Here is a 134,986-nt window from a genome sequence, read left to right as displayed (position 1 = left end):
AGATCATTGCAAAGTTAGCAAACAGCACGATACCCGCAAGGACAACGCATGTGATTTTCATCTAAATTAATTACAGGTGGCAACGGTTAATTTGAATAGTAGAATTTTTCTTGTAGCTAAAAAAAGTTACCGCTTTGGAGTTCTTGTGCACGTTCATAATCTTTTCGCTCGAAGTAAACTTTAGTAAAGGAATCAGAGCAAACGGTAACTGGAACGACAACACTACCTGTTACAGTTTCTTCATTGATTTTTGCTGCGAATTTTATTATAACGAAAAAAAAAAAGTACGGAAGAGGCAATGATTAGTCTGTTTGCGCCGTCTTTTCCATTAAGAAGACAGATGGTCTGTTTACGCAAGAAGTGGGATTCAGCACGGCGACTACGATTTAGCTACGCACCAAAAAACCAAGCTCGGGATGACAGTCAGGCACCGAGTAAGAATGTTGCGAAGCCACGCAGTAATTTTAATATCGATGAATCCCTTTGACATAAAGAATTTTAAATGTCAAAATACAAAAATTAACTAAATTAAAAACCTCCATAACGAATTGTCCGGCGTACGTCCCCGTAACAGTTGAGCTTTGGCCTTATAAATAATTATTTTTAGAGGAAAGAAGGACAAAGATCCTCATAAAGGAGACCTGACGCTAGGAGGGCAACCCCAAACAAGACGGGAGCAATTTTTCTAAGCATCTTAAGAAAAAAATCGAAAGACATGAAATGAAAAGTGGACCTTCCCAGCGCCGACTGTAGCAAAGAGCCCGCCTCCAAAAAACCGATTTCCCCCAGATTCGGCGGCACGCGATAGCCGTTGCTCTTGCTCGGATAGTATACGGAGGCGGCCACTATTATCCAACGCAAGTACTGGGAAAAGCTGCGTGAGAGGGACAAACACCGCGGGATTACCCATAGTGACCGCAAGATTAATAAAACATGAAATCCCAATAGCTAAAGAGCATTCCAGCATGCTGTAGAAATCGGCCCAACCAACCTCCTCAGGGTTTCTTCTGTTCTTGTGAAAAATCAATAAAGAAATTAATTTAGTTTTTCTTAGAAAAGAAATGCCTATCGATTTTTCGACTGAGAACCAGCGCTGAGTGGAGAAACAAATTGTGCGGCATCACTACAGCTCCTTTTAAAAAGTGGTAACGAAGCCTTATAAAAGTCACGTATAACACACACCAATCAAAGAGGTTGCTATGAAAAGCATTTGCTGATCAATAAAAAAACGGGGGATAAAGCCACCCCAAAGCGATCCGCTTTTAAAAAATAGCCATCACGTTTATAAATTTATCTAGAATCTTGTAAAAAGTACCAGTAATTCGGGGGGCAAAGCGTGGAGTTAGTACAGTTTAAAAGGGATTTCCATTCGCTTTCTGAAGGACACTCTGCTATTCCTAGTGACACGGGATGTTCTCATAAAGGCCTACGCAGGAGTGTTTGTAACTTTACCGTATTCGATGGGCGATATCAAAGCTTCAAAGCAAAAGCAGCCTGCAATGATACTGATCTAAAAACAAAAAGTCCGCGTGTAAGACAAACGCAGAAGCTTAAAAGATTTATACCAAAAAGGAAATAAGATATTCGAGCTTTCGTATGCCAAAATATTGGATCCCGAGAAAAACAAAAGTGTTTAAGCTTACCACCAGCACCCCTAAAAAATAAGAAAAACTTTAGTAAGCATATCATGAGCTTAGCAAACACGCAACACCAAGCCAAAGGGGCGTCCCGAGCAAGAGCATCAACCCAAATGCACTTCCCACAACCTTCATATTATACCAAACTTAAATATAAAGTTTAGATAAAAGTAAGTTTACCTCCGGGATGTCAGAGGCAATCACTGCAATCTAATAAAACAATAGCAAGATGAATTAAATAATAAATTAAGGTGTTTGAAAATAGCAGGGAACCTCTGACACAAGCCACAAACAGATCGTCAGGAAAGTGCGATCGCCATACTCTTCTCTGCACACCAAAGCTAAATGCTTTCCTTGAGAAAGTAGATTTTATATTAGTAATGCATTTTACTTTTTGAAAAAAGTGGTAAACCAGTAACAATTCCCAGCCGTGCTGATAATATTTGCAATAAGAAACCTAGAAATGTTGAACAGAAGAGAACCTAATAAGCCCATAAAGTGTTAAAAAGAATTTTTAAAAAACTTTAACTATAAAAATTTATATATTATCTAGAGTATTTTTTATCGAATTTATTTTACTATAAAGATTTATAAAAGCAATAGGTTTTGACTAATAAGTAAAATTTTCACGATACTACCCAGATTAAGCTATAATTGAAAGAAGCTCCGGCTTGAATATCCGCTAATACTACGTGCATATTGTACAATCACAGGAGAACAAATAATCTTTTTATATTACAATTTCCTGGATCCAAGTAAGCTATAGATATTAGCAATCCCGGGCCTATGAAATTAAACAAAGCTCTGAAGCTAAAGTGGCTTGGAATATATACAGAAACCTGAAAGAAAGGATTAGAAGATTAAAAAAATTTTTAATAATTAACGAACTATACTTTAACTTTAAAAAGCTGCGAGGGGTTTAAATAATTTATACATACGAAAGAACAGTAAATAATTGTAGCAATGAAATATAAATGAGCTCAATTCTCTGCTAAAGTTTTAGTTTTAGATGCAATTAAGTTAATACAAATATTCTAATTTTGCAGATTTTCATAAAAATTAACACACCCCTTTAGTTGACCGATCATTTTTTCTCCATTCTTTAAACCAATATTTAAGGCTTTCCATATTATATTTTACCATTTTAACAATATTGATCGTATCTAATTATAGAATAAATATTCTTTATTATGAAAACACCAAATGTTAACTATTATAAGCTTTAGCGGAAACCTAAAAAGTATACACTTCTTTATAAATTAGCTACCAGAACCTCGGCAACCTCAAGCTGAAGTTTTTTTTATCTATACAGAGTTAAACTTTTCACCACGCCATAAAGTAATTGCCCACTTTAGGGGGCAGAAAGGTATTGAGTTTTAGCGGACAGCTAACGATAAAAAGTCATATATCGCAACCGATTAGCCCAGGCAAAGGTTAGCGTGCAGTAACTGTTAGTCGACTGAGTTACTAGCTATTGTTTAAATGTAAGATGTTTTAAAAATATATGTCATCTAATTGAAAACTTTGTCGTATAAAGTTTTTTAGGCTTTATTTATAATAAAAACAATATCTTTGACTTTCCTGACGCCTTCAACATATAGTATAATTTGTTGTAATCTTTTTAAAATTTTTTTAAAATATTTATAGTAACAATGAGTGGACGGGCGAGGGGAAAACTAAGTTTATAAATAGTAACTTAGCCTCTGATATTTAAACTAAAAGCGATTACCACCCTTTAGGGGCTTACTTAGTTAATATAAAGTTAACCAGAGTGACAATATAGTTTATTGGTAACATTCTTTTAACTAGAAAGCAGAACAGGTAGAAGTGCAAGCAAGACAACACAAACCTTAGTAAGCAACATCCCCTTCAGCGACCATAATGGCGAATTCCCTTTTTTGGAATTACTTTGCAGTTCAATGTAAACCAAGACTTTTTTCTCAATTATAGAGTATAAAGCCAGGTATTGAGCCTCTTGAAAATAACCTTCACTACTTTTTACAATTATGTCTCCGTCTCTTTCAACATTTTTTATACCATCAGTTATCTTAAAATCATTTTTACTCCAGTCAAGCACGTTTTTTTCTAATACTTTAGAGGAGTTAGTAAGGATCCAGTGAACAGAGGGGTCTAAGGTGCCCTCAACGTGAAAGTCTTCTATTACAATTCTGTTCTTGTTGATTAGTGTCACAAATCCAATTTTAAAAACGGTGCTGTTACTTACAGCAAATCCTTCCAGCTTTCGAGGTTGGAGTTCGCTAGGTTCGAAATTCACGGATTTACCTTTTAGGGAAAGGTAAGCAAAATCACTTTTCTTCTCAGATTCACAGATGAAAATTAGGTATTGATAAGTGGTAAATAGCGAATTTCGGCTTCTTATGGTAACGTCGTTATCATGTCGACCGCTTACTGGGTTTCTAAGCTCTTTCACCCGTGGAGCTGATATACTAGAAACTTTAAAGGTGTCGCTTAAAGCCCATCTGGCAACACTGTCCCCTCTATTATATCTAAGATCTTGGATTAAAACGGTCTTCCCGCTGACTAAGGTAACCAGGCCTGTTGTAAGACCACAACCAGCATCTCCCGTGAAGGTCCCTAGATTCCGGGGGATAGCTCTTTCCTCTGTTGCGAGCGCTATTTGAAAAATGGCAAGGAGGCACGGAAGAACTAAAAGTAATCTGTATAAACAAAGAGTAAAACATTTCATTACCGAAATAAATTTATTTACCTCATTACAAAAAAATGCTTAAACAAAAGGCGCCTTAATGACACTCGAAAACCACAAAAACCCAAGCCAAAGGAAAAGTTAAACGAAGCAACAAACAGAACACTAAAGAGGGCAAAATGACCCAAGGCGTAAGCGAGCACACAGGGAGCCAACGGATTCAATTACGATTCACGGCAGACTTCAGACGTAACATATATATACGAATTTCCCGTGTATTTCTGTGGTTTTCCTAAAAAAGTATCTGCTAATTAAGATACAATACAAAGCAAAACGTAAACCACTAGTAAGGTTTAAACCTTTATACACTGCATGTCCCAATGACAGAGCTGGTTGTAAAAGTTTAATAAAGGCGCAGTTCTATTTTCTTTATAGTACTTATATTAAACAAAGGATATAAGTTAAGCATTATTACAAAGAAAAATAAATGTCCTGAAATCTGTCTAACAAAAAACTAATTTTATTGGAGGAATAGGTTGATGGAGTTACGGCCACTGACTCAGGCCCACGGTCATTCGCGACGTTTGGGAGGTTTGGATGTCGCTACTATCGACCACAAACTAACAATAACAGTACGCTTTGGAAACTTTTTATAGAGTTTTCCAAAGTACTATTTTGACCAATTATCTTAGTTAGTTTAAAAACCTTTTTTATTATTATTTTTTGTTTTTTCTTGAAGTTTCTCTTTGGGAAAGCTTGGGGTTTTATGCTTTTAGTTAAGGGGGGAAGAGGTGACAGCTCTAAAGGTTGTAAAGCTTATTAATAAAATATTTGCAAATGGTATTTTGTAAGCGGGCGTTTATATTTAAAGATATATATTTAAGCGTGTACTATATTTAGTTATACGAACAATAACCCGTTTAACAATATTCTTCCTAAATATCACTATAGTTTTGCCAAAAAAAGTGGTAAAATAATTTTTTATAAAGCGATATAATAAAGTGATTTACGCAATTAAAAGATTTAATACTCAAAAGTGAAATTGATTGAGCTTGTCAAGGATTTACGATAGCACTTCGGTTATTTTATAGACAGAGCCTAGAAATTAGAAACTTGGTAAGTGATTTACCCGAGCATATATAAGACCAGCACAGTCTTTCCTTAGATTTTAAAACTAAATTTAATAAAGACTTTAGAACGTTAATTTTTACTATTGCGGCCATTATATTCAGACTAGAAGGAACTGATAAAAATCGGAAACACGAGCTATTTGTGTCACTTTAAAGTTAAAGCGAAGAACCGTTACGCTTATTGCAACCCCCATTTCCCTCACTGATTAGTACTACTACAAAGTTGTAACAAAAACTATATTTTTCTTTGCAGTTTTAAGTTAAGGGGTGCGGGCGATATTACCTTTTTATTTGAGGATAATTTATAAAGAGGGCTAATTTTTTTTTTAATAGAACATATATTCTTTCTGGTTCTGTTATAATTTCTCACCTCCTTTAACCGCATGTTTAGTCTCAAAAAAATCTTTTTTTAAATAATAGGGGTTGTAAAGCAAAAACTAGATGGGAGATTTTTCTAAACTTTTAAGGTGCATTACTGATTGTTTGCTAATGAACAAGATCGCATTTTGTTGACGTCTTAGGACCGTTATTAACAATACCACCATCGGTCTACTTTACATACTTTATAAAAGCTGAGGCATACTTTCTTATAATTCCTACTCTCACTATATGTGTACGTTCATAGCTGCAGCCCTGTATGTCTATCCCATTTTACTGTTTAAAGTGGTTCCTCCTAGTTTTAGTGACCTTCTTTCTATTTATTATTATCACTTAATTAAGTTGTTTAAAAAAACAACTTCAATTTTTTTAGGTTTAATGGCGTATACATATAAATAAACCTTTTGAAAAATTAAACAATATTTTTTAATTAACTCTTTGTCTTATAAGTTGTTAAGTATATATTAAACTGTAGCATGTATTACACCATCTTTTATACGTGTTTCTTTTTCAAAGTTCTGTAATATTAATTCATAGCAAAGGAAAATATGTTTACTTACCAATTAAGTACAATCCTGGTTTACTTTATAAAATTTTGCCTTATGAAAAACTAAAGAGCGCTAAAGCTTTGCTTGAATCTTCTCTTTTTATGATTTTAAATAATTGTGAACGCAGTTTTTTTTAACTGCTTCTTAGGGCAGACTTTATGATTTACAGGAAGAGCAGATTAATAGCCTAGGGGTAGCACCAGGCTGGGAATTTTTGCATGGGCCTTTGTCAAGGTCCATAGGAGTGACCATTATTAACCAATTTTTGGCGGCCAGGGGTGACTTTTTAATGAAATAATAGGTAGATTTAAAATTAATTAAGAATTTAAAGTTATTCAGGTTCTTTGACCACGACAAATTCACTATTATTACAAAAAAATTAAGAGTGAATTAAGATTGCACTTAAACTAACTACGTTCTCTATGAGTCCTTGACAGGGAGGGTTAACGATAACTTTATAAGCTAAAACTCAATTTCAAGTTAATAATTTTTGTGATAACAAAGTTGTCTTCCACAATTATTTGGGGCTTAGCAGAGAATGGTCTTAAATTAAACTATTTCTGTCCAACAGGAAAAAGCGTGTAAGGTCAAAAAATATATACAACTGTGCTGACCTGCACTTGATTAATCGTTTGTGTACTTAGAAAATAACTTTATGCCGGAAAATAGTATTTTTAATTTTAGTACATATTCGAATTAAATAAGTTTCGCGTTATACTTTACAACGTTGTGTCCGAAATACTACTGCAATATGAAAACGGTGGTGAAAGAATTGTAACATTCCTTGAAGATGGATGATAAAGGATCGTTAAAAACACTCATGGCTATGCTTGGCGTCAAAATTGTAAGAAAGATTTATTCTTTTTGTGGTAAAAGGTTACTCGCATTACCAACTAAGTTTATCATATCATCTGCCCTTGCCATAGCGGGGAGTAAACACGTGAATCTCTAAAGATTCTTGCCAGAAAGATAAGTTTCTTGTACTGTTGCAAAACTATTTTAAAAAAAATTATACGCTGTTTGGTAAAGACCAACGGTATTGACACTTTCTACTAAAGTAAAAACTTTTGACCAGCCGGTTTAATATTTAATAGAAAAGACAATGATTTCGACATAGTAAAATAAATAGACAAGGGACCACTGTGACTAAAATAACTCGAAAAACACTGTTTATGATCTTGAAGGGTTCATAAGTATAATACTTAAGCAGTTACTGTTAACCATGGTTCCTCTTGAAATGTTTTGTGAAATTTACAAGTCATATGTTTATCAAAGCTGGTTAACTTCCATAGAACAGAAATACAGAGCGTTAACACTAAATAGAGAGTTTCATTATTACACTTTTAAAGTTTAATTTTTGTTTTATAAATAAAGTTGACTACCTGCACAAGTATGTAACTTTAACTTTTAAATAAAATTAAATAAAAAGAACTTTGTTAAAAACGAATACAGTTAAGGTAAGACAGAATTTCGTATTTGCTATCAAACTGCTGTCTTAAAAAGTTGCACTAAATTACGTGATAACGTAAAAAAGTTGTGTATTAATGGATAAAACAACTCCCCTAAGTTACTGCAACCTGTAGTTATTTTTGTAAATCTAAGTTAAATATTATCATATGAAGAAGAATATCGCCTTTTTATACCCACTCTTGTTAAATCAACTACGGAGGCCAACACTGGGCAAAAATTTTCTTACAACAGCTCGTCACAAACAGTTATTAAAAGTAGCGGTGAACCTAAGTTTTAAAGAAATTTCAAAGGTGCACCCCCGTCTTTTTATTAAGTCACTAAAATTCTTAGTAGATTTTAAAGTTCCATCATTACTACTTTTTAATTGCTCAATGCACATTCTCTAATTCAACTTTTAAAATGTAAAAACAGCGAATAGCTTTATTTGTAAAACTTAAGTCAAGTACAATTTTTGTAAGATTTACCTACAAAACTTTGAATGCATAGAAGTAAAGATTTATATAGTTTCAAGTCTTCGGCTCTGTAAGTCACTCGAAAAAGCGGTACTTGAGCGTCTCTTAAAGCTATCAGTTGGTTTAAGCAAATATGGTCCAATTCACAGATAATAGTTTTATCTAGTTCACAAAGCTCTCTATCCAGAGAAGATTTTAATTTATCAAGCTGTGAATCGATACAAAAAAAAAAAATTATAGTTTAATCTTCAAAAGCTTATAGAATGTAGCGTAAAACTGAAAAAAAATTAATTTAACACCCAAGTTTAGTTATAAATATTTTTACTTAAACCGCTTAATATGTTAAATTTCCACTGTTAAAAAAAAAGGTTTTATTAATTTATATAAACAAAAATTTAAAATTTAGAAACAGATAACTGTAAAAATAATTTAAAATTTTTTTGATAAGTGCTCGAGTCAAAGAAAAGTAGTAAGTATAACTTCCTCCTCAGTTATACTTGGATTAGATTCCTTCAGATCTTCGACTTGTTGGCGATTCTCATCAACTCGTATTTGTCTTATATTAAACAAGTCCCTTTCTTTTTCGTGCTGTTCTTCCTCTAACTTTATAAGTAATTTTTGAATCTATAAGTTTGTTTTTAATTAATATTTACATCTTCAAATTTCGTTTAAAAGATTTAAATTTATTAAAGTAACCTGGTTAAAACGAGTTGCAACGAACAGCGAAAGAATATATAAGTCTTGTTCATTTAAGCTTTGGTGAAGTGTCGGCTCTAAACTATTATACCATCTTTTAAAATGATTAAAAGTTATTGTAAGTTCTTGCTTTTTTGAGAAAGGGAGGTTGCTTTCAAGAAAACTTTTATTTTGAAACCCATTAGAGTCAAATATTGCTTCTTCTGAAAGATAACGCTTACTTTCTGAATATTTTGATTTATTACTGTCAAGATAGTAATTTTTAAGGCTTCTATTCAAAAAAGTATTATGGTGCATAAATCTTAGATACCAGGAACCATTAAGCTAAAGTCCCCTCACGTTATTGAACAGAATTGATTGCTTTCTCGAGTGCTGTGAGTCCAGGCGCATAGTATCTCTTTTTTTTTCCTTACCAAGAGGGTCAAGGAAATAATTAATTTGCATTTTTTTATTACTTTGCGTTTATTATTTCTCTCCTTATACTATTGTAAAGAAAAGTTTATCCCCAATTCAGTCGTATATAAAAATAAGACTACGCAATATGGTAAAGAGACACTAATTAAAGAAAATATATCTGAATTCTTTAGCGGTTCTTGTGTAAACAATGAGACAGTCTCTCTTTATAGGAAAAGGAATGAAAGAGCAAGGATTTTACATTGCTAAGTTAAATTGGGGGTCAAAACGCTCTTATCTTATCTATTGTATTGTAACTTAAAAATGACCTAACCAAAATATTACAAATAATTTTACGTTAAGAAAATTGTTATTCTTTTTTACTTTGCCATAATCAAAGTAGCAGTGATTTGAGTAGTATATTTTCCTAATAACGTAGGAATGAACAATACAATAAGTTTTGAGCTTTGTTTTATCTAAAGACAGTCAATGTTTTACAATTTAAATAAATCTAAAAATAATAAGGTATTAAACTATGATGTTTACCTTCTTTATGCGCATTCTAACAGAAAGGCAGCATTATAATAAAGTGGATAACAGCAAACTTTTCTGAAATTTAACTTTAGATTAAACCTGCAAACCTTTTTCGGAGGACAAAGACGGTTATATAATATTGTAAAGACAAGCGCTAAATAAAGCCTTAATTAACAGAAAGTTTCCGTCATATAACTCGGGAGCTTTAGTTAAAAAATAATATAATTAATTATTTATGTAAACTTTGTATAAACCATAGAAAATTACCTTAGGTGTAAGCTTAAGCTAAAAAAAATATTACATACAACTTTGTATAATTAATCTGAAAATGTATGGTTAAAAGTTTACGTTCTAGAGAAAACTATTTTGATCCCAAACTAATACTTATGTAAAGTTTGTGAATTTAGTTTAGCGGCAGATATATAAGAAAGGGTCCAAAAAAGTTATTTAAAAACTCTTGGTGAGTATTAACTTAGGTTTTCTTGTTAGCAACGAGAACGTTTAACAAACTACAAAAATTTATAATTGCTTTTATTTATTACTATTTACGATATCCCCTGGTGCTCGATCGGGTAGTAAAAGAGACACCGAATTTACGAGCTCCCGACGGGGTGATAGCGCACACACTAGCTTTAAGCTTGTGCTAAAGCAATCTCATATATATCTAATGTAAAGATAATCCTCCCGCTAAACCATATCATATATTAAAAGTCCATTGCGCTGTCAGCGATGTTTGTGCCGTCCAAGATTTTTCCTCATCTGTCAGTAATCGATTGGTGTGCTGATTGAGCCGATCGTAGATGGCGATAGCATAGCGTCGAAAGACGTTACCAGGAGGTTCAATCTGAAGGTCTTTGTTGTAAGGCATCGTTGCGAACAAACCACGGCGGCCCTTCATAAGGCGTAGTATATTCTTTTGTATCACTTAAAGTCAAGAGACTATTGACTGTGAGCCGTAGGCCCAGGTAGTAGGCGCGTCTGTCATGATCAGTCGGGGGCACAACAAATACAATCCTCGTTTGTTGTGCTACGAGAGTTTTCTTCGGCACAAAGGGTAAAGAATTCGAACCACCGCCTTGACCTTCGCCGAGATATAGTTAAGAGTCCCCGCCACGAGAACTTATTGTCGTTAATAACCAACAGATATTTCGCCTCAGGACACCAAGGAGTTACCTAATTTTCAAAGGTTAGTGGCGGTAGTGGTATAGTGTGCTTCTTTGTGATAAGAAGGGCTATACTCTTTTCCGCATTAATAGTAATTTTCCATCCATACCAACTGGCAAGCGTCGCTAGGTAGCACTGCAGATGCTGGCTCAGTAGGACAGGTGATTTTTGACGAGGAGTCACCCACATATAAGGCAATCCGCGTGTGGGGCTCGACATGCAGTGGCACATCGCGTACATAAAGTACAATAAGTAGGGCTACTGAACAGAGAAAAGGGGAGGAGAGATCAATTTATTCTCTCGTGGATGAAGAGATTGTGCCCTAGAGGAAGAAATACAAGATGTACAAAATGTGGGAGAGAAGGTAGCCGCGTGGTACGAGCATGTTAGAATAAACACATGGTATATGTACCAAGTGGTAGAAGCACGTGATTAATGAGTTAACTCCAACAGTGAGAAGATTCCTTTTGGGACTTCGGCTGTTAGTAATCTTAGGGTTGAGCGCGCATCGCCCACGCGTACATTAAAGACGCGGTTCCTTAAGGTAAGATTTGCTCACTTTAGAAAGGAGAGCAGGAAATGCTATGGAGCGCAACTTGAGAGGCTCTTTTGCCTAACTCGGTCAAACACCTTTTCGACATTAAAAAACACGGCTCCTGTTGCTTCTTTAAAATGAAGGCACGGGTCGTCACTCTGTCAAGCGAAAAAGTCGTTGAGCTGAGTTGTGTCCTTATCGAATCCAAATTAGAATTCTGGCAGGGCGTGACTTGCGTTAACAACTGTTTCTATGCGGCGTGGTAAGCCGCCTCAGCTACTTTGCCAACGGCTGACAAGTGGCTCATAGGCCTTTAATTGCTTGGCGTATATACTGGTCATCGTACTTTGGAAGCATCACTATAGTTGACGTCTTTCAGCGCAATGGTAAGGTGCCGAGAGCCATCGTAGAGTTGATGAGACACATAGGGCGTTCTAACGCCATTATTGGTAATTGTTTTAACATAATGTTGGTGATATCGTTTGGGCCAGGTGCCTTTCGTCTCTGTAAAGCGTTAATAATTACGATTTTGAATATGGTGTATAGCTCAAGCTATTCCCCGGCATAGTCAAGGAAGTTTGATTCATAAAGTATTACCAGAACTAAATAAGCAGGGGGCATACAATGAGTAGCGAGGTGATCAGCAAAAAGCGTCTCTTTGTCAGCATCCTTTTTTAAAATTGCTGTCTCGCTTAGTAGGTAATGGTAAACGCTCTCCGTTTTTGTATATCCTAATAAACTTCCAAAAAGAAAAGCGACCGCTACCGTTCTCAATCCGATATATTACTTAACTTTGTCTCCCACAATCGGTTATGGAGCGCCAACAGCTATTTCTTAATGGCCGGCGTAGCCTATTAAGTGCTAATTTATCTTCGGGGCGTTGTGATACCGTGGTCACTCAAATAAGGCGTCGCCGCTTGCAGATAAGGGCCTTCAATTCATTAGGCAAGCGGTTAGGGCGGAACTAACTTCGCCTGTTGGCATGGTGGTGTGGTACGCCGCGGTCAAAACACCCTCGACTCCCGCGGCAGTAACGTCAAGTAAGGCGGGAGATATTAAAAAGGTTATATCAAGAACCTCCAATAATTGATCCTGTCCGTAAAAGTTTTGGTATATCTTTTCAATTCAAAAGAAGAACTGGAAGAGGACCGATGAGAGTTCTTAAGGATCTTCCCTGGTCAATGAAATAATTTGTTAAAACGGCGTAGTTTGATATCTCCATCTTCGCCATGTGGGTACTGTTGAGGGTTCGGTCCTTTGAATTATCGACACGGCTGTCCCAAGCGAGTTAAGGCTCCCACATATTGCAACTGAACTATTTATAAAAAGGGCCTCAAGATCTCAAGAAAATAGTGGCTTGCTGGGGGCTTGTAGGCTACAATTACCGACATAGGCCCCTAACTGTTTAAGAGGAGGGAAATTCCAACCGCATCAAAGCTTTACAAGCTGCGAAAGATATCATACTTTGTTGACTGTTTCGTCTGACCAAAATAGCTGCGTCTCCGCCGCCTCTATCAAGGCGGTCCAGACGGTACGTTGAAAAGTTGCAGAGATTGAATGGAGTGCTGCCAAGAAGATGAGTCCCATTACTAAAAGAGTTCAATTCTTCCGTGTTGCATCAATCCCTGCAATTTTTATTCCTATGTAGAACGCCCGTTCCAGAACGGAAGAAAGATATAACGAAGTGCTTGTGGTCTACTAACCATTGTTAACAAATTTCAGATCCTTCACCGTCTTTAGCATTGTGACAGGTTTGTTGTCAATATTGAAACGCGGCACCCATTTTGCGTAAGCTAATTCGTTCGGGTAAACATGTGTAAATATACGTACTGGTTCCTTTAAATGCTTACAATTTCTGCTATCTCTCTCATTTTCACTCTGCGGTCTATACCATTACTAGCGTGGACACTTCAATGAGCTCCTACGTGGGTCGTCATTGGTGCTTATCGGACCCTTTTTAATTAAGCAACCCATGTGCAACAGCTGTATTCGATGTATTAGAGTCTTCTAATGTTGAATTTAGCTCCTTTTTAATTTCGGTTGCAGTTTAGACTTTTAAAAAAATATATTTTCTGAGCACACGAATGTCAATCCTTTCATTGTACGGAAATTGCTTGAGGCGTTTATTTTGACGGTGTGCTATTAAGTCAATAAACGACATTTTGGCTTGGAATTTTTAAGGTAACCATAAAGGATAAAATCAAGAATGCCTTCCTGATATGGATATAATAGTCCGTATCTACTTGATACCCAAAATATATCACTTCACCCTCGTATACGGCGTAAAAGAGAGAATCTTGTCCTTCATTACAAGCTTTCAGGAAATTATGCCTGGTAGCTCAAATTACTAATAAAGTAGTACATATCAAACCTTTGAGTAATATTTATCATGTCGTTAGCAATCACAATATTTAATTAGTCTCACATGAAGTTAAACTCTCGAAAGTAACAATTATTCAAGATAGCTACTATATGCCGTTAAGTTATAATTCCGTGGTCAGGGACACCAGCATTTTTTCTAAATAGTTCATAACTGTATGCACTCTGCTAGCACTGAGGATTATATAAAGTTTCTCACCTAGAAACAAAAGTCTAAATTGTGAACTTTCATGTATAAAGCTCTGTCGCTTGGTTACTTTATGTGTTTAATCTGTTTAAAATATCAAGTAAAACAATAACTTCGTGTTTACTAAGTTGTCCTGAAAACTACTATTTATTTATCAACTTTGGCTACGATGCCCTCTATACTAAAATATTACCTTTACAATAGCAGGTCCTTTGGACCCTCGCAAAACTAAAATAACAAAGACACGGTGCACACCAAAGAAGAAAAAAGAGATAGCCACACCTATTTATTTATTTATCGTTCTGACATTCTACAGTCTTATATTAGCTATAACTTATACTGCTTAATCTAACTTCTCTCATTACGGAGAGGATCACTGAGAAGGGTGGTCTCCTTTACAGTTTAAAGCCTCTCGGGAAATTTCTTATAACATAAAGACAGCGATCTCTTTGCAATCTTAATTTCTCATCCAAGGTGTAGTTAGGGAGTTCGCACAAACCAAGGTGCCCCTGTAAACATTCTAAGGAGATTGTTGTGAAGACTCTGAAGCCTGGTTATATGCAAATTAAAACCATGAGACAGATGAGGAACTAATAATAGATATGTTAATAGATTTATACATAAAGTTTATTTCAAAGATTCTAGTAACTTCATTTTTGCATATGAGAGGGTATAAAGCAGAAGGTCGAATCTAATTTTTTTTAACAAAATAATTACTGTGAGGCTTTCCAGTTAAGTCTAGGGTCGATAATAACGCTAAGGTATTTTACTTGACTGCAGTAAGGTAGAGGTATTATCTATAACATTAAAGCATTATTTTTTTTCTTTTTTTTTCTTTTGATGATATCGCGTGGCATTTGGTAGGGTTTCTCTTAATTTACCATTTCGCAAACCTTTTTTTAAGTCTATAAAGATGGCCTCCACATATTTAATAGCTAGTGCAGTTGATTTTGGACAACACTATATGGCGATGTCGTCAGCGTATAGAACTGGGGAGAGTTAGTTGGTAGGAAAGGGAATGTCACATGTATATAGGGGAGAATGATAAAGGTGACAGCAGAGAGCCTCCGGGGCTCCAGCTTTAAGGATCCCGTAGGAAGGGGGATGGGGGAGAGGGAGAGAGAAACAATTAAAGAAGTTCACTGAAAAATTTTTTATGCTGAGATTAAAAGGAAAGTCGGCACGAAAGAAGATATTTTGAAGACGTGGATAATAGCTACATCCTGCGCCGGACCACCTATCTCCATAGATAAAAAATTGTTGTCTGATACCCGATACGATAAACACGTACCAATACAATAAATGACAGCACTGAGGCACACTAAGCCAATTTTATAAAACTTTTAGAAAAGGCTACTTATGACAATAATTTTAAGATGCTGCAATTGAGGAAGTAAGAACGGACAAGGGCAGTGAATTCATGAATAGTAAACTTACCTAAGAACTACCCAATGCAGGTTTTAGTCTCTTAACAGTACCTTAAGATAAACCGCAATACATGCTGAGTGAGAGAAGCATTTACACAATGTGTAATATGACTCATTATAAAAAGTTTTCTGAGCGAAGCTTTACGTGAACGCGGATTATATATTAAAAAATGTTCCAAAAAGGCATAAACGAAAAGCGCCTAATGAATTTTTCGGTTTTAAGTTTGGTGGACTAAATTATATCTACCTCTAGATTGTAGAATCCTGTTTTATGACCTGGATTTAAAAGAATTCTCAGTATTAGGCTCTTGAAGGCATTCTTCTTACCAAATTGACAAATTCTACTAAGGATGGATATGCTATACTTAAGTTAACAAAAGGGCAAATTGTCAGATCTCGAGATATAGTATGTTTTGGAGACATCTTTCCCTTCCGTAGTGCTAAATACCCCCTTGGATCTCTCTTAAAGTGTAACAAAGGTTTATTTTTAAGATCACAACTTTTCGGTGCTACTATTGATACTACAATGCAACATTAAGCGAACATCACAGCTAGGGAAGATGTAACACTTCATGTACAACCAACTTTTGAAAACAATATTTAAGATTAATTATAAGGCAATCTATACTTTTGATTCAAGCAGCATCAACATAAACAAATTAATTAATAACAGCGATTTTAATAAAAATTATAAAAGTAATAATAATACTGATAGTAATAAATAATAGGAATAGAAATAATAATAGTTGTAATAATAGTAAATATAGTAATAGTAATAATAATAGTAATAATAGTGAGAATGTAAATAATGTAAACGATTAAATATGCTTTACTCAACCTAATGAAACACAAACTACTAAGGATATGTCGAAATTAACCGCAAATCTAAAAGGAGCCGCTCGTCCTTTTGATAGAAGATACAGGGTCCTATTAAGAATTGCGTGAGTCCACATCCAAGTTCTTAGTTCTGAGTTCATATCACAACCTTCCCGCTTGTTTTTAATCATAGAGAGCCTTATTTAACTTTAAGCATTTATTTTTTTCTTATTTTTAAACTAAATGATATTCCGTGGGTATTTTAACTGCAAGGGGTTGCATTATATAAGAATTTTTAAATTAAATTGCAATTGTCGCCAACCATTTAATGCGCTACATTAGCAGCCTAATAGTTTTCTTGGTTGTAGTATGATTTATTTAATAAGTGGTCATAATTAATTACATTAATTTAGTAATAATCTGTAGTCTAATTGATAGTCATTAGTAGAGGATTATTAAAAAAAACCATAGAATAGATGAGTATAAAAGTAAAGGAAAGGTTGTAAGTCTTAAACGCTTTGCTGAGTGGAAATTTCAAAATGAAGATTTTTTACATAGGAAAAGTGCACTGGAAGCTCCGTACGGCCAGAGTTTAACTTTGAAAAGAAAAAGACAGTTGGGACGCATTTATAAGTGTAATGGATCCAAGCTTGCACTCAATCGTTAGGGAGGTTATTAGAGAGAAAGAAGTTGGATGAAGTTAAATGAAGTTATATTGTTATGGGACTAACTTAGGGCCAGTTTGCGAACAAACCGCTATCTTTCCTATCCTTGCGGAGCAGCATGTTGACTGATCTATATGCAACTGAAAGGTATAGTTGGTAAAAATCATCTCTTTTTAAATTGAATGGAAGAAAAGGGTAGTTCTGAAAAGAGGAAACTTTTCATTGGAGGTTCAAGAAGTTATAAAGGGCTGCCTCAAGCCACAAACTGAACTTTATGGACGACTAGGAAACTTCAGATACAAAAACGGATGATACCTCTGAATATGTAAATGGTGGCCTTGTGCGAGTAATACGACTCGCAATTGCGACAAGCTGATATGCATAATAGTTCAGTGAGTAAAGAGTCAAATGTAAGTAAAGACTTTGCTTTAAAGTACAGTAAAGTATAACTGAACAGTATTTTTACCAATTATTTTAATACTCAACTTTATAATCTCACAAATCATAAGGCGCTATGCAAGGTTAAAACAAGTGGTGAGAATCAGCTAGAAAACCTGAGATAAAGTGGGGGGACAGAACAATTAAATAAGTTCTTTGAAAAAAATTTATGCTGGGAATAAAAGGGACGTTAGTTAGAACGAAGATATTTTGATGATACATGATAATAGCTACATCATGCGTCCTTTTAAATTGATTGTACAAAGTATGAGAGACGAGTGAATATATTTTCTGGGATGGAGAAATTTTTAAGAAAGAAAAGTTTTGGTTATGAAAAATCCGCCTTAATCAGTAAGGATAATTATAAAATTGAATTTAGATTATTGAAACACTTAAAAGAACCCGAAAAAAATCCCCTGGTTATTTATAGGGTTAGCAAAGTACAGCGCTTTTTTTTCTTGTCCTTTATGTGTCATGTATCAAATGGATGGAGGGATTAATGCATGCATTTAGGAGCCTCAAATGATTGTAAACAGGAATGAAATATACAGTTAATGTATATAGCAATTGTAAAAAAAAAATTAAAATTGTTATCAAATTTATTATACCGCAATTGATAAGGTTAAAGTGAAATTTTTTAGGGAAAGTCTCTGTGTTTTATAAGAAAGAAAGATGTTTTAACCCCCTTACCAATAAAAAGGTGAGTTAACCCTATTAAAAAATTTAACGTTTTATTGGTAGTGAAAAGAAAGGAAACAGGGATTTAAAAGGTACCCCAACATAAACACAACTAATAATTAAATAGTTTCTATAAACTTTTTAATTAAAATTTTATTTATAGCACTGGGCTTACTAAAATAGTAATTTATAACCAATTGTGCGTAATCTCCTTCCCTTCCTTAACAAATAGTAACGCCACCAACTGTAACGAATGCGTTTTATCATCGCAATTACATAGTTTATATCTTTTAAGATGACATCGCACATAAAAATAGACAAAAAATATTACAGTTAATACCTTTATATTTTATGGAAAAATACGTATTAATGTTAATAAACCAGTCTCAAATTTTTGTAGCTAGCTATATATGACAAATAAGGTACGGCACAACACGTGGTTTTTAATTAGTGCCTGTTGAGTGAGTCGTTCGACTTGGGGAGTCACGATCTACTTGCTAATGACTAACAAGAAGCGATCTTGTTTAGGTCCTAAATACATATTTTTTATTATAACTTTCAATAAAATAGTTAATAAATAGGAAAATCCCTAATAAGAGACAGGTTTAGAAAATCAGAAGTACCTCGGGTAGTTCTTTACTTTCAGCTTTCTTTTACCTTTTTAATCAATTCTTTTTTAGTTACCTTTTAATGTATATGATAATGAATTAACTTTTGAGCCAAACCTTGAATCTGTCACAACTACTTCAGATATTGCTACTTTACTAGAATCAGCACAGTTACTTGCTGAAAAGTATACTGTTGGTATAAAAGTTCTTGTTTTGGCTTTTTGTATTGTTTTTTTTTAATTTATATTCAGTTTATGGTCTCCAATTTTTTTTTTCGCTTTTAATTCTAAACTTTATAAAACCTTTTATAGACGTAACATTGATATTTCCTTAGAAAATGACGGTGTTATGCTAGTTGATTCTAGCTTTGCTACTAGTTTAGAGCAAGGTGAACAGTTGCAGTGCTCTAAAAATTCTCAGTTACTTCTAACCATTCCCAGAAGGTGGTTAAAAAAAACCTTTATATATCTAAAGTAAATTACTTTTTACTTTTTTTTAAGACCAAAGTGGACAAAACAGACTAATTCTCAACTTCTATTAGAGTTAGAAAGAAAAGAATTTTTAAATTGGAGACGCCAGTTGGCTTTGTATAATTGTTACCGAATTATTTAAAAAAAAAAATTAATTTATTTTTAATGAACAAGCATTCAAAAAGATGTTCTACTTTTAACACCTTATGAGAGAAATTTAGAGGTATGGAGGCAACTGTGGCGAGTCATCGAGAAGAGCCACGTTGTGGTAAATTTTATTTTTATTATAAAAGTTGGTGGATATTTATTACCGTTATTAAATTAAATTTACTTGAGGTACAACTTGTGGATGCACGAAATCCTTTATTGTTTTATTGTGCTGATCTTTTTCGGTACGTGAAAGAAATTGATCCTTTAAAGAAAAATATATTGTTAATTAATAAAGCCGATCTACTAACTAAAGCTCAAAGGTAATCTTTTTTAACTTTTATTATTTAAGTAAATTAAATATTTTTTTTGCTGTGCTGTTTGTGTTGATTATGAAAATAGATTTTACTGGACAACCTATTTTGAAAATAACCAAGTTGAGCATGCTTTTTGGTCAGCCTTGCAGTGTACACAAGACGAAGACTTTAAAGATTCCCAGGGCATTAATATTATTATTGTTATAGCCCTTGTTGTTTCCTGAATAATTATGTTTTCAGATAGTCAGATTGATTCTTCTGGAATATTAACTCGCAGCGAATTACTTCATAAATTAAAAAATTCTTTTACTGGAAACACAGGTTTTAGCAGTTTACTTACTACTAAAAAAGATGTGCGAGTGTCTACTGATAGGTGTTGATAAGACTGGGCAGGTAAGACCCCTCACCTTCGGAATGGTTTTCTTTTGTTTTTTTTTAATTAGGATTGAAATTAATTACTTCTTGTTTAAAGGTTGGCTACCCGAACGTTGGAAAAAGTTCAACCATCAATGCTTTGTTAAAATGTAATAAAGTTTCTGTATCGGCTACGCCCGGAAAAACAAAGCATTTTCAGGTAAATTTTTATTTAGTATGTTTTTTAAAATTTTTAGTTTATTTATTTAATTTATTATTTTTATTTACTTTAAATTTTAACAGTAAATTAGTTATGAAGTTTTGTTTTTATTTAAATTAAAGACGCACTACTTGGATAGTGGGCTTCTTTTAATGGATTGTCCTGGGCTTGTTTTTCCTAATTTTGTTTCTACTAAGGTTTTATTATTATTATTACTTTTATTATTACTATCATTATTATTAGGCCGAGATGCTATGCAGTGGTATCTTACCTGTCGACCAACTGCGCGATCCTGTTCCGCCTGCTACCCTGATCGGTATTGTTTTCTACTACTTTCCTCTTCATCTACACTATTAGTACCGCGGACGCAGCCCAACGTATCCCTAGAAGTGCACTTGAGTCTACTTATGGGTTGCACATCGTGAGGCAAGTCTTTTTTTTCCGCTTTGTGTAATTATTTATGGGATGCTCTTTTTTATTATAGGCCGTGTGAAGAAGAGGATCCGGAGAGACCGGCGACGGGCTACGAACTTTTGCACGCTTTTGGAAGTGTGTATTTTTTTTAAGTTATTATTATTATTACGAATAAGCACTTCTGCTGCTGTAGATGCGCGGGGATTTATGACTTCCCATGGTCTTCCTGAAGTGCAGAAATCAGCGCGGATTCTTATTAAAGACTACATTAAGGTCGCTTGCTGTTTATTATTAAGATTATATTTTCATTTCCCTCCGTCTTGCTTAGGGAAAACTTCTCTACTGCCACCCGCCGCCGGGCGTTCCCAACGAAGTGTTTAACCCTCATCTTTTCTCCGCAGGTGCCACGTGCCTTGCGCGAGTTTAAGCAACTCGTCACGAAATTTTATTATTATAGTTTCTAGCGGGGAAAAAACTGTTCTTCCGGCAAATGAAAATACAGCTCTTCTTTTTTCAACGTCCGGCAGTATCACGAAAGACAAGTACAGCAGAGATTTTCCGGATTTTTTATAAAAGCTAATTTCCTTGTCTTTGCTTTGTAGATACAATTATCAGTCGCTAGCTAAAGCAGCAGGCTTGATGGGAGACACTCGCTTTTGGGGGGTTAATATTTTTTGGTTTACTTATTATTTTTCAAGTTTTTTTTTTGATTAACATTACTTTTAGAAAATCAAAGGAAAAACTGAGATGTTCCCAGTGGAATCTGAAGTTTTGGAGAGAGATGAGTTTGGTCGACCTGTTGGCAAACCATGGCGTTATCATAATAACAAGAATAAAAGAGGGAAATTAAGAAGGCTCTACTATAAAAACACTGCTCTGTAAGAAATAAATAATTATTCATGCGTTGCACTGATATTGCATCTTCCGTGGACGTTTCAATAAAGTCTCCTTTTATTAAAAAAAAATTGTTTTCTAAGATGTAAAGCGGGTAGGGGTGTTGTTGCTTTTATTATTAAAGAATTTTTATTTTAATTTCCCAGAGGATTACTGTTCATTCTCGCTTTCTTCAATTTCATACGAGTCTTCCTCGCTTATATCTTCTCCGCCTCCACTTTCCTCGCTTTCCTCGCTTTCCTCGCTTTCCTCCTCGTCTTCGCTTTCTTCACTTTCCGAATCAGTGCTTGAAGAGCTCGATGTAGGGACTATGAAAAATTAAAAAAAAAATTACAAGAAAGCAGAAAGGCCGATAACCTTCGACGTAAAACTCTCGGCCTTTCGCAATGATCTCCTTTTCAAACTTAAGATAACTTTCGTATAGAATATTTCCTGCAGTATTTTTAAATAAAAAGAAATCAACTATAAAAGGGTAAAGGGAACCCTTTTTCAAGGCGGCCACAACGACTTCCTGGCAGCTGGCAGTCGTGTAGGAGGCAAACAGATTTCCCTACGCCCTCAATTTGCGTACAAGTGGTGGTTACAGTAGGAGCCAAGAAGAAAACCTTAAGAATGTCGATTGCGGAGCTGCGCTGGTTGCAATCAGGCACAATCATCTTCTGCAAAACTTGCGTTGTGTGAAGAGCCCTTCGTTCGTCGCACACTTGCCTTAGTAAATTAATGGTTCTGGCTGGCGCAGTTTAAAGATAAGTTGTGTTTAATTAAATAATAATAAAAAAAGTAGAGCGCTACGCCAAAAAGAGTCTTTGGATTTTCTTCGTGGGAGATGCCCTAGGCTCAGCTCGTAAAAAGAGATCCCCAGAGACCACATATCTGCCTGCGCGGGCGTGCTTAACAAATATAATAGAGGTGGACTTTTTTTTATTAGTAAAAACCTTCTCGTCATGTTCTTCATTTTTCATTACTTCTGGGGCCATGTAGGCATTACTCCCTTGAAAGTTTTGTATATATAAAAAATCAATTAATTTTGTAAAACTGAAGAGTGCAATAAACCTCGTCGAATGCCATCGTTAACTTTTTCGTTGCCTCTTAAAATCATGGCCATTCCGAAATCCGCTATTTTTATAAGCCCTAAAAAAATTTAAAGATTCAAAATAATGACAAGCTTTGAGTCCTTAATTATTTTTTGGCTCATTACCATCATATGTGACCATCAAATTTTCACTCTTGATGTCCAGATGCGCAATTTTGAGATCATTCTCTTCGCCCGGCGTCCTTAACCCAAACTCCTAATTCCCATCCCCGAAATAAAATGATTATTAGTTATTCTTCACCAAAAATTTATAAAACAAAGGCCAGTACACTTAAGTAAGCCAGCCCGTTTAAAGCTTGAAACATGGAACACCACACAATTTCTATGTCTAAACGATCCCTTACGGTGCCCTAAATAGGCGGAAGGGGATGATCAAAGCTAGGGCAATCCCGATAGAGGCACCTTCTGAGTTCTCAAAAGCCTTAAACTTTCCAAAGACCAGGGGCAGTACTCCATGTAGATGTGCAACTTTTATATATTTAATTAAAAATAAATTAAGTAGTCAACAGCATACCCATTAGGCAGAGACTTTTTAAAAATAAAAGAAAAAACCTCCATGTTGACATTCACATGCAAATCAAAGAGAGACATGCAATTAACATTTTTAATTCGATTAAGATAAGAGCATTCTGCTCGGGCATCCTCAATATCGCAATTCTATATGCCTTTAACTAATAAAGTTATAAAATAGCCACAAACTACTAACCTTTTTGCATAGGTCTATTATTTTTAGACATAATCGCTTAGTCGTCTTTTTATGTTTCACCAAAAAACATTCCCCAAAAGAGCCTGCAGAAATTATTTTTAATAAAAATGTGAAGAGCCCGTGGAAGAGAAGCTATCATAAATTACTCGCCAGATAAAATATATTTTAACTGTAGGTAACCTTTTCCGACGCAAGCAATTTTTTCATAATATAAGTCATTATAATCAACAAAGGAGTCTACGTTAATTCATATAGTAAAAAAGTATGTGTTTCTGCTCTTAAACTTAAAAAAGCTAATTTACAACTACAACCTGTAAGCCGATGTGGGTCTTCCCTGTCTAAAGCTAGTAATTTCATCTGATTTTCCAATTCTTCTAATCCCGGCCTCTCTGGGGAAAAGATTTGCGATTTCGTCAAAATATTATTGTAACTTTTAACAACTTCTGATTCTCTTTTCAAGATGCCCCGAGATATTTCTAGACATGACGAAAGTCTAGATTCCAACTGAGTAAGATAAAAGAGATCAAGTTTCTTATATGAATTCATGACAAGAATTGGGTCTAAGTCGCAAGTAAGACTCCTATTTATTAAAGTTTAATTTATATAAAGATTTTTTGTAAACTAGAACATATGAATACCCCTGCTCTGGGTTTGTCATGGTAACTACTTAATTTATATTTTTAATCCACGGACAAACCTAGAAATCTAAACGGCATCAGAAAAAACTTATAAAGAAAAAAGTTAAACTTATTAATGAGCTTAGCTTTTAAATTTTTTTAAAAAGTTAAAGATAACCACTTTAACAGTGCCCTACGCCAAGAATACTACGGTTGAGGAGCTCATGCCGTTCTTTGTAGGGTTATTGTTGGCACAAGATATTATTAGCTGAGAATCAAAATAAGCAAGTTAGATGAAAGTTTGTTTAGTAAAAAGAAGGGAGAACCTCATTTTCTCGAAATGTAAACGCACTATTAAGAGTTGTTTTTAAAAGTACGATTATAGAGAGTAGCAATTAAAAACCCTTCCCTTTTTATTATAACTTTTTCCTATTATTTTCTTTTAATATTGCTGTAAGAATCGCTTTTATAATATTGTTAGAGCCTAATCCAGGACACGGTAATAACAGGTCATCTTTTTGAAGGTGAATTATAAGGTGTCAATTAATATATATGTCGAACGTTCAATAGATTTGTTTTTTTAAAGTTGTAAAGAGGTTAAAGGGTCGCATTCATGTAAATATAAGGGAGGGTAAATCTCTGTTAAATGCTGTACTTTTGTCAAGGGGGTAAAATCTGTATATTTCGTAAGCTTATTACGGCGTGTTTTTTCATCAGTTACTGTTAGTAACTTTAACTAATTGTCCATTAATGCAGTTGAACGTTGGAAAAACTAACTCTTTTTATTCACCCGGAAAATGATAATTTAAATAATGAACAACCCTTCTCTTGTAAGCTTACAGCAAATTATAGAAACCCTTAAAACCTTTTCGCCTATTAATTATATTAAAATACAGAGTAGTCTGTAAGAAAACAAGGCCTTCTCGCAAGTAAGGTGATTTTACTATAAGAAAAGTTACTATAAGAAAATATTTTTTTTCGTAGCCTGAACAAGCAGTCCTACTTGCAGGCTACTTGTAGCTTATACTTAATATCTAATACAGATGGCGGGTTTAATAAATATATTATTGAAAGTTTCATACGCTCACAAAAAGCTTATCTAATATGTTACTTCTAAAGATAGAGATGCTAACAGATTTCTGACGTACGCTTTAAAGATTTTTATTACACTTAATTTTTTTGTCTGGCTCAATGTAAACAGTTATAGAAATTTCAAATTATTTATAAAATAAAATTACAAATAATTTTAAGCCTTAAATAGTCAAACTTTTGCGAAACTTTATGCTAATCTTTTTTCAATAACTTTCCCAAAAACTATTTGTTTTGCTGATAATGTTACTTTGTCAAATTTCCCCCTTTACATCCTAAAAATTTTTATTCGGGGTCTGCACAGACCCCGGTCCATCTTTACAACGGTTTAAAAACTGTCAATTATATTTTGACAAAGGGAAAAATTTTCATTAGTATCTGTACTTTCCCATTGTATTTTCCTTAAAATCGTATTTAAACATTTAACATGAGTTTGGGGTTACTCAGACACATAAATTCGAAAAATCTTTTTCTTGCGCTCCGTGTTGCAGATGTGTGCGGGATAACTCGTTTTGCAACATCAGGTGTCAGTGTCGGAAGAATAGGAAAAAATAATAGGTAAAACAGCTTAAATAATTGAAGGTTTTTCTCAAATTGTAAAAAGTCTTTAAACCTAAGTGCACCTATGTGTGGATAAACAACTTATGTTCTTTTGAGAACGAGGACCTTTTAAAGTATATACATCGATGTATCATCAAGATATGGGCCCTTTCTAACTATTAAATTAATTTCCATACACAAAACATGCTGATTGACTTGGGTAAGCTTTGTTTCTAATTAAGCTAATACCTACTTTTGTTTCAGATAAACAAGGAATGCACCGGAAGAAATTTGAACTAAGGTTAGTGTTTGATATGTTGCAGCATTTGTAGCAAGATTATGGTATATTAATCGATAATTATATGCTGATGAACTGTCGAAAAGGAGCATACACTGTGTTGTACACTACCCAAAAATAAAGCGTTTACTTTGCAAGTGGTGCTAGAGGAACTTGCTACATATTCCAGTAATAAAAAAAGATCGATAAAATAAAAAAGTGCGTGAAGTGTATTAAATTTGTACTGAAACTATTTGTGGTCATACACAACTTAACAGTTTGTATAAATTTCATTTAATAAACATTAATAGTTAATATCTTTTTTAAATAAAAGCTTAGATATAAAAAATTTTAGAGGTTATAGAAATTTTAGAATTGACAACGAGAAAAAAAGAGGAAAAGGTAAACGTTAAGTATTGAGCTATCTCAAGCATTACTAATTAAATTTTTTTTTTTAAATTCCTTATAAAATTCTTTTGGGATTAACTTATGTTTAACCCTTATGAAAAGTTGAAGTGTTCCTCAACATCTTTATATATAAAATAGGAAACCTCTTAAAAGAGGGTCTGCAGACTAGCTAAGTTTTGATAGCGTCATTTGTTGAACTCTAATAAATTACAGTCATGTGTTTATGCTTGACTACTTTTTTATATTTTTTTCCTGAAAGTAATAGCCTTTTCTTCTACGGGACAATTAATTGATCACTCCTCCTTTTTTTCTCCATCATTATTTAAATTTTCTATTAGGTAATTTAATTTTTTAAAGGTTGTTGTCATTAAAGGAACACTGCATCCTTTGACTAAGAGAGAAAAACTTTATTAAAAAGAACTGACTTTAAGAGAAAAAATGAATACATAATGCTCACATATTGCTTTTACCAATGCATATATATAGATTATATTGACGAGAAACAAAAACGATACACCTTCAAATATGTTATATATAACCGAATGCTATAGCACTTTTTTTTTTTTGGAGTCAAGTTTAATTGACAATAACCTAAAAATAGTATAACAATAACAACACTAAGAGTAATGGAAATAATATTATAACAACTTTACTAGTGTAACAAGTTAACATTAAAAACATTAATAATAGTATTATTAGTAACTGGTGAGATTTGGTAATATTATTTAAGAAAGAGCATTTATTTGGAACCCAAATTTCCCTAACTTTTTTATCTTGGGGTTTCTATTTCGTTATTTTTGATGTCTGTTCTTTAAAGGTTAAATAATAGGTTTAAGGGAGTTACGCCACTAACTACCTGCATTTAGCCTCAAACCTTGCTATGCCCTCAAATTTGTATGCTATTTCCTATTACCCTAAGTTTTACAAAGGACAATAAGCACTTCATTTACATGAAAGGAATTGGCGTATGCTGCTTATTAGCATTTATAAACCGAATAAATATCATGACTCTCCCAAAGTACTTGGTATGTAATCAAGCAAGTAAACAAAGTATTTTAACATTAGGTCAAAATGTGCGATACATAATACAAACAAAATTATATTTCAAATCATACTAAGCTAGTTTTAATATAGTGCCGAAAAGAAAACTGATAAACCAGCTTGTAGTAGCCTACTTATTGGTCAAAAAATTCATAACCTTTAACAGGATTAAATACATGTCTAATATGTTTTTTTTAAAGTTAGTAGCTTATAAATCAAGAAATCTAGAGTGTCTATGTCAACATTTTAATTTTTGTTAGACAAGTTGCAAACAGATATTTGTCTTAAAATCAATTAAAAATTATACACACCCCAATTTTTAGAACCATTTTAAAGAAAACAGGCTGAATCGTCTCATTTTAAGGATAACAGGAACTTATAAGGTAGTGGTAATAATTTATTGTCGGGTACCAATAACTTGCTTTGTACATGTATAAATGCCCTAAATGGTTATTTCATTTTGTGCCTGTAAACTGCTTAATTCAGCGGTTATAGAACAAGGAACAATATTAATTATATTTTAGTGCTTATTAACAGTTTCGTTCAATGGATTATGCATCGTTTAACTCTGAACTAGAAGAGTACGGCAGAAAAGTTTTTGAGCCTTTTTATAACATGGTTTTAGAGTGCAATGATTTTTCAAGTAAGAAATTAGTAAAACTTCTCAAATTGCACAAAGAATTATATTATTCTTCCCTGCCTCAAAAAGAAAGTAAATTTACCTATAAAATTTATCATTAAGATACATTACAAGGTTACTTAATCAAAAAAAACAGGCCTTAATGAAATAATTCGGATATGCAAATACTGGTTACATAAAATTCAATCAAAAATTGTTTACAACAGGACTCGGGAAATCAGGAAGCTTTTAGCTGAAAGTACACTCGGAAAATTGGAGAATGAGATCAATCAGATTTGTTTGGGTTTTAATGGAGAGGACTTCACGGCATCTGATTTAAACTATAATAACATAAACTTAGATATAATTAGTAATAAAAAAGACCGCGATGTACAGTTAAATAGTGACAACCTGCTTCAAAATCATAGAAGTTATAATTTATTAGCATTTGAAAGAGCTGGTATGATCACACCTTTAAATTAAGTGTATTACTACTTATAATATTATTATAAACAAGATGAAACCTGTTGGAGCCCCATCATTTTATCGATGAATGATAACCAAGGAACTTCCAAAGTTGAGGTAAGGACTAAGTTACTTCAATAACTTTTCATATTTTAGTAAATAATGAAACGAAGGCGTCTTATAACAGTCTTGCCTTTGTGCCCTACACAGAGGAAAAATGGGGTATAAGTTTATTATTTTCTCGGATTGAGGAAACTCTTCAAGATTATAGGCAAGAGGTTACAGCTAAAAAACTAGCCTTTCCAGAGGATGAAGTGAGTTCACTTATTAGCAAACTGAATTTTTTTTAAAAAATAATTTACTATAGGATGAATTTTTTGCCATGTATCATCGCAAGCTGGTCATTGCTGCAAATAAAGCGGTGAGAAGGATAGTGCATATGGAACAACTTGAAAGAAAACTAAACCTCCATGATGGGGACCATATTTGCGTTCGAACTCCGCAGTCCTTTCTCTCTTCATGGCATCATGGAATTTATAACTGTGGCAAAGTTATAGAAGTTAAGAGGAACTCGACAGGATATTGTATACAAGAAGTACCCTTCACCATTTTTTGTAGAGGTTTATTACCGAGTAAAACAACTGTGTTACGGAAATTCTACAAAGAATGTTTTTCCCCTGTTGATGTAGTAAAACTTGCTCGTTCTAGAATAGGTGCTTTTTCTAATTTGTATCCAAAATATACCTCCAAAAACTTTGCTACCCAATGCAAGGTGAATTAGTTATAATAAATAACAACACTGTAATGAGATTTTATTTTCAATATTAGATGGGATTTAAAATAGAAAATACCACCCCGAAGAAAGTTGGGATAGTTTTTACTGGTATTACGACTAGTACAGCATTAGGGGTCACCACCTCGGTTTTGCTCGAAACATCAAGCGCAATTGCAGCCTCTGCAATTGTAGGAGGGGCTGCTGCTGGTGGAATGGTTCTAGGTAAAGAGAGTGACCTTCCTTTTTCTCCTAATAAACTTAAAATATTAATTAGGGGCCGCATTAGCGTTTGGAGTCGCTGCAGGAGCTTCATTCATACTCAGAAATTATTTTAACGCCCATCTAGGGAGCGGTGAATACCGCTTATGCTTGAAGTATGAAAAATATGTAAACTCTAATGCAAGAATTGCGGATAAAGATGAGATTATTTACTTTGAAATGAAAGAACTTTTGGACGTAAACAGTATAGCTATATTATGGAATCTTCTTTCAACGGAAAATTTACTGATCCTCTCCTTTAATTTAAACGGAAGTGCAAAATATTTAACAGTGCAGTCGCTGAGGAGCACCCTTCAAATTAATGATGATTTAGTGTTATACCTTTACGACCATTCCTCTAAACTTTTTCAGGAAATTAATAAAAATGATGATATGAATTTGCCACAGGCGTGTAGCTTAAGGATAAAGCATTCTTGCCTACAGTTTGCCGAGTAATAATTATATAAGAAGCGGTAATACGTTGTAGATAAATAGAGAAATAAAGTTTTAAATAATAAAATTTTGCCATTGCATTTAGATAACCGAGATATACATTAACCTACATTTTACCTGTCAAAGTAAAAGTTATTTAAATGAGGTGTACTAAGATTTAAAAAGTCAGAAGAGAAAAAGTTTTACCGACACAGCTTGTAGAATACAATAAAATACATAAATTCCTCTTAAGATTCATGAGTTATATACATTTTTTTATTAAGTAATTACCTAATAAACATACCAAGTTTTCTCTCCTCCTCTACTTCTTTTTTTTTTCTGTATATTTCTTCGACAGTTTAAATTTAAAATAATGGATTAATATTCCTGAATAGTCAGTCAATAAATTGTCCCTTCTAACATTATCAGTACCTCGAAAAGCTAATATTTATATTATACTTGGTAATATGTTTTGACTCTTTTAAAACGGGAGGCTAGCTTTCCCAATGGGCCAAGAAGTGTCTTAAGACAGCAATTAGATTTTTCATTTGTTAGGCTTTTTAAGAACTTGCAAGGGATGGACTTATTTATACCGTACTCGACATCTTTTTTTTACTTGTCTTCACTACTTTTTCTAAACTTTTCATACTACAAGCCTCATTGCTGCTACTGAAATTCTTCCTAGTTCTACCCCTACTGTAAACTTTACTACCACTATCACCGCAATAATTTTATATTCTACTAGAATTATTATATTTCCTTTTACTACTTTAGATAATATTATAATTTTAAAGGTGACATAACCATAATCTATCTGGCCGTAGTTTTAAATATTCCCTACAAACTGAAACATTTTTTTAGCATTTTGCTAAATTTCTTCACTTTTAAAAACTTCCGCGTACTTTACAGCTTTAAAACTTTTTTATAGAGGAATTAGTGAATTCAAGGTTTTCGCCTTTTCATTTACGGGAGCCCTTAGTTTACCTTTTACTTAGACATCCACATTTTTGTAAAGTTCTTCAACTGCGCCACATACTTTTTCCTTCGCGATCAAAGGCTTTAATTTTTAATTAAGCCACCACCTAGTATCTTAACATCTCGTTTGCATCACAACTCTTTCTTCAAAGCTTTAACTTCTCTTTTCTTACATTCACGCTGCTGCTCACGAAAGCTAACTAATGATTTTTCGCGTTAGCTAACTTTAAAGTATCTCCCGAAATATTAACGTTCTTGTTACAAAGCCTTACTTTTTTAAGTAGGGTGTTGTGGCAAAAGTTCAATTGCTACTTAGTGCCCCACTCTCATAGTCTCCCAAATAGACTGTAGCGCTCGTAACAATGAAGACGATAAAAAAAAATACAAGTTGAATACCATATTAAAAAGAGAAATTTTATTATTCTTCTTAATTAAACCACTTTACGAGGGCCTGCAAGTTTACGTTAGATAGGTTTTTTTAAAACTATGAGTCAGGCAGATAGACAGAGTATTTGCTCTGAAAAAACTTGGTTTCACCAGTGGAATTGTTTTATTTAGTGAATCTACACATTTTAGCGGATTAATCGCGCACACTTCAAGGACATATCCAAAGCTACAGTTAATGTCTTCAGAATACTTCCTTATTTCCATTAACTTCTATATAAGGCAAGGCCATTTTAATCGGGGTTTTAGCAATATACGCCCAGATGGCTGCATGAGCTATCAGGCCCCTAGCAGAATGGCACATTACTGTTCCGTGGTGTGCATACGATGTCAGCAAAAAAGGAAGAAAACGAAGCAGAAGAAGAGACGGAAGAAGGTTGATTATAGTTTTAACAACTCACAGTGTTTATCGCCTTTAAACTAATTTAATTACTTAGAAACATTATATAACGATATTACCCAAGATGATGATGACGAACAACCTATTTTCGACGTTAAAAAAACTCGCCGATTTCGGGCCAAACAAAACGCCCAAAAGTTAGCTTTGTTGTTAGATTCTTTTACAGAAGAACAGAATTTAAGATATGAAGCTTTTCGTTGCTCAACTTTTCGAAAGTCTGCCATGAGAAAAGTTTTATTAGAGTTTACTAATTCTGTTTCTAACGAAACCGTGATTATCTTTTCCGGCATTTCTAAGTTATACTGCGGTGAAATCATTGAACGTGGTAAGCTTTTTTATATATACACTTGTTTTCAAAACTTTTTAAACCTTATATTTCTAATGCGTAAGCTCGCGTCGTTCAGGAACAATGGATGGAAGAAGGACCTCTACAACCAAAGCATATAAGGGAAGCTGTGAGAAGGTTTAGCCAATGTTACTGCTGCGCACATAGATATTACTCAATCTGACTTTCTTTAATCAACAAGGCTTAAACACACAGGACTTTCAATATTGGCTGGTAGTTCGTCTAAGAAAATATTTTAATTTTTAGTTTTTATATAATTTAGTTTAAAAAGCAATTTCGTGTAAAGACCTTGTACGTATATTTTTTGTATGCTTTTTCATGTTAATAATATACTTGCTAAGGTCAAAGTAACTTTCCTCTTTCTTTAACTTTTTGTGAATTCATAGTTTTTAAAGTTAATGTTAGGATAATAGTACAAAAATAGGTACTTTAAGGGGGGGGAGGGTGTCTGAACTTAAGGAAGTTTCTCGGAAAAGAAAAACTATTATTATCTTAAGGACACTATAAAGAGGTGTTAAGCTGAAGTTTTTGCTTGCCAGAAGAGCTCCTGTTTGCAAAAACTATGTATTCAGTTGTATAATAGATTTATAGAGGCAAGATGAAGCGATCATTTTTTAAATAAAACTATTTAAGGAGTGACTAGTACAGGCCGCTGCCCATTTAGTTTAAAAACTTTAACCTCATAATCTTCTCGCCTGAGGATAAAGTCAGAAAACAGTGCGTTAAATACGTGCATAAACTGAAGAACACTATTATAGCGCAGAAGGGCTCCAGTAAAACTAAGAGCCAAGAAAAGCAGGGGACACGACCTCTGGAGTGTCTTGGCGTGGTGCAGTTTTATATACAAACCTTCTCGTGTGACGCCTCTATTGGGTCTGAGAAAAATTTAGTAACTGACAATTTTAATATAACTTACGCTGTTTGGGGGCGACCAAAGTTAAAACTCAGTTCCACGAGCTAAAACTATCATGACACACGTTCAACAAAGCCAATGCCCGTAAAGTAGGGGCTTAAAAAATGTGAACCAGAACGTTTAAAATACAAACAAAACGCTTATAGTGTCTGATACCATGCGAGGATCTCTGGGCAAAGCAGTTAATCAAAATATCGATATTGTCCTTTCCTATTCTACTCATCAGTTAAGCGGGCACTATAGTATAAACGAGAAAACTGTGCAAAAGGGCATTAGAAATAGCATTTAGTAAAATGCTTTTTACGTTTACACAAAATTCTTTTTTTTTTAAAAAATAAAGAAATTTTCTACCAGGCTATAATTTTGACCTTTTTAATTAACTTTTATTCAAGGAATAAATTTGGTGAAATTTAGATCTCTTAATTGAACAACCAATACCATTTATTAAGTTAAGTACAACATTTGTAACCTGCACGTATATAATTTCCGCTTGGAAAGTTATACTTAATTGCAACCATTTTTATTTCCTAAGTAATTATTTGCTATCGAAATATAGCTTGCTCACTTTTCTCTCGTTAAATTTGTCAAACCAGTTACTAACCTCCTCTATTTGAAGTTTATAAAAGTAGAACTTCCTGAAATACGCGCTTTTTCATAGATTACCTAGGCAAGTAAAAAACCAAATTAGTAACGTACCCCCCTTTTACCAATAAGTATTAAATTTTGACTATTTCCCGTCACTTGTACACTTTCAAATCGTCTATAGAGGCACAATTTCTAAGTCCGTTTCTTGACCTTAATTATTATCTACTTGTAAAGCAATTTTATTTAAATCTTGACAGCTTTGACGATACAACAACAAATAAAATTGCTGTGGAGTCTCTTTTACTAATAAATAATTCTTCGGACCTAGGCCAATCAGTTTCTCATTTGTTTATCTGTTAAAATTTAGTTCAACATATTCTAATTAATTAATTAGCTCGTCACCGGGTTTTCAAGTTTCTTGTTTTTCTTTGTGCCACTTAAACTTTTTTCTGTTTTTATTCAACCAAGTTATCGTTGTGACAAAAACTTTATTAAGTAACTTTCGTATGTTGCTAAATGTATTTTTTTCTATCACTTCCTTATTAGATACTTCTAATTTTTTTTTTTAAGCACTATACAACACATGCACTAACGACACAGAATATCAAGGTCCATCGAATGCATGTGTTATTGCCACTGCTACTATCTTGCATCAATGATTCCGGAATAGAACTGAAGTGTTATCAGAACATTACTCATTACCTAAATTAGTTCTTATGTACGCTTTTAGTCGAACTTAATTGCACGGTACACAAGCTTAATTTAGTAACCTAACTAGATTCCCCAAAGTTTCATAACTTTCCTGGCCGTTGGGTTGAAATATAAGCCCAACTCAGAGGCATAACCTGTAACTGAGGCCCGAGCGTGTAAAGGTTTTAATCTTACTTACTTAGCCTTTCTTAGTTCTACTTTGGTAGAACAAGCTAATTAGCATTTCTAGAGTGTTAGTTACTTTTGTTCTACCAAAGTAGAACCTTCTGCTTTAGTGCTTCATTTATGCTTTAGCCAACTATGGGCTAACGCTCCCATCCATAAAAGAATCTACTTACCAGATCCTGCTACTAGTTTAACTGAAGAGTCGACCCTCTTCATGATAAGACTTTAATAAAAATGAAAGAATAATGATTAAATGTAATGGCAAATTATCTTTAATGCTACTATTTCCTCCGTAAAAGATAATAATAGTCAATAGCATTCCTAGCATTTATCACGATACTGACGTACTGGTATTACATTAGTGCCACGTTGACACCCAACTAATGACTATCATCCGAAATTGAATCGGTATCATTTTTTTCTTTATTAATATAAGCAGTGAAAGATTTTACTATGGCTTTACGTACTTTTTTTTAAGATTGACTTTAGATATAATCTAGTTAAGAGTTGAGAGCACTTATTAATAGTATTTTTATTATAGAAAAGGTAGCATTTAGTTTGGTAGTTTATTAGAGAGCTGTTGATATTTTAACCTTTGCTCGCCTAAAAAAGCACTGATTAACGATATTACAAGATCTTTAGGGTTAGCAGATCCAAGTAAACATGGACCAGGTGCCTAAGAAGTTAACCGTATATTTATCACTCAGTGGGATTTCTATAGTTCTAATTGACAGACACGAGTTTCCATTTGCTTAAAGCACTTCGAATAAAAATAAATGAAAGGTACATTAATTCTATCTAAGCTATTAAATTGTGAACCCTAGTGGTAATCCTTCATCTAACTTTCGCAGCTAAGAGAATAGCTTAAGCGGGTAATATTTTAGGTTCACCATATAATTAATGAAGTTGCATGAAATTAACACTTGGTAGCATAAATTACTAAACCAAAACTAATCAACAATACTTATTAATAACACTATTTAGGCAAGTAATGAGATAACCTTGCTAATTGAGCAGCTTGGTAATTGGTTTATCAGGTGACACCTTAAACTAATAAGCTATTTTTTAACTTTTGATTCATAATAGTGCATGATGGGTTCTTCTAAACAAGGATTATTAATTAGTCAAACTTAGGTCGAACTTTCTTAAGTTATCAACCTGACGGTTGAAGAACCTATGGCTTTAAATTAGTTTGTAAACTTCCTATTGTTGTACTAAAATTACCAAGCAGGAAGTGCATTGTTAAGTTGTTACAAAGGCTATACTTAATAATAATCAACAGTGTTAAAAATGCTTAAACTAAAGCTTTGTTCTAACTGAATGACTATTTTCATTCTAAGATACCATAATCACGATTTATTTAACTTTTTTCGGTGCCTTAATCTTGAGGCTTAACTATACAAATAACAAACAACTTTTAATCGTTTATCTTATATAATTTTATTTTAAAATTAAAGAGACCCTAATTAAAAATAATATAACACAAACAAATATCTTTTAAATACGATAAGGATTTTATAATAAATAATACAAAATATAAGTAAAAAATTAAATGTGATTAGAAATGACATGATTTAATGTTGTTTAACAGCGTTTTATACATAATGACACAGATTGCCGTTAGCGACTATCGATTTCGTGTAGTTTTACTATAATAATTAAGTAATTTGAATTGGCCCTATAAGAGAGAGTAGCTAGTTAACTCTGTCTCGGTGCGCGTTTTCTCTTCCACGCGAAGCATCTTTTATTCGTGCAGGAACTTGTGTCAAAGCCTTTATTTGCCTTCAATCACAGTGAGGTTGGCGTCAGTTATCCTTTAAAGATCCATTTTTGGCAGCTGCTTAGGTTGGCTCCTTAATAGGGGGACTAGGCGTTGTTTTGTACCTTCCACTGTTAGCAATATCTTGGTGCTTTCGTCATTTGATGTACAATCTTCTTGCGAGTTGAACGTTTGATTTTTGCCACCAGGTGCATCGTCGTACAAATGCTTGTAACAGACAAATCCAGATATAAAATTAGCGTCCGCCATTTGGTTACTCCCCCAGGGTGCCGGTTGGCTAGGGTCTATGGTACTCAAAGGTTGCCATCCGTAGGGCGGAATGTAACGAGAATGCAGAAACATCTGTATCGGGGCATGTCACCCTCCACGGAATAAGGCCTTACTTAACTCTTGGCTAATATTGCTAAACATGGGTTATTGTAATGATTGAAAACACCTTTACGTTGTGATTACGGAGGTGCTGCGGAAGTTCAGGTTGTGTGACGCAACGTATCGAAAGGTATACTCTTAAAACTGACAAAAATGCGTCTGTAGCGGAAGGCCTGCGAACAAAATTAATTAACTACAGCTCTAAAAACGATAGCTAATTAGCTTGTTTTACCATAGTAGAACGAAAAAAGCAAGGTAAGTGAAATTACTTCCATCTTACTCTCCTGGTTCGTTGGATCGGTTGAGATATAAACCCATCTCAGGAGTAATTGGAAGGTGGAATGGGGTTTTATATATAAGCACGATTTTTTTCGTGCGCTTTTACCACGACGAACCTGGGGGATGGAACAGGCATCCTTACTTAGTTTGCTTTGTTGCTTGGTAACGAGTTAAACATAAATAAATACTGGTAAATAATACTATTAGTAACAGCGCATAATACTGCACCTTTCCAAATAAGTGTTCATTTACTTATTTATATAAAGTTTTTAATAACAAAAAAAGTACTTAGAGATCAGTTACCTAGAAAACATTAAATAATATAAGTTGTTGAGGTTAATCACGATATATAAAGGGACCCCTAAATTGAGGTACTAACATTCATAAGTACAAGAACCTAATTAATTAAATATGAGAAAAAGTAGAAAAGCTTATTGAAATTTTTTTTTTGTGTTAAATAAATAGTTAATATCATTTCAACAATATTTTCTCTTTTTGTTGCTAATTTAAAGATTAAAATTAATTTAAATATTGGCAGTTAAATTTCGTCAGAGGTATTACATACCATATATAGCACTAAGTTAATAGCCTAAAAATTCTACTTCACAGCTATTTACTTTTGAGTAATTAGTAAAACGTACAGAAAGAACTTTTTAACAAAAACATCCATAATCTTTTAGGTTGTAATTTTAAGTATGATAAATAGTGCACGTATTATATTAATTTGTTATAATCTATGCCTAATAACCGAAAAACATAATTGAAAATTTAAACTTTAAAACGCTATTTCTGTATCTAGCCTAAATTTTAGTCACTAAAGGAGTAAAAACCAATACGAAAGGTAAATTAGCAAAAAAGGGGTTTCTTAGCTTATATAAATACTAAAATAAACCAGTTTAAGAAAATAAGCTTGACATTACGGTTATCGCTCGTCATATATAGTGTAAAATTTTCTCTCTTACCGAAATAGTGTGTATTTTAATATAATAGAACCTCATGTGACAGCAGCTCTTTATTACAACATTTTTATAGTAAACAAGCTATCAGTAAATTTGTTAGATACAAAAAAAAATTAAACACTTTGCGGATCATACTGCTAAGTATAGCTTTAATTGTTAAAAACTAGCCGGTTATAAAGTCCTATAAAGATAAAAGGAGCAAAAATGTGTAATGGAGTTAACATATTATAGTGACTATTTCTATATAAAAGGGACTATCGTTAAGTTATATGGCAATAAAAGTAGGTCTAGCCGTGGGAAAAAGAAAACTAAACGAGACCACAAAGGATGCTAGGATCGTAGAAATAGAATTTAGAAGATCGCAAGAACATAAACACATAAAAATAGCGCTTTATTATAAAGAATATTGCGCAAAATCCGTTTTAAAATCCGTCCCATCTGAAAGGTAAGTCTAATTTATTTACCTTCAAGAGAAGAGGAGAAGACAATCATTTGCGTGCTCACTACAACTAATTAAGGTCAATAATTTATTGTAAACACGTGATGGGCATCAACAATACTAAATGCCCTAAAAAGAAAATTTTAAGTTAAACAGATTAGCCTAACAAGACAGTAGAGACGCAGATATGATGTCATGACATTAACTGCTTAGCTGACCTCTTCATTTCAAAAAAAACGCGTTTTTTTTATTATCTAAGAAGCTTATGCTTTTAGTAACTTGAAGAGAACGAGTATGGACAAAAATATGTTTTTTGTTTTGAGATAGCAACTTGCAAGTAAACTCCAATAGAATGTCAATGTGTACCTCATTTATTGTTATTTGTTAAAGGTTGAATTGTAATTATTTCAGAATATACTAAAATACCTTAATTTAAAAGCGTTTTTTGTTATCTTAAATAAGGATTAGAAATAGAAATTATATACATACAGTAGATGCACCCCAGCACTATCGGTGTTAAACTGAGCCCTGCTCGCCATGCTGGTGTGTTCATTTGTACTGTTAGCTTAACGTACTGGTCTTATTTAAAACAAAGTGTGACACCAGCTGTTCGTTAAGTTGTACATTAGTTACACGCTGGTGTATCGTGTGTGGTATATTCAGTTTTGTTTCAAGTAAGTTAAAGCCTAGACGTTTAAAGTAATGCTTTGAAAAGATGAAGACTTCATAATATTAATTTTTAACTATTTAATTAAAAGGCTAAGCTTTTAATGGAGGAAGTTATTACCTTTAATCCTCTTAGAATCTTAACTGTTAATGATATTTACTGTGAAGATCCTTCTCCCATTCGTGGAGGTTTATTTTGTTAAAAATAAAATTTAAACATATTTTTTTCTTTCCAAGTTACGTAGAGGCAACTTACTTTTACTTTATGCCATAACAGGTTATGCTACTCTTGCAACTATGCTGAGAATGTCTCGAGAAGAGGTTTCAAAATCCGTCACTGTTGTAGCTGGTGACGTACTCGGAGGCTCTTCCTTAACAACCTTCTTTGAAGGGTCGTGGGTAGTGGACGTTTTCCAAGAACTCAAGGTGGATTTCGCCTGCGTGGGTTTGTAGTTTTGATGTTTTTGGTAAAGATTTTAAAATTGCTGTTTTGATTTGAAATAAGGGAATCATGAATTTGATTATGGCGCAGAGGTTTTGGAGAAATTGATAGCTAAATCAAACTTTATATGGTTTGCCGCCAACGTTCGTAACAAAGATGGTATCATTTATTTTTTTAAAACTATAATTTAATTTGAAGTGCAGAATAAGGTTCGTTGCTGAAAGGCGCCCACTCCATTTGCGTACGTCACTATGAGGTAACCAACTCAACTGATCGTAGAGAAGTAGTCAGTATTGGATTTTTCGGTGTTTGTTCCGAGGACACGCCTAATCTTTCGTTTCCTGGTTATTCTTATTATAAACTATTTACTTCAAAATCTTTTCAATTTTAGTTAAAAGTTTATATTTAATGTCTTTTAGCCTTTTCTTTGGATTTGTTTATTATAATACTTTTAAGTTGTAAGGTTGATGGCATCACTTTTTTTTACTTTCTTACATTATTTAAGGAAACGAGGTTGTTTTTACCCCAGTACTCGAGTGCGTAAGGGATCAAGTTTCCGAGCTCAAGAATTGTCACAACGTTGACTACATCGTTGCGCTTACGCACTTGGATCTCTCGCAGGATATTGAGATCGCTCGCAACGTTAAAGGCATTAATCTAATAATAGGTGGTTTCCGTAAAGTTTTTATGTACACTAGCTGAATATTATATTTCGGAAAGCTCATTTGGTCATTCTGCTTAAGATTTATTATTTTACTTTAAAAATAAAAAATTCGCTAAGTATTTTTTCTTATATACTTTTGTAACCAATTTTAATGTTTACATTCTTTACAGTTTTAATAATCTTTTTGTACTTTATTTATTAGATTTATATTGCAGTTTAAACGTTATTATCCCGAAAATCCTTAATTCTTCGTTAAAATCTTTTTTTTCTTAGCTTATAATAATTAGCAAATCTTTTCAAAAAATATATATTTTTTTAAAATTTAACAAAAAAAGTTTATGAAATACAATTAATTCATAAAACAAGGCGGGCACAACCACGAGCCTTACACATTATTTGAAGGTGACACGATGATTTTTAAAGCTGGCGTCAATGCCTACTGGTTGGGCGTGGTTAGTTTCTATAAAAATATTTTACACTTTTCTGAATTTATAAATTTTTGTGCCTCATTTTTTATAAAAAACAAATTTATTATACTTATTTGGTGCAACTCTACTGTATCTACTCTTTACATTGTATACTTTATAATATTTTTATAATCTAAATTTAGAGGTCGTCTGGATGTTTAAACAATAAAATTAAAAAATTACTGCATTTTATATTACTATTGTATTAAAAGTTATTATAGTTAATATATATATATGTATAAAAAATTATTTTGCATTTGCGGTATGCATTTCCTCAATACTTCGTTTTTATTCAAGTTATTTTACCATCCAATAAGCACTAAGTTACCGCAATTAAGCAAAAATTTTTAAAAATAAGGCGCTTTTGGGTTATGCTTCTACTTAGAACTTTTTTTTGTATCCTGTAATTGAGGCAACAATTAACTGGAAAGGGGGAACATTTAAATTTTCTGTTGTGTACATCTTGATTACTTTTATTTTTTTAATTTATAATAATAATATTATTTAATTAGATTGACTTAACATTTACTGCTTCTTACAAGAAATTTTCCAACCAAAGGAAGCTGGAAGTTTTTCATAGCTGGTTTTTAATTTTTTTTTTTAATTTTCATAAATTTTTTTAATTTTTAACAGGTCTATGAAGGTAAATATTGGCTATGAACCCGACGTGTCTGTTTATAATATTCTTAAAGAAAAGTACAATGTAAAGGCTGATTACGAAAGAGGTTTACTTTAATTATTTCTGAATATAATTATTATTATAATTAATGTTTTATTATAAGCGAATGGGATGAACAAAGTTTTAGTATCGCGACTTCCATTCAGGCTAGATACCAAATTTTCTACTGTCCGTTCGAAAAGTTGTGCAATGGTATTTACTATTACCATAGCTTCGAAATGTGTATTTTTTTAACTTTAAATGAAGTAATATAGTAACAAAGCTTCATATAGAAATAGAAAAGTGATTTCAATAACTATTTTTCTTTGCGATGTTATACGTTGCCTTTAAAAATTATATATAAGCGTACACATAAAAGCAAAGCATTGGATTATATCTTTATAAACAAATAATGAACAAACATCTTGAAGTTTACACGTGCTCGGTTATTTAAACCATAAATAGTAGCAATTTCCATACAACCCAATCAAAACTTTTATAAGTTACCAATTGGTTTCACTATTACTATTATTATTATTATTATTATTATTATTATTATTATTATTATTATTATTATTATTATTATTATTACTATTACTATTACTATTATTATTATTACCTGCTAGGGAGGTCTGATAGCTGATGCCATCCGCGCTCAATGCCGGTCCGACTTGGCTTTGATAAACGGCGGATTTATACGCGGAGACAGGATATACGAAAAAGGATCGTTCATCTCCGCAAGTTTATTTTTATTATTTTTATTATTTTTTATTTTTTTATTATTTCCTTTAACTTCGCAGGAGATATAATAGCCGAACTCCCATTTAAATCAAAAGTAGTTTCGATTCTAGTAAGCGGTGAACAACTCAAAAATATTCTAGAAGAGGTCTTTTTATTTTCAATAATGTGGTGTATTAAATGATCAATGAACTTTTAAATGATAAAGATCTACATTACATTTCGATAATGTATTACAAGTCACGCAAAAAGACCTTTAAAATTATATAGTGGCATAATTGTAATTAAAATTAATATTATTATTAAAGCATCTAGCGATTCTTCCCGTGTCTCCCCGCTTTCCTCACTTTTCCTCTAATGTTGACTTTTCTTTTACTGACAAGCGCCCGCCTGGCGAACGATTGCAAGTTTTTACGGTTAACAATGAAGACGTTGTTGATAGGCGAAAGTAATTTTTATAATAATATTATTAATGATAAGAATAATAATAATGCAGCTATTCTCTGGGAGTCACTGTTTTTTCTCGCGGAAGGGGGTGACAAAATAACCGCTTATCACGGGGCTCGACGTTTAACAGAATACAATACGGTTTGCGAGTGCGTCATAGAGTTTTTTAAATCTAATCCCTTCACTTATCATAATTTACCTTGAATACCGCCAGCCAATCATACAATAAAAGTTCCTTATATTTTATTACTATATTCACCACGGATCCACATAACTGAGTTGCTTTCTTCTTCGACGGCTTTGACCAATGGAGTCTTTCTGGGTCTTTACCGAGTTATTTCTCGTTGATACAATTGGAGGGCCAGCCTCTTCTGTCTCCTCATCGTCGCCACCGGGGAAGACCCTGCAAGTTGTCGTTGATAGATTTTAATAGCAAACCGTACAAAATGAATCAACCATCTTCCAAGATTCTTATCATAATAACTTTCAAGGTTCTTACCTTGGTAAATCTAAAATAAAAAAATAACAATGATTGGTCGTAAACTAGCAATAACAACAGCCAATGTTAATATATTGACTTCAATTTGAGTTTTATATATATAAAGACCCTGCACTTATTATACGTACACTTATTAACTATATGTAGTAGTAGTATATTCTCACCTCTTTATAACCAAGCTTTCTTTTGATAAACTTAAATAGGCCATCGCTAAACATCGATTCGGACTCTTTATGGTCGCAATAGTTTTATAAATAACAGCTAAACCTTAAATATATGATAAAAACTTCGTTCATGCCGGTCCTCAGGCTTTTTAACTTCAGCAGAAATCGTGCGAGTTGGTTGTTCGGGAAGTGGAAAGTTGTCAGCCACTGGTTGTTTTTCCTCAAATGACACTTTTTCTAGACGTTCGTTGGCTAAAGTAACTTCTTCCTCTAAGTAAACGGTCCAATAAAAAGAAGAAATATTTGGAAAATAATGAACTTCATTACTCGTTTGAGTTTGTTCAGTAACAAAAGCTTGTAATTCTTCTTCATAGTAAGTAAAAAAGTCTATAAGGGATAAAGTTTTAGCAAGCGCGGAGGTTCTTTATAAAAAATAAGTGAGTACCATCATCATTTTCGTAATTCTCATTTATAAGCTCCTCAAGGCCAGCATCGAGTCGACTTATAAATAATATTGTATATAACAAACTAATATTAATGTATTTATAGAACTTTGAATCATGCGCAGGAGTAGCGCTTGTTGGTAAAGAGGCTTTAGTATTTGGATTGATGAGGGGAGTGGGTGACGTGGTTGAATAGGTGGGGTACGGCTCTGGTGTTGAAGAATATGCGTGGCTGAGCTCACTCAACTTGGCCAAATTACACATATCTGAGAAGCTCTTAAAAAGTAACAATTAAAAGTCACCTTTTTTATAGTAAAAAACAAGATTGTAAAATAAACCACAATAATATTAGAGAAACGAAACTACATGTTCTTGTAAAATAACGTTTTGATCAAAGCTTTCTTCAAGGTCAGCCACGGAAGAGGGGCTATACGATAATAATAATATGTAAACCTACCAGAAAACTTTTAATGCAGTGTCTTTTATACTTCATCTACTTATTTTATATATTTTTACTAGTTAGAAAACTTAAACATACTTTTTATAAAGCTTTGTTATCCAAACTCTTTTAAAAAAGATTAAGAATTTGTCTGCCCAAAGCGATGTGCAAATTTCTGGATAAGATAAAAATACTTTTTGAAGGTACTCGCAATACCTGAAAAACGTAATAAAAAAAAATAAAAGTATAGCATGGAAGGATAATAAATGCTTCAAGAACTTAATATTGTTCCAATAATTGTAAATAAACAGTGCCAATAGTTTTAATATAGAAACCAAGAAAAAAAAAACTGTACTATTCAGCTGCTCTCAATACTCTGTCAATTTAATAATTTAAAATAAGAAAGTAAAAATTCTCCGAATCTTTGTTACTCCCAAATTTGTTTACCCAAAAGTAGAAGTTGAAAAGTGCTTTATTTTTCTCATATAGCGCATCCCCTCCTATCGGATGACAGTCAGAGGGAGGTCGTTCTATTACCTCGACAAATCATACGGTTGCAGCGTACACTGCAAAACAATTCTGCCAATGAATTTGTGCAATCTGCCATTTGCCAGCAAATCAGCTTACTGTTTAGTAAACACAGTCTTTAAGAAAGTTTGCCTGTATTAACCGTTTGCTACTTAAAAAAGGAGGGACAGCCACCTTTTGGGGGGGGGGGAGAAGTAAGCCTTACTAAACAAGAAAACTGTATTTTCTCCATAGACTTTTCATTGGTGAAGGTCGATAGAAGCTCAACCCTCCCCCCTTCGCGTGTCCGCCTGCCAGCATCTTTAATCGGACCCCCTTTGGAGCACACTGCTGGTGCTGTCACCGAGCAAAGAAGGTAACGCATGATTACTGTAGTAGCAACCCCTTAGCAATGTGCACGTGTCTGGCAGAAGTGCGGATAACTTGGGCCTTTTTTTTGTAGTTTATATAAAAAATTTATTAACAAAGTCACCTTATAGCCAATGATAAGTTTCCTAGTTCAGCCAAGTGAATTGCATGCATGAACTTAAAGGGAAGCAAGTGAGGCATTAAAAAACTTGAATCCAACAAAGTATGCGCAAACTCCAAAATTTCGCTTTTCTATTAATAACCGGACAAAGTTTAATAATAGTAAAAAGCTTTTTTTTTAATTCGGCACAATAGAGCATATTAGAGTCTTATTATTATATTATTATTACTATAATTATTATTATTTTAAAACCTCAATAGCGGAAATATGGGGGTAAAAGAAGTTTTTATGATGAGTGCCTAAAAAAAATTAAAAGTAAAAAGGAAATAGATATTATTTGTTTGATATACAGCGAAGATTTCCTAATAACAAATACACTTGATTGCAACAATATAATAAGTAAAAATTAACAGAATCTTCACTTTTTTCAAAATTGCGAGATTATTATAAAAGTCACCCAACAAAGTCATGCGAGTTTTTTGGTGCAGCGGCTTCAGTGTATCCCCGCTAAGAAGATAACTTCATAACGCAAAAAGGTAATAGGATATGAAAAAGTTATAAACTTGTACTACCAAAAATGAGAAGCGTTAATAGATTCATTATAAAGCCGATCACCCAAAGTCATCAGAAAATATTTCAAACGGTCACTTCGATTGACCAAAAGAATAGCCACGTGCTGTTTCCAGTGGCGCAAACGGACCTCCGTTCGATCTATAGGTAAACAGGAGTTTTGAAGCAATAAAATTAGCAAATAAAATAAGCACGATAAGAGCGAGTGAACTACAATAACAATTTTATAATAAAATGCTAAAAAGGGTAGACTAACAGATGCTTGCATATTTAATTTGTCAGATTAGGCTACTCATAGCGGGCTTTAAAAAAAAATTAAATAATTTTTACCACACTTTCTCTGTCGTGATAATAAAATATTTTCAAAAAATAATAATAAATGGAAAATACTATTCTCATCAAACAGAGCGCCGGTCAACTGCATGTAAAACGTTGCAAGGGGGTGGCCCTCGTCCAAGAAGCCCCGCTAAAAATAAATAATTATTACCGATAAAAAACTTAGTAACAATAAAAACAAATATTAACTTTAACAAAGTAGTAAAGCACTTCGAGAAAAGAAGATGGGCCGTCTGAAAACGCTATGGCCAACGCGTGGTCCCAGCAGTTTCCTAGCAAATTGGCGCGTTTACATACAAAAAGGGCTTCCTTATGAACTTTATTTTCCTAGTACGGAAGGAAAACGGCACAAAGTCACCTTTCATTGCTTCGTGTACAGCCTCCTTTGTATTTCCGTACAGTAGATGCCGCGTTGTCTTATGAATCATAATAGGCTAATCAATAAAAATTAAAACCGCCAAATACTACCTCTTCAATAATTTCAAGAGAAGCTTGAGAAAAGCCTGGATTTCTTACTTTAGCAACAGTTGCCTCCTTTAACAATTCCAACACTTTTTCAAGTAAAGAATGATTCTGTACCCAATTTCTATAAAGTTATAAGTAACCACCTTACAATCTCATAACAAAAAGAGTACTCTCTAAGTAAAGCGCTATCGGTTTTAATCAATAAAAGCAGCAACTTCCACAATATCAAGGAATCCGCGTCCTCAAGCGTCTGTATCTAATTTACAATTAATTGTAATAAAAATCTCTTAATTACTAAAAATTATTACGAGCCTAATAAATTGCCTAAAAATTTAAAGTAAAAAATAATTCAAAAAAACTTTTAAATTTGTAAAATCTATTAGTTTTTCTTTGTGGCTTGGGAGCAGCGGACCAGGAAAATTAAACGAGCTTTCATCTTTAAGAACGGATGACATGTTTCTTATTATAATACTCGAGCTAGTAACACATATTTCTATATCAAAGCAAATGCAATGATTAAAAAAAGATGTAGTACTTTGTACAATCCCTTCCGAAATGAGTAATCAACTTTCCGCCAAAACCAAAATAGAGTATGGGAAGGGCTGGACGGCCGATTCTGAGACTGTAGACATCAATATTCAAAGTGAGCAGCAAAGAATACCAACCACAATGCAATATACTTAAAAGTTTCTTCTGATTTTAGTGATAATATAGAATCGCCGGACACGCGCGGCGGAGCAAACAGTAAAGAATGGCTTGGCTGAACAGGGGGGGTACCCGGCAGGCGGTGCAGGGCATAACCAAACGGCTGGCAGAGCGTTTGTACACCAGTTGTAGGGAATGCGTTATTAGTGGGATGAGGAAGGGAGCTGGTATAGCTCGGATGGTTTAGGCCGTTGTTAAAGTTTGAAGATTCTTTTACATCGTTGTGCACTACTGGAGTGGGAAGTATTAAGTTATCTTGAGGTTTATCTATATTAGCTTCGTTTTCTCTCGGTGAAAATATATCAATAAAGTTATCTGCTATAGTAAAGTTATCAAAAAATTCTACGTCAGACGCAGTGTTCTGTAGTGGGGAGGAGATTTGTTCAACATATGAAGTGGAGTTGGTAGCGTTATTCTGAGAGTTAAAGTTTGTTGTATTTAAATAAGAAACACAACTGTTAGCTTCTAAAAAGTTGCCATCGTTATTCCTATTCGCCTCACCTTTATTTGTACCAATAAAAAGTTCGTCGCTTGAAAAGTTATTAGATGGTGACGTAAAAAATTGCGAAGAAAGGGAAGAATAACTGGTTTGCGTGTTTATCGGTTTCGTTAATTCTAGGTCAATAGTTTCATTTTGACTATGAACTTTTAAAGGGGCTCGCTCAGTACCGAAATATGACTGATTTTTTCCCTTAGTTGACGCCTTAAAGTATATATATTTAAAAATTTACTTCTATTATTATTATTGTTAAAAATAAAATTAAAAGAAGAAGAAGAAGCAAATAGTTTAAATCAGTTTTCTAAGATATTAGTTGCAGAAGTAAAGTTTTGATTTATAATATTTATAATTACTTCAAGTGGATGAAAAATGGAAGAAAGTGAAGAAGGTTGCGGAGGACCAACAACGTTGCTCAAAGTGTTTGTAATATAATGGTCTTAAAACACATTGTTTAAAAAGGAAACGCATACCGTGAATCTTAAATTTGCTATATAACAAATAGAATAAAAACCTTTTTCAGAGTATTGCCTTCTCCGCATTAGCCTAAAGTTGCAAAAAATAAAATTTAAGGCCAGCTACAACAAAAAAGGAAATGCCTTCCCACCAAAGTTTTAAAAATATTGCAGCGTTCAAGAGTAGGTTTGAAGAACAAAATATTTACCTGAATACTTGAGATAGTCAAAACTTTTGCTAATAACCCTCAATTAAGCAGGTTTTGCTCACCTTCATGTTTAAAAACGGGACTCACGCTGTCACGAGGACCTTCGTTTTTTATGTACTATTCTACTTTCATTAAATACAGGCGAACTTCTCTGATCCAAGGACAGTTGGAGCTAACTCAAAATGGATAGATAATATTATAAAATAAAAAATAATATTTTTTATTTATTATACTGATAGATTTATAACTTTAAATCTATACTTTGTTGAACCTTTTTTACATCCTGCGCTTTACACTCCCAGCATCTAGATTATCACATGTCCGTAGCACCCGCAAACATCCCTTTTTATGTACATCATATTTTTTATATACCCAAGGTTTCTCATTTAAAATTAACGGAATCTACCGCTTCCAAAGGTAAATTCCTCATTAGATATATATAAATTATTATTAGTTCTTTTTGACTGTCGTGAGAGGAAAATTATTAATGAAGCAGAAGGCTAACTTCCCCTGTTCCTAGGACTTCCACGTTGCATACCAAACTTATTAACTCTCACTTGTTCTCTTGTAGTTTCCGCTGCGATTTGCTTTCTTGCATGATACTAGACGTCGTTATTTCGTTGTAAAGTTTTAATAAATTTCTTATCCCTTCCGACGGCAGTGCATAGAACAAATCCTTACTTAATCCTTTAAAAGTTGTGAGTTAAACGTCTGAAAAGACAATTAAGAAAAGAAAAAAATATAGCCATACTTTAAGTGTAACAAACGTCTGGGCCTTTTTTTATTACATACGAGGCTGTACAAGAAAAAGCTAAACCTGTTTAATATTTTCTTTTATCGAATTCAGAAGTTTATAATTGATTAAAAGTATAGCCTACTGTTACTCATAAGCTATACTATATAATATATACAGTCAGATAATCTTTAGATAGTTCCTTTTTATAAACTTTTTGTATAACTAGTACCACTTTGGGCTACATTATTATTTTTTATCTTTTGTGTAACCTTTCACAGCTCTCTAAACTTAAAAAACACTAAAACAATAGAAGTAAAAATTTTTATTTATTTTTGCTTTGTCAACAGAGACTTAATTCATTGCCAGGGGGTTAAGTTGTGTAGACTAGTGGTTTAAGTATTGACGCGTGAAGGCATCAGCTTGGGTTATGTTTGCTATTTTAGCTCAAACTTTCTAACTTATGATACGTTTTAGTACCAGTTTAGTTTTTGAAAGTGAATGTTAAATATAAAATTTTTATGAGCACTGCTGTTGCCCTTCAAAATTTTTACAGTGCTAATAAATTGTTAGTATGTTTTAAATATTCCTTAAATTGTTTTGGATTTTTTAAAAACGCAAGCTTGCAGTCACAAAGTAACCTGTAAAAAAGCATGCAATTTCGTTTATACCAGGGTGCATTTTTGTATAAAACTGTTTTTTTTTGGTAAACGGTAAAAATAAGTTTAAGTATGACTCAAAATGAAGTAAGATATCATTGGCCTCATAACAGCCCACTCTTTCCTTATTTTATGATTTAAGACTAAAGGTTAAATTGTTTACATTTTTTTCTTTTTATGGATGATAATAAGTCGGTATAATATTAGCTTATGAAGTAAATGCATTAGAATATATCCCCTGAACAAATACATACTCCTTGTGATAACAGTGCCAATACTGTCTTCTGCCCTACCTCAAGAAGCGCTATGTTGCAGGGAGTCTAGAACTATAATGGTAGCTAAAATTGAGCTAAGTTAGATCAAATATTAAACGATAGTTAGCTATCACTTACCATAATTTACATTCCGAAAAACATAGCATTTGAAGACTAAAAAAGTAAAGCTTTGCTACTTTAACTTAACGCTTATTAAAATTTTTTAAACAGCACACTGAAGACGCTTTATTAGTTGCTTTTTGACACTACTTTATTTTCAAAATTTTACCTTCGCTTTGGAATCGTTTAGCTTGTACAGACTGACTTTAGAATCCCTTTACTATATAATACATCTGTATTATAAAACAAATGGATAACAAATCTGGCTAAACTAAACTTTTGTTATTTCCTAGTCAGATGTTTGGGGTAACCCCTTATGTGGACTCAACCTTTTCAAACGGTCTTCAGTGGTGTCATGGTAGATTGTCTGAATTTTGTCTTGTAAATTTTGTTTTCTCGTTTTTTCACATCTTTTAAATAGTTCACGTTGCCAACTTTCGTACCACTGTTGTCCCAATAACATAAACTTGAACTTGTTAATGGTGCTTTAAATTATTGCTTGCCGCTCATAACGAATTTCGTGCATTTGCAATAATTTTTTAATGAATTAAAAACTGTAAAAACTATTTCTCAAAAACGATCGTAGTCTCTCTTTATAAATATTAAAGTAAGGTAAGTAAAGTATTATGCGCAACCATTATAATACACTTTTAAACAAGTGAAGGGGGTTCCTGTAATATTACCACTTATCAAATTCTGCTTTTGTCACAGTTCAGTTCCAAAGACGAAATATTTGAAATTTGCTGGTATAAGAAGTAGCGAACTTAGACCAACAATAGGAAAATAGGTGAAATTTATAAAGAGAGAAAGATCTGGTGTTGACGAGATTTATTACTTGTTCTAATAGCTATTCATACCCTTACAGAAGACGTTTAACCAATTTTGTATTTTAAATACACAATTCATGTATAAATACTTGTTATTAATTTGCTTTAAAAAGTTTATGTGCGTGCCATCGTTCCTTTTAAATTTATAAGATTAGTTTTATTATTAGCTAACTTTATTTGGATTTTTTTGCTGAACAAATATTTCATATAAACTCAGCACAATTAAAGAAACGAAGTACAAAAATACCGTTACATGCTCGCTAAGCACCACTAACTCAAGACTAGGTTAGGGTTAAGGTTTGGATTTCGGGTTAGACTGGTGCTTTTACTAAAAGTTAATTAATTAAATTTTAACGTTGGGTAGTTTTAATTTTTTATATGACTTTTTTTTACTTGAATTGCATGTAGATACAAACTTTAAATAATTCAATAGTGCTCAAGATTACTTTATTACTTTATTCTTTTAACCATCTTTTTCGCCGCCTCGGAGCTTTTCTTAGGTGTAAAGTTACTTTTAGCTTTTCTTTTTTTCTTTTCCATCTCGGCAAGATCGGATTCTTCCTTTTCAATAAGATTAAGTAGCTGCGAACAACGCTTCTTCAGCTCCTGTACGAGAATGCACGTGTTAAAGAGGCGTCCCTGACGGAAAGCTAAACTAAAATAACTTCAGCCGTTCGACTTTTGATGAACCAGTCGAAGCGAAACTGTGGGGCCTGCCGAACTTCCCGGAGAAGGCGCTCGTGCACGTCTTCGGTGTCGACGCCGAGCGTGTACAGCATGCACACCTGAACAGACAAGAGACAGCCACTGAAGGGGGGTACCCAGTTGTACTCAGTTCACCCGACGTACCAGAAATCGGTCCTCCTCTTCGGTGAAGTGCCGGCCTTTGTTGGTGCTGTAAGCTATCTTGAGTTGCTGAAACGGTTGTCGGTAGCGAGCCATCTTTCTTTTCAGCGCATTCACAGTCTCACCTTTTTTCTGCAACTGCAAGCCAAGTGTGCTCTCAATAGCACAGAAAACGGAATCGCCATCCAAACCTTAGCTTCCCCGCGTTCGATTGATGCTATATACTTCTCCCAGCCGCTGAGTTCTTTGTAGCGCCTCCAGAAGGTGTCGCTGTAGTCACGCACTTCCTTCAAAGTTTTGCCCTTTACAGCAAAAGTAAAGTTGGCGCGGCACAAGGATGGGGCGAACCTCAACCTCCAACTCAGCAGCGATGCTCTCGAGGTCTCGGCGGCCGTACTTCTCGCAGGCTTTACAGAAAGATGTGAAATCCCTGCGGCTCCAGTTGTTGTAGCCTAACTCCGAAGAATCTTACTGAAGGCGGCATACGGTCGGAAGTGGCAAGGTTACCCTGCTTGAGAAGTCGCTCCTTCTCATCCAACTCCTCCTCGGTGAGTTCCGTGCTGCTTTGGACTTTTTCCTGAAGCTTGAAAAAGTAAAGTTGAGTGGGAGACAAAAGCGTGTCTTACGCCACTTACTGCAGCGCGCTCGGCAGGGTCCTCCACATCGGCGTCCGAAACGACGTACTGGATGAGTTTCCAGTAGACATATTTTTCTTTATCCAGCAACTCATACAGACGAGGCGGATAGAACTAACAGGCTCCGTGCAAAGGTTGCGATTGAAAGCAGAAAAAGAAGAGACCTGATGGTCGTGTACGAATGGCTGCTTAGGCGGGCGCGGCTGTCTCGTCTTCCTCTCAGATGACAGCTTCAGTGTTTCCCTGCGGTGTTGTGGAGTGGTATACGGAGAGTCTCTGAATTGGCTTTGTTGCAGGTGCACCTGTAGTACTGGTCTACATCATAGCTGCCGGCTTTTACTGCCTCGCGCTTACCAATGTCAATGTAAAACCCTTTACAAGGCAAGTACTAGAGCAGAGACAGCAGTGCCAAAAAGTGCGCACCTGTTGAGGCGTCACGGCTCTTAGCCCTCCAATCCTCGCCCTCAAATTCGTACACGCTGCTGGGTTGAGTGTCCAATGAAAGCTGTGCGGAATAGTGGCAACAGGGAATGGCAACTGCGGGCTGCACGTACCCCTTTCAAGCGGTCGTAGCCGGCCTCTTTTAACTTTGCATTCAAGGCCAGAGTCTTTTCCTCGCCTGTATGGGTGAAAGGGCGACTCAAAGACTCTACACAGCCACGGGAACATGCCTCTTCTCAGAATTGCGTCGATGTCCTCTTCGGTGATTTCAGTATCCTTCGCGCTACAAATGAGGTGGCGGTAAGCGCAGAAGTGCAGTCGAGAATATAATCGGAGTACTTGAAAATACGTTCAGCGCCGTATCGAATCATATGCAAAACCTCGTCCTTTTCCAGGTTCTGCTTCTGTTGAGCCAGTCGGCCTTGCTGCAAAACAGGAGGCTCTGCTAGCGGTGTGTACCAGCTATGCGGGCCAAAAAAGTGTACCTGAATGACGAGGGCGTCCAGATGAAGTTTCATTTCGGCCCGTTCTACGATCCTTTCCTCTACGGTATTTTCCGTAATGAACCGAAAGACTTGAACCTGCTTCTTCTGGCCAATGCGGTGCGCCCTGTCCATCGCCTGAAGGTCCATCTGTAGCAAAGCATAACCACGTGACGGGAGGCCTCGCTGCGGAGGTAAGGAAGGAAGGTCCAACCTGTGGATTCCAGTCGCTGTCGTACAGAATGACGGTATCGGCGGTAGCAAGATTGATCCCTGACCAATAAGAAGTTGCATATAGAGGAGCCCATCCGCAAAGGTCAGCTGACCTAAGCCGCCAGCCCGTGTGCTAAGCAAGAAAATAAACTTCTCACTGCCCTCCTTATTGTAAGCGTCGATCATTTTTTGCCGGTCCTGCAAGGGCAGATAAGTCGCGTGGAGCAACATTAGACGGAAGAAATATGGCACCGCGTGGGTCGTTTGCCCGTCTAATCGACAGTACTTATAGCCCTTCCAATTGCAAAAATCCTCCAAGATGTCCAACATACGGGTCATCTGTGGGGGCGAGAAAAACTAAAGCAGGCCCACCACCACGACCACGAGGAAAGACCTGACTAAAGACTAAAACTCTAGAGCCACCCAGCTGCAACTTAGGGAGTAACTTTTCAAGGACGGTCATTTTTCCGCAGTTGGTCGTCAAGCCCTCGTTAGAATATGGGGGCCCTGACAAGAAGGAAGTTGAAGTGAGCAGGCAAGAAAGCGGAAAAACGGGCACCTGGCTCAGCGCCGTCAAAGAGATACGGATGGTTGCAGCATTTGCGAAGTTGCATAAGTATATTTAGAAGCCTTCAATTGTAAAGGAGAAGTGACTAATCAAGCTCTGAGAGCTTAAAAAAGAGTTAGACCGAAGCCGATCCGCTTTTCCTCCTTGAAGTACGTCCACATCCTTTTTCAGAATCTTCGTGTACCTGAAAAAGAAATCAGAAACAGCAGAGTTATAAGTGAAGAGGGAAAAGACAGACCATTCCCTTTGCATGGCTGACATGCGGACGTAAATGATGGTCTCTTTCTTGGGGGGCAAAGTTTTCTCGACGTCTGACTTCAAGCGTCTCAATAGAAACGGCTTGAGAATCTAAAATCGCAGCACTCTTAAGTATAATATGCACCATCAAGAAGAAAAGAGGAGACCGAATGCAATTTTGAAACAACTTCTTTCTGCTTGTCCTCGCCGGCATACATTGTGTCAAACCTGTGAGCAAAGATTAGGCCAAAAAAGAGAATCCTAGAAAAAAGATACCAAGAATCAAAGTCTTCTGAAGACGCAAAAAAGTCTGGAAGTAAAAAATTCAGCAAAGCCCAAAGTTCGTGTAGATTGTTCTACCATTGAAGATCGGCTGAGTGAGTTGAAGAAGTATAAGAAGCTCTCGCAGTAGACACCTGAAGAGGGGTCCCCGTAATGAGGAGCCTGTGTTTACTGGAAAATTCGCGAACCACAAGAGATAGTTTGGACTTTTCATTTTTCACTCTAAAAGTAAAAGTAAAAGCAATGAGCTCGAAAGCAGAGGCGATAAAGTCTCGACTGCCTGCCTGTGCGCCTCATCAATGACTAAATACTGCCAGTGAAATTTCTTCAGAAGAGACTTCTCTAGAAGAACCTTAAAGTAAAGTTTGGCACAACGGTGGGACGGGCAAAGCGTGCATGCCGACCAGTTCATACGAAGTAATAAGCACATCCCACGTGGTGGTCAGGAGAACTTCCTTAATATAAGCGATTCGTTCTTCTTTAGAGCCCGTAATAAAGACAGTTTGCAAGCTGGGACACCACCTTTGGAACTCGTTAAGCCAGTTGTGCAAAGTGGATTTAGGAACAATGACAAGATGAGGGCCTGTCATATATCCCGGATTACTAAACAATCCACTATGCACTAAGGCTAAGGCAGATACTTACCGCTATTGTTTTTGAAATGTTTTAGATAACCTAACAGGGAGATTGTTTGTAGAGTTTTACCCAAGCCCTTTTTACAAACGGGCAGTAAAAAATAGTCAGCAACTTATAAAAAAGATAACCATTTCGTCTGCTAGAATCCCATTAACGGCGTTCTCGTATAAGTTCACCTGTTACCATAAATACTATATATTCATCTACAAAATGGGGACAAAAAGTAAACTCACAAGCCAATTTAAGCCGCGTATTTGGTAATCTCTTAGAGCTCCCCCAGTGATAACTTTATGTATAATAACACTTGGCACATAATAGTAAACCGTTCATAACAATTTACAATGAGGAGATTCTGTTATCACTACAGAAGAAGTTAAAGATTTATCTTGAGCTGTATTTAATAGTTCCTCGTCTTCGTCCTTCTCAGAACGGCGATGTCGACTGCCTCCTATTAGTGTGCCCTTCACAGCTGTAAGTATTCCAATGAGTTATAAAAATAAAGTATTACCTTCTCTTTAGGTTCCGGTTTCCTCTCTGATAAATCAAAATTCTTTAAGTTATTAACAGTTTTTCCTATGTGCATAAGCATTAAAATGGATATAGCTACTCACACTATTAAAAAGCACAACAATTATTACCATCTTCAACGAAATGAGAAAAAATTTCTGAATGTCGAAGTAAATAATGAAAACGTTTTTTCTTTATATCAGCATCTTCCAATTTATTTTTACTTTGAGAAGAAACCTCAATTACTTTATTTGAAGTCGGATTGTGAAATTTCATTTATAGTTCATATAAGAAAGTACTTAACTCAGGACTGTACACAATAAACGAAAAAAATAGGATCTTTTATTATGATCGAAACAAGAATAGCCATTAAGTTAGTTTATCTACCAAAAAAAACTAACACAATTTAGAGCTCTCTTAACATAGGAATTAAGCCTCAAAATTTAGAAGTAGGTAGTTAGCAAGCACCAATGCACCCTCGATTGTGAATTTTACCCTTTCACACATTATAGTATCAAAAGTTGAACTCCTTCCCGCTTTATAACTTATTTCTTGCTGCCATTTTATGGCATAAAGTATTAGCGCCAAAATAGCTGCAGGATATAATATTTTTTTAAATAATAAAGCGCATAGGTCACTACAAATACACAAAGAATTTACTTCATTAAAAACCAACGAATTTATCTACTTGCACTGAGTTTTCATTTATTGTAATATAATACTATAAAAAGAATTCGGATAGCCAAAGTAAACAACTTTCGTTACATAAATAAATACTGTTAATTGAACGCGAACCCCTTTTCGGTAATTTTTTGCGGTTTTTCACCACGCTAGCCAGAATGACAAAAGTAACATCCCATATAATTCTACTAACTCTCAAGCTTTTAGTTAAACCCTCTTTTAAAAAGATAAACGTTTTTGAGCAAGCATGTTTGAAACCTCCTGAGTTAAGATATGGAATTTGAGCACTAAAAAGATTTTCAGGGTTGGGGGTAGTAGGTAGTGGGAATAAAAGGCTTTGAAGATAGCTTTAAGTATACGACTATCACTACTGGTTAACTTATAGTTTAAGAATTTTAACCTGGAGACAATAAAGGAAAAAAGGTTCCAGTGTGTTACAATGCTCTTGGTTCTTGCCAAGGCTTCTTAAATTGGGAGAAAAAGTTTTATCATTACCTTAGTGTGGGGATTAAAGAAACAGAAATGTCATTATATAATGCTATCGTTGCCAACTTTATGGCTACACGCGTGAAAGGAAAGACGAAGAGCAAGCGTCTCTCGAATGCTTCAACATTGAAAAGTCGCCCGGTATATATGTAAACGTGGTGAAGGTCACCAGAAAAACTACTAAGGTCCCCACCTGAAAAGATGCAAACATAGAAAAGATACTTTTTTTCGTTTCAGTAATCTATTGACACAAAACTGCTAGGGCTTAAAAAATTAATTAATATATATAATGAAGTACTGCAAATGAAAGTTAAAATACCTTAAATTTATATCATTTCTTTGTTCAACTATATAACCAGAGTTTAATGAAACCGTTAAAAAGCTAATATATTTATATTATTATAATATGAAACCTAAATAACCTAAAAGACTATTACTTCGGAAAGATGTATTTCGAAAGATGGTTGGTAAAAGGAAATGTTTTAATGGCCTATGTGAGATCTGAGGGTGAGCGCACTATTTTACGTATTGTACTGCGTTTTGTCCTAACAATAAAAAACTATAAATCATGATGGCAGGCGTGCTACATAAGATATAATATTGTAAAGAGGATGAGACTACTTAAAAACCCAAATTAGTAAATAAAGAAATTTAAACACAATAGTCATATAACTCCTGGATATAATCTTGCTAGTAACTCAGCCAAAAAAAATAATTTATAAATAATAAACTTAGCCGTTATTTCAAAAGAACATTATTCCGCCAATAATACTTTATTAAAAGGTAGCGAACGAATTTTAAACTCTAGTTAACTTAGTACAAAGTGAATTTTGAATAGTGTAATAAAGTCCAGAATTTACCTCGGAGATGACCTCTTGTAAGTTTACCTAGACAATGGATCGGGATACGATTAAGCCATGTCGCTTTAAAAGGTATCCAATATAAGATTCTCCTTTCCCAACAGCAAGTCAGGTGTGTAAGCTCATTGCTTCTAGTAGTTAACTAAATAAATAAGGACCCGCAATGGAAGCATATAGACAAGCAGGAAAGAGCTCATGTTCTAATTACTTAAACAAGTTGTTCTATAAATCACGCAGAGTCACTCATCAGGTGCAAGGCAAAGCTCTACTTCCTAAGCGAGGTCAGTTGAAAAACTAAAAGACATTTAATCTATTTGCTAACACAACTTTTAAGAACACAATCTCGCTGGAATGCAAAGAATAAGTTCCTTGTCACATGTCAGTCCCTTTTTAAATGTAGCCCCGGATAAACTACAAAAACGGTTTTTTTTACTTTTAATAAATGAAATGTATAAAAAATTTATATAATCCTGTCATTTATATTTGTAACCCTCTAAAAAAAAAATTTAACGTTCTGTCTAATTTTAATTACTAAGAAACATATACTTTTCATCATCATTAGCTTTCTAAAAATATCTAGCAGTTATGCCCCTGTGTTGACTAAGCTACTAATACTGGTGGTTATCACGGGTTCAATGATTACGTAACCACAGCTTTTGCAAACTTGCAAAAACACTTCAACTATTACGTGGTTTCATGGAAACGTTGCCCAGACCGAAAACGGCTCTTCCCGTTTCGAATCCTAATAACCCCATTGTGTTTTTAGATAGTATAGTTTTATTCAGCTATAAAGAAATTAATTTATTTAATTTTATTTTATATAGTAACCATCGGAGGGGTGGATGCTGGAAGAATTAAAATAGAACTTTTTTTTGATATCGTACCGAAAACTGCTGAAAATTTTAGGCAATTTTGCACTGGTGAATTTAAGTATCTCTTTATCTTAATTTATATATGTTCTATTATTTGTTGATTATTCAAGAATTTCTTAGTTTTTTGCCCTTCATGTTAAAATATTAGACTATTTTGTTGTACACAGGAAAAATGGAGTCCCACAGGGCTATTTAAATTCTCACTTTCATCGTGTTATTAAGTCTTTCATGATACAAGGAGGTGATTTTATAAAGGTATGATAAGTGCTTAACGTAATATTATATCTATTATATCATTCAATTTTTTATATTAAAAGGGAGATGGAAGTGGCATGACCAGCATTTACGGGAGTAGTTTCCCCGATGAAAATTTCGAAGTAAAGCATTCGGGACCCGGTTTCTTTAATTCCTGCATTTTTCCTTTATTTTTTTATATACTTTGCTTACTTATGGAGGCCTTGTTTCTATGGCAAATAGCGGTGAAAATACGAACGGATGCCAAGTAATTTTTTGCTTTGAAACTTTTGAACTTTTTTTAGCTGTTAGATACAGTTTTTTATAACCTGTGCTAAATGCGACTTTCTGGATGGAAAACACGTTGTTTTTGGGAAGGTGGTTGATGGTTTGTTAACTATGAGAAAAATAGAAAACGTTCCTGTAGGTGCGAAAAGTAAACCGAAACTTCCTATTATTATTACTCAATGCGGAGAGATGTAGTTTCTTTTTTTATTATTAAAATCTTTATTATATTTTTATTTGTGGTTTGCTTATTATTATTTTTTTAAAAAAGGGAAGATCTTTGTATTAACTATTGAGAATCTTGCTATATTACATTGAATAAAAGCTTACATTGGCCAAGCAACTCATTTTGTAAAATCTCACAGCTTGTTTACTACAAGCTTCGCGTACAATATATTAATGTCTGAGCCTCAAGAGAATATAAAACATCCTATCGGGTAGTTTTTGTAGGCTCTAGTAACCGTTTTGTCTCAAGTAAACATCCGTTGCGAGCTAGTTTCTTCGGTCATTTTATTCGATAGTACCTATTCTGTTGGTTTATTACGTCTGTTACTAGATTGAATACTATAAAAACAACCGTTCGTTTCGATGTTTTTTTTAAGATGGCCCTTCTGTACTAGCTCTTAAGGTGTAAAACATTTAAAGTGGGTTACTGACATCAGCTTTGTTTGCCCTTAAAACCCCAGAATTTCAAGTAATAAAAAGGGGACACTATGGGTGCCGATAAAATAGGAACTGTGATTAATGTCAGGCAAGCCATATATATATTAAAAAAAATACTTAATAAAAACTAAACAGAAAATGTTGTAAAAGAATCCCTGAGAAACTCAAGCTGGCTTTTTTTTTTAAGGACAAAGGCTAATTTATTAGCTACTGTTAAGGAACTTCTCTGAAGGCTGTGGAATTAAAGTTTCAGGACTTTAAAAAAAAAATGTCGCTTAATAAAGGAAAATAAAAGACGAAATGGGCCGATGGAATTTTTTTTTTATAACAATTAATGGATAAACCTTTCTACGCTCTCCAAATATTAAAAGAGCCTAGAAGAGAAAAAGTCATAGGGGAGAGCGAAAAATTGCTTTTGAGAATAAAAGCACTAAAAAAAATAACAACACTATTAATAATAGTTTGAATAATAATAATATTGTTAATACAGAAAACCAAGAAAGTAGGAGTAGTATTAGTTTAGTAATAATACTTTTGCAATAATTTTAATGGCTGTTAACACTGGAAGCTCTCTATTTAGTGATAGTTTCATAGATATAAATTAGCAAAGACACAGAATTGCGTTTGGGGAGCACGAGGGATAACCTTGACGTGGAGATGGAACAACCTCCCGGTGCCTAATTACCTCCGGTCGCCTTCCACGGCTGCATCTCCTCATAGGCGAAATAACTTTGTATCAGAGGTTTCTCTGCGAAAAGCAGAAGTGAAACCCATTTTATAAACTTCTAATAGCCCATGGCGTCAAAAACATTCCTAATTCCAGGGACCCACGTCAAAAGGTTGATGCAACACGGAAGCATTGATTTCTGTGTTAGCAAAACTCATCTTTCCCGCATTTTAATTAATCTCTGCAACTTTTTGAAGTACCCCTGGAACACCTTAATAGAGGCGGTGGAGGCGCACTTATAATGGTTAGACGAAACATTCAACAAAGTACGATATTTTTCCCAGCCCTGCAAAGCATTGAGGCGGTTGGTATTAATCTCTACTTGATCAGCCAGGGGCCTATCTCGGTAAATGGAGCTTACACTCCCCCTGCAGCCCACTTATTACCACAGATTTTAATGACCTTTTTTATAAATTGTTCTTCAGTTGTTGTATGTGGGGCCTTAACTGCCAGTAAATCGCTTGCAACAGCCGTGCCGGTAATCCAAAAGACCGAATCCTCCCACAGTACCCAACACCCAAGGTAAAAACGAATATATCAAATTACCCCGTTTTCATAAATATTCATATTTCAATGACAAGGGAAAATTAAGAACTCTCGAGGGACCATCTGCCAGTTCTGCTTTTGAATCGAAAAAATAAACCAGGACTTTTACAGACCGAGTTAATTATCCAATGCTTTTGGTATTTAACATCTTCCGCCTTACACGGGATGTTCGCCCTACTTGTTGTTACTGAACTGGAGGAGGCATAGTTAAGTAATATATCGGAAGATAGGGCTAACGGTGACCTTCCTTTCCGGAGGTTAACTAGGAATCACAAAATCGTGCACATTTATCATTTATTATGCGAGGCGGCTATTATATGAAGGAAAGTTACAAAGCCACACTTCCTGCTGATCTCCTTTCTACTCAGTATGTGCCACCTGCTTATTTAATGGCAGAAAAATTGCTTTTCGTAATGAAATTCACCGCTGATGCCGAGGGACAGCTTGAGCCAATCCATAATCGAAATCGAGACGAAAGGCATTTGAACCCGAAGGTATCACCATTATGAAATAAAGCAATTATAAATGGGGGTAGTGAGGTGTATGCGGCCTGAAAAACTCTACGGTGGCTCTCGGCACCCCCCATTGCCCTGGAAGATTCTAACGGTTGTGGTGCTCCCGGAGAGACCCCGTCCAGTATCCACGCCAATCAAGTACAGGTCTATCAGCCTTCTGTCAGCCGTTGACAAAGTAGGTGAGGTGGCAGAGTTCCAATTTAGATTTCGACAAGGACACTTCACGAGGCAACAGCTCCTGCGCTTGACAGAGTGGACGACCCTTGCGCCGTCTTTCTTGCTGTCGATAAGCGTACTACTACTTATGAAAACCTATTAAACTTGGCAAAAGTATTATATTCTACGTTAAAGTCTAAAGACGAGAACTTACTTTTTTTTAATTTAAAAAAATTTGGATTTTTAAAATAAATATTTATTATTATCTGAGTAACCATGGCAGCAACGTTCAAACAATATTTCTACGCCATTAATTTGATAAGTGATTAAAAAAAAGTAGAGAAAAACGTACCTTTATCTTTATTGCCATGAAAGTAAAGTTTTTATTCAACCTATAATAAAAATTAAGAACATAAACGAAATTTATACTGATAAAAATATTATAATCTGTTAGCAAACCCTCTTTACCTGCTACTCCTTGTTACCTTTGGACTAAACCTTAATTTATTGTCAGTGCTTTAGATGTTAGTAAAGTTTACAAAGACAATCACCTAACCCGTTTTAGTCGGTAGCACAAAGAAATTAGACTTTAAAAAAGTTACAAGAGATCAAACTTGCCATACTTGCTTTTAAGTTAAAAGCTTAATAGAAATCCGCTAATACCGTTAATGAACAAAAAATCAGTTTTTAAAAGTTGTGTTAAAAAACTATGAATGGAAGTGACGTTCTCAAGTTTCCAAAGTATCGATTACTATATAGGGGATTATATGTAAAAATAATAAGAATAATGAAAATAAGGGTGCGATATTAAGATTTAAAAAAAGAGTTTTTAAGTTGCAATAAACGGTTAAAAACCTACTTGTTACATTTAAGTTAATTTTTATCTTTTACCACAAACCTATTACAAGTGTTCACACTAGGCAAATATCACAAAAAAAAAGGGTTATACAGGATAATGCTACTTGTAAGCACATTTAATATTGAAGTTTTATACCAAATATGGCGTGATCTCGGCCACTCGCCCGAGCCCTCTTGGACCACGATTCATTGCTTTGCCTTATTTTGGCCCTGATGGCTTTGTTTGGGGGTGTACTACTTAAAATTACAAAAACTTTTTTTCAACGTTTCATTAGGTATTACATCATCTTTTTATATATTTTTTTATACTTTTTTTTTATCTTTATTACGTAAAAATTAACAAATGATTTCTTCTACTTCAGTGAAATTTTTATTATTATAGTTCCCTTATAATATTATTGTACTGGGTTATATAGCCCTTCTTATATAATCGAGGTAATGGAACATGCTACAGACAAACTGGACTCGAAATTTACTTTTGTAAGGGACAATGAGAATTTGGAACAATATTGTAAGAGTTTATTTTTCTCTTTAGTTCATGGCATTCAGAAGTCGAATGGAATTCCTACCGAACGAAATGGAGCCTTTTGTATAGAGCTTCACACTTTGTTATAATTCGTTTTAACAGTAACTTTTAATTATTTGAAAAATAAGATCGCAGCTTTAGTTTTTTTGATTTAAAACTCCACCGATTACAAGAAAAACTAGCGAATTTAATAGATGAACTTTTTCTTTTGGTTCCAAGCACCGAGAACGTACTTATAACCATACTTCTTATTTATAGTCTAACAATATATTTTTTTAATTTCATAATAAAAAAAGCTTTCCTTAAGCTGCCAAACTTTCTTCGACGAACAGTTTAATGTTGTGGTTGACTTTCTAGACCACTTACTTGAGCAAGTGGTGCCTGTTTTTTTTTTAATTTATTTAAATCTTACACGGGAAGGGTTTCTTACAAGTTATCTTTAACAGGATACAACTATCGACTTAAATATTAAAGGGATTAAAAACAATCCCTTAACTTGTTCAGGGAACCAACAAAGTTTTACTATGAAGGTTGACTTCTTGTATGCGCCCTAAATCTTCGTTTCGCAGTTTCATCCTCCACTTTTTCATAGACACATTTGAAGAAGCCAATTTCGCTTAATACAAAAAATATACCAAAGCCACAAATTTTCTTTCCGGGTAATTTACTAAATTACTTATAAAAATGTTTTTTTTTACTTTCGATTAATAAAGTTTAATTTATTTGCATCTAGAAAAAATAGACAATAGCAACAGCCCTTTCGTACCCAAACTCAAGAGGAAACTTAATGCGGCTTCTGAAGACTTTAGTTCATTCTCTCTCAATATTAAATAATATTTTTTTAATTTTTCTGCTTGATACGTAGCTCCTATCTTTGATGAGGAAACCAACTCGTACGCCTTTTTTTACTAAACTAGCTCATGTAATTTATCTATTTTCCTAAAAGTTATGCGCATCCGTACGAATTCGAGTTAACTACTTTTACGGTGTCTCAAAAGCAAATGCAGGAGGTTGTTCCACAGAAATTTCAAGATTTAAAAGGTTTAAAGCCATATTTATTAAATATTTATTTGTACTTGCACTGATGGTATTCTTTTACAAGGCAGTCCAATTTTTTACGTTGACACTCTCACAACGTTGCAAGAGTTGTGCACTTATTTACAGTCTGTTTCTGAAATTGCTGTGGACTTGGAGGAAAAAAGCTTTTACCCTTTTAAAGAACTCATCTTATAAAACACCGCTTTCTCTATAGGCCCATAAACAACGCTCGTTTTCGGGGTTTGTTTGCTTGATGCAGATCTCGACGAGGTGCCAGCTCCCTTTATCTTTTTTTTTTGTTGCTTTCACTTTCAGTGCTGCGGATTATATTTTTTTAAGGGAGCGCGATTTTCTAGTTGACACGCTCACGTTGAGGGCTCACATCCCTCTGCTTCTGGAAGTCTTTACTGATTCCAACATCGTAAAGGTTTAAGAGCATTACTCCCCTCTATTCCTCGAGGCCCAACTACTTAGCAGGTCTTCCACGGAGCCGATATGGACATTGTATGGCTCCAGCGAGACTTCGGTCTTTACGTGGTGAACATGTTCGACACCGGGCAGGCCGCCCGCGTTTTAGGTGGCGATGTATTGTAGCTTTGCCTTCCATTCCTTGCTTCCCCTCGTGTTGAAACGAGTAGGATATCCCCGCTATTCTCTGGCGTATCTTCTCAAGCATTTCTGCCAGGTCGATGCAGATAAGCAATACCAGTTAGCTGATTGGCGGGTCAGGTTGAACCTTTGCTGGTCGCGGGCTGGCTTCCTCCAACTAACCCGTTTGCAGGCCACTTCCAGAAGACATGAGGCGGTACGCCCGGGAGGTTCTCTCGTTATTCCGATCCACGCCTGCCTTGGTTTGTTCAGTTTCTGTAGGACACCCACTATCTGCTTTACATCTACGACTGTTTCAAAAATGAACTGCTTTTGAGGTCGAATGAGTCCGGCAACCTCCTCCGGGCTGTGTGGGAAAGAAGCACATCCATATGCTTGAAGAAGTACGAGAAGAGTGTGTGGCACGAGAAGAAGTATCAGGACTTGTATTTGAAGTACAATCGGCGCTATACAAAGCAGCAAGTCGCTTTATGGCAGTTGCACTGCAAAGGAATGGTTACTGTGTCAATGTTTTTAGATGAGCGTTTTTAAGGCCCTTTACGATTGGAGAGATCAAGTTTCACGGGAAGAGGATGAAAGCCCGAGGTTAGAGTACCGTCACTGCTGCCTGTAAACGCCATAACTATGCTCTTTAGCTATATCCTCCAAAACCACCTGCTCTTCCAAATAGCCGAGCATCTCCCTGACGATAAGGTGCACCTGCTAATATCCGATATTAAGTTTTTCTTACAAGCTTCACAGGCGAGTCTCCTACGGCTCTGTAGCCCCGTTCCTCTTCATGTTAAGACCCACGTCAACCAGCTGATTACTATTATATCCCGAGCCAGAAAGCATGTCGGGATGCCCACTTTCAGACTTTACGCAAATTATAAGCCATTCGTCTGAAACAGATTAATGAAGAACAATTGCGTCTGGTGTCGGAAGAGCCGTTACCCGCCGTTGGGCATTCTGCTAACAAGAGAGATCAATTTCTGCCCGGGATGGATCTCACAGACTCATTAAGCCCCTTTGGTTTTGGCGTTTTTTGCGATATACTAACTAAACAAACCCTGCCCCCTCCCCCTCCTTACGGCGGGCTAAAGGTGGGCGACTGGGGAGATGCCAACCAGTCTTTGAAAGTGGAGGAGAGGGCTCCAGGGTACTAGCTCTTTTCCATCCTCTCCCCGAGAAGGTCGGCTATTCCTACTATATAAAACCGCCTGCCCCACTGAGAGACAGTGTTATGCAGGCGCCATTCAAAGGTTCTGTCCTTGTTGATATACTGAAGGGTTTCCAAGACCCATACGTTGCTTATTCTGCTGTAATTCTACTTGCCTCTGGCTACAACAGAGCGTCGATTATTTATATTCAGGCCCTGGTGGACCGCTTGAGATACGAAGGAAAAGATGCAAACATTAAAAAAAATAACGACAGTGAAGTCGCTACTTTGATGGCAAACAATGGAGTTAAGGAAAGGCAGATGCAAGCAAAACTTGAGGGGGATAATTTAGAAACGAATATCATGGTAATGGTATGATTAATCAAAAACCTCCGTCTCTTAGTCTTCGCTGTGTAGTTAGCGGAGCAGGGAAACTATTTTACAAAAAAGAAGCAGAAGAGGCGAGCTCCTAGCGTAGAGCCATTTGATTATGCAAGGGCTGTGAGAATTAAAGGTTTAGTAATAATCTGCGTTTTCTGCGTGTGACTCAATCGCTTTAGTAGGAAATGCTCTATGTAAAGTCGATTCGGGCGCGTGTAATAAGAGAAAACCATTAATTAAGGCGAACTCAGTGAAGATGCTTAAGCATTTTCGTAAGACATCAAGCAAAGTTATCGATGTTAACGTCAGAGGGGACAAGAGGCAAAAAACTGGTGGCCATGAGACATGGCCCTCCCAATCGAAGCCTCAATAAAGCGTACTTTATTGCAGGAGGGAATGATAATTCCCAAACTTTCTAGCACAACTACTTTCTGAAAACAATAGTTTGGTCCTTCGAGCCGCTAGCAATGATGCCGTCATCCGAACAAACTACGCATAGCACATCATCGGAGTGTTCTACCAACCATACTATACTAACAACTTTACTATTCAATAAGATAAGAGAATCGTTAAAACCGTTCATTTGGTGAAGCGGCAAAGAAGAGCGCAAATCCCACACGTTAATTTTCCTGTCATAAGAGCCGCTAACAAATTGGTTGCACTTTGCAGGATCCCAGGAGACGCACGTCACCAGACTCGTATGTCCCGCAGGAAGCGTGAGTGCGATCACCGACCCTTTTATATGTGCATGAATGGCAGACTTTCCGATAAAAGCTGCGCTTGTACCCTGGGCGCGGGGGTCCCATACTCTCACCGTAGAATCAGAACTTGCAGTGGCAAACAGGCGGGAATCCGGAGAGGCTGCCAAGTCGTTCAGTGCAGTGGGTCCCACCTAATCACGGCGTTCAAAGGACAGCATATCCACTTAAAAAAACTGCAACAACCAGTATTTGAGTACTGGTGGCGGCTTCAACATCCCAAAGTCGTATGGAGTGGTCCCAGCTGCAGCTCGCAAAAGAAGACTCCTGCTTGCTTAGAAATGAGAGAATACTCTAAATATGACTTCTATAAAACTCGACATCCGTCCATAGGCAGCCGGTCACCGCCCCTGAGTGGCCTTCGTACAACGCTATGCTTTCCTGCGAGAGTCACGTTAAATCAATAGAACAATTTGGCAGTGCAAGAAGGACTCGCTCTGGACATGAAGAGGGGATCTTTGCGTGAGAGCGTTTGGCTGCATAGCTTTCGTACTTTTCTTCTTCAAAGGAAGAGTCCCACAACCGCAGAGACAAATCCCAACTGCTGGTGACTACCTGCGTGGCAGTGCTAAGTAAGTACTTCATAGTAAGTTAACACTTTGGGTAAACACGTGAGTTTTCCTAGGATTCACAGCGACGTCCTCCACGGATGCCACATGGCCACTCAAAATATACAACGGGCTAACGACTTGAGTCAGAGCGTCGTACTTTCGAAAATGAGTAGCTAGGAGGGAAGTTAGTCAGGCTTTAATAACAATACTTCAAAAATAGTTGCAAGCTGGTCCAACGAAGAAGTAATGCATATGTATTTATTTGCATCTAAAAGGAAACACTGTGAACACAGATTAAGCTCTAAAGTAAAAAGTATTACCTGAAGAAATTAACGCTACGGACTTAATGCAATTTGTATGGAATGAACTTTTATGCACTAAAACATTGGTATTTGTATCCCAAATCTCTACTGTGCTATCATACAAACCAGCAATGCATAGACTGTGGTAGTAAAAAAGAAAAATTTACAAGAAATAAATTAAAAAAAAAGAGAGTCAACTTTGAACTCAGAAATGCTATCGAAGAAACCCAATCACTAACGGATGCTTGAAATTTTGCTGACGGCGCTCGAAAAGCTTCGCAAAACTTAAGTGTAATAACCGTCTCCTATAAAAGAAACCCCAAGAGCCAAAATTTTAAATATTTTTGTACATAAAGGTATGAATTAAAAGTGGAAATAAGCGTACAGTAGAAAGACCATGCTCTTCTATTGCTGAGGCTAAAGTTGAATTAAGATATTTACCGTTCACAAAGATGTCAAAAGGGACAATAGGATCTTAAATAACAAATGAAATATATGTAAGTAAAAAAATATATAAAGAATAAATATAAAGCACCCAGTTCCAAAAGGTGATTAATGATCTCACTCAAGCCATATCTTTTTAACCCCAGGGGCACACTCACAGGTAGTTCGGTAACGGTATACTGCTTCTGTAAAGCATGAAAACTAACTCGTACTGTAGTAATATTATTTTTTAATTCAACCATGTATCATATTATTTACTAATCATGTATAAATAGGCTAAGATATACAAATATGCAGACTCACAAACTAAATGGCTATGTGGTTAATAACTCACGCCATGTTTTGTTTGGGCAAATCAGATACACGTGGAATTTATTAACAAAGCGGAAAACAGCCAACCCCTACTTTCACGCAGTTGTAGTTTCATATCAATTTATCATTAATCAATAGTGTAATATTATAAAAGATTGTCAATTTTCATACCATTTAACACAGAAACTATATAAGTTTTACTTGCTTATGATAAGGATTTCTGTTCCGACCTAGCATGCTTTATATAGATTTTACTTTTTGATTGAGTTCTCTACACTCTTCTACAAATGGTTTTAGTTCTACACTAAATTTGTTTAAACTTAATTAGCTTTACCTACGCTACAGTAGCCTTCTTAAAAAGTAGCTTTACAGTGAACCTTATATTTAAATTTTATAATTGGAAAAATTACTTTTTAACTTCAAAGATATAAAAAACTAAATTCTTTATGCTTATTTATAGTTGAATCTTTATAATTAACCCTTTTATTAAGTCATTACCTTCTAAAGAGGTAGCATGTGTAGTGCCTTCATGTTTTAACTTAGTAAGGAAATAAAGTTCAGGCGCCGCTTATTGTTTTTTATAATTTTTGTAAATTCAATAACCCGTTGTTAATGTTTAAAAGTTTTTTCTTTTTCTGTTTAGTATAAATTAATTTTTAATACTTTAAATGGGTCCTTCTCAGGGTTTATCATTTCATTTTATATTATTTCTAATGTTACTTTGTTCATATCAATTTGTTTTCTGCTATTTACACGAGGACTGTTAAAACCGCAGGTGAATACGTTAAGACCATTAGAACGGGATTGAGAGTTGTTTCCGTGGCCCAACGATTAAGAGCACTGATGTGCATATTCAAGGTTGTAAGTTTGCGGTTATTTTGATTTCTTGTTCCGAAGGTCCTTTTTTTCTCAATTAGAAAAGCTTGTCTCTTAGTTCAATTGTGTTATCTAATTAAGTTTAAGATCACAAAATAAATATGGTCGTCGCATATAATATATATTATTCATTTGTAAATATCGTTAGTTTTTTTTTAAAAGTAAAAGTCTACAGGTTGCACCTATTATTATTTCTGTTAAATGTATACTTTCACACTATTGTGTTCTCTTTTTAAAGGATTAACGATGAAAATTATTGATTTTTTTTTTTTTTAAAAAAAGAATATTTAACAAATAACCGCCGACATTTTAAGATGGAGTTTCTAGAGTGGTAGTAATATTCGTCGTCTAGTGGTAGATAAGAATCGGACTGAAATAAGCTGAAACAAGTTTGTTGATGCTCTCGGTAATCGCCTAAAGGATGACCCTGAGCACTGAGGAAGAAAATACGGTGCACTTACTGAAGGAAGAGGCAGATGCTGCTGGTCAATATCATTTGTTTGAATTTTGGGATAAACTTGATTTCGAAGAAAAGAATAAACTAATACAATCCATTTCCAAGTACAGACTTTTAGAAATTAAGGAGAAATTTAATAAGTATGGTTTACTTAGAAGTATAATATTTCCTCCTATACATTTATAACAAAGTAATTTTTTTTAAGAAACTAATTTTTAGTGCTCTGCAAAAAATGGATAATAATAAAATTCCTTACAAATTGGAACCCGTACCCAGTTTGAATACTCAAGTTGTTAAGAACACCTCAAAGGAAAAGCTACAAGAATGGCACTTATTAAATCTCTTTTTATTAAACTTTCTATATTTAATTCTCCTTCTATCCTATTTTAAAAAGGAGAGAGCGTGGTTTAAGGGCCATCACTGAAAGTAAGCTTGCGGTTGTTCTTTTAGCTGGAGGCCAAGGGATTTTTTTTACCGACTTATTATTGTCAACACCTTTTAACATACTTATATAATACAGGAACAAGGTTGGGATCTGATCTTCCTAAAGGTATGTTTGATATAGGACTTCCCAGTAAAAAGACTTTATTTCAGATTCAAGCAGAGAGAATTAAAAGAGTGCGTAAGTATTTGAGTTTTTACTATTTTTTTATATAGAGATTGAATGTACATCAACAGCTACTAAACTGTAATATTTAGATTCCTTTTTTCAACTTTATATTAGAATTTTTAAGCGGCGGCTTTCTTATCCCATTTTATATTATGACTTCCCCCAAAACTCACGAGGAAACTAAAAAATATTTTGAAAAAAATAACTTTTTTGACTTAAATCCCTCAAATGTCTACTTTTTCAGTCAACATACACTGCCTTGCTTTAGGTATGGCTTGAGCACTGCTTTAAAATTGCAAACACAGCTGTTTAGTTGTAAATTTATGTACAGTGTGTAGGTAACTCACTGCTTTATCTCGTGTGTGCCAGAAAAGCTAATAAGTTTGCTACCTGCTCTTGTTACTCACTGCAATAGCTTTCTTTTATAATTTTATTTAATATTCCTGAGAAATAAGTTGGTGTATAAACACAGTAGTAAAGATTCCCTTTTTTAAAAGCAAAAACTTGTAACGTTTACTTGGTTTCGTTGAGACCTTCGCTAATATGATGATATTAACACCGTTATAACAACATCAATAGTTTTGAGGGAAAAATCTTATTGGAAAGTCGAACGAGCATAGCCGAGGCTCCTGACGGAAACGGCGGCCTTTTTAAAGCTCTTGGTGCTCTCTTATGCAAAAGATTCAACTAGCTGTTGAGTTTTAGTAGTAAAGCCAGAGACTTCTGGCTAAAGATTATATCTATCCCTTCAAACTTTAACCGACGCGTGTTTACTATTTTTATAGAAACTTCCGGAGCGTTGGACGATATGAAAAAAAGAGGCATTTGTTATCTTCACGTTTATTGCGTAGATAACGTGTTGGTGCGTGTAGCTGATCCGTGCTTTTTAGGTAGTAGCGTAAAGGGCTTACGCTTTTTCCTACTATTATAGTGCTTTTCCTTATAAATTTTTAAGGCTACTCCATATCCTCTCGCGTCAGTTGCGCGGTTAAAGTTGTCACAAAATCTTCTCCTCTGGGTAAGTTAAACTTCAACAATATTAAAACAATGTACACAAATTTTTTTATTAAAAATATTTTTTACACTTGAAAATAATTAAAGAGTTCATCTGAAACTTAGTACGTAAATGTTACAAAACTTTTATAAACTTTGAATTTTTATCATTGCTATCACTTTTCTTATAAGAAAAAATTGGTGTAATTTGCAAAATAAACGGAAAATTTGGTGCCGTGGAGTACAGTGAGATTCAAGAAGGAGACGCTTACGCTCGCGACCCTGAGGGTGCGCTTGTTTATATAAGACTACAAGTAGTGATTACGCACTGCTCTCGTCTTTACAGGAGAACTGTTGTACAATGCAGGCAACATCTGCAACCACTATTTTACGTTGCAGTTTGTGGAACGGATGGTGCGGGAGTGCGAGCTTCCTCTACACGTAGCAAGAAAGTCCATTCCTCACGTTGATAGTCACGGCGATGTTCTTCTCCCTAAAGAACCCAACGGCCTCAAACTAGAGATGTTCATATTTGATGCTTTGGAATTTTCAGACGACCTGGCAGTTTATTTAGTTGAGAGGTCAGAGGAGGTTAGAATAGTTTCTATAAATCTTCTTTAGAAAATTGCTATTAATGTTATCAGTTTTCACCGTTAAAAAATGCAAGCGGTAGTGCGGAGTCGACTCCGGAACACTGCAGGAAAGATTACTTGTCTCTATGCGAAAGGTAATAAGCGTCAAACTTCTTGTCGAGTTAACGCTAGTCGCTTGGTTTATAATCTCGAAAGATATCTTACTCGAGCGGGTGCTAAAGTAGACAAGGCCCAGAGTGACGAGTGCGAGGTGTCCCCCCTGACTTCCTACGCTGGCGAAAATCTGGAAGGCTACAATAATAAGAGGCTTGTTTGCCCCTTTGTAATATAAAGAGTCTTTAGCTTTTCTATAATTTTCTTAACGCTGCTGCCTAAGGGTAAGAGGATTACAGTCTTGCGTAATTGAGTTTGTGCTTTTTATGGTAAATTATAACACACTGTACTCAAGCACCGTTTTTTAGATTATACCAAAATATCGCGACCTTGTTTTCTACAGGATAGATTTATATATATTAAATTTTCTTTAAAAATTGGTTGTTTACTTGAAAAACTATATACAAGGTACAATATTATTGTGCGTAGGTAGTATAAACACTAAGGCGGAATCATAACATTTTAGCATGGAGAGTAATACACTACAGCACATAAGCATACCTGGATTTATGTGCCGCCCATTATATTGGAATTTATTGGGGCCCGATTACATACGCAACCATCAATGACCTGAAAAGAGAATCGAGTCGGCAGGAATCCAACCCACGACTTCTGGTATGCGGTCAATAGTTTTAACTGCTGGGCTACAACGGCAGCTCTTGATCTCGGTTTGAAGGTTTACGTATTTAATCCTTATCTGGTTAAGGTGAGTCTGTTGGACCCTTGTCAATACATTAAAAACCATATTATTCAAAACTTAATATTTAAACTTTATGGATTTGTAAATGATAGTTGACGGACAAAGTATCAAGCTGTATAATTAAATTTTTTAAAAAAATATATTTATGTATTGGGAAGAATCCAACCGACTCACGTTGATCAAATAAAGATTAAGCTCTTAGAGCTTATAGTAAGAGTTGAGCGCTTTGTGCAAGGCCAGGGCAAAGGGTCTAGGAAGCTATGTTTGTAGTCAGGCGCTTTTTCAACTTTAAAAGAACGGCTTCCATCGCCTTCTGCTGAAGGTGTGGTCCGCCCTGAAGCCTCTATAAGTGTCCTTGCCAAAAAACTGAAACTAATAGGGGGTGTGAACCTCGACGACTACTCTTTGTGGTACGATTAAACAACTACGCCATTTTGCTAGCAACCAGCAAGAGGCTGAAGAACCTGTTAACCCTTTAACAGGCAAAACTCCGGGGTTTAAAATAAATTTTTTTTCTGCGAAATCACTTCCTATGTGGAAACTATACTTTAAAGTCCAATATATTTTTTTAAAATTTGATTCTATATATCCCAACTAATATTTCAAAATAAAACAGTTAAGAAAAATGTTTACTTACCTATCTAACCACAAATAAACTTCTTACATCTAGAATGAACACTTTTTTGTCCAACAAAAAGATCGCGCAACACATGCTTAACTTAACGTTTACTGGTAACTAAGTGTACCACTTTTCTTGTTTTTTTTACTGCCTAATCCGTTAAACTATGGTACCCAAACTTACTAGAGATTGTTATAGAGACCGAGGCTGTCTTTTAGGGTCAGTTTCCATGGTCCTACTCTTGCAAGTTGAACTTAGGTGGCAAGTGGTAAGCAAAGTAATCATTAATCTACAAGGGGTTAAAATCTGTTAAGAATTTTTATTTGCCCCACCTCGGGGGCCTCAATTAAAAAAAAAATTCTCCAAGTGCAAAAGAAAAGGTGCTCTTAGGTGAACCCCCATTTGGGCAGGTTAATCCGTTAAAAAGGGTACAAAGGTTCGACTTTTCCACAGCGCCGACAAAACGCTTTTATTTCTTCTAATTGTTTGGCCTATAGGGCTTGATAAGCGAAGTTAACTTTAATAGCCAAAACAAAGATTAAATCAACTACCACGTGTCGTTGGTTTCAACGCTGCATACACCCCAATACTTAAGCTAGAGCATAAATGAGTGCAAAGTAACTTAACTTTAAATTTCTTATTTTTGGCCATCGCAAATGCAATTGTAAGAACTTCCTTGAATGGACAGTATTTTTCCCTTAACTATTTTTCAGCTTTTCTAAAGAAAAGTTAGTAATTTCGGGTAAGGTTATATAGTTCCTAGTCAAGATCATGCCATTTGAATAACAGGGTGTAATAAGACAGATCGCCTTGCCAGCTAATGGTTGTCACTATCTTCTAATAAGATAAAATTAATTTTTTTTTAAGATTATCATCATGTATAATTTTTTTCTATGTTCTCGACATTTTTCTACGCGACGTGCCTCAGCCGAACGACCCTTACACGCGAATTGCCTTATATACGGATAACTTGGCGATTTACTTCTCGACAAAGTCACCTGCCCTATAGTTGTTAATGCGGTTAACAAAAATATTTACCAGAAAATTATGTATAATGACTTTTCTCAAGTGTTTACTTGGAGCCCATTTTAAAGAAAGAGATTTACTGGGCGCCGCTCAGCCAATTGGAAGGTTTAAAGCTTACTAGCGAGCAGTAATGTTATGGTTATCGTGGTGTCGCTTTTAGTTAGTTTATATGCGCGTAAACAACTTCACTCGCCCAAGATGTTCTTAAGTCCGGGTGTAAAACAGTTCAATAAACTAGTTTCCCTCTCTCTTATATAACACCTTAGTCACAGACAGTTTAACTTTAAGATTAAGCGCGGAGGGGGCTAGAAGTAACACCAGTCAACACAATTATTTTATATTAGGGTACCATTTGGTAAAATGAAAAATATAAGTTGTCGAGAATAAAGGCTTTAGTAATCGACTACAACTTGTTATAAGTAGGATTTTATAAAAAAAAAAAATTTAATTTCATTTGCCTGAAACAAAGTTAAACACTGCATAAAGATCTGCTAGGATATATCTTCAATAAAGTGTAATTTAGTTTAACAGAGTTTCAGATCTGCTAGAATATATTTTGAATAAAGTGTAACATAGTTTAATAGAGTTTTGCTTAGCTAACAATTTAGATAATTTACTATTTGACTTGGTAATTTTTGTAGGATCACAACTACTGAAAATGTAAAGTAGAAACAGAGAAGTTAGACGTCTTGCGAATACCAGTTTTTGATACAAATAAAACCTTTATTTTGCAGTAAAAAGATGTAAAGTGGAGGGGTGAAAAGTTTTACTAGAAATTTATATATAAACATTAATATTTGTGGTATTTAACTAAGTTAGTAATATAAAAATCACACTGGTGACGTCATACTACTAACCTTGCGAGGATTAGATTAGGCTATGCTCTAGTATAAAATTTGATATTATTCTTTTAATATAGAGTTCTTGTGTAGAATTATTATCTTAATAGAATATTAGTAGGGTTACTTAGCGTCAAATTTTTCTCTAAATGAAGAAAATAATACTCAGTACTCTCGTATATTTTACTATGGTAGGCTCGAGGGGAAACTAGAGTGTGCTTTAATAATAAATTCCTAAGTAAACCTACAAAAATAAATAAATTTTGTTTATTTGGTATAATAGCTATTAGTAGAAGCTAGTTTGATTCTAGTGCCCTCAAGAGAAGATCTTATTTAAGATAAAGACTACACAACTTTTTAACTAAAGTACAATTTTTAATAGAGCAGTACATTGACTACTAACTGCTAGGAGCTATTTACTATTGTTTAGGTTACTAAACTTTAACTGGTTCCCTACCTTGTTATAATACTGGCAGTTTAAAATTGTCGAGATCAGATCAATCAACTTGGAGAGGTAAATGCGATGATCCAACCTAGAAAATTGGATTTTAAGGAAAGTGCTTTCAGAAGACACCAAATCTAAGTTTAACGTAATTGTAGTAATAAATATTAAAAAGCAGCTTCAATTGTGATGTAAATATGGGAAAATCTCTTCAAGTGGCCAACGATAGGAAAACTTTGATAAGTAACTGAAACTGGTAAAGAAGCAATTTCATTTAAATACGCAATAACTAAAGATGCTCTCAAACCAGTTACCCAAACTAATAACTTATGTTAAGTAATAATGGTTTCTTACTAATATACCTTCATATTAGTAATGGTTTAATTAAGACAAAGAGGTGATAGTAAATCTGAAATAAGTATTTAAATTAAAAATTAGTAAGGTGTTCTATTTAAAAGGTTTTTCAGCACTTAATAAATAATTGGCTTGATTATATAATAATTATGTAATTTAATGATAGATATTTCCAATGTTAACAGGATACACAACGCTAAAAAATCTTATTAACTAATTATCACTATTGGTGACTATAGCTAGAAATACTTTATTGGTTTTTAGGTGTCACTTATTAGATTTTTATCCTACATTACCTACTAAAAATTATTAAATATAGAAGTAACTAAGTGTTAGCAAAGTGGGGGCCCTTTTAGGTTTAATTCTAGTGTATTTTAAGAAGGAAGAGCAGTAATACAACAACTAGACCATGAGACTGCTGATAAAGACTTCGATGATATGTATGTAATGAAATTCATTCATTAGTGGTTATTTTTTAACTCGATTATTTGGGTGAATGATTTAACAAAAGAATTTTTTGGTACAAAGTATATAACCCTTCCGTTAGAATCTCGACACCCCTCTAGGTAAAAGATCTTTAATAAGGTAAGGTATAAGCATGTATAAAGAACAACAGCCGTTCTTATGGTGTATACAAGTTAGCAGCACTATTTCCATACCATCATTTGACAATAACGCAACAGAACACTAGCGTATTACTAGCAAATAATACTAATGGTTCATCAGCGACCGTAAAACAGAATTTTAGGTCTAAATCAGAGAAATAGATACAACTCTTAAACTAGAAACACACTTTGTCGGCACTACAGCCAGAACTGAGTGTATGTAAGTAAATTGCAAACAAATAGTACTATTTAATACCACTGATCCTAGGGCAGACAGATGACACTAGTTTCATACGCGACTAGTTACCTAAGTCACTGTTTCACCTAGAACTTAGCATGAGGGCCCCACAAAGTCTGCAAGCCCTGTTTGAACCTAAGATGCCATCGTTAAGGCTAAAGGCCAAGCAATGCTGCTGGTATATCAACAATAGTGGTAGCAAACCAGGGTTCAGACAGTTATTTCTTCGTCGAATCGATTGTATGAACATTACTTAGTAAAATAAATAAGGGAAGTCGATTTTTTAACCTTAAAGGTAATCTAGACTTTGTAAAAGTTCTACGGCCAATTTCAGATTTCACCATTTCTGAGAGTAGTTATCCCGAACCGAGCGTACTAATTGTCACAAATATCATTCTCTGTGGTGGTTCCTGGCGTCCCCTGAGCTAAGTCACTAAAGTATGGCGATCATAATTGCAGTTCTAAGGTACCACTTTCACGCGGTCCAAAGTTTAAAAAAATTACTAGCACGAAAAATATAATTTAAAAAAATTGATACCCTGAGTCCTAAAACTAAAGTGGGTTAATAAACCACTCTTCCTCTTATAACGGATTAATCGCACTTATTCTGGGAGGTGAGCCGCGTTATTTCGAAGTAATTAACACTGCGATGCTGCAAACCTCCTTTTATTAAAAAATACCCTTATGGCTAACATCAACACCTCTTACAACGCGAAATCAGGCTGTGAAACTTTACTGTATTATAGCTATTGTTTTTTAACTATTAGCTCAAGCCTTTTCGAACCACTTCAAAAAGGGTGCCTAGAAGGAAGCTACAAAAACTGTGTAATGAAGAAACAACCCAAGAATACCGCTGATTAGAGATACCCTATAACAAAAGATAATACGTATTACATCAACCAGAAGTGCGAGTTATAACCGTAGCTCAGTGGCTATAGCATTAACGCGCAAGATCAATATATGAGTTCAGTTCCCGGTGCAGCTCTAACTTTCTGGTCTTAGCACTTATGTTTACCGTTTCCCCGAAAACAAATTTTGATACACTACGCCCCTTTGACTGACAGGTTAAGTACAATGCTCTAACACCCCTTAAGGATGCTTGGAGTTAATCCATAGAAGTGTTCAATGCATAAGAAGCGACCCAAGAAAACCGCTAGGTAGAGGTACATTACGTCCGGATGGCTGATACAGCCTTAATACTGTACCTTTTTAGCAGGCAGAGAAGTCAGCTGCAGGCGAGCATAGAGGTCTTGTAGAGGTTCCCACTAATAATCTAGGGCATAGGTTCATTCGGGGACATAAAGGCGAGAGACCTAACGAAAGAGTATACCACTGCTACTCTACACTAATTTCCACTAAAGATAGTCATAATCAACTTAGTAAGAACTATATGGACAAGGCTCAACTTTATGTTAAACACAAAAAATGTGTCAGTACGGTGAGATGACCGTTGAGTACGGCTCCCTTTATACTACTTTTATAAAGTTCTTAATAAATTTCCAGTTAATTTTTTTTAGTACTGTTTACTATTAAGCTTTATATGAAGTTCTTTCTTTTATAGACCTTAGTAAGAGGGACGCCAGTTTTAGAATTGATTGGTAGATATAACCAATGTACTTAATTATAATCCAATCCCGAACACTAATTAACTGCTTTAATAGTCTACTGGTGTTAGCTCTCTAACACTTTTATAGTGTTATTTCCTCAGTGTTTTTTATAATTCGCTAAAGTTCTATAGAAAGCTATCAAAATCAGGCATATTCGGTTCTTATTCTCGATGAGACCGATTTAAGTTTCAAAAAAAATTCTTTTAGTACTTTTCTTTAGAATCTGGTACTTTTTACTTGTGGTTTGATGTTTCTATCATTAAGTTAACTCACCATCTTAAACGAATTTTTAATATGTTAGATAAATTTATTTTTCGGTATACTTACTAATTACCCATCTGGCGTAAAATTATAAAATTGTATACTTTTTTTATATTTATTCAGCATTTCTTCACCTTAAATATATGTAGGGGATTCCCGCGTGCGTTTTTGTACTCTAGAGCGAGTTTCTTTATGTAAGAAATTTAATGAATTATACTCTAAAGCTGATATAATGAATGAATTATTTTTAACCATCATAATTTCAAGGTGACCTTGTCCCTAGCTTACAAGTGCCTCTTTGAATAAATTAAGGCCCTGATTCTAGTTCTCTTTAACACAAAGACCGTAGCTCTAGTCACCAAAAAGCACTGGTCTAGCAGTTGAAGAGGAATTATGATCATATTACTTCGCTATAGCTGTCCAATTTCAACCCTCTCATTCATTCTACCAAGGTTTATTTTCATTAGTAAAGGATAAAGTTATTATATCACTCTGTTAGAAGTAAGTTACTAACTTATTTCAAGATCGTCTTCCAATTTCTTACTCTGATTCCATGAGACTAAAATATATTATTTCGTAGGATTTACCCTATAAAAGCAACAAAACTACAACTTAACTACAGTATAGAGAAATATTATTGTGACTAATTTTAGTAGCTTGAGCTAATCAACTCCAACATCTTTATAAGTAACTGTAAGTCCCGGCTCCATCCCTCCTAGGTTACGCTTCTCGTAGCACACAGATTAGTTCACGTAATAAGTTAGTCATTTTGATCAAACTTTCACAAGCATGAACACCGTTTACAGGCTCGAGGAAAAACCCAGTGGTGTTCAAATTCTTCATGGTCTGGGGTCCCCTTTCCTGCGGGTTCAATTCTGATCTATTTGTTTTCGTATGATCTGTACAATACTGTTCCAGTCGAGCTGTTGTTCTTTCCTCTGTTTTTTCTCTATTCTGCTGTCTTCTTGTTCTTCTATACTTGTACTGTTTCTTTAACTTACTTATTTCTCAAATATTATTCTTATACACTACACCCAGCCTTCTTCCTAGAAGTGACGTTACCTTTGGTGCGTCACAGCAAGTACTGCAGGGAGTACAATGGTTTAGGGCTAATTTAGTAACAGCAAGCGTTACTATCGGTACCAAGTTAAAAAAACTAGGTATAAACTGGGAATTTCTTGACCTCTTTTTAATTAGCCTATTAGTAAAAGCCATGTAGTCTTCAGACCAATTTTCGTACCTAATAAACTGCTGTAAAAGAAGTTAGATCATAACACTGAACTTTAGAATATGATCTCAATTTAGATCTAACTCAGATATATATATATATAAAATGTTCCTTTTTTTTTGTTTTAGGTACATACTTAAAAATAAGTCACCCATTTAAGCACACTCTTTTGCCTATTACTTAGGTAAAGCACAAATATGAGATTTACTCGTAAAGTGCTAGTGTTATTACATTAATTTTTAAATTGATACCCCAAGTCATAAAGTACTTATATATAGATCACTATTTGTTTAGTTAATGTTGTAGTAATGTTTATATAAATGTTATAGGCCTTATATTTCTAAAGCACCTAGTTTTATGTAGAAGTATACTTATATGGGTTAGTCACCTTGCTAGGTTTTTAAGTAGACCATCAAGTTGCTGTGGCACCTATTGCAATAAAGTTAATATAAGAAGGGGTAACAGCTTAATTATAGGTTCACTCATAACCACAAGAATATATGGATTCGTTATTGGTGGGTATTAAAAGAATATAATAATTCGTTAACCAAAATAGGCAATTAGTGCTGGGGTATTAAAAGAATATAATAATTTGTTAACCAAAATAGGCAATAGGCATTTATTCCTCGCACATTTCTACAAATAAGTCCATTCCTGTTAATGGAGTTCAAGTAGGTAGTAAGTGTTAGTTGGGAACGATGGACTCTAGTGGTGTTAAATCAAAGATTTCTTTAAGTTTTAAGTGCAGTAAACTTTTAGACCTTGATGTTGTATCTAAGAGCGATCCCCAGGTTTTTGTTGAGTTAAAAAATGGAGAAAGCAATTTTCAGTTAATAGGCAAAACGGAGATAGTAAAGTCTTACCTTTATTCGCTCTCTTTTTTTTTAATTTCTTTTAATTGCTAGGCGCATTTTTAGTAGTGTATATATCTTTTAATTTTTTTTATTTTCATTCATTACATATCCCCTCTAATCATATTACAAAAGAAACAACCTCAATCCTCAATTTACTAAAACTGTTGAAATTCCCTTTAATTTTGAATGCTATCAAGTTCTTAAGTGCTCTGTCTATGATATAGACGAAAAAAAGAAAGAGTTTATCGGTAGCGTAACTTGTACGATTGGTGAGCTGTACCGGTAACGCTTATGTTAACTTTTCTGCAAGTTCATCGTTCGCTGCATCTCTAAGCTAATAAATTTTAACTTTAGGTCCCCAAACTCAACTCTAAAGAAGACACTTTTGTAAGTAAAAGGATATAACCTGCAGTAGAATGTTTATTTTAGTATATATGTGTTAATTGAAAAAAAGATGCTTGTTGAATAAGTTTTCCTCAAGAAAAATTAGTACTTGTTTGCCTTACCCCCTTTTCTGTGAAATAAACTTTGCAAGGATTGATGAGATCTTTTTTACGATTGTTGCTAAGAAACATAGATTGATTTTAAAGTAATAAAGATTAAGACTTTTCTAGTTTTTCTATTTGGCTCGGTCCATGCTTACTTTTAATAGTTGTTAATGTTAGTAGGGTCTACTCTATAATTATATTTCGAAATTAACAATGTGCTGGTGGTTTTTTTACTTAACAATTTGTCGTTTTTTATAGGAATAACGCTTTAAAGGGTTATGATTGCGGAAAGATTGAGATTAGGGCCGAGGAACTAGCCAACAACAACGATGAGCTAATCCTGAACTGTTCAGCAGTAATAATTTATTTGCAGTCCCTTTATTCGAGTTACTTCAATAAAGTAAACTTGTTATAAGAGTCAGCTGGATAAGAAGGATCTTTTTGGTAAGTCGGACGGCTTTCTTGTCTTTTATAAAGAAAACAAAGATGGATCGTGGACGGCTGTGCATAAAGTTTGTTATGCTTTAATAAGGTCAAGATTGTTACACACTAGCTATTGTAATAGACGGAAGTCGTCATGAATACGTTAAACCCAGTTTGGCGGCAACAAGTTATCCCCGTTCGTGTTTTGTGTAACGGAGATTTCCTGAGGTCTTTCGGTGTTTATTTTCACCAGGAAAAAACTAAAAAATTACTATAAGAAAAATAAAAGTAACTTGTTTTGACTGGAATAAGAGCGGCGTCGAGGATTTCATCGGGTCTTTTGAGGTGGTTATGTTTTTGGACAGTTGCTATTATATTGAGAGCGTGTGTGGCTCTTTAGACGAGTCTCTCCGAGCTGTTGAGAAGGCGCAACTTTACACTTATAAATAAGAAGAAAGCCAAAAAGAGTCACTATAAGCACTCTGGCTCTGTTGACATAGAAGGGAAGCTCATCAAAGGCCATACGTACGTTACCCCTCCACTTGAGCTCTCGGCGACTGTCACTCCGTTTCGCACACTCTCAGCTATCTGGACTACATTCGCGGGGGGATGGAAGTTAATCTCAACGTCGCCGTGGACTTCACTTCATCCAATGGGTGCTCCCTCCTACACTCCCCTGTATGCGCATGTTTGCTAACCACACTCTCGTAAGACCATTCAACGATCCTAAAAGTTTGCACTTTCTAGGCCACAACGGCAGCTTAAATCCGTACCAGGTCACAGTTGTTGCTTGCTGTTTTTTAAGTCAAACCGAATATGATCATCCATAGGTTGCTTTGCTTTCCATTGCTCAGGTCCTCAACGATTGGGACAGTGACGGCTTATACACGGTTAGTCTAAACTTTCTGTGTGTTCCACGTGGTAGACACCCACATGGTCGCTTAGGCGTACGGTTTTGGGGCGAAACTACCAGATGGAAACGTTTCTCACTGCTTTGCTATGACCGGAGACCCTCTACGTCCTTCGGTGCTTGCTTGTCAGGCGTTCCTCCCTTCCATTCCTCACTCGGGGGTGTGCACCGTTACTAACAATAAAAGGTTTGTGGGATCCAAGCGCTAATGGAAGCCTATGTTAATACAGTTAGAAATGTGGAGTTTTGGGGACCGGTACTTTTTCTTAGGTTAGCACAAACTTTTTACTTTTTTATATTTATTCATTTGGCAGACTAACTTTGCTCAGGTGAGCGACCGTCATTGGATGTTTCATCGTTTTTTTTGTTATGGTCAATATAGTATTTTTATGATCCGTTTCGTCTTTCTCTATCTCCATCTGTAAAACATTATTCCCGGTGGTTTGCTCTTAGATTATTAGGACTGTCTCTTCCCTTGCATCGCAAGGCGCTCCCGGCTCCAAGTACACCATCTTGCTCATCTTGACTGACGGAGAAATATCGGGTACTGCAGTTCTGCGCACTTTCATTGGTCTATGTCTTACCATGCACTCCCGCGAATAGACATGGAGGAAACCTGTGATGAGATAGTGAAGGCATCGGACCTTCCCGTATCGGTGCACTCTCCTTCTTCTCTCTTTGGTGTCATTTTTACTCTAAATATAGATAGTAATAATTGGTCTGGGAAACGCATGCTTTGACAAGATGAAAGTTCTGGATGCTGATATATCTCCCCTCATAAGTAGAAGATACGGAAGAGCTAAGCGGGGTAAGGGCTCTACACTTGATCGTCGCAACCTGCTTAGCTTTCTTTATTTGGATGCAGATATTGTGCAGTTTGTAAACTTTAATGACGTCCGAAGAAGAGGAAGAGACATTACATCGGCTACTCTAGAGGAAATCCCCGACCAGGTAGCTTCCCACCGTTTTGTTCGTCCCTAAAGGCGCGTTAAAAACTTATCGATAGGTTGTTACCTACTTTAAGATGCATCATATCCCTCCTGCTATAAGAAACTTTTAGTTAGTCGACCCTCTAACTTTTGAAAATTAAATTTTTTGACTACTTCGAGCTTTTTTGTTTCCGTTAAGCAGACATGTTACATCGCATTTCACTTAACATACTAACAGGAGGGCAACTTGGTATTAATTAAGGAAAAGACAACGTTGGTATTTAGTGGTGTGTATAGCGCAATCTCTAACTTTGCCTTTTGATTTTGTTATTTATCCTGAAAGGGACTGGCGTCGTTTTAATACTTTTTCTTCACTTATAAGTGACCTCCAGGAGTAATGCGTAAGTTCATAGGCCTGCTCTAAAGCTACCAAGATACTTGACCTGAGTGCATTCCCGAACGAACGTTTCAAAGGGGCAAGAGCTAGATTTGCCTTCATTCTTTTTCTCATGTTTTGCATAGTGTAGCTTGGAAGGGTTACCCGTTTCATATTTTAATCATTTTTCAAGTAAGATAAGTTAGGAAAGCACATACTTAATAGCGGCAACCTATCATTTATCTAGTGCTGAGGAAGCCTTAATATAGGAAAGGGGCACTCGTACACAAATAGTTCGGTAGTTTACAAGGTTAAAAAGAATTAAAAACGGACTGACCATCCCTTATTCGTACAGCAATGGATTAATAGTGGAAAGTGTCACAGCTATAATACTTTTACCCACACAAGAAAGTAAAAAGATCAATTTTTTAACCAAACTACTAGGGCTAGTGATAATTAGTAAAAATACAAAGGCTGCTTTCACTTTGTAAAAAAATAACCCCGACAAGAGATAAAATTATTTTTTTTACAAAGGTATATAATCGCTATTGAGACTAGAAGTTTTAACGTCAGAATAAATATTGCCAGAACCCGAGCGTTTCCTAAAGAAATATTTAAAATTGCAAATAGTTGATTTGAAGGGTATGTGGTTAATACAGTGTATATTTATTCTTTCTTACAGGAAACCAAGTAATGAAGGTTCTTACTTGCACCTTTGCTTAAGCAGGAAGCTTAAACTCAGTTTTGGTTACAGAAGGATTACTTAAAAGCCTGATGAAATACTAAACGCCAGTATATTTAATTTCAGAAAATGATATAGAGTTAGTTAAGGCTTAGAAGAGCTGCAACAGTAAACCATTTATTTTAATAAAAACACGGCTATTTATGTTAAAGGCTTACGTATCAATTTATTTATAAAACATATACAACAATGTCAAAAATATTTAGATTTATCCCCTAAGTTTATTTTATAGGATGCTGAGTGCTTTATAACTTTACCCTCAAATTCCTAGAGAATATTTTTTATAAACAATAAAAAAAGTTAAGGATGGAAATGTTAGTCTAACACAGTTCTAAAGGAACAATTATTATTATATCTACCACTTTTACACAGATTTAGTTACTTACAAAACCTTACGAAGAAAATTTTTAAAGACTGGGCCTACTACTTTGTACGCTCTGTTTCATCATTTTTATAATCCATTTTTGAAATTATTAATAAAGTTTAAAAAATAGCTTTAAAAGCTATTATAACATTGCTATGTATATAATCGCGGGCATAAAGTTAGTAAGTCAACAAAGAATATTTTACAAGTTTTTATTTACTTATTTTAAGTGTACAAAGATCGTAAGAGTACGTAAGGGAACGGCCTCGTAAAATTGTAGTATTTAGCTTTTTAAAAATTTAACTTATATGCAGAAAAAATTTGACAGAAAGGCGCAACATAAGGATATAATAACTTGATAATTCAACACAAAAAATTTTAAAAACTTGCAGTACTTATTGCATAGTTATGCTATAAGTTTAAAAGAGACTAAAACAAAACGGCTCAAGGTGAAGTAGCTTATAAAAACACAAAGACTGAAAAGAGTTAATTCAGCAGTCTCCCACATTAGTATAACTGTTTTCGTTAATATAAGGAATTGAGGTGCTATGATTTATTATTTTATTAAGGGGATTATATATCGGCACGTCAGAATAAGGTCTTTTGCACGACAAGAATTCACATAAAATATTTAAATAACGGCGGAAATAATTCTATTCACGCCAGAGTCCATGCTCCAATAATAGTTAAAACCAACGATAATTAAAATATTTCAAAAACGCCAGAAAAGAAGAATGCACAACAGTTTTAATTTTCGGTCAGTACTGCGCTTGCGTCCAAAACCATTGGTTGCGAACTGTTGTAGTGTAAGTTAACCTTACGAAAAAGTATTTGTAAACTTGTGTGCATGTTAATTAAGGTATATGTAATTAGTTATTATAATTTTTCAATTTTTGATTATGCCTTTGAGAGTGACCACGCAAACAAAGGCAGAGTTAATGTATGTCGTTGATTTCGAGGAAAATGAATCAAATGATGGAGAAGTGTTCCAGAACCTAAAAGAAACAGTAACCAAATCGTGTTCGGATTAAACGTCAAGAATTTGAATCACCAGAAGAAACACAGAAAGTAATTTTGTCTAAAAATATATGGGAAAGAACATTCAAAAAAAATACTTAGGATGGATTTCAAGTCGAGTATCGTTTTTCTGCAGGAAAATACAGAGTAAAAGAGTCTCCGGTTTGTTTATACTTGTTATATCATTCTGCGAGTGATAAATTTTCGCTTTTTACAACACTATGCTGTCAGAAGCATGACGATAATACGAAACTAAGTAGTAGAGGTTTAGGTCATGAAGTCAAAAAAGTTATATTAAAGAAAAATATGGAGAAGGATTTTAAAAAACCCCAATTTTTATATTAGCCTTTATGAGAACAGGAAAATGTTATGGAACATCCAAATTTAAAGTTAATAAATACTTAAAACAGTTAAGACTTAAAAATATGGAAAATACAGCCATACTTGAGGCTGAAATTAACACATGGTGTGAAACAAGGAGAAAAAACTCCTGATTCTAAAAACGAGCTTTTTGTGCTGAACCATACTGTTTGTTGTGACCTTTTGATCCAGGTGAATGACATAAAAATTATATTGTCGACTCCAAGGTTACTGAAAAATTTAAGGAAATCAAAAATGGTTCAGATGGATGCTACATTTAAAAATACGTTGCAGGGATATCCGGTAATGATCGCCAGAACAAGTAGCAAAAATCAATTTGTTTCATCTATTTGCTATCGCTGTTTGCAAGGGTGAAAGTGCAGCTGACTTTAGCTTTATTTCTGAAAAGCTTTACAAGTTGATTCATCTTGGAACCCATTAACACCCCTTGCGAAACCATTACTCAGGGATTTACAAAGGGATTTACAAATATTTTTGGTACCTGAAGTACGCATAACGGTTTTTTTTTTTTCTTGTTTAATAAAATTAGTGCCGGTAAAGATTTTTAATGAGATATCTATGCTTTACAGATATGTAAAGACGAAAGCATGTATCTCAAAGCAACTCAACTTATCTTAGAGAAATGGTGCGCAACAAAGGACCACCGAATTACCGATTTTTCATTATTATTTTATGTTGCAATGAATGCTATTGAATTCAAACTGTTAGGAAGGAGTTGCTCCTGGTTACCCCAGTACAATAAATGGGCTCGAAGCAACAAACGCCATTATAAAAAGGAACACATTTAAGAAAGACTTCCAGTGGGCCGGTTTTTGAATAGTGTTCAAGTATTATTATTAAAATGGTCAAAAGACAAAGAACCTGAGTCTCCGATATGTAATATATATATAGTGAAGTTGCACAGCATCTTTGGGCTCAGAGTTCACACCTAAAGAATTTTCCACCTTTCATGGAAAGGTTTTTATCCTATTTTACTTTTCAGTAGCTTCCTAAAACGACAAGTGCTAAAAAAATGTTGAACAATAATATCTGAGCATGTCTCTCAGTTACTGAAAAATTTTGAACACGCAGTGACAATAACTTGGAAATTGATAAACAATCTCTCGAGCAACACTTCACGTGTTTCTTGTGTTTCTATTTGTTTAATTCTAAAATCCAGCTGCATATCGATTTCTAAAACCGAATCCTAACCAATTTCTAATATAGTTAAAATATACACTTTTTTTTTACCGTACGGTCTCAATTCGCTGCGACCACTGTAGAGTTAATTTTGTCGCTAATTTGTAATATTCTATATTATAGATCTTGTTGTTATAAAGATTTTTTTTCAATGCAATACATATTTTTGTCGTAGTCGTAGAAAATACCTTGTTGAAAACATCTTTTGTCGTGCGATATCCTAGTTTGACGGTAAATATATTTTTTTGTTTGTCTGTTATGTCCTGTATACTAGCGCTTCTAACTTCTTTTTTTAAGGCACTCGTATGAGAAGCGTTCTTCACCGCACCTAACACAATGTAATAACAGCTTTTTTAATGTGGCCGAAAGTATTACTTAATAGAGTTCTTTAGTTATAATGATTCAAAAGTTGCTCTAATTCTACAGACTACGATAGTCTCGGATATTTTTACTGTCAGATTTTGTTAGCTTAACTAAAAAAAAAGAGGTATTTTTAAACGTTGTGACCTCTTACCGCTTCAACTGAGTTAGGTTTTGATGTTATAGGACGGAATATTGCTTTAATTTAGTTTTGTCTTTAAACTTCTTTTACTACTTTAAAGCCCTTACAACTTCAGGAAGCTCATGCGGATAATATTCGCGTTTCTTAGCAATAAAAAGTTTTCTGATATTATGTTTACCACTTAAAAAAAGGCCATTTTGTCGCTTTGCTGGTTTTTTTAAAAAATAATGAACCTTAAACTTTTTCAAAATTAGAAACTTAATCTAGGATTGTTAGAGTTGTATAAATCAAACAAATTTGCGACAGCTCTATGCTTTTCTTATTTCCCCAACTAACTGCCAGTTATTATTTTGAAAAATTTCATAGTATCGTTCTCTTTTCTTGGAGTTAAATTCTCTACTTCGATATACGACGTAAAAGATTTTTTTTAAAAAAAATGGTGGTAAGTCATTTCCATTAATAATTAGCTCTCACACCTTTCTGCTCTTGCAAAATGTTAAAAGTATTTTTAATAAGAAAAATAAGGAAAGTTGACTGTTATTAGTTAAAATAAAATTTTGTACTTATAGTTTTCCACTGGCCCAAAATATTCAAGCTGCTAAAGGTTTATAACGTTAGCAACATCTCGTAACCTCTCAGGACGCGAGAATGCGAATGCTTCTGTTTTCTAACATGTCAGTGAGCATCTGGACCAAAGTGGTCACATGACATAAACTACAGGGAAGGTGCACGCTTTTGATAACCGCGTTCCCTTTAACGCTCCACTCTTTTAGTTTGTATTGATAAGACTCGCAGGCTTGGCTAAACCAAGTAGTCTATGCTCTAACTTATCGTGTATCTGCACAAATCATTCGTAATAATAATAAAGCTTCAGGAACTAAATAGGTATTAGGCTGAGGTGCTTTATTATACAAGTTATAATAAATATATAACTACTGTACTAGACATAATGCTTATTCATATATTTGTGGTCATATTCCTAATAAGCGGTTAAGTTAATTTTACCTGCGAGCTACTATTCCTAAGTTACGGGAACTTGGGGACCTAAGTAATGTGAGGCTTAATTTTAACTTATTGAGCAACGCGATATTGCAAGTGGATTAGCCTTTTAAAGATGCTACAGACTTGTAATATTCCTTTTCTAGGGATATCCTGTGTTTAAAATGTAGTATGCACCCTTCTAACGAATATCCTTTGGTGCTATAGTTTAGAGACTTCTTAAGGTAGCGGCGAAGTGTTTGTATTTATCCAAGTTCGGTCATATCATGTAGAGGTAACCGGCGCTCTAAGTTGTAGGGGTAGGGGATATGTACCCCCTTTTTTAAAGGCGGGTTCACCTTTTCATTACGGACTAAGTGCAAGAAATAACTGATAAAAGAATGAAATTGTTGCATAATCAAATATCTTTGCAAATTTTTTAAAAGGTCGCTTAAGCCAAAAGAAAAAGCGATCAATATTAATTTTACTATCTTTAGATTTACTTGAAACATAACCTAAACGGTCCTAACCTTTTAGTATTAATTTTAGAAGAGGGAAGCAAGGGACAAATAAAAGCTGGAAAAAAGGCTCGCAACTTTACTTACTAGAGTCCTCTTATCATATCGATTGATGATTCACCGTTAAAGATATAAATATATGGAAGACATGTTATACCTATGAGAAAAAGGAAAGGATGATTTAACGAATCCTGGTCGCCTTTAAAACTCCCTAGAGGCTGAAATTAATTGAAACGTGCAGAGCCAGCACGAGAAAGAGCATATACCCTAATAATAAGTAATCCTCGATAAACACAAAGCTGGTTTTAACTCTTTAATAAACCACGCCTACTAAAAAAGTTATTTTAAGCAGAATGTTCACCTCTTGTCCTAGCGAGGAAAGTCAAGTTAACAAATGAATTTATACATTTTTGCAAGTTTCTATAAATAATTTAACTAAACCTTTCTCTTCCAGAGAATTACAACTCTATTGAATTTTACAGTAGCAAGACTCCACGAACACATCAACGGCGTACTAACACAAGTTAAATTTACAAACTAAAACTCTATTAAATTTATTTTTTTAAGCAGGCGTTTGAGGAGTTCTCTTATCACGCGATCGTTCAATAGCAGACAAGTGGCCGCCCAATTCCTTAAAAGCTTTCTGAAGTTGAATGGTGATATTATGAAGGGCTGCCAATTTCTCGGTAATGACACGTTCACATTCTTCATAAGAACCGAGAGTTTCAAAAGATCTCTATTAAAACGAGTTATAGTTAAATAAATAAATTATAATTTATGATTTATAAAATACAGCAGCAGGAAAAGAATTTTCCTTGAAGCCCTCAGAAGGAGCCAAGGGTTTAAAAAAAAGATCGGAAGGGTCTAGGGTGAGGCTGCTGCTAGCCGAGGAATCCCCCGAAGCCGAGTTCTCATTACCCTCAGACTTCCGGCTTTCCTTGATTCGGCGAAGGAGGTGCTGATAAAATTGCGGTAATACAAGCTGCTGAGGCAGTTGGGGGCGTCCACTTCCTGCTGCTTACAGAAAAACCTTTTTAAATATAAAAAAGATTTGATATATAACTTACTCGAGATCCCTTGCGGAACCGACACTGGTAGTAGAGGATTCGGCCGCCGATCTGCTTGGTTAGAGTATAACACTGTCAGGTAGAAATAATAGTATTTGAAAATACCGGCCAACACAGAGAGACGGCAGGTGGGGCAGGTCTGTTGTCTTTCCAGCCAAGACCGCAAACAGTGCCGATGGAAAACGTGCCCGCAGGGCAGCCTACAGAGAAAAGTAGCTTTGATCCCGAATAAAACTTTACAAAGGAAGAAGAGACTTTTTAGCAGCCGTCATTTCTTCACGGCAGATGATGCACGTGTTGTCTACCAGTGAAAGGTCCTCGGGAGTTGCTTCGGGGTATCTCTCGTTCATGTTCATAGTGGCCCGGTTGTACTGTATCTACAACGTGATTTCTTGAATAAAATAGAGCGAGTTGAAAGAATCAAAGGATTGCCATGTCATGCAGGCGTTTATAAAACGAGCGGGTTATCAAATAAAGATCCCGCAGAAGATAAAGAGGCACTCCGTAGTAGACAGTGACCGAGTAAAAGAAGGAAAGATACAGGACTAAACGAGCAAAGTCTATTACAGTAGGATAAAAGTAAACAAAGCGTGTTCTGACCCACAATATTAACACAAAAGTAAAATCCTAAATTAAGCAAAAAAACTATGGAAACTTTTATAAATTATAATAATTCAAAAAGAAAAATATGAAAAGGAGAATAAAATATATAATGTAGAACCACTAACCAATAACCAAGTCAAGATAAAAATTGTACACGGACTTGTTCTCCCAAGGGTCGGAGAACCCGGCGTCGATTAAATTCAACATAAATTTAAGAAAGACAGAAAGTAAACTAGTTCCCAAGATTAAAAACTACACGAACAGAAAATTATAAAAGAAAGTAAGAAGGAATCTATGCATATGCTTCTAGCGTAGTACTTAATTAATTACTTCAAACATCAGAAGTATATGCATAGACGGACCATAAGTCATTATGTTCTGAGTAAGGAAAGTTAATAGAAATATTAGTTGCAGTACATTATTAACAAGTATACCTTCTTTGAGTAAGTAATAAAACTAAGGTCCACGATACCCAAAAGAGTGAGTAGTGTGACAACTTTTAGATAAAACGTACGGCTAAGAGAAGGGCACTGCTCCATCTTTAAAAAGATATAATAAATAATAAACAAGGTCCCGAGAATTAATAGTTACAATAAATTAAGTAAAAATTGATAAGTACGTAGTCAACTCTGTCAGCGACAAGCCAGTGAAATATTTTGAAAAAAAATAGGGTTGTGAAAAAAAGTAGAAAACCACCAGTTATTTCTTCTCGAAAAATGGTCATGGCAAATAACGTTTCCGTTACAGAAACCCATGACTGTTCATAAATGTGCTTTTATAAAGACAAAAGATGTAAGGGCACCAAGTACGTGAGTAAGAGAAGATCAAGTAAAAAGTATAACATCTAATTCGGAAGCTCGTAATGATCCCAAAAAAATAATTCGCATTAAGTTCCCAAAAAATGCAGTTACGGCAAAAAATAAATTATACATAACCTTGTTTAAAAGTTTAATATATAAAAAGACGTCTCAAACAGTAAATAAAGAATTGTATACTAATAGTTGTACCAACAAACATGAATTGGTATTTGTAATCCAAATCGCTGCAGGGTAATATTGCTTACGAGTAAAAAATGCGTAGGCAACTGTCAACACTGCAATCAGTACACTAGCAAGGACATAGCGTACTAAACCCATTACGGAAAAATATGCTGCTTTCATAAAAGGTTTGAGTACTTTCTAGATATTAACAAATTTGATGGCAACAACATACTGTGCACAAACCTCTATGATTGGCAGAAAACAAAGGTTTTTCATTAGCACTATTAAACTGTAAAGTAGGAAGGGCTTCAGAAATTTGAGTGCTACTGCAAAAAGTTATCATTTGTAAAATTTTTAATTAACTTTTATAAGAAACTTTTATATGTTTTAATGTAAAAATTCATATTCACACCTATTCGGTATAAGTCGTCGGTGTAAGCTCAGAAATTTAAGTTGCTGAGTCTGATGGATTAGTGCAATCAAAAGTGGGGCGCCCCTACAATAAATTTAGTCGAGAACGACAAAATTTTACTCTTTCTGGAATAGAAACTTAAATTATGTTATCAGATGAAAAGTTTTAAATTTAAGTATTTTCAGCTTCCCTTTCTTACTGCCTCTAATTGCCTAATAATAATTAGCACTTTGAAGATGAAATATTAATTATCTTCACATCACTAACTAGCCCATAATTGATTAATACAAAAAAAGACAAATTAATTTATGTAAATCTTTGCTTTCGCTTTTTTTTTATTTTTATTTTTTTACCCGCTATTCTTCCAAGTTATCCTCTTTACTACTGTATCTAAGTCTAACTGTCGCTGCTAAATAATACCAACATTCAGGTCTCGTTAACCTGGCGGCTCCTTTTACATAGCATAAAATTTACCTTCCAACATATAATTTTACCACAGTCAATTTTTGACTAAACAATGCGGTATTTAATAGTGGCATTAAATGGGCCTAATGGTTAAATCACAAGAAGACCTTATTAGATCTATAAAAGCAGTAAATTAACCTATAGAGGCAATCATTACCAAGGAAGGGGCCCTTTAAGGGTAAAAATACCCTTGTAAAAACATGAAATTATTTCTTGTCCCATTGAGATGGGCGTCCACTTTTTGGTGTGATGAGAAATCTTAGAGGTTAACTCCTCCTACCAAAACAATTACACCCCTAAGGTCGAGTTGCTGTTACAATTGAATCTTTGCTACAAAAACACAAATTTAATAATGCTTAAGCCAACTCTAAGGGCACACTCAAAAAACTGTAAGATAAAGTCCTATTATGAGAAGTGCGGTTTTGTTTATATATAATACTGTTTTATTTCATTTATCCAATTACTAATATTATAATTATTTACTTTTATCGGATTTTACTACGAGAGTCTGCCTATCGATTATGACCTGACCTTACATTCAGAAAGTTAAAAAAATTTGCTAACAACTCTCGAGCAGTATAGATGGGATTATAAGATCACGAAAGACAAGACTTTAAAAACTTAAGGACGCGTGAAAAAAGTCCCTATAAACTTTCATAGACTGAAAAGCTCTCCTACCGTCTATTCTGATTCATTTTACCGCCTACAATTCGTAACACTAATAGAATGACATGGAGAGAAGTTAAGAAGTAAACGATCACAACAAAAGTACTAATAACACTAGCTATATTACTAACCTTGTACATAATTACAATAAAGAAACGATTACAAATTATAACGTTAACTTTTACGTTAAAAAAAAAAACTGTTTTAAAATCTAACTTTTCTTTAATTAAAAAACTAAATATTATATTTTAAAACATTACTCAAGTGATAAGAATCTTCCTCTTACTAAAGAGATGATTTTAAAAGAATTAATTTTACCTTTGTAATTACTTGCATACTATACTTGTTACCCTACCCTCGGGAAGAGTACACGGAGTATTTAAGGAAGTACAGCCGCGGCCATAAAGCCAGAGTTAAAAAACCAATTTTTGATGCAAATGAAGTGAACTAGAATGAGAAAATAGAATACTAAATACAGCTTTCGCTTAGTAAAATTAAACTAGGAAGACGTGATTTATAAAATTACCTCAAACATAGTAATTCTTTATTTGTTCATCGAATGTCATAATCCTAAAGGGTTTATACTTTGTACCTAATTTGGCAGGCACGAGGACTTTAGTTGGGTTTATAGCAAGCCTCCCACCTGGCGGAAGGTCTTCAGGTTTTGTTATATTCTTTATAACAAAGGGCTTTTCAACTTTTTTTCATAACTAATTTGCTTTAACTGTCCTGCATAACTTTCCGTGGTTTCCTATTTGTTCTTATAGTTTTACTCTTTTCATATTTTCTGCTTATCTTTATTTTTAGTTTTAGTTTGCTTTATTATTTTTGTTAAGTTTCTGAAATTCTATTACTCCAAGTGCTGTTACTTTCGCGCCTTTTATCTCCATAGAACTCTGTAATTTTTACTTCGGTTATAACATCGAACCACTTATGAATGTAGGAATAAAAACTTGTCTTCGCTGCCAACTATTGTATGATATCGGGTGAGGTCATCTCAGCACGTGTTGAATTGGATCTCCTCAAAATCCACTGTTTTTTTTTTTAAAAATTGTTCCTTTCCTTTCAAATATCTCAAAACCTACGCCGCACATGAGAAGATTTCATACAAGATTCTGAATAGAAAATAGCATCTATTGCATGTCTTTTGCTATGTAAACTAAATAATCCTTTAAATTGTCCCAGAAAAAGGACGAAAAGTCGGTTGCATCAACTGTCAAGGGAGGCACATGGCGAACTAAAAAAGCTGATTTCAGAACGCACCTCTTCATAGAGTTGTCAAGGCTAACAGTTCTTCCCACCAACAAAACATTATTTGCCCCGAGAGTTTATACCTACAAGCAATTGAGATAATGTAAAGCGGTTGTCACCTCCTTGTAAAAGGCGATAAATATTTACATTGCGAAGAGTATTATAAATCCATTTGAAAAACTAAATTTTGAATGGCTCTAGAACACTTCATACCCGCAAAGTAAGTATACTCTTGTAATTGCATTTGGATGCAAAAACAAAAGCAAGTGATACAATTATTTTAGCCTTTAAGTTTAAATATTCATTTACTTTCGAAAAGGTATTAATAGAAGGGGACATAGTAGATGAACCAAACCTTTTAATTTACAAGACCGCCAAAACGCCAGTAGTGTGCTTTGCTAAGTAAACAATCTATCGCCTACTCTAGCTTGAAATATTCGAAACACTATTACATCAAAGTAATAAGAATAGGCATTCGTGCCTAAAATTTAAGAAAACGGCATATAACCCCAAAGCAAAGAACTGTTCAACGAAGAACTAAAGTTATTTCGTGCCTCTAATCAACCACTCTTGGTGGAGACCTGATTCCAAAAAATTTTCATGGAACTGTAGAATCGTGATAAAAGCTAAGGATTTCTTGGACAAGGGAGTAAGAGTAATAACTGCCCAGGCATAGACTTAGTAAACTTAATTATCTGATAAAATGAAAATTTAGTTTAAATACAAAAAACCAACTTATAATTTGCCAATTATAGAATTGTAACAACAAGAGAGATCTTTGGTTGAGAAAAAATTAATTTTTGTATAACGCAAAAAATTTTTAACTGAAATAAGTACAAAACAAAGAAGCTTGGCTATTTCGAAGTTCATTGGTCGGCAGTATCCGATAATAATTTAGTTATATAGAGAGGGGTAATCCACTAATAAAACTTAGGGGGAGTGCACGGAGGGAAGCACTTCAACCCGTTCGATCTGAGAAGTCAAATCCCAGGAACTTGGTTAGTACTACGGTGGGTGAACCAGGGGGCTGACCACACCGCGTTCTTCTTCCCCCTAGAAAACAAAAATAGTCATGCGCTTCTCGTGGAGATGTACGGGGGTCTACTTACGTCCGAATAAAGATTAAGCTATCTCTGCTCAATTCCTCGGACACCCGCAGGTCATTAATAAAATAAACAAAATAATAAAACCTTTACCAATTCTTTTCACTTAATTTTTTCAGTATCCAGCAACTTTTGGTAACCCTAACCCTAACCCTATCGGTCCCAAAATTTATTACTAATTTAGATGTACTCTTCTTAGATCGTAAATTGCTCTGGTAGGGGCGGGCGACGAACTTTACGGATCTGCATCAAGGTTTTGACAAAACCTAATTGGATGTGCTGCTGTAACTCGACTTCGCTACCCTTTGTAGAGGCTCCAATCGCAAACCCTGGAAAGGATTTAGAAAAAACGCAGGCACGCAATAAACGCGTGCTGAAGACTCAACGGCAGGCGCGCCGGACGCGCATGAAGTAACATTCTCTTTAGACATTCAGTTGCCGATAATGATCGTGCGAACTGTAATGTAGCGAATACCTGCCCATCTTTCTCGTTGGGCGAATGCAAAGCCAAAATTTTCCACATAATCATTTACAAGTTGAACGAAGTGGGTTCGCATCGTACTTCAATATTACTATTACTGTTTTCGCTAACCCCTGTGTAGCGACCAACGTGAATCTTTTAGCCATCGATAAAATATACGCATCCTCGTGGGGACAACCAATTGGTTCAGATTAGCAGGGCGTGGTGATCAACTAAGCGAACTGTGCGCTGTCTTTTTAACAGCGCCATACGCTATCCTCTCTTCTCTCTTTTCGTTTAAATATTTGGGATCAGCATAATGAAGAAAATATTGTAGGCTTAAAATAATTTAGTTAAAACATCGTTTATTTTTAAAATTTCTTTAAAAACTCAGCTTTTTAGTCCAGAAAGATTTTTAGCAGTCGCTTGTTTTTGAGATGTAAATTTCTATTAACAATTATTGATTTAATTTGCTAATATCTTAGTCTCAACTTTAGCCTTATCAATAGAAAATTTATTAAACAAGTACACTTTGTGGTTTTAATGTATCGCAGGGATAATATTTATGGATTGTATTTTCAATATAGGCTTTTATTGGGAATGCTAAATTATTAATAAGGTCCTCGTTACTATCATATTCAAGTGAGGGTCATACTTTCTTGCCCTGTATTTGTTTTTAAGAAAAGTATGAGAAAAAATCTTTCTCAAGCTCTCATCTTCTTTTTTGTGATATACCTCTCTAATACTGGTTATAAGTCACCTTATCGCAGTAGTGAGTAGGGGGAGGGTGGTGAATAAGCTTTTTAAACAATTCGCTTAAATACTTAAAGTTAGGGTTTTCTAATAATATAAATCCTTTCCTTTAGTTAATTACTGAATTGTGTTCACAAAAACTTAACTTAACATAACCCTTCTATATATGGAATAAATTCAAACTCGCTTACTGGGTAAAGCTAGACAGCCTTTGGTATAGAAACTGGCCATACACTTAAATATACAATTGTAAAGAATTTCTCAAGCCCGACTTACTTCGCATTTTATATATTCCATGTATTGCGGAGATTCTTCGTTTCCAGTTAGAAAATTAATACCTAAAGAAGAAATTAATAGCGCAATTTTCTTAAGACAGAATCCCCAGTTCGATGGAAGAGGGATAGTTGTTGCTGGTAATATGACAAGTTTTACTTCATTTTAACATACTTTTCTATTATCAACGATACTCTTTTGTTATATAAAGTATTAGATACAGGTGTTGATCCAGCGGCTCCAGGGTTGCAAGTCACTTCTGACGGCAAACCAAAACTGCTTGATATAATCGATACCACGGGTTCAGTAAGATTCTCTTTATTTTTAAAAAAGAAAATATAAATAATCACTGTCTAAAGGGGGATGTTGACACCTCTAAGGTTGTAACTCTTTCAGAAACTGAGGACTACCTCTTTTTACTTTCTGGTTACTCTACCTTTTAGTTATTTTCGACAACAAAATCAATATTTCTTACAACTTACAATAGTTTTTAACTTCAAAACTTATCTAAAATCTTTTGTTTTTTTTAAACAACTTCATAATATATAATAATCATAGTTTGTATTGATTTCATACCATATTTTTTATACTAAAGGTAGAAAAATTAAAATACCACCTCACTGGAAAAGTTACAATAAAATTTTTTTTTTGGGGATAAAGCGGTATATATATATACCCTTGCGTGATTTTTAGCTCTCTTTTTTTTGTTAAAAAGTCTGTTTATATGGCAACAGCGCCTTTGAACTTTACCCAGAAGACTTGGTGAAACGCTTGAAAGACGAACACCAAAAAAAGTGGGATCGTTTTCGCTACCAGGTAGTAATTCTGCTCTTTGTTGGGTAGCAACGCGGTACTAAGAAAATTTTTTTGTGTTTTTTTCAGGCAAAAGCTAAGGTTGTTGGTAAAATTTCTTTTTGTAAAAAAAAACAAAAAGAAGGTCGGTCGACTTTTTAGGGCAGTACTAACATTATAAAGTTACTTACTTTCTTTAAGCCGATAACGATAGCGACCAGACAGCGAAGACTTTAGAGGATTACAAAGCACGAAAGATAGTACTGGAGAACTACGAGTCTAAGACCTACCACGGGTCAGATGCTTTTTACACCTCTCTGCTGCTTGCGTCACTGCTCTTTCAGCCCCGTTCTCGACTGCATTGTCTTCCATGATGGAAAAGAGTGGCTCGCTTGCGCTCTATTGGAAGACGAAGACCCCTTCACCGCAAAAGTTTTAGCTGTATAAACTATTTCTGGTTTTCTTCTGCCATTATTTTTTCTCTAATGAGGTCATGGCAGACTACAAGATCCGCCAGGAGTATTCCACCTTCAGCAACCAGGACATGCTCTCGTACTCGTTTAATATTTACAACGAGGGCTCACGTATTATCACTTACCGAGTTTGTGTGCTGGTGGTTTTCTGCACTTTCTCTTGTATGGCAGGTCTATCTATCTCCGTGTGCTGCGGGTCGCATGGAACCCATGTGGCTGGCATACTGGCCGCCTACCATCCAGATAATAGTGGAGTGAACGGGATCGCTCCGGGAGCTCAAATTGTCTCTGTGAAAATCGGTTCCGCTGTTTTATTGCTTTAACGGCTTGTTCAACTCGGGTTCATACCTATCTTCCTTACAGGAGACACTCGGTTGGGTGGCATGGAAACTGGAATAAGCGTCATACGAGGCCTTTCGGCCGTATTGAAAAATAAGGTTTTTGTGGAGAGGCCGAATGCTCTACAATGCTGTGTCCTGAGCATCCTTTATCCTACAGTGCGACCTTATCAACATGAGCTTCGGCGAGGATGTCCACATGGCTGACGTTGGTCTTTTCTCGGCGTTGGCCAATGCCGTAGTCAGGAAACATGGCGTTGTGTTCGTCTCCAGGTGGCCCCTCTAGCTCCTCTCGGTAGCCTTTTACTCGTTCCCAATGCATTATCGTGCCCAATAGCGCGGGGAATCAGGGCCCTGCCCTGTCCACGGTTTCTGCGCCGGGAGGCACTACATACTCACTAATCTCTGTCGGAGCTTTTGTTTCTGTACGAAACTCCTTGTAGTTTTCTGTTCATTCATTGTAATACCGAGTAGAAATCCATGATGGATGTGGATCATTCCATGCGAGAGTGTGTCAATGAGGGCTACTACACCTGGTCTTCCCGGGGCCCAGCGTACGCCTTTTCTGTAGTGATAGCTCGTTATCGTAAAGACGGAAGAAGTTTTATCTACTTTTATTACACTGCCGGTTTACTTCAGCTATAACGGGGACTTTGGCGTGACTATTGGGGCCCCTGGCTGCGCAATTGCCTCTGTCCCTGCGTTTACATTAAAGGGTAAACTCTATGGGACGACAACTATTCTGCGAAAGAGTAGATTATTCAACACTTACCTATCTCGAGGGGGGCAGTTGATGAACGGCACATCTATGGCAAGCCCCAATGCCTGCGGAGGCATCGCTCTTCTCCTCTCTGCTCTTAAAAACAATAGTGTAGAGTATACTCCCGAACGGTGACTTTTTTTTTGCCTCTTATCAAGTGGAGTCGAGTTTCCTAATCCGCTGTGACGCAGAATACGAAGGGCAGTAGTGAACACCGCCCAGCTTATGTCAAACATGGACGCTTTTACTCAGGGCTACGGCTTGTTGAACGTAAGAAGACGTGCACTGCTTGGTATACACTTCGTTGTGATTGGCCTTAAGGTACTCGGAGCTTATGACCATGCAGTCAAGTATCGAGACTATAGAGGGCATGACGTTTCCTACGAGGTTGATGATCTCTTTAATAACTGTTGGCTTTACGGTAAAGCGGTGTAGATAAGAACATCATGCGGTCATGAGGCACGTGGAATCTATATAAGGGAGCCCTGGCAAATGGCCGTAGAGAAAGAGGTGATGAGTTTTTGATGCTCCTCTTTCCTGTTGTTCATTACTTGCTCCGCGTAGGTAACAGTCAGCGTGCGGCCCGTATTTCCAGAGAACACAGAGAACATTGAAAAGATCAACTACAAAGTTCTTTTTGTGCTCGATTGTGAGGCCGCGTGGATAAAGCTTCCCAGGCACTTCGCCCTGATGAACGAAGGTAATCACCAGATTCCGATTGGCCCTCCCAGCACTCCCATTGGCGCATCCTAGAGCGCTCCTTCAAAGTACTTTTAAAAGCCAGTTCGGCTTCTCTTCCTCCTGGCCCTCACTTTACAGTGGTTATTTTTTTTTTAAGAGTAGATGTAACCCATCCAAATCTCAAACCGTAACTAATAAGATTAAAGGATTCGACTCTGCGGCTACAGAGGTGGGCCCTCTTTTTTGCATTTCCGTTACGCTTCTCGTCCCTGTGTAAGTACACTTTCCCATTGTATACTGCACGTCTACTTTTCCGCCTTTGCTGCAGCCCCTTGTCTGCCCACCGCCATCAATTTGAAGTCGACTTTTATCCAGGTTACATTTCCCGCCACTTCTATCAAGTTCCGGACGGTTCTCGCTGGGCGGGTTCGTGCTCAGCTCCATGCTCTTACTTTTTCTAAACTAACCTTGCAGAAATCTGCTTGGTAACGACCATCCAAGCGGGAGGTACTAGGCAGTTTGCTATTCAAGTGCAGCAGCTGGAAGCAATGAAAGGGCACACGCACTCTGGGTTCAAAACCCACATTGTGGCTTCGGACAAGAGCCCGTGGGTCAGAGTTATACCAGTTCTTCCAGGTTACCTGCCTATGTACTGATCATATACTTCTGCTTATAACTTGAGCCCTTTAGGATTCACACTGGAGTTTTGCCTGGCGCAGTACTGGGCCAGTCTCGGCAACTGCCGAGTGAAATGTACCGTCCACTTCCACGGCGTTGAAACTGGTGCTCTTTCTACTTGTACTACCCGCCCTATATTAACAGCTCCCCCTGTAGAGGGGAGTGTTTTCAAAATTCCCAGCGACGTGGCTGCATTCCGTGTTTCCTACACCTGTCGTTTAGGGCCGGAGACCATCAGTATCTTCCCGCTCTCCGTCGAGTCTTCCTTTTGCAGTTTGATTCGGTGTTATAGAGCCTTCTGGCACTTTTAAGGCTGTTGAGACTCGTATGGCTCCCACGTCTTATTCTCTCTCTCCATCCTCGCACCCGTAAGTTTGCTGTTTTGGCTTCTGCCTCTCCTCTTTTAACCAACCACAGTCTCGACGCACTCCCGGATGACCGGTGCATGTATGCCCTTTGTCTCGAGTACCCGCCTTTCAGCGTGGTATTCTTTAGGCATTTCTGGACGACTTTGCGCACGACTACCTTGCTTATAAAACGTCAGGACAAAAAAGATGACTTAACGCCACGTGTCACCAGCCTTAATGGAAGGCTTTATGATTCAGTGTTTGGTACGTAGTGTTCTCAGTGACTCAGGCCTTCTTGTCGCCATCTCTGCTCTATTGTACGGGCTCCCCTTATAAATGTAAACTTCAGCGGCTCAACTCCTCGCGATCTGCGATAAGTTTAACCGAGTCTTGTACTGGACCGATTGCTACACCCAGAAACTCACCTTGCACAAAGTAACTCTCTGGCTACCATAGTGGTCTTGGTAAAGACCATTTCTTTTAGGGAGAATATACCGTGCGTGTGTGCGTTATGGCGGAGAGTTTGGCCCTTCTCGAAACCATGACGGGCACTATCCTTGTGCTTGAAAGGAAGCTTTCGGAACCCCTAAACTTCTCTTTCTTCCCCACTTACAATGATGCGAGTCCGTATAAATTTGCTGCTACTACCCCTGCTATGACCACTGCGCCGTATTATCGTAGTCCTCCGGAAAAACGAGTGGAAGAGGACGTTGCTCCATAAAAACGAGCGCGGTGTCATCTTTATCGCGCCGCCACCAATAAATAAAGTAACTCATCTGTTTTCATGATCACCTCCAACCTTTTTTTTACGGTTATGAATAGTTGACGTTATTTAAGAATGGAGACGTTCTAGTCGGGAAGCTGCATCTTTGCGAGCTTCCTTCAAATAAATCACTAGGGACTATACACTTCGTTGTAACGGCTAGAAGGCGTTAACTAATGTTTGAATAGTTGTATACGAGGGGATAAAGGTCCTCTACGAAGTTCCACCCTCTGCGAAGCCTGGCAAGAGCGAGGTGCTTGCACTCATAAACTCGCCCACCACCTTTTAATTACACCCACAAAGAAAACTAAACTGAAGGACGATGAGCAAAATTACGAGAAGCTAAAAGAGGAAATCCTGAACAAACAGATAGCTGCGCTGGAGAAACTGAAAAAAGAGTACTACATTGCACGTGACTTTATTCATTATATTAACTGCTGCTTGAACCAGTGAAGCGTTTCGATTGTTCAGCAAACTGGAGCGGAAACACGGGGATTATCTGCCTCTCCATGCCGCCTACTTGAGAGTGCAATCTTCTACCATTTTCTTCCTTTTCTCTATTAAACTACCAACAGAATATCGACGGGATATCCTTGAAGCGAGTTCTCTTGCCCGCCGTAAGCTCCTTAAGTGCAGGTAGATTACACCAGCGTGCCGTTGCAAGTTGAATACCAACGGACCCTCAGGCAGCGTTCTTGAAACACATGTTCTAAGTCTCGAACTTGACCGGGAAGGCGCCCGCCGGGAGCCTGAGAGGCTGAAGGAAGTGCTCAACATTTGCGATAAAATTATTGAGAAAGTCGACCAGTCTGGTCTCGCAGCCTTCTACGGAATAAAGCAGCCCGTAGACAACAGCGAGTCAAGAAGGCTTAAAAAGGAAAAGGACGAGACGGAAGCCATTTTCGTCGAAGCCCTCATCCGGAAGGCATATGCGCTCCTTGAGTTCGAGGATTTGGGCTGCGAAGTAAGATCGACCGTCGAAAGACGGGAGGAGCTCATGAAGCTTCTCAACCAATGGTGTTCTGCGAAGAGCCCTCAACATGAGGCCAGTCAACTACTGAACGCCGAGGTAGAATTGCGCAGGGGCCAATATGGATTGGCCATGAAGACAATGGACGGCATCTACCAGGAACTGACCGACAGGGATCTGAGAGCAAAGGCAACCGCGTGGAAAGTGTGCACCCTTCACCGTGCTGGTTGGCTGCACTGCTCTCATGTCGAAGCCGGCATGTACTACGCCCAGTTTCCGGCGACAGTGCCGCTCATGTACTGAGGGACAAGCAAATAAAGCCACGTGGCCAGTCCATACAATGGTTTATTGTTGCCAATATCCGGACGGATCACTGGACTTCGTACGGTTAAACATCAGTAGGAGATTTCTATGAACTTGCCCAAATTTTTATCGATAAACGAGGCTATCGCTTTTTCGGAAAACCCGAGCTTCCTCTGCATGTCCTCAAACTATAAGGATAGCAGTGCCTTAGGGCAGGTAGCGCAGCACTGCACACACAGAGAAGGCCGACCGAATAAAAGCTGCCGTTTTTCTCCTTAAACTCCATGATTTTTTTTGAGTGAACTTTGCCGATCCCTTTTAGCTTCTAAGTGGGCGTACAACTTGATTCGTCATTAACAAACAGTGATGTGATATAGGATAACCTGCAACTCCTGTTCGGATGCAGAAGCATTCACGAAGGCAAGCAGCTTTTCCTCAAGTTTCATGCGAATGCCTGCCGCACGCAGCACATACTTTATCTATTCTAAATAACAAGGGGAATATAGAGACCGTTAACTTGAACTCTCACCCGATCACTCTTCTCTTTATCCTTTTGTACATCGCTATTACCGCCGTCCTTGTATATAGGGAAGGTTGCCAGGGGAATTATAGGAGGCGCCCAGTCACCAGCGCTCTCCTCCTCTTCCAGCTTCTTGTTTTTCTTTTCGTAGCACTTGTGCGACATATCCATGCGCTTCTTATCGGGGCAACTATTTTTCTTTAATTCGAAAATTTTTCCTGCGATGGCTGCTGCCTGTTCCGAGCTGCAACAGTAGACAAGGGCTGCACGAGCATTGATTATTTATGGGTTATAAGTAGAAAGAGGGAAAAAGAAAGCCTCTTTGGTAAGAAGCAATAGCGTCTTCCTCGTTCGCCGCGTGCTCGGCCTCCTTCACAAACGAGCGCATGACTAATGCTTTGTAGCTGTCCGTCAGCTGCGAGGGAGCTTTCAACTGGTCCGCCAGAGTATTAAACAAGCTATTAACCTTTCCGCTAGTAAATTCAGCAATGCTTGGGCTCCTTTTCCTCTCAGCACCCGGGCAAATATTTTCTCTAATAATCGATAGCTGTTTTTATAATGATAGAGCTTCTCTACGGAAGTAATACTTTTCTACTAAGACCCGCCTTGGCTTGTTTGGATCCAAGCTGATAACATGGGGCTCACACTAGGTGGTGGAAAGAACAGTGCAGAAAGAAGGCAAGGAAAAAAAAGATTTCTAGAAAACACAAACAACTTTAATATCATGAACGGGGATGAGCGGTTTGTTAATATTAATGGTTTGAAGCGGCGTATTTACTGCGCAGACGTTAAGAAAAGAAAAAATATATATGAAAAAAAGAGTACCAATCTTCATCCCTTTTTTAGCAAAGTTAAGCGTATTCAAAGTGTCCTGGTAATTTCCTTGAGCCACGTTGGCAATAAGACACGAAAGGCTATTTCCTCCGAGCGAATCCTGTGCATCACCGAAAGTATAGCACAACGGTATAATTATCAAACACCAAAGTACCTTAAGCAGTCGAGTGAGGCAGCTTTGCCGGTAGTTGGGAAATCCCTTCTGTGAAGAAAGTATATGATATGTAAAAGAGAGCAGAATTGTATACGACAGACGCGTATACCCCGCTGGAGAGCTGCTCAACCAGGGTGTTGAAGGCCAGCAGCGATTTATTGATCATCCCACTTTCTAAAATGGCTTTTCCTTGGTTCCCAGTTCGCCGGTTATCTTCGCTCCCGGCAAGATCTACAAGCACAATTTTACCATGATAAGTTCGATTTTGAGCAAGCAACTGTCGTTCGACCTAACAGGGTTGGTAATGAGAAAGAAGCTACTAACCCATAATATAATGAGAACTTTGACAATTATGAAGAAGTGTGAACGCGAAGAAGCGGAATTAAGTAAAGTAAAACCCGTTGTGCGATTAGTTCGAGCGGTGTCAAATGCCGCCTCAAACTCAGAAAATGAATTTATCGGGAGCTTAAACAAAAGAGGAAAAAGATAACTTTTACTTAAAAAATGGTTACGAAACCTCATGAAGGCCAAGAACGTGAACTACACCGTTACTGTCTTGTCGAACCTTTTAATAATAATAAAGCTAAGCTTTACAGTACAGTACTAGTAAAAATTTATAATTAAACTAATAAGGTGTATACCGGCAAGCTTTTTCCCTTGACATCTATCATATCAAAAACTTCTTCATTGTATATCTCCAAAGAAGACAACGTAACTGAGTAGCTACATAATTTTTTAGCTTGGTGAGCTCCAACGAACTTAAAGAGTCTTTTTAAGGTTCTTGGAATTATACCTATTTAATAATAATTCCCTTAAGTTCAATATTTCAAATGAATACTATTAAAATTATAAAAAAATAGCCTAAATCTTTCTTAGTTCCTTGCATAGTATAAGTTTTTCCAGCTCCTTTATACAATAAAGTTATTTTATTATTAACTATACTGTAAATTGGCAGGACCTGTAGCACCGTAGGCTAAAACGCTTATATTATTGCCCGCAAAGACATGTGTAATAAGTTCTTTTACTTCCTTATTAAATAATTCCTTTTGTGAAGTTTTAGGGCCATAACAACCATCAAAGCTTATTATTCAGTATACAAGGAATTATAACGTATGCACAAGAAATAAAAACCGTTCCGCAAAGTTCTACCTGAATCTTTGTGTTTCGTTTTGGCATCTAACGTTAACAAAGTCTATTTCTTTCTGGTTTATAATGGTAAGAGTAGAAGGTTGCGATGACTCTGAGGCCAGTTGTTCTCTACATCGAACATTTACGCGAATTCTCGAGCCCCCTTTATCTTTTTCTTCGATGAGATTACGAGTCATTTCTAGTGCAAAACTAGACCATTCAAAGTAAAAATAAATTGTGGCCACTGAACTAAGTGAGGTCAGAGTAGCGTTAGTTATGTATCAAGGAAACTTAATCTTTAAAAACCATTTGTTAACATTCGGAATGAGGTCTAATGCGATGTTGTATGTACAACAACGTATTTCTTATAAATCAACTTATAAATTTTCGTTTAAGTAATAAAGATTTTTTGCGTCTAATAAAAATAAAGATGTGTGAAGTGCACTAGTAAATAGGTTGTGCTTTTTGTCGCCGGATTGTTTATTTCCTAACGTAGCCCAAGACCACGTGCAAATTAATGTATTGACTGCCTCCGATTTAGAGTAAAATCTCTAAAATATTTGCTTTGTCCGGCAGCAAGGAAGAGCCGTAAAGGTAGACTAACATACAAGTTGAACAGCCGAGCTTGGAGAGCCCCGTTTAAGTGTTAACTTCAAAGAGGAACGTGTCCTCTTTCCATCATATTTCTTACATATGCTATTGCTAACTCACTTTGCGAACTTTTCCGAGGCAACTTATACACAGAAACAAAATCTTCTGCACAGGCCCCTTTTTCTTGTCATTAGGTTTAATAGCTTTTACTTAAGCCTATATTTTTAAAAAAAAATTATTTTATCTATTTTATATATGGGTTACTTTTCTGGCCCTTAACTCTTGTATGGGTTTCATTTTTATATAATACTTAGCTAGGTTTTTTCTATAATGGTTCTATGTAATATTGCTGGCCTGTAAAACCTTAATGCTATTTAGTGTAGTCTTTCTTAAAAACTAAAACCGATTTTTTAGCTTATAGTTCGTGGTTGAGACAATGAGATGGTGACTTAGTAGCGTGATAACTGTCAAGAAATAAAAAGACTGCCTTCTATGAACCGTCTTGTCCACTACCTTGCCAAGAGGGGAAACATAACTTTATACCTTTTTTTCGTTCTACTTTTGTAGGACAAGTTAATTAGCATTTCTAAAGTGGCAGTTAGTTTTGTTCTCCAAGAGATGAAAAATAAATCGTAAGAGAGATAAACTTAGTGTTGACGAAAGAACAGTTCCTTGACCGCGAATACTAAATTTTTTAGAAAGGATATTACAGCCATATAAGATAGAAGGCACCTATTGAGTTAGATAATAACAAGGTTACTGCCGAATCTAACCCATTTTCCGCCACAAGCTAGGAGGTTGTTTGTATCACCCCAAAGATACGCCGCCTATAATTAACAGCTATACCACTTTCTTTATATCTCAAACTCGAGCTACTCTTAAGAAATAACTGGCGTATTGATCAATATCAACTCTCTAACTGAGGCAATGAGTACTCATATCTAAAACTATTAGCAATTTATTTGTAAAACTTAATAGTCAATGAAATTAAAAAGTAATATGCACAATCTTTTAGTACATCCTGTATTACCGATGGTCTGCAGGATGAAGAGGAAAACTTCAGGAGTCGCCCAACAGAATGGATTTCGACTTTAAATCAGAATCTTATTTGGAAAACGGGAACGAGTTTTGTTACCAAATTACGATACATAGGGATAAGATCTGAACAACATGGAGATGGAGATGCAGTTATTTCTATTAAGTGACATATGAACACTCGCCAATCTAGAGGCTATCACTAAATAAAAACCTGGTTCAGTAATATTATCTCCTGTTGTCACTCACCGAGGAAAGAAATAAATGGCAGATTTAAATAAATTATATAAGGATACTTAATTGGTTATTGATTGTGGAGCTCTAAATAGCAAACACTCATTGTGAAACATCAAGCGGGACAATCCGAATGGCAGTTTCTAGAACACTGGGCATAAAATAATGGGGTTTTCTGTTTAGACCCTTTGGATTCCAGATATCACTGAGCTAAAAACTCCGTTAATGTGTTGGAGACAGTTTTATCTGAAGAACTTACCGATTAATTTTTGTGAAGTAAAATCGGATCGTGACCCAGTGTTTTACTTGGTTGAGATTAATTCGGTTCAAAACAAGGAGAGCGTTAAGGTAACCAACCTGGATTCTATTCAAGAACAAAATATTAATAGTACCATCGTTTTCAAATTCTTCCTGTCCCTCTGAATAACACCGATTTCTCTATTTTTTAAAACACGGTAAATTATTCAGTAAACTCGTCGACAACTCTTAAAATTGTTAACAATATTAAACGATTTATCCCTATTCCGCTAAAAAACAACGCAATAGCGAATGTAGATGTTTGCAAAGAAAAATACTGACAAGAGCACGAGCTTTTCTGGTATATTAGTCTTTAACGAAATAAGTAATGCCGTATAAGTGGACTAATGACTTTTTATAACAGCCACTGAGATATGAAGCTACGATCCTCAAACTTTTTAAAAAATCAATATGAGGCATATGACAAAATCATACTTTGAAAAGACCGACTGACTGTTCCACCCTTTACTAATACCGAGGGGGAAATTACTTGTTTTAAAAGAAAAGGCTGAGATTTTTGCGGAAACTCTATTCTCTCGGTGCATGCCCTCCGGTACTTTTAATAATGCAAAAGAACACTGCGTGTTATTAAGTTAGATCTTACGTTCGCAAAGGTGCATCCCTTAAGTATTTACGAATAGGTCATAACTGAAATCGATAAAGTTAATACTAAAAAAAGGTTGGAGCCTAATGAGATATCGAATCTATTGCTAAATAAATTTTTTTTTAGCGGCAATCGTGTATCTTCCAAAATTTATTTAATTATTTTTCTATCGGGGTTACTTTCCTACAAGATGGAAAAATTAGGTTATTCTTGTACCAAAAAGTAACCATACTAGCATCTATGCTTTAGATTATCGACTAGTTATTTTACTTTCCTGTTTGAGCAAATTCACTAAAGCTATAATACTTATTATTTTAGAAAAATACTTAAATTCTGCGAATTTTGTTCTCCCTAATTAGATTTCGAGTAGAACACTACAGCACAGAATCCTTTGAATACAAGTAGTCAACAGTTATAGTTTTTTTAACTAAAACAAAGCCTTTGATAGAGTTTAACAGGAAGTTTTTATTTACAAATTTTTATTAAAGGCATGTTGTTTAGTATATCTTGCACTCATGTTGTAATCAACTCTTAACAATAGCCTTTAACCACCTGTTGTACGGATACGAGGAGACTTGTCCGTCCCAAAGACCTGTGAAGCTGGAGCCCCTCACGGCTGGTCACCTTTGTTACTTTTCCTATATACCTGCAATATTTCATCTCCTTCCAACAAGGTTTTCCTTGCTCTATATACTGACGGACACTTCCCTACATTGTAATACCAAATTACCTGCTTTGGCAACCAAATATGTGCAGGCATAAACCCTATTTAATGCCATCTTCAGGATAAGAAAAAAGGGAGTAGTCAAAACTTTAAAATTGACTCCAGACTTAAGTGGAAGCCTCACACTACATATTTTGTTAAAAATATAGAGAATTTAAATGCAAAGAAGAAGTTAAATTATAAAGATAAACCCTACATCCGAAGCAATTATCGGGTCTATACGCAACTGACACACTACCATACTGCTCGGCCTTCCGTATTAATAGATTTCAAATACTTTAAAACGACCTCCTTAGAAGGTTCACAAGGCCACCAGGGGTTTGTGCAAAAGATGCCCAACTACGCCGTTTATGTGCGTCGAACCTTGTTTGCTTTACCTTAAAGGGGTGCCTATTAACTGTTATACTCAATATAAAGTACATCCTAACAGATTAAAGTTAATGCAATTTCCCTGCACATTTTTATAAAACAACCGACCTGAACATTTTTTAGGTAAACCTTGGAAAGAGAATACTGTGAGGTTTACCAGCTTCGTAAAATTATTAATATATGGAAAGAGGATGTAGAAAAAGGGTGCTAAACGCTGTCTTTACGTTATGATAGATGACCCTAAAGGTCTTTATAAAGGAAACAACCCCCCTTGGCCTTATGCAACGAGGGGTGAAGATTAAGCAGCTAAAGTTATAGTAAATATAGCGATTGTGCTATGTCAAAACGATAAGTAAATAGATACCTTCGTTAAAAGGGGATTACATGAAAACCCTCAGGTTAAAGCGTCAGTCCCCCATATACTTTCCTACTTTATTAAAAATTCAAGTCTCGGGTCTCTTGTATAGAATAACAGCGTATTCGCGACATGTTAGTCTCAAATTCCATGCGACCGTTTACAATAAAATAAAACTGCGAAAACGCTTTAGTTTTTCAACTGCGTTCTGTTATTTAATAAATAAAAATAACACTAAACGATGTATAGGTTTACCTATATTTCGGATTGACTTAAACTCAAAATATAAATATCTTCTTTCACCAATTCAAAACTTTTTTTAAATTTCTAAAGTTATTTTCTTTAAAGTAAGGTCATTTTCGTTCTTACTTTTGCTACCTAAAAATATTATGATGCACTCAACGGGGTAAGGTCATGTATGTATACCATAGAAGGTTTTTTTTTTAATTCGCGGGTTGGGGGGTCTCGAGTTCCAGAGTTACTTTTAACATTAATTTCATATTCACTATATGACAGAGTTGAAAGGAAGAAAAGGTGGTCACAGAATTCTATAACACAATTTGCCGAAATTAAAAATTGTGAAAATAACTCCCACGGTAACTTAGCTACCGAAAATATTAAAAATGTAGCTATATTACGTATAATGTGACCTTCCACTACTAATGAATACTAGGTAGTAAACTATCTTATTAAAAAAATTATTAATCAAAACACTTAGACTTATTTTAATGTAACTAAAGCATTAACCAAATAAAAGCATTACAGGGTAATAAATGAAAAGATAAACTTGACTTTCGAAGCAATTTACCTAACTAGTTGAATACAGCGATGTGCCAAAGTCTTATAAAGAACGACCTTGACATATTATATAGTGCCCAGCACTTTTTAAGAAAAATCAGAAAAAATTTAAGACAAAAAAGGAAAAATTACAAATCGAGAACGACATACACACCCTTCATGCATTACTATAATACAGAGCAGGTAATATTTTAATAACTTAAAATATTACCTGCCGCCTTTATATGTACCTCTAACTTTTTAACTACGTAACTAGGTTAATACTTTAAAAGAATGCTAGCTTCAGTAATAACCAGCGATAAATAAAGCTAACAATTATCAAGGAACTTATAGGGTAAAGGAAGACTGAATAATGAACCGTCTTAAAAAGATAAACATCAGAAAAAACTAAGCATAACACTGAGCTATACACTAGACCAACTGGGTGAGCATAAGGACAGGGAACCGGCGGCCTGAATGCTTTAGTGCAGTGAAGTTGATGCCGAAGGAAAAAATTCTTTTAAACTAACTTTTTTTGACCACAGAGCAGGCACGCGCATGTGACGTCAAAGTAATAAAAGTGGGTATGAAAGCGATCTACGTTTATTAAGTAATTAAACCCCGCAATCCCCTTAATCAACTTCTTCCATCTGAGAATCCTCAACTGTATCTTCAACTAAAGACGGTAGTTCCTGGTCATCACCCTGCTCCGTATCATCCTTGTCGACGGACAACCCCAATCCGGAAAGACCTAAACGAATCATCCTAATAATACGTGCAGCAAAGCTAGAAGGATTTTCAAGGGAGAAGCCCGATATTAGCAACGAGGTTTCGAACAGCAACATGACGAGGTCCTTGACCGTCTTATCGTTCTTATCTTTATCCACTTGCTGTTTTAAAGACTTTATCACACTGTGATCGGGGTTTATTTCCATAGTCTTCTTAGAAGACATATAAGAAGAAATGGATGACTCACGAAGCGCCTGCGCGCGCATTATACGCTCCATGTTAGCAGACCAGCCGTACTGCCCAGTTACCAGGCAACAAGGGGAGCTGACAATACGGTTAGACACAACGACCTTCTCTACTTTATCACCAAGGATTTCCTTAATAACTTTGCATAAGGGCTCAAAATTTTTAACGTTTTCCTCGTGTCTCTTCTTTTCTTCTTCATCATCGTCATCAAACTTAAGGCCTTCCTTGGTAACGGAGACTAAGGTCTTTCCCTTATACTCCTTTAGCTGCTGAACGCAGTACTCATCAATAGGCTCGCACATGTAAAGCACCTCCAGTCCTCTCTTCTTTAGTCTTTCCACGAATGGAGAAGTGGAAACAATGGAGGTAGACTCCCCAGTTATGTAATAAATCACCTTTTGGTTTGACGCCATGCGAGTAATGTAGTCATCCAAGGAGGTTTGCTCACTGGACTTGGAAGAAGGGAAGCGCAAAAGCTCAGCAAGTTTAGTTCTATTGGTAGAGTCTTCATGAACTCCTAGCTTGATATTCTTACCAAACTGCTCATAAAACTTGTCATAATTTTCACGATTCTCGGTTAGCTCATGAAACAATTCCAAGCACTTCTTGACCAAATTTTTTTTAATAACTTTTAGTATGTTGTTTGTCTGCAAAACTTCACGTGAAATGTTTAAGGGCAGATCCTCGCTGTCAACAACACCCTTCATAAAGTTGAGATACTCGGGAATTAAGTCCTCACAGTTATCCATAATAAACACACGGCGCACGTACAATTTGATATTATTCTTTTTCTTTCTGTTCTCAAATAGATCAAAAGGCGCTCTCTTAGGAATGAACAACAAAGCCTTGAACTCCAACTGACCCTCAACACTAAAATGCTTTACAGCTAAATGGTCTTCCCAGTCGTTAGAGATGGACTTATAAAAAGCGGCATATTCTTCACTAGTGATGTCGTCAGGGTTTCTAGTCCATATGGGCTTATTCTTGTTTAAACTCTTCAAACTCTTCAGTTTTTATTTTCTTTTTTTCTTTTTTTTCATTTTTTTTTTCGTCATCGTCCACCTCCTCAATCTTTCCCTCTTCATCTTTATCCTCATCTTTCTTTTCTTCATCCTCAACTTCAACCTCTTTTTCTTTAGTGACCAGCAACTTAATAGGATAACCAATGAACTCAGAGTGTTTTTTAACGACCTCCTTAATTTTTCTCTCTTCAAGATATTCCTCTTGATCTTCTTTAAGGTGTAATATTATTTTAGTCCCCCGACCTAAACTTGGGCCTTTGTCTTTAGCAACAGTGAAGGACCCACCGGCAGAAGACTTCCAAATGTATTGATCATCGTCATTGTGCTTCGAAATGACTACCACGACAGAGGCAACAAGGTAGGCAGAATAAAAACCCACACCAAATTGTCCTATCATGGACATAACAGAACCATCAGCATTGTCACTCAAGGCCTCTACGAAAGCTCGAGTTCCCGAGCGAGCAATCGTACCAAGAGACTTAACAAGATCAGTTTTAGTCATACCAATACCAGTATCCCATATGGTCAAAGTCTTATTCACCGGGTCTGGTATAATTCTTATTTCCAAATCCTTATTGCTATCCAATTTAGACGGGTCGGTAAGAGATTCATATCTTATCTTATCCAATGCGTCAGAGGCATTTGAAATAAGCTCCCGCAGAAAAATTTCTTTGTTACTATAAAAAGTATTAATAATAAGGCTCATTAGCTGCGCGATCTCAGCTTGAAAAGCGAATGTTTCACGGTCCTCTTCATCCTCTATACCTTGAGCGGGTACGTTCTCGTCAATAACACGAGGCTCGGTCATAGTCACGTCAGTCATGGCAACGACTCAAAGGAAACAAAGCAAGCAAGAAAGGCAGATAGATACAGAGGCCTGCCGGGAGGCTCTGGCCCTTATATACCTAAAAAAAAAAAAAAATTAAAAAAAATCTGGAATAATCCAGAACATTAATTCCTCGTGAATTAATGACTGGAGCTCTTGTTCGAGAAAAGGAGTGTTAAATGCTGACTGTAAATGTCTATTCTACCGTCTTCCGTTTAACGCGATTTGGTTTTTATTAAACAAATAACTCGTATTTAACGTTTTTTAAAGGTAACCTAGTCAGCTTTATCAGTTATAGAATAGATGTTTTTATAGATTTTGAGTATGCGCAACTCTTATTTTGTTAAACATGCTTCGGAGTCTTTTTGAATTGTCCTGGTTATTTTTCATGGTTTGTACACAATATTATATTATATTTTAACATTTTAAAGTAACTATATTGCAACCGATCTTTGAATTTTTATTGCTTTTTTCTTAACTTTAAATTTTATTTAGGAAATTGCTTTCTAAACTAGCTCTATAATTATTTTTTTTTTATGTTTATATTTACTTTATCCTTATTTGGCCCCTTCTTTGAGCGTTGAAAAAACGGATATGAAATTGATTCTATGCGTTTTTCTTAATTTTTTGACTTTTGAACTGTTATTTATATACAGGGGAGATTGGGTAGAGAGACCCCTTTCTACATAAAGTGTATATAATTATTTATTTCGGTATAATGGTTTATTATTTTTTGTTAAAACAGTTATACTCGTTAGTTCATTATTGTAAAATCGAAGTCATCGATAGAGACTGTTGACCAGCTTACGCCATTCGGGAATTTTCTTTTTTAATAAGATAGGGTTTAATATTGCCTTTTAACCCTGCTTATTTCAAAAACCTTGTTAATATTTTGTTCTATAGGCACAGTTTTACGGGGGGTTTATTAAACTATTTTATACATCTAGTTTATTATAACTTCAGGTTCCCTTTCGCCCTATATGCGATCTGTCTGTCTCTTTGACAAGCTTAAAAATTTTTTTTAATCTCAGGTGAAGATGCCTTTTTTTAACTTATTAGAGCTATTTTCACTTTACGTTTTTTACTTTAAGATTAAATAACTTTATATTGTACCCATGCACAATAACATAAAAACATTGTCCTTACAGTTACCGACTTCACTAAAAGAATTACTTTATATCCACCGTAATTAATTAAACAAAAAGTTTATGGTGATGGTTGCCGTGCTTTTAAGCAAAGGGGAGCCATAAATGGCCTTGTGCCAGTTACTTCACCGTTTATAAGAGTTGCTTTTTACTTTAGTTAACATGACATTGTATGCCATCCGAGTAATTTGCCAATTCGTTAGTATCAGAGAAAGGCCCCTTATTTGCCCTAAAACTATAAAGGTAAGACATTTATTATCCTCTCTAGAAGTTTACATTTTTAATAAATACTTTTTTATTTGGCTTATTATGAAATATATATTTGGCGTTCTTTGGAATTTTTACGGAGCGGGATGAATTGTTGAAAAAATATTTTGAAATTTTTTTAAGACCATAATAGCTTTTAAAATTTTTTTGTTATACATTGCATATTGATTAACCTTTAACTTCTGGCATAGCTTTTATATATAAAAGATAGATCTTTTTTATTATAAAAATAAATTTAAGGAGTACAGCTTCTTAACTCCTCAGTAGACAATTTATTTACGGTTAAGGCAGGTGTTTTAAATTAATCACTTGAAATGTAAGCAGTGAAATAGTGTTCAGTTAAAATGTGAGTGGCGGAAAGTTCGGGGCTTGATAAGTCACTCCACGTTAAGTTTAACTGAAACCATTACACTGTATTCAACTTATTTTTGTGCTTTGAGCAACACACTTTAGTTATTAATTTTTTATTAATACTAATCGTTGGTTCATCTCCAGGGTAATTATTTTGTACTAACTTTTAGCAGAATTACTCTTGTTCGTGCAGAAAGGCGCGCCTGCCTGCCTGTGAGGCATAAGCAATAACTTATTTTTCAATTCTAAAGCTGATCCATCTATATTAAACTATTGGATGCAATTATAACTTTTATTAAAAGTCGTTCTTAAGGGATCGTGAAAAGTAGGGTTTGCGGCTGTAAAAGCGTATACGCTTCTAACCTCTTTACGCGGCTTTACCCTTTGTAACATTAATAAAATCACTACATACCCGTGTTCACTCACGCCTCGATGTGTCGCCAGAACGTTGATTTATTATTACAAAGAATATTTTTAAGTGCTGAATCATTTTATCGAGTTATTAATAATATAGTTCTTGTTGGTGCCCGTCACTCTACGTATATGACTCAAGGCTACATTACAACTTTTATCTGGGCAATATAAGTTAAGAGCACTTTGTTTACAATAAGGTTAAGTATTTTGAGGGTTTGTTCTTATAATAGTGCATATTTTACAACTCTGCCGCGCTTTAATACGCTGTGTGCAGCGAAGGCTTATGTAGTTGGTTTGGCGGTTATATCTAGAGAGCTATTATTTCCCTTTTTTTTGCATTAATTTATAGATTTACCAGTTAACTATATTTTATAGAGACAAATTTACTAGTTGAGATATTTATAATAATGATTAACGCAGTTTAATGTTGAAATGTTAAGTAAGCCAATCCAGTAGTAATAGTCTCCTTCCAGACCAGAATATTCGCACTGGCATCGACGGAGATCGAACCCGCGACCTCGAGGTTGCACGACAACGCTTTAACCACTGAGCTACGGTGGACAACTGACATCTTTGATCGATAAACTACGTAAACGACATATTATATGTAATCACAAGGGTAGTAGAGAGGCATGAGGCCTCGGTGGTAACCCTATTTTTTATTTTTAGATCTTAGGCTGGAAGCCCTTATATATAATTAACAATAATATATAAAATAAATTATCGTTTGTAAAGTTATATAACATAGGTGATACTAAGGTTTAAAGCATTTGTATTAGAATAGCTGGTAACTATGGACCCTTTAGGAACGAAGCAACCTTACAGAAAATAAGAAAGAGGATTAAATAAAATATAATGCTAGCAGCCGTGCATGGGCTTCACTCGTATAAGCACGGATAAATACGTAAATCCATCGCACCGGTTATTGTCGGCGGGGGTCGGACTCACGACCTCGAGTATGCGCTCAATAGCTTTAATCCACTGAGCTACGGACAACCACTCTCGGTCCTTTCGTAACGTGCCTACTATCAAATTTCCCACCACCCCATAAAATTGGACGCCACTACAAGGATTCAGGAAATTATCTACTAAAAATGGGTAAGATTCCAAAACGGAAAAAAATATATCTACCGTCAAACTAGGATATCGCACGACAAAAGATGTTTTCAACAAGGTATTTTCTACGACTACGACAAAAATATGTATTGCATTGAAAAAAAATCTTTATAACAACAAGATCTATAATATAGAATATTACAAATTAGCGACAAAATTAACTCTACAGTGGTCGCAGCGAATTGAGACCGTACGGTAAAAAAAAAAGTGTATATTTTAACTATATTAGAAATTAGTTAGGATTCGGTTTTAGAAATCGATATGCAGCTGGATTTTAGAATTAAACAAATAGAAACACAAGAAACACGTGAAGTGTTGCTCGAGAGATTGTTTATCAATTCCCAAGTTATTGTCACTGCGTGTTCAAAGTTTTTCAGTAACTGAGAGACATGCTCAGATATTATTGTTCAACAGATTTTTAGCACTTGTCGTTTTAGGAAGCTACTGAAAAGTAAAATAGGATAAAAACCTTTCCATGAAAGGTGGAAAATTCTTTAGGTGTGAACTCTGAGCCCAAAGATGCTGTGCAACTTCACTATATATATATTACATATCGGAGACTCAGGTTCTTTGTCTTTTGACCATTTTAATAATAATACTTGAACACTATTCAAAAACCGGCCCACTGGAAGTCTTTCTTAAATGTGTTCCTTTTTATAATGGCGTTTGTTGCTTCGAGCCCATTTATTGTACTGGGGTAACCAGGAGCAACTCCTTCCTAACAGTTTGAATTCAATAGCATTCATTGCAACATAAAATAATAATGAAAAATCGGTAATTCGGTGGTCCTTTGTTGCGCACCATTTCTCTAAGATAAGTTGAGTTGCTTTGAGATACATGCTTTCGTCTTTACATGTCTGTAAAGCATAGATATCTCATTAAAAATCTTTACCGGCACTAATTTTATTAAACAAGAAAAAAAAAAAAACCGTTATGCGTACTTCAGGTACCAAAAATATTTGTAAATCCCTGAGTAATGGTTTCGCAAGGGGTGTTAATGGGTTCCAAGATGAATCAACTTGTAAAGCTTTTCAGAAATAAAGCTAAAGTCAGCTGCACTTTCACCCTTGCAAACAGCGATAGCAAATAGATGAAACAAATTGATTTTTGCTACTTGTTCCGGCGATCATTACCGGATATCCCTGCAACGTATTTTTAAATGTAGCATCCATCTGAACCATTTTTGATTTCCTTAAATTTTTCAGTAACCTTGGAGTCGACAATATAATTTTTATGTCATTCACCTGGATCAAAAGGTCACAACAAACAGTATGGTTCAGCACAAAAAGCTCGTTTTTAGAATCAGGAGTTTTTTCTCCTTGTTTCACACCATGTGTTAATTTCAGCCTCAAGTATGGCTGTATTTTCCATATTTTTAAGTCTTAACTGTTTTAAGTATTTATTAACTTTAAATTTGGATGTTCCATAACATTTTCCTGTTCTCATAAAGGCTAATATAAAAATTGGGGTTTTTTAAAATCCTTCTCCATATTTTTCTTTAATATAACTTTTTTGACTTCATGACCTAAACCTCTACTACTTAGTTTCGTATTATCGTCATATGCTTCTGACAGCATAGTGTTGTAAAAAGCGAAAATTTATCACTCGCAGAATGATATAACAAGTATAAACAAACCGGAGACTCTTTTACTCTGTATTTTCCTGCAGAAAAACGATACTCGACTTGAAATCCATCCTAAGGTATTTTTTTTGAATGTTCTTTCCCATATATTTTTAGACAAAATTACTTTCTGTGTTTCTTCTGGTGATTCAAATTCTTGACGTTTAATCCGAACACGATTTGGTTACTGTTTCTTTTAGGTTCTGGAACACTTCTCCATCATTTGATTCATTTTCCTCGAAATCAACGACATACATTAACTCTGCCTTTGTTTGCGTGGTCACTCTCAAAGGCATAATCAAAAATTGAAAAATTATAATAACTAATTACATATACCTTAATTAACATGCACACAAGTTTACAAATACTTTTTCGTAAGGTTAACTTACACTACAACAGTTCGCAACCAATGGTTTTGGACGCAAGCGCAGTACTGACCGAAAATTAAAACTGTTGTGCATTCTTCTTTTCTGGCGTTTTTGAAATATTTTAATTATCGTTTGGTTTTAACTATTATTGGAGCATGGACTCTGGCGTGAATAGAATTATTTCCGCCGTTATTTTTAAATATTTTATGTGAATTCTTGTCGTGCAAAAGACCTTATTCTGACGTGCCGATATATAATCCCCAAAACTAATTAGTGAGTATGTGTATTCTGTAAGGGAAATCATCCGGCAAACACCAGAAGCTGTGTTTTTCCTTGTAAGGATAAAAGACTACTTATTCTAAATATTGACATTAGTTTGAAAAGGAAAACTGCGAGTCATAAAAATATATAAATTTTAAAATCGAAGCCCTTAAAGAATATAGTGAACTTTTCTTTAAGCTCTCAGTTACATGTGCAACTTACAAGTAAATACTCAAAAATAAAACGATCATCCTAAATGAACTAAACAATCTCTTCAAATACTTGCCGCGCAGTTGGCAAATTTAATTAAACTTGTTGCAACAACTTTGCACAATACTATCGTAAACTTTTTGCCCATACGATCCTAGAAGTCCTTTTTCCGGAAAGCCATGAGATTCATGACGAAAAAAAAGATTTCGTAACTTCACTTAAAGAAAGGATGTAGATATTGCTCTAGTTAATAAAACTCAATAAGAAATAAGTCCTTAATTAATATTAAAAAATTACCGCAAAGATCGCAACGATAGATACAACAGCAGAATGGTCTTTTAACTAAGAAGTGCATTCCTGAGCTGCTATAACTTTGAGAATGACATGGAAACTATTGGAATATCCAAAAACATGGTCGTTCACGGAAAGACTAATATAACTGCAATAAATAACTTGATATGATGTTTTAAAATACTGCCAGTTTTCATAGTTCAGATTATTCCCCTCTTGGAATAGCAGAAAGGCGAATCCCAGATGTTTTTTAGGAATGATTAATTATAGTCGGGCCTCGAAGCCCACATATTATTCATTATCCAAATAGACACTCATCGGGTGTATCAGTTATAGCAGTACTAAAAAATTTACCCTTTGGTTACAATTTAACTAACTACTACTTTGGTCAAATGATCACCCGGTGGTTGTAAATTTATTCTAGAATGCAGTGGAGCGCTTCCTGATTGTAATTTTAATAAAGTAGAAGAACTGGACGACAGCATCCTTAAGATGGAGGACGCTATAAACGATATTTTAAAGCATTTTAAAAAAGAGTACCCAATAACCTAATTTAATTATGGCCCTTATATAATTAATACGCTGAGAGTGGAGAAACGAAGTTAAAAACGGAAATATTATGGGACACTTAATCCACAAGATTAAGAACACTTTTACTTAAACAGAAACTTACCAAAGCACTAGGGGGCTTTTATAATCCTATCTGGGAGGACAAATTTAACTCTGTGACACCATGAATAAATTTTTGGCCTCTTGTTAACTCTTAAAAGGTTAAAAATATTCCTTACCATCTTTACGACTTGGAGACCATATGATATGGAAAGTAAAAATGAAGAACCTGCATTTGCTAGATATCAAGCATAAAAGTACAAATCTATACTTGCTGAAAACGAAAACGACTTGAAAATTATAAAGTTTGTCGAAAAGTTATTATGTAACACCCTAAGGTTTTTACCATTGAAGAAAATGACCTTATTAACAGGAAAGCTGCTGGATAGGATAACATATCGAACAAAGCCCTCTTGGTTGGTACGAATCACCAGTAAAACTAATGGGGCTCTCACTTTGGGATGTTTGGCAATAGAAGGAAAACCGCCGTGGCAGTTATACTTTCCAAGTGTATCCCTCCATCACTTGAATTGTGACTATCCAGCCGATTAGCCCGTTATCATGTCTCGGAAGTATTTATGAAAATTTAATTTGCTTAGACTCTAAAAATTTGTACTTTAAAAACTGTGCTACCTCCTGAACAAGGAAACATCCGAACGACACTATATCTACTACATATAGTTGGAGGTTACTAAATGCTTCAACTATAGAAAGCAAAGGGACTCGTATTTCTTGACAATAAAAGGTCCTTTAATAACTAATGGCAAGCCGGACCTCAGTGCAAACTTCACCTTTAAAACTGCCCGCTGGATGTGAGCAAGCCTATTGAAAGTATTTTTAAAAACAAATTTTATCATAAAATATAACAACTCCTATTTAGTGTGCATGAAATGAATTAAGTAGTGCCTTAAGGCTCTTTGCGGTCTCCTTTAATTTTTCTCATTTAAATGGCGTACCATAAAGACACAGCATTGCACTTTTTTGCCGATGACAATTCCTTGTTTTTCAAATCTAACTTTCCATTATTTTGCGCACGCCATAATTTCACTCAATAAGGTCTTTGAGTGGAACAATAGTGTTAAGTCAAAAATTAACGTGAAGAAGACCAAGCGCCTTTTTGTCTTAAAACGAATAAAAAAACTGCGCGACATATTCGATTGCTACTTGGTGCTGAATTTCTTTGGTTTTCTCTGGCAAGATATTTTGTAGTATTTATGACATAGGCGAACACAAATTACATATTATACAAAGCGAAAAGACTGGCTACGGCATTATATTCTTGCCTTACTTGGAAGTGTAAAAGAAAAGGTTTAATTGTGTAAGGTCGTAATTTTTCTTTTTATAGAGTGGGCTCCCATTGCAAGGAGTTACTGCTCTTCTAAACTCAACGAGCAACTATAAAAGTATTAAAATAAACTGTGCGGATGTCCACTAATGCCTCGCTGTATATTTCGATTGCTCAACTTACCAGAGATTTCAATGCTGAACCTATAATAAACTACAAGGAAGCTTTGTCTATAATTACCTTTAACAGGAATAGTAAACATACCAACCCCCTTGGTTAAGATCTTCAACTAAATATGAAACAGGGAACTACACTAAGTATCCTAGACCGAGATTAGCTCTCGCGTAAAATAACGCTATTGGATTAAAAGAAAATTAGAAACTAATCTGAATGGGTAACTTAAGATGAAGCAGTAAAAGCGATTTATGTGTTGGCTGCATACTGTTAATGAGATAACTAAATACTTAAATAAACTAAAAGCAAATCCCTTCCCTATTGTTCTAGTAAACAGGGAATTGTGGTCTACTTTGGTGGGACCCCTAAACACTCGGGGCTAAAGGATTACTTCCGCCCGTGACTTCGCGCTGGATACCGCTTGCTGCCGTTAACCTCGAGGACAGCAGAATAGTAGCACTATTGCGAGAGCACTCATTGCAGCGCTACTGCTACCAGCTGCCCGAGGACAAACCCATCAAGATACTTCTTTGAAGCCTTTATACAGATCCGTGCTGAGAAATTTTCGCCACTCTCTACAACCCGCCCTGTTAGATTTTCCACCACGCCAAAAAGTCGACGCCATCTTAGGAAAACAGAAAATCAATTTTTTTAAGTTTAGGTAATAAGTTTTAACACATCCTCCTACCTTATTAAATAATTTAATTTTTCTATCTTGTTACAATATATTCAGTTCCATGATTCACATCCCAGTACTAATCAGTTTCCTTTGGAGTGGCGGACTCGGACTAGGGCAATTAGTTCTTAATCTGTTAGCTTATTCACCGCGCCAATTTCTTCACGGGGCAGAAGGTCATTAAGGTTTTGAATTCTATCACGTCACGAAAAGAACCTTACTAAGTGGCCATTGCCACTGCCCTTTATATAATTGCCAGAAAATAGCCTACGCCTTTCCATCATATCACTTGCAAGTAGGCGATGCATAAAATTGACTGTGTAGAGCGGTGCCATCGCCGTCAGAGATTCGGCCACAGCGCACAGACCGCAACAGCATTCCACGCTGCAGCGTAAGTGAGGGGACTATTTGACAATTCAATGTGAGCAGCCTCGAGAGTTGCCCCCCAGAATGTGTGCTAACGACTCACAAGGTGCACTACCGAGAGTGTTTAAAAATTATATCAGAATACTGTTTCTCCTCACCTACAGGTGAACGACCCCTGCAACACAACTAGTAACGCCGACGATCTCTTTTACGTCACAAAGAGACGAAATTTTGTTAATTCGACTCAGAACTTTAATAGTGAGAAATCCTTTGGCGTCTTCTATCTCTACGTTAAGTAGACCTTTATTCGCTTCTGACACGAGGATCTCCTACGGAAGCCCCTTTAGAATGAGAAATAGGAACTGTGTTGTAGTTGTATCATTGACTGACAGCTGGTGTATCGCAAGACACTTTGCTCTCATCACTGCGCTTTGTGCTGTATAAGCAGGATATTTCACTCCCTTCGAATCTTTATATATGCGTCGCACGCTCCTTTACGTGTCCTTAAAGAGCCCTTATTATTGCGGCCACATCTACAACGCTATTTTGGAATTCGCTTGCAACTTGTGCCGACTGTGGGAGTAACCATTAATATGCCGAGAATAACAGAGCAATTTATACCAAGCAGATGCACTGCACTACCCCCACCTCTAACCCCTAAAGATGGGTTAAAATCCACTGGGACTTTTAAGCCCTATACATGGGCGTGATCATCGATAAGCAACTGGTTGGTGGCACGTAGAATTCGTTACGGCTAGGGTCAAAGCAATGACCTACCCACTCTACCCACTCCTGTGTGCAAAAAGTACTATGTCCCTGCGCAATAAACTCCGCCTCAGTAAATTGTGGGGCGCGTAGGCCCTATCAGAGCCTACGCTTTTGTTGCTTGGACGTGTAAGAAATTGACTCCTGCAAATACAACCAAACAAGTTCCTGCGACTGAATGACTAGCGCATCTTACTTCGTACGCAAGGGCACGTTGCACGTCGACCTGGGTCTGGAACGACTTGAAATTTTTTTTGGAAATGTAACTCCAGCTCAACAGTGGGCTCAAAAACTTACATACGAACCACACTTCTTAGAGTTCTGCGATGTGCTTTAAGCGCACATTAATTGTTTGTAAGTCTCTTCACACATAAAAGTATATGTATATATAAACCCAAGTTATTAGCAAAACTAAACATTCTGGGTTCAATTTTTCTGGACATCTGCATAAATCATCAAAAGAAAAAAAATATAGCCGGGGAGGGGCAAGCTTTGCAGGTCGATATCTTACGGAGACCTTCAGTTTAGTGTTTGTGGCCGCCCACCCTTGTCGTAGTTTTTAGCAGTTTCTCACCACCCTAGGTCGAAGGGCGGAAGGGCCAGATACACCTCCGCTACCCTTCAGTCTCTCAGTGTGGTCATGATACTTCCCTTAGGAAATGATGGGCGCCCACTTTCGTTCAAATACTGACTAAGCTGTCTGCACTTGAATTACAAGGCATGCCGTTGGAAATTGATTTCCTGTTCTCTTCAAAGAACGCCCAATTTTTGTTTTAATACAGTTAGACATAGCTAGATATGCAACGTGTAATGCAGAACAAAGAAGTTTAGCTGGTCACTAGTAGCAGGAGCGTGTTTGGAAGTGTTTAGGAAGAGAAGTGGTGGCAATGGATAGATAGATGAATGTATTTTAAATGATCGCAATGGTGAAGATTCATTTAAAATTCCAATTGAAGAAAATTGTTGATATATTAATATAGTTTATAGGCCTTCAGAAATACTTTAAATTCCAAAAAATCTAGTATTTTATCAGCTTGGAAGGTGCTGTAGTGCCTAAATCACAGGAATAAAATGATAATGAAATTAAGGTAAGTTTTTACTATGTTGCTCGAGATGCAGGTAGGTATAGTATAGAAAAAGGAGTTGCGCAGTTAGGGTAGTATGGTGATACCAGACCGTGCTCTTTGAAAAATAAATAAGATTATTTTGTTAATACATAAGCTCCTCTCAAGGGTCAGGGACAACCTTTTGGTTTAGTCTGCAGGGGGAGTGTGAATCGCTGTTCCATCTTTAACGAAGAAGCTTGTTCTATATCTTTTATTGATCACTAAAGTTTATATTATACCACGTGTGAGGGTAAACAACATGTGCAAAAAGTTGTAGTTAGATCAACTGAATGAATAAGTTCGAAATATTCGAGGCATTTTTATCCTATAAGAAATTGCTGTCTCTACTTGTACTAGACCATGATTAATACTACCGTAAGTGTTCAAAGGTAGCTTAACCACACCCTTTAAAATCCATTCTTAAAAAATGCGACTACCCGCAAAAGAGAGCTCGAAGCTTAAAGTTTGTTATTACACCGGCCGCCTGGACTTAAACCCACTAAGAAAACTTAAAAAAAAAAATTATAATTACTTTAAAAATAGATGATGATGATTTTCCACCAACACACCATGGTTTTTTAGGTAAGAACCATTTTCACAGGAATTGTCTATAAAACTCATACACATATGCTTCTTCCTCGTCAAGGACAATTACCCTTTGATAAATATAGCAGGCACCACAACAAACTACTACCTTTAACATTATAATACGACCCTACTTATTACGAAGATAAACGACTAAATATGTCCTCTCTGTCAATGGTGCGATCCCCCTCAGCACGCGCTAACAGATTTGAAGCAGTTTTTGGGCACAAGTCATAATACAAAGTGCTTTATATTTTAGAATCGTTCGGTGCACTTGGAATAAACCACAACTATTTTAAATTAATCATTTTCTAATATATGTTCAAATAGAGATTATTCGAAATTTTTATTTATTTACTTATTTTATTTTTTTTACTAACATACTACAGTCTCCTTTAATCCATCTAAAACTTTAGAGGGGTAAAGAAGGACCCAACCCCCTTGAAAATTCGTCAGTTTCAATATTGGCGTACCAATCCATGGGCTGACGAACGTGTACCCTTATGACGTGTTACTCGCACCCACTGAGCAGCGTCCTCTTTAAGGGTTGCGGTTTATTCACAGATTAAGAGCCTCCTGCTCTGTGGGGCACGAGTTCGCTTCCCAGTGGCAGACAAGTTCATGGAGTTTCTAGGGTCTAGAGAACCCTAGGAAAGAGATAGACTCCTCAACCTTTGAGCTCGCCTGGGAGCCAAGTCCAAGAGGATTCTGTAATCTAGAGGATCTTAAAGAGAATGGGACCGACCCTCGGACCTCTGAGCCACCCTAGTTTATAGATCTAAAGGAACCTAAGCAACGAACGTGTACCCTTATAACGGATTAATCGCACCCAACTGTAGGGCATTCTCTTAAGAGTTCGGTCTATTTCCACACGGGTAATTTATATGAAGAAAGAAGTACACAGCATTAACCAAAAAAAAAAAAGAGATTTTATTCTAAAGAATACTTAGAATAAATAAGATAAGTAAATAATAAAATAATTTTAGTGGTAATATATAAATATACTATAATACGCTGTTTTCCTCATATATATTTACTGATTTATAATACTACTTGAGTCTATTAAGCATATTGGGAATAATAGTTTATGTGTATACTCTGTCACTATTATATAATAATTATTTAACATAAAATAATAATACAAATAAAGTGTAAATAAACGACCAATAATTAAGGATGGTTAATCGAGGCGAAAGAAAGCGGTTTTAAGATGAGTCTAGGTCTTTCATACCTGTTACACAGGTCTGTGTTATAAATAAAGGCAGTGGCTAATAAACTATTGATATGTTTACTGTATTTTTTTTTATAGCATTTAGTGGCAATTTGTAAGACCAAAGTCTTGATTTTTTCATTTGGGAGTCACGATGTGAGCATTACATATGAACCATGGAGCATCTGTGATTATTTTAAATCTGCAGTCTATTTATATGACATTCAGAGTAGGAACAACAAACTGAAGCATACACTATATTTGGGTAAATAATATATTTATATAAGAGCAGCCCAAAATTTTCTCAGAAAAGTAATCCGTAGTTAAACCGATTGATAAGCTCAAAATCAGCCAATGAATAAACAGAATAGAAAATTAAAAAAATTTCTACCAACGCATATAAAAATAACGACTTTATTATTTTGGTACAAACTACGCTAAGATATATTTATAAAACTAATCTGGTAAATTAAATGTATATACAAATTGGGAAATGCAATTACATCTTTTTTATGTCGAAATTAACAGCAACTTCAAAAAAGGATGCCCCTTCCTCCTTTGTATGGGTTCTCTTGTGTCAATTCACTTCCCGAAATTTCCTACTGTTAACAGACAGTGTAAATTCTTAGAGAATTCTCGCAGGCATTCGGGGTGGGTCCCAATAACAAATCCCAAGTATATCATTATTGGAAAAGTTAAAAAAAAAGGGCTCGTACTATTTTCTGAAGACTAATTGAGTTGGGCCTAACTCCCTAAAGAACTTCTCAACTATTTGAGGTTGTATACTAAACAGTAGCCTCGTAGTTCATTACTTCTTTCAAAAGATTGAATAAACATTGACAATTAAGGAAATTAGAGTAATGAACCTGGAAAACGTGTATGTGTGGGTATTCAGTATTTATGTTAATATCGATAATACTATTGAGAGTAGTCTTTTATTTTGACTTGGGCCAAGTAATGTTGAGTATTTCTAACTGGTAGAGAGGCAGGCCCTAAAGTGAGGTTGTACTAAAAGTTCTCTACTATTTTTTAAATAGTATTAGGAGGGAGTTCGAAGCTAGCCTAATGGTCTACTTTTCTATAAATGTATTAGATATGTGAATAACGAACAATACGGGCGCATGCTCTATTTACCACTCTAAAATGGCCATTTTAGGCAACTAGGGTTTTTCACTAGAACTTTTGCAGTATCAATTCTCATAGGTATTCCAAAGTTCCGTCTGACCCTTAGTGAAAGCCTTGGCGAGATTTTTTAAAATTAGAACCGTAAGCTAGAGTTACGTGCGAGTTAGTAATTGAGTCTGGAAGCCCCAAATGTAAGAAAAGCACAATAAGTGAAGTGATCTACTTCAGAATTGATTGGTCACGTAGGATGTCCATCAAAGGGTAGATCACAAGTTCACGCATAGACTGCTCAAATTTGTGGTGGTTAGTAAATTTTGTCTTCTTTTGGCTCGAGCTACTTGAGTTATTTTGTAATCTCTCTTATGTCGATCGAGATCTTGCATCTTGATAAATACCATCATAGTTGGCCTGTATCTTATGGAGCCAGCGGAACTACCTTTAGATTGGGGGTGCAAAAGGTTCTAGTTCTAGTTATATAAAAGTAACGGTAACTAGTAAATTAAGTAGGGAATTAGCTATTATACGGTTGGGCTAACTTAAAATAGTATTACTGACTAGTATGTTTTGATATATTGGTCCGCTCTCTTAGTGTCATTTTGTACGTTAAATAGACCTCTTAAGCTCAAAGAGGGCGCCCTTTTAGGAGTGATTTAAATAACACTATTTACCTCAATTTGAAAAACTTTACGACTAGTTTAAATCTAGTTCTAAATCCTATGGATTAACTCTCTAACATGCTAAACTCTGGGGCTTAAAAGAGATTTGTTTTTTCTGCGAAATCACTTCCTATGTTGAAACTATACTTTAAAGTTCAATATTTTTTTCAACATTTGATTCTATATAACCCCAATGATATTTCAAAATGAAACAGTAAAAAAAAAAAAAACTTGTTTACTTGCCTATCTAACCACAAATAAACTTCTTACACCTAGAATGAACACTTTTTTGTCCAGCAAAAAGATCGCGCAGCACATGCTTAACTTAAAGTTTACTGGTAACTAATTGTACCACTTTTTTGTTTTGTTTTGCTGCCTGATCCTTTAGATCATGGTACTCAAACTTACCAGAGATTGTTTTAGAGACCGAGGTTGTCGTTTAGGGTCAACTTCATAGCCCTACTCTTGCAAGCTGAACCTAGGAGCCAAGTGGTAAACCTAGTAACCAACAATCTATAAGGGGTTAAATCTTAGTATTTGCTCGAGTTGGGGTAGTATTCTTAATTATGCTTCAATAGAGTTGTAGTGGGATACAGTACTAACTTTTAAAGTCTTCATTTATACATTTTAAGATTTTTAACTTTATTTATTTGAAGGATAGCTCCCCAGTATTGGTTTTATCCGAAAATTAAGGAATAATCTGGCGCTAATTGAGTAGCATTAGTGATTTGCTTGAGGAATTAGGGTAAGCTAATCGTGCACTAAATCTATACATCTGAGGGCATAGTGAGTTTTACTGTTCAAGCAAACGGTTTAGGTACTCAAGAAATATGTCACCCCATAATTTATAACAAGTTAAGCCGTAGGTAAACAGTTCAACAAAGTTTTCTTTAGTTTCGTAAAGATTTTAGTGCCTCAAATACAGAACTTGCGCCCCATCGAGTTATACGGAAGTACTTGTAACATATGATTCGTAAACCTTTTCAAAAATGTAGTCAGACTTCAGCACTATAGAGCAGTAATCCTCATATGGCAGCAGTGTACACCACAAAACAGTTAAGGTCAATCCGATCATTTTGGTAAAGATTGACGAACTTGAAATTAATGTTGTGGACTAGAGCCGGGGCGTCCAAAAGTTAAAGGTAACCCAAGTGAATGAGAACGGACTCTTTTTTCTCTTCTTCCCGCATAATAATTAGCATAAGTGCTATATTACGTTGGTTCTTAACACTAAACTTTTTCCTGAAAACATACATATAAAGCCAATAGTATGATAAACTGTTATTTTCGAAGCACACTTTAACTTTACCCTTTTTTTTTTTTAAAATTTGTTAGTTTTTTACCTAGTGATAACGCTGTTTAATAACTGATTTATATAAGTATAATAAATATAATTTAACACTAAGAAATTAAATAGATTTTTTATTAGACTATCCCGTATATTAATACTCACTATAAGACCCAGTCCTTAAACAACGCGTAGAAAGAGAGAAAAGAGAAATATTAAAAATTTAGTCTTCCATTTGACTTTTATTATTTACGCTAACCCTTAATCTTTACTCCCTTGTAGTTACAAATTTTACAAATTTAAGTTGATTCATAAAAGTTAATTTAAAATTAATGGACATTTGAAAGCGTTAATAGGTGTAGTTATAAAGAATATAAACATATTTCTTTTCTTTTTTATTTGATGTTCATTTTATTTATTCTAAAGTTATTTTGTCATCACTTGACTGACCAATTTGTTTTAAAAATATGGTAGCAATTTTTTTGTAGGGGTTTTTCTTGCCGCCTCTTGCCTATTTCCGCCTAAATAGAAGCCCGCAATGGGTTATTAAAAAAAAATAAAAGATGTAGTTCTTTTTATTATATTATTACTTGACCGAAGGTCTTCCTCTTAATTTTGATACACTAATATTCCCCCTTCTCTATGTTTTACTATGAAAAGGACATTTATACAATCTCTCCCCATTCAATTATATTAGCAAAATAAACAAAGATTTAGAACAAGGTAGTCTAAGCTCAGAGCTTAAAAGTACTTTTATTAGTGCCCGTAGTACCACCAGCAAGGTCTCATTTTTTTTCCCCAGAATCTCGATCAAGTGCTACAACTTTCGATGTGAACTTTAAAGACAGTTACGATAGGAGATCATGGAGGCGTAGATATTCTGGTCCAACGAAGCATCCAACACAAAGAAACCCTCTGCCATTCCTACAAAACGGTGAGGAGGCAGATGGGGCTGCTTTCTGCTGTTAGTTTAAATGCCCTTTTTATGAAAGCCCCCTTCAGCTATTTTAAAGGGGAGCTTAACTTCAATATCATGGTTGGAATAGCCTTGTCGAGAACCCAACCGGCCAACTCCTCGAAATTTTCACCGATAAGCCCGGCTTCGGGGAGTAGGACCATAGCACCCAACGCGCATAGGGAAGACGGGGATACTAGGCGTTCTGGATGTTGATTTTTAATAAATATTACTTTAACGAAAGGTGGCATTCTTTAGGAACTTTTGTAGGCCTATCTGCCGACCTCCCTGAGCTGGGCGATGAAGAGGAGACACCGAGTACAATTACCAGGATTTTCATAAACAGGGCTAAATTGTTCAAATGGGCCCTCACGCCACCCGACCCACTCGGCGTTGCAGTTGCTAGATTTGAGGCTTCGTGGCCTTGGCGTACTACATTCTCATGCCGACTTCGACCATCTACTCGATGAACTAAGGGCTTCACGCCTAATTTATGTAACTACGGCGTTAGAACGCCCAATGTAAAATTAGCGCTTAATCCACCGTACCGGCGCATTGGCACATCACAACCTACCGTACGATAATAAGTTGACAATATCTCTGAAGATAGCGGTGACCCGTGCATCTCTTTCTCTCATTTACTAAGAAATAGCGGGGCATTTACCTCTACACCTTTTACAAGAGAGCGTTTTTTGTGGCGGAAGACGACGAGACAAACATACACCCTTTTCTAATTCACCTCGCTCTCGGTGCGTGTCACCTACTTCTTTAATTGCTAATGAAGTGCTTTGTAAGTCAAACTTATTCGATGAAAAGGGGCAGCTGATCAATCTCTCTACAGTTGAAATTAAGATTATCTTAGCCCCACCAAAGAGGAAGGCACCAGGTACCGACAGTATTAACGTAGTGTTGAAGCAAATGTCAATAGTGGCGCTGGATTCTCTATGCCGCCTCAACAACTAGAACGCTTGTCTTCGGCTCTTTTACTTTGCGGTAAGGACGGTTACTGTTGTAGTGCCCAGAACGTGGGAGTAGGCGCTGCACTGTCGTCGCTCGCTACCTCGCAGCGGGAGCTCCCCAAGGCTCTTTCATCACTGGTGTTCGCGCTCTATACAAGAGACCTTTTTCTGCCAGTTAACCCCTCACGCTCGGGTAGTCAATTACGCCGATGACATAAGTCACCCGTTTTACTACGTCAGCTACTACAATTTTATCTCACCGCGCTTGTTAGCTGGTTTCGTCAATGAGATGAGATTTCTCCCTCAGCGAAGAAAAGAGCAAGAAGCTATTTTTTTCAAAAGAAGAAATGCCATGCGCTGCCATCACCGTTAACTTTAAACGGCGTAGAACTCTCTATCGTGCAGAAAAAGTAAACTTTCGTTGCGCACTAAGCGAAGGCTTTATATGCCGTCCATTCTGTCCTTTATGACTTATGCATTTCCTATCTGGGTCTACGACTTATTGGTTATAAATTCCTCGCTTCAAGTGAGGGAAAAAAACTGCTTTCGCCTTTTAACAAGTGCGCCATGGGTTTGTGCGCATTGATACACTTTACCACTAAAGAATTTTGAGTTGCCGACCATAACCTTTAAAAATACCACCGTGTCTCCCTCAACAAATGGGCTTATAAGTTGGAAACCGCACAATCTTGGCATGATGGTTAAAAGCTAAGTTTGGGAAGGGGATATTTCAAACCTGAAGGACATAAAATTTTAAAATAACATCTTATACGCTATACGCGTCTGCTAGCAACGTTAATCTTTAACAATTTTTTTTTAATTTTGTTATCTATTAAGTATTCAGCTTTCGAAAGGCACTCAGAAAAAGCAGTATAATTGAGTCATCATATATTTAAAACGTTATATCCTAAATTTGAACAACTCTGAACTATACGTCGGGAAGATGAAAGTAGGAAAATCCACTATACAGCGATGCAAAAAATTAATATTTTATCTGCTTACATACTCTAAACCCTAGCCGTGACATACAGATGTAGTAATGAGTACAATAAATACGCTATCCTAGTTGAAAATATTTTTAAAACAAGAAGACAATCCCGATTTCGACTACTTCAAAAGGTTTATGGTAGAAGCTCAAGATAATATTTAATAGCTCTCTTTCTCAAATAACGATAATAGCTGTAGGTTGACCAAAAAGATGCAAAAAAAAAATGAAAATCAGCCAGAGATCCACAGTTATACTGCCTAAATATGGAAATGAACAACGCATTACTCCATGCATTCCATTTAAAAAATAATATTTATATTACCGTAAGGAACCTGATGATATATAAAAGCCATGCTTGAAAAAATGGTACCTAAAGAACATTACAATAATATGAAAATTCTATTTTTTAGTTAGTATCTAATTTAAAGAACAAAAACGATATCGAACTTTGCAGCCTATGCCATAAGCCAACTTTTGCAAACACTACAAATCGACAAATAAAAGACTAACGAAACTAATTATATAACTTACCTTTAAGAAAAAGAGTATTTAAAGCTTGTTGAAGAAAAGTTATTATCAGTTGGTTTCACTATAACTTTAGATAAGGGTACAGTGACATTTAAAAAGACCACCTAATAAAAGCAGAAAGGATAAAGAAGAATAAATTATATAATCTCACTAACAATATTTCAACAAATGCTTTGCACTTGACATCCTAAGTATAAAGTATTAAAATCAAAGTAAAGGTTTAAAATGTAGAGATGAACCACTTATTAGAACGCAAATAAAACCAATGGTGGTAAATGTGGCGCCTTTAAATTTAAAAAAACGTTACCCGTAGGCTAACTAAATTTATACTATAGTCTAAAATTCTACCCAAGCATAAACTTCAAGTGTGTTTTCCAAACTTTCTTCGTTAGCCTTTTGTCTTCCTGTTTGGTGTTCCAGAGGCCCCCGCCTTTTAGCTGTTGAGGTCCAGAAGTTGTTGAGTATTTTAATACAGAGGCATAAACAAGATAAAGATAGTAATTTTATTTGGAAAGTATATTATATATATGCATGCTAACCGTAAGTATATTAAAAATTATTATTAACATAAAACCTTTACGTGAGGATGGGAAATTTGACAAGCTTATAAATTAAAAACAAAGGCAACTTCCAAACACTATTCGGAGTGTAGTCATTACTCTATCTAAATACACTACAGTGGATATAACCTCTTCTCATGGATACAACTAAATAATAATAGGGACGGATTGAACGAGATGAGGCTTATAACAATGATATTAGCCATAACATAAAAAATACACGAAATGCATTTAAATTTAAATTCTTAAAACTATTTTTGCTCAAGAGGTGGTTGTACTTTAATGCGTGTAGCTAATGGTATTATATACCTCTTTTTGGTGTCCACTTTATAAAAATTCCGCCAGTTGTTCAATTTCATTACTTAAATACATTAAAGTATTACAACTGCTATGCTGAAGGTGCATTCCTAATATCCTTCCTGTACCAAAATTATCTTTCATATTGTATTCCTCAAGTATTTGTTTAAAGAAGATGCATGATCACCTAAAATGATACAACTGTCGATATTAATACCAACAATAATTTTAAGGCTTTTAGAATAAAGCCCTCATCCTATGAGCGCAACTAGCTTATTTCTATGCTTTATAAATTTCTTTTCACTCAGAATTTTGGTAATTAAGTCTGCCACCATACTTCCACTGTTACAATATTTTAGGTTAATATATACATCTTCTAGTCTTTCTTTAACATAATGAACTTTTACGGTTATATGCTTTGA

General features: G+C 35.5%; 20 protein-coding genes and 2 long non-coding RNA genes across 28 annotated transcripts in view; 12 read left to right on the top strand and 10 right to left on the bottom strand.

The window, feature by feature from the left end:
• The window catches only part of LOC135146362 (uncharacterized), a 3,325-nt gene extending 399 nt beyond the window's left edge, over positions 1-2,926 (bottom strand). Inside the window, exons 1-21 of the mRNA XM_064078529.1 lie at positions 2,871-2,926; positions 2,706-2,800; positions 2,377-2,476; positions 2,276-2,325; positions 2,050-2,119; positions 1,911-1,990; positions 1,818-1,847; positions 1,712-1,766; positions 1,566-1,654; positions 1,453-1,510; positions 1,316-1,397; positions 1,183-1,259; positions 1,066-1,132; positions 907-1,007; positions 734-845; positions 642-685; positions 537-586; positions 407-481; positions 289-345; positions 131-226; positions 1-61 (exon numbers count right to left, since the gene is read on the bottom strand). The exon at positions 1-61 is cut by the window's left edge and continues 27 nt beyond it. Coding sequence (XP_063934599.1) covers positions 1-61; positions 131-226; positions 289-345; positions 407-481; positions 537-586; positions 642-685; positions 734-845; positions 907-1,007; positions 1,066-1,132; positions 1,183-1,259; positions 1,316-1,397; positions 1,453-1,510; positions 1,566-1,654; positions 1,712-1,766; positions 1,818-1,847; positions 1,911-1,990; positions 2,050-2,119; positions 2,276-2,325; positions 2,377-2,476; positions 2,706-2,780 — 1,429 coding nt within the window. The 5' untranslated portion in view covers positions 2,781-2,800; positions 2,871-2,926. The remainder of the gene's footprint in view (positions 62-130; positions 227-288; positions 346-406; positions 482-536; positions 587-641; positions 686-733; positions 846-906; positions 1,008-1,065; positions 1,133-1,182; positions 1,260-1,315; positions 1,398-1,452; positions 1,511-1,565; positions 1,655-1,711; positions 1,767-1,817; positions 1,848-1,910; positions 1,991-2,049; positions 2,120-2,275; positions 2,326-2,376; positions 2,477-2,705; positions 2,801-2,870) is intronic.
• A 473-nt stretch (positions 2,927-3,399) lies between these two features.
• LOC135146357 (uncharacterized) lies at positions 3,400-4,514 on the bottom strand. Its single transcript, XM_064078523.1, has 2 exons — positions 4,366-4,514; positions 3,400-4,315 (listed from the first exon to the last, which is right to left on the bottom strand). The coding sequence occupies exons 1-2, from the start codon at positions 4,368-4,370 to the stop codon at positions 3,439-3,441; spliced, it is 882 nt and encodes a 293-aa protein (XP_063934593.1). The 5' UTR covers positions 4,371-4,514; the 3' UTR covers positions 3,400-3,438.
• A 3,818-nt stretch (positions 4,515-8,332) lies between these two features.
• Positions 8,333-9,200, bottom strand: LOC135146350 (uncharacterized). Its single transcript, XR_010283798.1, has 3 exons — positions 8,977-9,200; positions 8,761-8,904; positions 8,333-8,488 (listed from the first exon to the last, which is right to left on the bottom strand). It is a non-coding gene; the product is annotated as an uncharacterized LOC135146350 (long non-coding RNA).
• Positions 9,201-18,672: 9,472 nt separating this feature from the next.
• Positions 18,673-19,958, top strand: LOC135146373 (large subunit GTPase 1 homolog). The gene is made up of 8 exons (XM_064078545.1): positions 18,673-18,720; positions 18,774-18,820; positions 18,873-18,996; positions 19,135-19,243; positions 19,301-19,387; positions 19,445-19,538; positions 19,607-19,740; positions 19,820-19,958. The coding sequence occupies exons 1-8, from the start codon at positions 18,693-18,695 to the stop codon at positions 19,956-19,958; spliced, it is 762 nt and encodes a 253-aa protein (XP_063934615.1). The 5' UTR covers positions 18,673-18,692.
• LOC135146359 (large subunit GTPase 1 homolog) lies at positions 19,917-21,646 on the top strand. 2 transcript variants are annotated; one of them, XM_064078525.1, is made up of 12 exons: positions 19,917-20,055; positions 20,108-20,151; positions 20,207-20,308; positions 20,431-20,505; positions 20,552-20,624; positions 20,680-20,734; positions 20,793-20,857; positions 20,916-20,995; positions 21,051-21,123; positions 21,180-21,264; positions 21,325-21,385; positions 21,449-21,646. In XM_064078525.1, the coding sequence occupies exons 1-12, from the start codon at positions 19,965-19,967 to the stop codon at positions 21,602-21,604; spliced, it is 960 nt and encodes a 319-aa protein (XP_063934595.1). In that variant the 5' UTR covers positions 19,917-19,964; the 3' UTR covers positions 21,605-21,646. The 2 variants fall into 2 exon arrangements, with proteins under 2 accessions (XP_063934595.1, XP_063934596.1); XM_064078526.1 differs by having other exon boundaries at positions 21,325-21,399; positions 21,449-21,534.
• A 65-nt stretch (positions 21,647-21,711) lies between these two features.
• Positions 21,712-24,206, bottom strand: LOC135146358 (serine/threonine-protein kinase 24-like). The gene is made up of 15 exons (XM_064078524.1): positions 24,054-24,206; positions 23,727-23,995; positions 23,596-23,652; positions 23,416-23,498; positions 23,262-23,366; positions 23,112-23,177; positions 22,979-23,059; positions 22,815-22,905; positions 22,670-22,747; positions 22,552-22,607; positions 22,409-22,493; positions 22,222-22,346; positions 22,100-22,166; positions 21,974-22,048; positions 21,712-21,924 (listed from the first exon to the last, which is right to left on the bottom strand). The coding sequence occupies exons 1-15, from the start codon at positions 24,071-24,073 to the stop codon at positions 21,767-21,769; spliced, it is 1,416 nt and encodes a 471-aa protein (XP_063934594.1). The 5' UTR covers positions 24,074-24,206; the 3' UTR covers positions 21,712-21,766.
• A 7,422-nt stretch (positions 24,207-31,628) lies between these two features.
• LOC135146372 (transcription initiation factor TFIID subunit 11-like) lies at positions 31,629-32,340 on the top strand. The gene is made up of 4 exons (XM_064078544.1): positions 31,629-31,731; positions 31,793-32,080; positions 32,146-32,218; positions 32,283-32,340. The coding sequence occupies exons 1-4, from the start codon at positions 31,683-31,685 to the stop codon at positions 32,338-32,340; spliced, it is 468 nt and encodes a 155-aa protein (XP_063934614.1). The 5' UTR covers positions 31,629-31,682.
• Positions 32,341-38,828: 6,488 nt separating this feature from the next.
• LOC135146356 (5'-nucleotidase-like) lies at positions 38,829-42,638 on the top strand. The gene is made up of 14 exons (XM_064078521.1): positions 38,829-38,844; positions 39,060-39,156; positions 39,245-39,412; positions 39,473-39,568; positions 39,619-39,753; positions 39,915-40,076; positions 40,440-40,525; positions 41,053-41,123; positions 41,174-41,265; positions 41,323-41,411; positions 41,825-41,939; positions 41,999-42,084; positions 42,320-42,384; positions 42,433-42,638. Exons 1-14 carry the CDS (start codon positions 38,839-38,841, stop codon positions 42,473-42,475), a joined length of 1,311 nt encoding a protein of 436 aa, XP_063934591.1. The 5' UTR covers positions 38,829-38,838; the 3' UTR covers positions 42,476-42,638.
• Positions 42,604-47,914, bottom strand: LOC135146355 (protein transport protein Sec16B-like). The gene is made up of 22 exons (XM_064078520.1): positions 47,854-47,914; positions 46,977-47,704; positions 46,832-46,918; positions 46,656-46,773; positions 46,467-46,552; positions 46,300-46,417; positions 46,190-46,247; positions 46,021-46,103; positions 45,886-45,961; positions 45,498-45,636; positions 45,383-45,444; positions 45,178-45,224; positions 44,929-45,056; positions 44,028-44,144; positions 43,856-43,916; positions 43,599-43,765; positions 43,492-43,547; positions 43,374-43,433; positions 43,170-43,316; positions 43,047-43,111; positions 42,840-42,892; positions 42,604-42,786 (listed from the first exon to the last, which is right to left on the bottom strand). Exons 4-22 carry the CDS (start codon positions 46,749-46,751, stop codon positions 42,639-42,641), a joined length of 1,767 nt encoding a protein of 588 aa, XP_063934590.1. The 5' UTR covers positions 46,752-46,773; positions 46,832-46,918; positions 46,977-47,704; positions 47,854-47,914; the 3' UTR covers positions 42,604-42,638.
• Positions 47,915-48,714: 800 nt separating this feature from the next.
• Positions 48,715-55,877, bottom strand: LOC135146371 (SWI/SNF-related matrix-associated actin-dependent regulator of chromatin subfamily A member 5-like). Its single transcript, XM_064078542.1, has 34 exons — positions 55,733-55,877; positions 55,603-55,667; positions 55,435-55,555; positions 55,328-55,380; positions 55,223-55,270; positions 55,104-55,170; positions 54,863-55,041; positions 54,743-54,810; positions 54,593-54,680; positions 54,453-54,532; positions 54,344-54,404; positions 54,178-54,287; positions 54,061-54,123; positions 53,931-54,001; positions 53,766-53,878; positions 53,624-53,710; positions 53,485-53,569; positions 53,373-53,431; positions 53,162-53,308; positions 53,016-53,101; positions 52,907-52,959; positions 52,790-52,854; positions 52,659-52,740; positions 52,538-52,607; positions 52,400-52,478; positions 52,236-52,349; positions 52,108-52,183; positions 51,955-52,052; positions 51,792-51,902; positions 51,604-51,738; positions 51,420-51,539; positions 51,209-51,360; positions 51,030-51,082; positions 48,715-48,848 (listed from the first exon to the last, which is right to left on the bottom strand). The coding sequence occupies exons 1-34, from the start codon at positions 55,875-55,877 to the stop codon at positions 48,715-48,717; spliced, it is 3,138 nt and encodes a 1,045-aa protein (XP_063934612.1).
• Positions 55,878-57,791: 1,914 nt separating this feature from the next.
• Positions 57,792-59,217, top strand: LOC135146370 (peptidyl-prolyl cis-trans isomerase H-like). The gene is made up of 8 exons (XM_064078541.1): positions 57,792-57,909; positions 57,963-58,050; positions 58,282-58,397; positions 58,453-58,558; positions 58,668-58,755; positions 58,818-58,896; positions 58,956-59,002; positions 59,053-59,217. The coding sequence occupies exons 1-8, from the start codon at positions 57,792-57,794 to the stop codon at positions 59,215-59,217; spliced, it is 807 nt and encodes a 268-aa protein (XP_063934611.1).
• Positions 59,218-62,717: 3,500 nt separating this feature from the next.
• Positions 62,718-64,243, top strand: LOC135146369 (exosome complex component 10-like). The gene is made up of 10 exons (XM_064078540.1): positions 62,718-62,759; positions 62,920-63,073; positions 63,139-63,239; positions 63,307-63,387; positions 63,457-63,540; positions 63,603-63,669; positions 63,744-63,818; positions 63,876-63,903; positions 63,957-64,051; positions 64,113-64,243. Exons 2-10 carry the CDS (start codon positions 62,923-62,925, stop codon positions 64,241-64,243), a joined length of 813 nt encoding a protein of 270 aa, XP_063934610.1. The 5' UTR covers positions 62,718-62,759; positions 62,920-62,922.
• On the top strand, positions 64,199-66,682 carry LOC135146374 (exosome complex component 10-like). 3 transcript variants are annotated; one of them, XM_064078548.1, is made up of 15 exons: positions 64,199-64,318; positions 64,388-64,475; positions 64,526-64,625; positions 64,687-64,777; positions 64,830-64,866; positions 64,919-65,119; positions 65,175-65,242; positions 65,293-65,350; positions 65,399-65,491; positions 65,548-65,668; positions 65,740-65,828; positions 65,886-65,957; positions 66,009-66,161; positions 66,213-66,309; positions 66,359-66,682. In XM_064078548.1, exons 1-15 carry the CDS (start codon positions 64,302-64,304, stop codon positions 66,547-66,549), a joined length of 1,476 nt encoding a protein of 491 aa, XP_063934618.1. In that variant the 5' UTR covers positions 64,199-64,301; the 3' UTR covers positions 66,550-66,682. The 3 variants fall into 3 exon arrangements, with proteins under 3 accessions (XP_063934618.1, XP_063934617.1, XP_063934616.1); XM_064078547.1 differs by having other exon boundaries at positions 64,199-64,475; positions 65,886-65,942; XM_064078546.1 differs by having other exon boundaries at positions 64,199-64,475.
• LOC135146375 (ribosome biogenesis protein wdr12-like) lies at positions 66,475-68,501 on the bottom strand. Its single transcript, XM_064078549.1, has 12 exons — positions 68,323-68,501; positions 68,173-68,261; positions 67,986-68,092; positions 67,806-67,927; positions 67,695-67,753; positions 67,546-67,641; positions 67,367-67,489; positions 67,256-67,315; positions 67,121-67,201; positions 66,963-67,068; positions 66,753-66,911; positions 66,475-66,692 (listed from the first exon to the last, which is right to left on the bottom strand). Exons 1-12 carry the CDS (start codon positions 68,471-68,473, stop codon positions 66,601-66,603), a joined length of 1,245 nt encoding a protein of 414 aa, XP_063934619.1. The 5' UTR covers positions 68,474-68,501; the 3' UTR covers positions 66,475-66,600.
• Positions 68,502-69,369: 868 nt separating this feature from the next.
• Positions 69,370-73,345, top strand: LOC135146367 (UDP-N-acetylhexosamine pyrophosphorylase-like protein 1). The gene is made up of 15 exons (XM_064078539.1): positions 69,370-69,401; positions 69,702-70,016; positions 70,096-70,203; positions 70,271-70,336; positions 70,395-70,498; positions 70,601-70,754; positions 71,066-71,148; positions 71,272-71,376; positions 71,442-71,504; positions 71,672-71,767; positions 71,826-72,070; positions 72,124-72,206; positions 72,268-72,378; positions 72,856-72,931; positions 73,196-73,345. The coding sequence occupies exons 2-15, from the start codon at positions 69,841-69,843 to the stop codon at positions 73,343-73,345; spliced, it is 1,620 nt and encodes a 539-aa protein (XP_063934609.1). The 5' UTR covers positions 69,370-69,401; positions 69,702-69,840.
• A 7,502-nt stretch (positions 73,346-80,847) lies between these two features.
• On the top strand, positions 80,848-83,927 carry LOC135146360 (copine-5-like). The gene is made up of 19 exons (XM_064078527.1): positions 80,848-81,000; positions 81,131-81,280; positions 81,353-81,385; positions 81,745-81,841; positions 81,903-81,998; positions 82,052-82,137; positions 82,188-82,254; positions 82,310-82,434; positions 82,494-82,565; positions 82,622-82,685; positions 82,740-82,799; positions 82,855-82,935; positions 83,007-83,075; positions 83,134-83,148; positions 83,273-83,363; positions 83,423-83,475; positions 83,525-83,627; positions 83,685-83,770; positions 83,826-83,927. The coding sequence occupies exons 6-19, from the start codon at positions 82,064-82,066 to the stop codon at positions 83,877-83,879; spliced, it is 1,014 nt and encodes a 337-aa protein (XP_063934597.1). The 5' UTR covers positions 80,848-81,000; positions 81,131-81,280; positions 81,353-81,385; positions 81,745-81,841; positions 81,903-81,998; positions 82,052-82,063; the 3' UTR covers positions 83,880-83,927.
• A 3,270-nt stretch (positions 83,928-87,197) lies between these two features.
• Positions 87,198-87,575, top strand: LOC135146376 (uncharacterized). The gene is made up of 3 exons (XR_010283799.1): positions 87,198-87,253; positions 87,337-87,455; positions 87,520-87,575. It is a non-coding gene; the product is annotated as an uncharacterized LOC135146376 (long non-coding RNA).
• Positions 87,576-90,367: 2,792 nt separating this feature from the next.
• On the bottom strand, positions 90,368-92,602 carry LOC135146366 (E3 ubiquitin-protein ligase synoviolin-like). The gene is made up of 12 exons (XM_064078537.1): positions 92,483-92,602; positions 92,318-92,410; positions 92,095-92,247; positions 91,910-92,014; positions 91,806-91,853; positions 91,601-91,727; positions 91,305-91,432; positions 91,128-91,249; positions 90,978-91,072; positions 90,873-90,923; positions 90,599-90,819; positions 90,368-90,541 (listed from the first exon to the last, which is right to left on the bottom strand). The coding sequence occupies exons 2-12, from the start codon at positions 92,405-92,407 to the stop codon at positions 90,368-90,370; spliced, it is 1,314 nt and encodes a 437-aa protein (XP_063934607.1). The 5' UTR covers positions 92,408-92,410; positions 92,483-92,602.
• A 5,258-nt stretch (positions 92,603-97,860) lies between these two features.
• On the top strand, positions 97,861-103,062 carry LOC135146365 (tripeptidyl-peptidase 2-like). Its single transcript, XM_064078536.1, has 34 exons — positions 97,861-97,978; positions 98,050-98,144; positions 98,198-98,264; positions 98,434-98,500; positions 98,573-98,654; positions 98,721-98,775; positions 98,832-98,925; positions 98,975-99,062; positions 99,121-99,214; positions 99,275-99,403; positions 99,467-99,540; positions 99,602-99,714; positions 99,779-99,866; positions 99,916-99,995; positions 100,081-100,157; positions 100,224-100,332; positions 100,393-100,471; positions 100,523-100,588; positions 100,637-100,711; positions 100,766-100,901; positions 100,955-101,022; positions 101,082-101,155; positions 101,211-101,308; positions 101,357-101,518; positions 101,573-101,665; positions 101,717-101,797; positions 101,853-101,928; positions 101,978-102,044; positions 102,105-102,171; positions 102,257-102,342; positions 102,392-102,530; positions 102,589-102,674; positions 102,730-102,923; positions 102,974-103,062. Exons 1-33 carry the CDS (start codon positions 97,861-97,863, stop codon positions 102,841-102,843), a joined length of 2,997 nt encoding a protein of 998 aa, XP_063934606.1. The 3' UTR covers positions 102,844-102,923; positions 102,974-103,062.
• On the top strand, positions 102,847-103,975 carry LOC135146364 (uncharacterized). The gene is made up of 5 exons (XM_064078535.1): positions 102,847-102,857; positions 102,892-103,068; positions 103,121-103,196; positions 103,246-103,306; positions 103,357-103,975. Exons 1-5 carry the CDS (start codon positions 102,847-102,849, stop codon positions 103,941-103,943), a joined length of 912 nt encoding a protein of 303 aa, XP_063934605.1. The 3' UTR covers positions 103,944-103,975.
• Positions 103,936-106,784, bottom strand: LOC135146363 (kinesin-like protein KIF22). 4 transcript variants are annotated; one of them, XM_064078533.1, is made up of 16 exons: positions 106,601-106,784; positions 106,410-106,531; positions 106,313-106,357; positions 106,093-106,244; positions 105,969-106,016; positions 105,794-105,916; positions 105,561-105,740; positions 105,452-105,499; positions 105,289-105,397; positions 105,179-105,240; positions 105,051-105,109; positions 104,782-104,996; positions 104,473-104,726; positions 104,327-104,422; positions 104,194-104,268; positions 103,936-104,131 (listed from the first exon to the last, which is right to left on the bottom strand). In XM_064078533.1, the coding sequence occupies exons 1-16, from the start codon at positions 106,774-106,776 to the stop codon at positions 104,036-104,038; spliced, it is 1,860 nt and encodes a 619-aa protein (XP_063934603.1). In that variant the 5' UTR covers positions 106,777-106,784; the 3' UTR covers positions 103,936-104,035. The 4 variants fall into 4 exon arrangements, with proteins under 4 accessions (XP_063934603.1, XP_063934604.1, XP_063934602.1 ...); XM_064078534.1 differs by having other exon boundaries at positions 103,936-104,268; positions 104,782-104,878; positions 104,930-104,996; XM_064078532.1 differs by having other exon boundaries at positions 103,936-104,268; positions 104,327-104,397; positions 104,454-104,726.
• Positions 106,785-112,150: 5,366 nt separating this feature from the next.
• Positions 112,151-114,417, bottom strand: LOC135146352 (uncharacterized). The gene is given in 2 exon segments (XM_064078518.1): positions 112,151-113,533; positions 113,535-114,417. Coding segments are annotated over 2 exon segments (2,187 nt in total). The 5' UTR covers positions 114,386-114,417; the 3' UTR covers positions 112,151-112,197.
• Between the last annotated feature and the right edge of the window lie 20,569 nt (positions 114,418-134,986).

The sequence above is a fragment of the Zophobas morio genome, unplaced genomic scaffold (genome assembly GCF_036711695.1).
Source record: "Zophobas morio isolate AGI-343-1 ecotype UQ-CSIRO unplaced genomic scaffold, CSIRO_AGI_Zmor_V1 ptg000224l, whole genome shotgun sequence".
Lineage (NCBI taxonomy): Eukaryota > Metazoa > Arthropoda > Insecta > Coleoptera > Tenebrionidae > Zophobas > Zophobas morio.
This window is presented reverse-complemented; position numbering and strand designations above follow the sequence as displayed.

Coding starts and splice junctions, on each gene's coding strand:
- LOC135146373 (XM_064078545.1), top strand. CDS start 18,693: ATGACTAACAAGAAGCGATCTTGTTTAG. Junction 19,244..19,300: donor CTTCTAACCATTCCCAGAAG/GTGGTTAAAAAA, acceptor CTTTTTTTTAAG/ACCAAAGTGGACAAAACAGA. Junction 19,539..19,606: donor TCGAGAAGAGCCACGTTGTG/GTAAATTTTATT, acceptor AATTTACTTGAG/GTACAACTTGTGGATGCACG.
- LOC135146359 (XM_064078525.1), top strand. CDS start 19,965: ATGTTTTCAGATAGTCAGATTGATTCTTCTGGAATATTAACTCGCAGC. Junction 21,124..21,179: donor CCCTCATCTTTTCTCCGCAG/GTGCCACGTGCC, acceptor TTATTATTATAG/TTTCTAGCGGGGAAAAAACT. Junction 21,386..21,448: donor GAGACACTCGCTTTTGGGGG/GTTAATATTTTT, acceptor CATTACTTTTAG/AAAATCAAAGGAAAAACTGA.
- LOC135146358 (XM_064078524.1), bottom strand. CDS start 24,073: ATGACAAACCCAGAGCAGGG. Junction 23,499..23,595: donor AATTGCTTGCGTCGGAAAAG/GTTACCTACAGT, acceptor TAATTTCTGCAG/GCTCTTTTGGGGAATGTTTT. Junction 22,748..22,814: donor TTTGATGGTCACATATGATG/GTAATGAGCCAA, acceptor AAATTTTTTTAG/GGCTTATAAAAATAGCGGAT.
- LOC135146372 (XM_064078544.1), top strand. CDS start 31,683: ATGTCAGCAAAAAAGGAAGAAAACGAAGCAGAAGAAGAGACGGAAGAA. Junction 31,732..31,792: donor AGAAGAAGAGACGGAAGAAG/GTTGATTATAGT, acceptor TTAATTACTTAG/AAACATTATATAACGATATT. Junction 32,219..32,282: donor ATAAGGGAAGCTGTGAGAAG/GTTTAGCCAATG, acceptor TTAATCAACAAG/GCTTAAACACACAGGACTTT.
- LOC135146356 (XM_064078521.1), top strand. Junction 39,157..39,244: donor TCCTTCTCCCATTCGTGGAG/GTTTATTTTGTT, acceptor ATGCCATAACAG/GTTATGCTACTCTTGCAACT. Junction 39,569..39,618: donor CAACGTTCGTAACAAAGATG/GTATCATTTATT, acceptor GTGCAGAATAAG/GTTCGTTGCTGAAAGGCGCC.
- LOC135146355 (XM_064078520.1), bottom strand. CDS start 46,751: ATGTCATCCGTTCTTAAAGATGAAAGCTCGTTTAATTTTCCTGGTCCG. Junction 45,225..45,382: donor AACTCGCATGACTTTGTTGG/GTGACTTTTATA, acceptor AATTTTTTTTAG/GCACTCATCATAAAAACTTC. Junction 43,434..43,491: donor GAATTACGAAAATGATGATG/GTACTCACTTAT, acceptor TATCCCTTATAG/ACTTTTTTACTTACTATGAA.
- LOC135146371 (XM_064078542.1), bottom strand. CDS start 55,877: ATGAAATTTCACAATCCGACTTCAAATAAAGTAATTGAGGTTTCTTCT. Junction 52,053..52,107: donor GGAGCGACTTCTCAAGCAGG/GTAACCTTGCCA, acceptor CTTCGGAGTTAG/GCTACAACAACTGGAGCCGC. Junction 51,903..51,954: donor GCATCGCTGCTGAGTTGGAG/GTTGAGGTTCGC, acceptor TTTGCTGTAAAG/GGCAAAACTTTGAAGGAAGT.
- LOC135146370 (XM_064078541.1), top strand. CDS start 57,792: ATGGAAGCATATAGACAAGCAGGAAAGAGCTCATGTTCTAATTACTTA. Junction 58,897..58,955: donor AGTAAAGCATTCGGGACCCG/GTTTCTTTAATT, acceptor TTACTTATGGAG/GCCTTGTTTCTATGGCAAAT. Junction 59,003..59,052: donor AAAATACGAACGGATGCCAA/GTAATTTTTTGC, acceptor TGTTAGATACAG/TTTTTTATAACCTGTGCTAA.
- LOC135146369 (XM_064078540.1), top strand. CDS start 62,923: ATGGAACATGCTACAGACAAACTGGACTCGAAATTTACTTTTGTAAGG. Junction 63,240..63,306: donor TGGTTCCAAGCACCGAGAAC/GTACTTATAACC, acceptor TAATAAAAAAAG/CTTTCCTTAAGCTGCCAAAC. Junction 64,052..64,112: donor GAAATTTCAAGATTTAAAAG/GTTTAAAGCCAT, acceptor TTCTTTTACAAG/GCAGTCCAATTTTTTACGTT.
- LOC135146374 (XM_064078546.1), top strand. CDS start 64,302: ATGCAGATCTCGACGAGGTGCCAGCTCCCTTTATCTTTTTTTTTTGTT. Junction 65,120..65,174: donor GGCGCTATACAAAGCAGCAA/GTCGCTTTATGG, acceptor CAATGTTTTTAG/ATGAGCGTTTTTAAGGCCCT. Junction 65,669..65,739: donor AGACTCATTAAGCCCCTTTG/GTTTTGGCGTTT, acceptor GGCGGGCTAAAG/GTGGGCGACTGGGGAGATGC.
- LOC135146375 (XM_064078549.1), bottom strand. CDS start 68,473: ATGGTTGAATTAAAAAATAATATTACTACAGTACGAGTTAGTTTTCAT. Junction 66,912..66,962: donor ATGGGACCCCCGCGCCCAGG/GTACAAGCGCAG, acceptor CACATATAAAAG/GGTCGGTGATCGCACTCACG. Junction 66,693..66,752: donor GCCGCTTCACCAAATGAACG/GTTTTAACGATT, acceptor TATGGTTGGTAG/AACACTCCGATGATGTGCTA.
- LOC135146367 (XM_064078539.1), top strand. CDS start 69,841: ATGACCCTGAGCACTGAGGAAGAAAATACGGTGCACTTACTGAAGGAA. Junction 72,379..72,855: donor GAAGGCTACAATAATAAGAG/GCTTGTTTGCCC, acceptor TGCGGTCAATAG/TTTTAACTGCTGGGCTACAA. Junction 72,932..73,195: donor TTAATCCTTATCTGGTTAAG/GTGAGTCTGTTG, acceptor CTATGTTTGTAG/TCAGGCGCTTTTTCAACTTT.
- LOC135146360 (XM_064078527.1), top strand. CDS start 82,064: ATGAATACGTTAAACCCAGTTTGGCGGCAACAAGTTATCCCCGTTCGT. Junction 82,138..82,187: donor TGTAACGGAGATTTCCTGAG/GTCTTTCGGTGT, acceptor AATTACTATAAG/AAAAATAAAAGTAACTTGTT. Junction 83,628..83,684: donor ATACGGAAGAGCTAAGCGGG/GTAAGGGCTCTA, acceptor ATTTGGATGCAG/ATATTGTGCAGTTTGTAAAC.
- LOC135146366 (XM_064078537.1), bottom strand. CDS start 92,407: ATGTATAATTTATTTTTTGCCGTAACTGCATTTTTTGGGAACTTAATG. Junction 92,248..92,317: donor TACGAGCTTCCGAATTAGAT/GTTATACTTTTT, acceptor TCTTTATAAAAG/CACATTTATGAACAGTCATG. Junction 91,728..91,805: donor ATATACTTCTGATGTTTGAA/GTAATTAATTAA, acceptor CTGTTCGTGTAG/TTTTTAATCTTGGGAACTAG.
- LOC135146365 (XM_064078536.1), top strand. CDS start 97,861: ATGTATTGCGGAGATTCTTCGTTTCCAGTTAGAAAATTAATACCTAAA. Junction 98,265..98,433: donor CTACCTCTTTTTACTTTCTG/GTTACTCTACCT, acceptor TTTATACTAAAG/GTAGAAAAATTAAAATACCA. Junction 100,333..100,392: donor GTAGAGTATACTCCCGAACG/GTGACTTTTTTT, acceptor GCTGTGACGCAG/AATACGAAGGGCAGTAGTGA.
- LOC135146364 (XM_064078535.1), top strand. Junction 103,069..103,120: donor CTGGAGAAACTGAAAAAAGA/GTACTACATTGC, acceptor TGCTTGAACCAG/TGAAGCGTTTCGATTGTTCA. Junction 103,197..103,245: donor TCCATGCCGCCTACTTGAGA/GTGCAATCTTCT, acceptor AACTACCAACAG/AATATCGACGGGATATCCTT.
- LOC135146363 (XM_064078531.1), bottom strand. CDS start 106,776: ATGACTCGTAATCTCATCGAAGAAAAAGATAAAGGGGGCTCGAGAATT. Junction 105,741..105,793: donor ACTTCTTCATAATTGTCAAA/GTTCTCATTATA, acceptor CAACCCTGTTAG/GTCGAACGACAGTTGCTTGC. Junction 104,423..104,472: donor ATAAAGAGAAGAGTGATCGG/GTGAGAGTTCAA, acceptor TATTTAGAATAG/ATAAAGTATGTGCTGCGTGC.